The 144,179-nt window shown below is 45.2% G+C and overlaps 1 protein-coding gene across 3 annotated transcripts; it reads right to left on the reverse strand.

Annotated features, from left to right (window-relative positions):
* Positions 1-16,711: 16,711 nt before the first annotated feature.
* Positions 16,712-93,415, reverse strand: CNKSR3 (CNKSR family member 3). 3 transcript variants are annotated; one of them, XM_081094867.1, is made up of 13 exons: positions 93,120-93,415; positions 51,234-51,397; positions 44,035-44,237; positions 43,416-43,503; positions 37,409-37,450; positions 34,778-34,897; positions 32,525-32,584; positions 28,161-28,229; positions 27,742-27,888; positions 24,973-25,097; positions 21,641-21,849; positions 21,063-21,152; positions 16,712-18,033 (listed from the first exon to the last, which is right to left on the reverse strand). In XM_081094867.1, the coding sequence occupies exons 1-13, from the start codon at positions 93,169-93,171 to the stop codon at positions 17,735-17,737; spliced, it is 1,668 nt and encodes a 555-aa protein (XP_080950993.1). In that variant the 5' UTR covers positions 93,172-93,415; the 3' UTR covers positions 16,712-17,734. The 3 variants fall into 3 exon arrangements, with proteins under 3 accessions (XP_080950993.1, XP_080950992.1, XP_080950994.1); XM_081094866.1 differs by having other exon boundaries at positions 16,712-18,036; positions 93,120-93,407; XM_081094868.1 differs by having other exon boundaries at positions 17,619-17,945; positions 93,120-93,407.
* Positions 93,416-144,179: the final 50,764 nt, after the last annotated feature.

A 144,179-nucleotide genomic window follows, 5' to 3' on the forward strand; every position in this document is an offset into this window, starting at 1 on the left:
AGCAAGTCAATGCTGAGTGCTGCAGGAAACCTCCATGTCTTGGCCCACGGACCTCTGCATAGGACTGCCTGAGTGTTCTCACACATGGCAGCTGTCTTCCCCCAGATTATGTGATCCAAGAGAGATCAAGCTGGAAGCCTCGATATCTTCTATGACCTGCCTCAAAAGTCACATGCTGTCATTTCCATAATATCACCAATGGTATCACAGGTCATGTCTATTCAGTGTGGAGGAAATCACATAGGGATGAACACTTGGTGACAGAGCATTGGAGGTCTTGCTATGGGCTGACTACAATGCTTAGTACATATTTTCCTTTGAAAGAGGGTAGGAAGCCAAAGATCCCCAAAGTGTGATAGTTTGTAAACTATTCCAATGTGCTGAGCAAAGAGCACATTGTAAAGAGCAAAAGTAAGCATTTTCATCTCCTGGGCAAAAGAAAGTAATTCCACATTTTTGTAAGAAATCTCATGGCTTTGGGGTGTACCACTTTACATCTCTTTTGAGATTCCAAAGATGAAATTACGCTTCGTGACTCAAGAGTGAGAAGCAGCAGAGTGGCCGAAACAATGGGGCCATGGCAGAAAGTTGTTACTCAGAAGTTCCTAACCATTCCTCTTGAGAGTCATTTGGTTTAGTTATTTTCCAAAAAATAATAAGCTCCATCCAATGAAAAGTTTTCTTGCCCTTCTACATCTGACAGTAACTGTCATCATAAAACAAGGGTAGACTACATTTTTATTTTGTTTTGTTTGCTTTCTGGAATGCTTGATATGATAGCACAGAGTGTCTGGAATTTCCTTACAATCTTCTAAGGAGGTAGAAAGCCATATGTCTAATTATAAAACAATGCTAGCCTTGTCATTGCTGGGTTAGCAAGCCAAAAATCTGGGAAAGTTCAACAAAGCAGTGGTTTAAAAATATTTATATACAGTAAAACTTTGTTTAGTTGCCAAACACCTGAAGAACGGGTGAATTTTTCCACAAGGTTCATCAACATCACCAAGTAATATTTTCTAAGCCCTCTCCTTCTCTTGAATAATCAAATTCACGAGATAATTATGACTGAATCTCTCACCAGAAAGTGCCAGACATTTTTCTAGGCTTCCAGGAGATATCATGAAAGCGAAGATCCAGCCCTCCAGGAGCAGGCAGCTCTCTGCTCAGTGTGGGAAACCCCTTAGGTCTAGGGGTGGATTTTCATGGCACCCCTTCCCCTTTATCCGTGTAACTGAAACCCATGTTCTGCTGCCTGCTGCTACAAAAACCAAACTCTAGACAGATGGCTGGTGAAAGGGGAAAGAGGTTTATTCAAGTGCCAGTCACCTGAGGAGATGGGGGACTCTTGTTGCAGAGCCCATCTCAACATCTCAGTGCAGGCAGAAAATCTTATAAGGAGGGAAAGGCAAAGGAGAATAAAGAAATTGAGGGGAGGGGAGTTCCAGGACTGCACACTCCATTTGAATAGGACCTCCAAACTGGTCCAGTGGTGGTCTGCTGTGCATTATCCTGGTCTTTGTCATGCTGGTTGTACAGTAGAAGGTCAGCAAATCTTCCAGAACTGGGGTGACTGAAGGTCGGCATCTGTACCTTCTGAAGTTAGTTCCTAGGGTTCTTATACAGACATGCTGTTTATCTACAAGCTACATATTAGTCACAGTCAGCATTTACAGAGACAGTGTCAAAAGAATGATGGGTGGGTTACAATTTTCCACTGTTACATAAACTTTTAATAAAACATAAAACTTAGTGATACAGGATTTGAACCAGGAGGCCTCTTCCTTACTCTTTCTATTCTATCTCCCCACTTTCTGGGAAAAGTATATCTTTAGAGGGCAAGTACCTGGTTCTAGGGATATTTCTCTCTCCAAATCTTACATATTCAGAGTCTCATTCTGTCTAATTATTTCCCAAATCTACTCAACATGTATTGTGAGCCTGCTCAAACATTACCTTCATATTTTAGACCCTCTATCCTGTAGATGTTGCAGTTATCTATAATAATAAAAGCGTAATATGCTAATTAAACCGAACATCCTTCCGGATGAAGCCGGGGCTGCGATGGAAGCCTGGGTCCCAGGTGCCAGAGGAAACTGGTGCTAGCAACCGGGTAAAGGAAGGCCTACTCTTGCACGAATTTTGAGCACTGGGCCTCTAGCATGGTATAAGCAACAGAAGCAAATCTCAGCCCCTGGTGATTCATGCAGAAGGGGCATGTCTGTCCTGGGGACAAAAAAGGACAACCTTCCCAGGAAAGGAGAGCAGCAGTGGCAGAAGCAACAGCTTTTTCAAATGGACTCTGTGAGCTGACATACATTCTAGAGACTTTCTTCTTTCCCTGAAGAAACAAACATCAACTTCCCTTCTTCTTCTCTTATTTATTCCTCAACACACTCAGAATTTTTTAAAAAGAACAAGACACAATGCAAAAGCAGCTCATTTTATAAAGTAGAGCACTTAGTTTATTCCATTTTGAAATAGTTAAATTTCCTAAAGACATCTTTCTTCTTTTAATTGACATAAAACACTACATTAGTTTCAGGCATACGACATTATGGTTCCACATTTGTATGAATTGGGAAGTCATTACCACAATAAGTCTAGTTAATACCCATCACCATACATAGATAGATACATTATTTTCTTGTGATGAGAACTTTTAAGATCTCCTGTCCTAGCAACTATCAAATACACACTACAGTATTATAATTATTATTTATAACTGGAAGTTTGCACCTTTTGACTCCCTTCACCCACTTCACCCACCCCGACTCCCACCTCTGGAAACCACCAATCTGGTCTTTGTATCTATGAGCAGTTTTGTGGTGTTTGTTTTTTAAGATTCCATATCTAAGTGAGATCATACAGTATTTGCTAAAGACATCTTTCTACATTATGGATTAACAACCTGAAAACCTTACAGCTAAAAGCAATTTTAAATCATGCCTGGATTGCATAAATGTAAAGGTTCATACAAAAGTATTAGCCCTCACCCCTGTTTCTTAACAAGGGGCTCACATTCCTACAGCACCCTTCCGCCTGTCAGTCCCTAGAATAAAAAAATGATGACAGTTGTCCCCTGAGGGGCAAAGGCAACTTTGCCTGGGCAGCTCTTCACTTTTCCAATGGGACTAAGTCATCAAAACCTAAAATTTTAAAGGAAAAAAGGAAAGTCTGAACAAACACAGGGTGAGGCAAAAGTAGGTTTACAGTTGTGAGTATGTGAAACAGAGTTTATTCTTGTATTAATATTATTATTTATTAATTATTGTATTATGTGCCACATGAATAACTATAAACCTACTTTTGCCCCACCCTGTATGGCAATGATCAAAACATGGAGAGTAAGGTCCTTTACTCCCTTTGAAAAACAATGATTTAAAATGTGCTTACCATTGTAGCAATTGCTCTGTCACTGTGCCAGATGTTTTCTGTTTGTCCCTTCAGATGTGCTTGTCACTCTTCCACCACCACAACCCCTGCTTTGGGAAGTGCTCTCCATGGACACTTTCCTGCTCTCTTGTTTCTGGCTGGGTCCTGCCAATTGAGGGGGTAGCGGCAGAAAGAGAGAAGGGTCAGGCACGCATTGTCCTCTCTCTCTCGTCCTCCCTCCCTTCCTCCTCGGGCCATTGGTATGATCTTCTACCAAAGATCATGGCTCCTAATGGGTGTCCCCACCCCTCTCCCACTACCACATCCTCACTGGGTTACAGGAACTTCTCCCTCCACGAATCTTCAGTCCTTCTTGCTCATCCTGTGATGCTTCTCCATCCCTTGTGGATTCTCTGCATCTGCCGGCACTTTTGTAAATTACCCGTTCATGAGACTCTCATCCGTGATCCCTTTGGAGGATGCCATCTGCTTCCTCCAGCACTGTGCGTGACTGACATTGTCAGCCGCCATATCAGTGCATCACGCATTTCATTCACTCTTTTCCAACTGAAAAGTAAACTACAAGAGAAAGGGAAGGCCAACCACTGGGTGCACAACGTTACATAACTAAGAAAATAACAGGCACTGCTGCAAAGAAAATGAAAGAAAGGTGCTTTATTGGGTACATTATTTATTGAGGCAATAGGAAAGGAATGTTAGAAAAGCAAGAATGCTTGTCAAGTTCAGGGTCCATGATAAACACAGACTGATGTATGTTGTAGCCATGTGAGTAAGACACAGTGGATATAAACATGCATGTGCAATGATTCTTCATTTAACAAAACACAAGAAACTGGCAGGCCTTGGAAATTAAAAACACACGTTTGCAATTATTTTATTAGGCCTGATTTGAAAAGAAAGTTTTCTATAGTCAAATGTATTGTACATTATTTTGTTAATCTCTGAAATAATAGCTTATGAATAAAACTGGTTTGAGTAGTAATTGTTGAATTTTTACAGGATATTTGATTCTCTCCCCAAACGTGTTTAAATGAGCTTTTCAAAATAACCAATTGATGCCCTGGAGGTAAGGAAGAGTAAGGGGTTCTCAGAATTGAAAAGCAACTGCTATTCTCTTTGGTAGAAAAACAAACAAACTCAGGAACTCAGAATTGAATGAATCACAATTGAATTTTTGATTCTTTAAGCATCATCATCACCATCATCATCACCACCAGGTCATGCTTGTCCTTCTTTTATGTTTGTTTGTTTGTTTGTTTGTTTGTTTGTTTGTTTTAAACATAATAAAACGAATACCTATAAACCCAGTATCCTAACCAAGAGCTAGAATATTAGTGACTGGCCCATCATGAATCTCGTGCACCTCCTCCCATCTTCTCAGCATCCCCCAGGTTTTTCACCCTCACCACTTGCTCTGCCTCAGCCTCGCCCCACAACTGACCAAGTCACCTGGGCTACTGGTTCCCCAGTCAGGGCTGATCAGGGTCAGGGGTCTCCTCGATGGACCATCCTGCAGCCAGGCCAACCCCCTATGCACCCAGGTTCTCGCTCCCCCTGCCCTTCATGGACTCAGGTGAAAGGTCACACTATATGGCATGGGCTCTAACAACTTGAGCAGCCACCAAAGAGGGGAAGTGACACCCCATGAAAGCACGAGGACTTTAACTTCCCATGGGCACAGCGGAGATGGGCAGCCCCAGAGGATAAATTCCCTCTTCATCCTCCCTCTGTACAGCTTTCCAGAGAAGCCCCACTGAGCAGGACTCAACCGTCCACTGTGTCTCCTTGTGGCTCGTCTGGAAGTGAAGGCCAATAAGGCTGTGCATCACTTTGTGCCTGATCTGCTCAGGCTGCCCCAACAAAGGACCACACGCGGGGTCTTAAACAGCAGGAATGAACATCCTCACAGTTCTGGAGACAAGAAGTCAGGTCAAGGTGTCCGCAGGGTTAGTTTTTTCTGAGGCTTCTCTCCTTGGCTTGGAGAGGGCTGTCTTCTCCCTGTACCTTCACATGTGTCCACACACATGCCTGTGTCCAAGTGTCCGCTTATAAGGATGCCAGTCATACTGAACTAGGCCCATCCTGAAGACCTCATTTCTTCTTTAAAGACCTCACCTCCAAATATGACCACATTCCCAGGTAACGGGTTAGGACTTCACCATGTGAATTTGAGAGGAGTGAGGGTAGGTGGGACACAGTTCATCCCATCACACTTTGTATCGCTTCACATCTTTTTTCTCTCTTCAGTCGCCCTGGGTGTTTATCTCCCAAGTAAAGCACCAATACTTTTATCCTTGACTCCAGCAAGATCTAGCTAATATGACAGTTTGTTACATCCATCCATCCACCTGTAGGTCCCTTCCTTTCCCGGCCTCTTGCCATCCCACCCAATAGAACCAAGATCCTGAACTTGGTCATTATCATTCCCTTTTTCTCCATTTGTTACTTACAGGGTGTAGCACTAATATTTTCTTCAATGTTTCCTGTTTTAGAAAGTTATGAAGAGCGTTATACTGTAAGTTGAATTCTGGTACTTTTGTCACGCAACACTATGTTAATAAAATTCAGCTCTTTGCTGTGAACAACCGTAATTCATCCCTTTGCACTTGCTGCAGATTATTCCATTGTAAGAATAAACCACAATGGATACGGTATTTTGTTGATGGACATGAGCCTGTGGTGTGCAAACAAAGGCAGATGGGAAGGCTGCACAAATAGGCCACCTAGAGACCATTTGTTGGGGACACCCAGGAAAAAAGGCAGCAGAGGAAACGGAGGTCCCCGTCATCTCATCTCAGCAGTAGACAAAGGTCTACCAGAGCCCAAAGTCAGAATCCAGGAGAGAGTCCCTATACCTTGTGGGGCCTTCACGCTGCAAAATTAAGGAAGAGCCAGGCCCTCCCCTGGCCTGACCAGCAGATGACCAGTTTGCAGCTGAGTGACACTGCCAAGAGCAGCACGATTCGCTTCATTAGCATCCACAGTGAGGGAACGACCAGCTCTCCCCCGCCACAGGTAGCCCCGGAAAAATAAGATCTAAGCCTCGCATTCAATCAGAATTTATTACCCTAAGTAAGGGGTCATAGGCAATTTCCATGGAGCTCTGCGGGAGCCCAACTCCTTTTCTGGGAGACCATCCTATAAGGGATCAGTCTCCTACAGTTGAGCATTTACCTCTCAAGTCGTTTTATTCCTCAGAATACATACCCAGGAGCGAAACGGCCGCGTCCTATGATATATGAATATTCAATGTTATTTCACATGAGCAATGCATATGACATCCCACTGGCCCTCCTAGCACTTCCTCCTCGTATTCTTCAGTTACTGCATTTTTGCCAGTCCACTAAGTATAGGAGAATGTCTCCCTGTGATTTTGATTTAGATTCCCATCGTGACTAACAAATATCTTTCCACGGGCATATGGGCCATTTCTTTCCCTTTGGTGAAATGCTTTTGGCTCATTTTAGTACTGATTTGTTCTCTATTCTCAATCTGTAGCCTTTTTAAAATTATCTTTACAGTGTCTTTTGACGAACAGTTCTTAACTTTAATGTAGTTGAATTTTTCAGCCTTTTCTTTTACAGTGGGCCCTCTTATTGTCTTGTGTGAGAAATCCTCCCCTATCCCGAAGTCATAAAAACAAATAAACTTCGAAATGAGGCATGGACCAAAGAATACATCATAATGGAAATTAAAAATTAGTTGGAATTGAAGGATAATGAAAACACTGTATATCAAGCCTTGTGAAATACAGCAAAAGTAATGTTTTAAGGGAAATTTGTAGTCTACGTGTTAATGTTAAAAAAGAAAAGTATGTTAATAAGCTAAGTATCCACTTAAAAATATGGTAGATATAATCAAAAATATTGTGATAACTACGTGTGGTGCCAGGTCAGTACCAGAATTACTGGGGGATCACTTCGTAAACTATACAAATGTCTAACCGTTATGCTGTACACCAGACACTAAGATAAAATAATATCAAATGTTAACTGCATTTGAAATTTTTTAAAAGAAAACAATAAGCATTTTCATTTAAAAAATAAAGGCACATGGCAGAGACCATCAGTCCCACCCATATCCCTTTCCCAACCTCGCTTGCAATTAAGGTGCCATGACGGTCCTTTCTAGGCCCACTCTGTTCTACCGTCTCACTTTCCCATGTCCCACACTCCATTTGGCCAGATGGATAATGCCAGGGTAAGCCTGACGCCTCAAGTTGGAGAAACCATAAGGAAGGAGTGTCCTGAGCCCCTGGGTCACTAGCCAGAGGACGGCTGTCACAGTGCGTTGCCCAGTCAGGAACATACACACGGGACTTTGCTGCATAAGGAAAATGTAACTCTTACTGTGTTATATCACTGAGCTATGGGGGTTGTTACAGCATGAGCCTAGTGTAAGTCTAAACACACACACACACACACACACAGAATAAATCCAAAGGAAAGAAAAGGAAGGAGGAAATAAAAGAGCAGAAATCCATGAAACAGAAAACAAAGAAGCAGTAGAATTCTCAACAAAGGACAGCTGTTCCTTCCTGAACTTTAGAAAAGCCATCAGATAACTGCCCAACTCTGTTCTTCGTCTCCTTGGCAAATGTGTTTTCATCTGCCCACGCTGTTCAAAAGGAGAGCCCATTGAGAGGACGTCTGTGGAGCTGCATGGGCTGGACTATTTGTTGTTTGTCCTCCAATTGCCAAATAATTATGCTGCATCTTCTCCTGGCGCAGGAACCAAAGGGTGGGAGAAGGGTTGGCATAGAGCAGTGATGGCGAACCTATGACACGCGTGTCAGAGGTGACACACGAACTCATTTTTTTGGTTGATTTTCCTTTGTTAAATGGCATTTAAACATATAAAATAAATATCAAAAATATAAATCTTTGTTTTACTATGGTTGCAAATATCAAAAAATTTCTATATGTGACACGGCACCAGAGTTAAGTTAGGGTTTTTCAAAATGCTGACACACCGAGCTCAAAAGGTTCGCCATCACTGGCATAGAGAGCAAATCTGGGGAACCGGGTGACTGGGGTTTGAGCTGCATCAGGAGAAGACAAAGGAAAAGAGCAGAGCAAGAGGCCTTAAGTCAGAGCAAACGTGAAAAAGCAAGAGACATAGAAGCATCGAACAGACTATCAAACCACAGAGGGAAGTCTGCGGGGGGGGGGGGGGGGGCGGGTAGGGGGAAGGTGGGATGTAAGGGATCAACCAAAGGACTTGTATGCATGCATATACGCATAACCCATGGACGCAGACAGTAGCGGGGGTGAGGGCCTGTGCTGAGAGGTGGGAGCAGGCTGGGAGAAGTCAATGGGGGGGGAAAGGAGATATATGTAATACTTTCAATAATAAAGAATTTTAAAAAGAAAAAGCAAAAAGGCAAGAGGAAGAAAGGCACGCAGAGCAGCAGGGGAGTCTGGGAAGGTCAGGACCAGTGCTACCCGCACAAGGAGACAGACAGCAGCAGAGTATTGTCGTATGTGCACCACGTATTCCACTGCCAAGGACAGGGTTCAATCCCATCTCCCATGCAGTCAGTGTAGCTCACATTTGTAGTTAATTCTGCAAGAGTGCTTTTGATAAAAGTCCCCGGATGCATTCATCAGGAAAAAACAACCGTAAAGAAGTCCAGTAAGTGTCCTCATCATTAACCGCAATTTCCAAAGGAGCTTCTTTATTTAATCATCTGATATTTCTCCCTTTTCCTCTCTCTTTTTCGTAGTCCAACGTCTCCTGCTACCTGTCATGTGTTTGGAGTGCAGGGTGCCCGGGGCAGCCGGATCTCTGCTTGTGTTTATACATCAACAAAGGAGAAGCCCACAGACTCAGGTGAGCAAAGGACAACTTAGCAGTGAGCAAAGGCCAACATTCTTTTAAAACCAGGCTCTCAAGTCTCTGACGGTATCGGTTTGTTGTCTCAAAAACACAACAACAATATTCCCAATGGTTCCATCACGCACCCCCTTGGGATGAGGGTGCGTGGCACCCTTTCACCATTTAGTCAATAGCCTCAGTATTTAGGCACTTGGTTTTCTCAGGTACAAATTACTCTCCTTCCACGAAACGTCACACAACTGGAATGGTCCTCCATCGTGTCTAAATGTGTAGAAAGTCTTCACCCCTCCGCCCCACTGTTACTTTTTCTATGCCTAATTGGAAACTGGCTGTGTAAGTCTTAAATGAGTCCTCTGTAGACTTCTGAAAGTGCTTACATCCCCAGCAGTTACTGTAATCCTGTAACCAGAGAAGCTGTTGTTGATGGCCAAGGTTTTTTCTTCCTATAAATAGGATTGAGTTCTGACACCTGGTATAATGTTTTTCTTTAGAATGAGAGCCAATGCAATGAAATTCTATATGTAGTAGTCTGGGGGGAAAATCTGTTAATATAAAGTCTTTTTTTTTTCCCACAGAAAGCTTTAATATATTTTTCTAATTTTTTTTCTGACTGCACAGTCATTAATTTTACCATCTAGTGACTTCAATAATATTTGCTCTACTGACCATGTGAGCTATACAGAAACGCTTTAGAAAGGCTCAAATGCATTGATTCATCCTGTTAGTTAGATGTTTGCCTCTCCAGCTTGGATTATGAGAACAATAGGAGATTAATTAATAGGAGATTAATAGAAAACAATAGGAGATTAATTTTTCCCAGAGTAGAGTCAAGGAGAGCCTCATGGGGATGACCTTGAGAGTCACCTAGGTCAGCGGTCACCAACCGGTGGTCTGCGGACCATTGGTGGTCCATGAGGTCCAAAAGGTTGGCGACCGCTGACGTAGGTGATGGGACATAGAAAGATGAGTCCATCCTTAGGATTTAAGAAAACAGAACTAAGTGCCAAGTAAGGGGTGTAAGGAAGAGCATTAGCAAAATTACCTCTTTTGTGTGTCAGTTAAAACTAAGACACAAACCAAATCTTGCACCCTGGCATTGTGTTTTATATCTTCTTTATATTGTCTAATTCAGTTAACATCACTGAATAGAATACACTTTAAGCAGGCTTCAGTGGACTTCCTTCAATGAGAAGCCAAAAGGTGGCACTTCCAAGTAAAAAGTCCTCTAAACACATGACATTGAATGTTCTTCCACTTAGTTAACGGCCCAAGAGCAAAAGCGGAAGCAAATTAAATCAAGCAAACCTTGGTTTACTTATTTTCTTCTCCAAAAATTGGGTTCTAGTTTTTTTGTGGTTTTTTTTCCTCAAAATTCCTCATTTGTTCTGAATGTCTATCCTCGGCATCGCCACAAGCACAAATAATATAAAATGCCAATTCAGTCAATCCACAATTGTCTTCCCTTTCTCCTGGAATAAAACAGGCTATTTCCTGGGAAATAAACAGATGAGGACAATCACATGTGGGGGTTATCATCAGGTGTTCAGGGAAGTGAAGGTGAGAGGTCCAGGGAGGGAGACAATTAGTACAAAACGCAACTGGGACCCCAGATACAGAACAGAAATGAGTTTTGTCAGAAAGAAGGAAGGATGGGATCTCCTGGCATTTGTGATCTGCTGGGTTGAAGTATAGTATACGGACTGCTGATTGGATAGGCTTTTATTTTACTGCGGCTGAATATGCACATGTTTGTGTGGTTCCACCTAACAGAGGAGGGAGGTGAACACAAGAGCCCCAGCCGGGAAGGGGCTGGGAATCCACCTTAGAAAGTGCGGCTACAGCGCCACCCTATTCCCGTGGAGCAGAGAAATACACCTCAGCGCACGGGCAACCAGAACCCGACTCTGTTCATGAAAGTCTGTCCAGAAACAACATTCATGACTGCTTATCTGTACTAGCGAGGCACCTGTTGGTGTGTGTGCTCCCAGCCTGGCTCATACACTGCACACGCCCAGATGGTTGAAAGTCAGGCAAAACTCAATCAAACAAATGAAAGCCGAGCCTAACAACCATTTTCCAGTTCCTTTTGTCCCTCCCAGAGCTTCTCTCCCTATTTCTCCCTGGACCCACCAAAGCATATGTTGGGGGAGGCATCTCCAAGGACAGTCTTACTCAGCTTCCACAAAGGCAGCACAATCCACTTGTTTTATATTTATATCAGAGTTCTTTTTCATGAGAACTTCAAAAGAAATACCATCCTACATGATTCCTTTTCACGAAATTCATGCAAAAGTAGGCCTTTGCAGCTGTGGTGGCTGCCTGGATCCCTCCTTCGATCCCGTGGCTGCAGCCCCTGCTTCATCTGGAAGGTCTGTCTAATTAGCATGTTACGCTTTTATTATTATAGATGAAACAGAAGTAAGTTTGGGGGTACCACTTTAACTGTGGATGAGAGGCAAAAGTCATTCAGCCACTTAGAAGATGGGGAAAATGATGTCCCTGGTTTTCCTACATCATTTTGCTGAAGAAAGTTGGGGTGATTAAAGAGAGGAAACACACTAATGATCAATCAAGCCAACTTTAAAATAATACTCTATTATTCCGAGTATGTCCAATCATAAACGTAATATGGCTTCTTGAGTTCTGACTCAGCCCTAGTTTCTGAGTAACTCAGATTTGTAAAATTCCCCCTTCCAGGCCGCAGAACACATAGCAAGGTTCTGACAGCATGACAATGGCATTGTTTTGCTGGTTAGGGACAAGGGAATGAACACATTCCCTGTTGAGCGGTTCTGAATGCCGTACTCTCCAGCGGTGGAGAGGCACAAACACCACACCTATAATCAGCATCTATTAAGTGCTGTGTGCCCAACTACACGAAGGGCCTTACAGACATTAACTCCTTTAATCCTATGAGCCTATGAAGTAGATGCTATTATTATCCCCATCACATGGATAACTGGGGGGCAGAGATAAGTAACTGGCTTCAAGCCCCAGAGCTTGTCAGTGGTAGAGTGGGACAGCTGCATTGCCAGACTTCAAAAGCCGAGCCCGCAACTGCTTCTAACTTCTCCAAGACTAATTCTAAAATTCAAAGACTTCTACGTTGGTCCTAATTCCTGAAACCCATCCACTCTTACCCTGGCATGGCCTCGGCTGTATGTATGTATATATAAGTATATATGTACGTGAGTGTGTGTATGTATGTGTGTGTGTGTATATATATATATTAGAGGCCTGGTGCACAACATTCGTGCACAAATAGGGTCCCTAGGCCTGGCCAGCAATCAGAGCCAATCAGGGCCTTCCTTCCCCTGGCTGCTGGCTGCCAACCCAGGCCTTGCTCTGTTCCACTTCTCCCCCTGTTCCTACGTTCTGCACTGGCTCCTGGTGGTCAGCACATGTCATAACAAACGGTCTAACTCCTGGTTGGTTGAACTCTCCCAAGGAGACAATTTGCATATTAGCCTTTTATTATATAGGATATATATGAGGCCAGATGCATGAAATTCATGCATAAGGGGGTGGTCCCTCAGCCCAGTCTGCACCCTCTCGCAATCCAGGACCCCTCAGGGATGTCCAGCTGCTGGTCGGGCCTAAACCAGCAGTTGGACATCCCTCTCACAATCCAGGACCCTCCCTCCTAACCGCCCGCCTGCTCGCTCCTTACTGCTTGGCTTGCCACTCCTTAGCACTGCTGCAGAGTCAGGGGAGGCTTCTGCCACTGCCACTGTGCTCGCTAACCATGAGCCCGGCTTCTGGCTGAGCAAGGCTACCGCTGTGGGAGCGTACTGACCACCAGGGGGAAGCTCCTGCATTGAGTGTCTGCCCCCTGGTGGTCAGTGCTTATCATAGCGATGGTCATTCTGGTTATTCCACTGTAATGGTCACTGGGCTTTTATATATAGAGATATGAAAATAGAGCCCAGTCCCCACAAAGAAAAAGGATAACTTTTTACTTCAAAGACAATATTACTTAATATTAAAGTTCTTTCATGGTTAAGATTAATCAAAATGTTCAGACCAAGATCTGTTAACATGGTGAAGGAATTTCATAAAATCCAGTCTTTGTCACCCTGAAAATACAGTTGTCATAAAGTAAGTCCCTGATAATTGGTCTAGTCTAGTGGTCGGCAAACTCATCAGTCAACAGAGCCAAATATCAACAATACAATGATTGAAATATCTTTTGAGAGCCAAATTTTTTAAACTTAAACTATATAGGTAGGTACATTGTTATGAACTTAATTAGGGTACTCCTAAGGCTTAGGAAGAGCCACACTCAGGGGGCCAAAGAGCCGCATGTGGCTCGCGAGCCACCACGGTCTAGTCAATGGAAAAAACAAGAAGAAATGATTTCCCCCTCAATGTTTTCTCTTTTAATCCCTGCAGAAACCTCTGCTCCAGGACAGGGGAGAGAAAATGAGAATCTTCATATCCTGGGCTGCCGGGATTTCAGGAGGGCTGTATTTCTTCTTCTTAAAATCCCTTTGAGGTGTACATCTTCATTGCCCCCCACAGCTTCCGTTTCACAGCTTTTCAGAGAAAGCAGCAGCTCAGTAAAGGAGGGTGTGTGCGATCCTTAGCTGTGAGCCCAGCAGGAAGCCTCAGGCTGCAAGCTGTCTTCCTTGGCGCAGTGACGCGAGAGGTTGGTGCGCCCCAGAAGAGAAGGTAGGATGGAAACCCACCTCTGCCGTGGTCGCCTCACACGTTTAAGCCCTGAGGTCTGTTGCAAGTTGGCAGCATGCGTAAACAGATGAGCGACTCAGAAGATGAGCTTCCCAAACACTGCCATGAAATTTTAGAAGAGGCCTAGAAATGATCACCACAACCAGAATTCAGTTCCTAATAACCCGACACCATGTGCATTTCTATGAAAGGGGAGCAGAGTAGGTGCCCCTAAGGTTCTGCAAGATTGTATGACAGCCTCCTGGCCCAGGGACATTATTTTCGATTATCGACAAAATCTTCTCTCTCCTCTCTCCAAATCAGTGAGCCATAGGCCAGATTGCAGAAGGAATTTTGTAGTAAGAAGAAATTCTCTTCTACACACACACAGACACTGTTCAGGACAGACTTCCCATCCCTGACACGAGAACTACACGGCCCTGTGGCAAATCTGAACTCAATGTTATTTCTTTTTCCTTTACTTACGTTGAACCTCACTTTTGTCAAAGTTTTGTCCAACTGGCACACTTCCAGCAATAATTCTGACCCAGAATAAATAAACCCCTAACACAAAACCGAGAATTTTGTAATAAGATTAATATTTTTTTTAATCCCATACCCTTCAGGTTATAAAATCTATTTGTAAGTCCCTTTAAGGTATCACCAAACATGTGCTATGGTCCTACTAAGCTTGACTCGCCACACAGTATGGCGAGAGCCACGAGCTGCGTGACCAATGGAGCATGGGTACTGCACCGGCCCTGGGGGTTAGACCCTCACAACAAAGATCGGTCCCCCATGAGCACAATGTTCAATTGCCCCCCCCCCCCGCCAAATATTGATGTGGTCGGAAACCCAGCTTAGATTTATTGGGGGCTATAATCTGATTTTATCTATAAACACACAGGGAATTCTTAGCCCTGTTTTAGTATGTGTTGGGTTTTTCAGGAACGTAATCAGAATATTCTGTAAGATGAGGGGAGCCTGAATAGCAAAGAGAATGTGAGCAAGGACCAGCACTAGATCGCTTCAGAGTTTACGCCAGCTCACCTGTTATCCGCTGGGTGCCCTCGGGTAACTCCTGGCATGTAAAAGGGGAAAGCCCATGGCACCCACCTGATAAAGCTGTGAGGGCTTAGAACAGCCACCAGGAAGCACTCTGTGGGTGTCGCTACTGTAGACTTCTGTTTTGTCTAGAGCTTTAGCAAGAATTGGCCACATCTTAGAAAATCACTGCTGACGTCACTCTGTTCCTGGTACTGAGCTGCCAGCACAGCAGGCCTGTACTGGTCAGCGTCTGCAGACGCCACGTCCCTGGGGATTTCACATATAGATCCAAGCATGCCCCTTGTTTCATGATTTCACTGCCCCTTGTAACATAACTGCGTTTGAACATTTACGTATTAAAATGATTATTGCATCATAACTGTTTCCTACGTTTATATTTAAGTTAGGACATTAAATGGATGTGTGTGTATAGAGGCCAGTTATAGGGCCTGCTAATTTCATTTCAGAATATTAAATAGGGTGCTGCTTCTATGTGCAAAGACAGGTTTTATCGTCTTTGATTTTTATTTAATGATTGAGGTGATATTATAAATATTTATTATACAAAGATGCATGTGTTGAATTTGGTTTGGTAGTATTTTGAAAAAAATCACTATTTTAAAGTATCATGTCAAAAAGAGTCACTCTGCATCTTCATATGTTAACACCTGTCCTCCATAAACCCGGGTTACCATTGAGGTTAGCAGTGTCCATTCGTTGCTAAGACGTTAGTATTAAACTATTGCTTATATATCTCCACAGTAGAGACACATACAAACTTTTTAAAGCAGTCATCTATCTCTTAAACACAATTCAGGAGAAAACCCCAAGTGAAAATAAAAATGAATCTGCAGAGGCTGACTGAGGGTAGAGAACCCAGAAACTTCCCTGGCCTTCCCTTGGGCCCCCAGGGGCCAGTCTGAAACACATCTGCTGCAGCCATCTAAGCTGGGCACGGCCTAGCTCAGACTGACTTCTGCAAGTTCATTTCAAGAACAGTCAAGAGATCACAAGTGGCATTTTCTCCACAGAAAAGGAGCGCATCTCCAGCGAAGACCCCCGAGCGGTCTCACTCAGCTATTTCACTCATTACTGAGCTGCGCTGCAATGCTAAGAGTCTGCCCCTACACCCAGGGAGTGAGCGGAAGTGTTCCCACCCCCCTCTCTGGGCCCGACGCCAGCTCACACTCACAGTGACACGGGCAAGGCTTTCCCACAGGTCCCTCCTGGTCACCGGGCCCTTGAGCAGACCTCTGCCCCCAGGCTTGGACACTCCCAGCCTCTCCTGGCCTTGGTTTGCCAAACCCCTCCCCATCCCCCAGGAAACCCTGAGAGGCTGGCAGGGCCGCCCGATTGATTCCAATCCCTCTTATCGGTGAGGGCTGTTCTTCCCTCACCCACCAAGACCATTTTAAAGGGAAGGTGTTCACTAACTCCAGGGAACCTCCAAGTCACTGAGTTTCAGGAAGTTCGGCAAAATAAACCATTTGGGGATATGGTGGGGGGTGGATTTCTGGCTGGAGGATACCAGCTCTGCCTACCAATACCTGAGAAAATTCCCCAAATGTCATGTGACTTCACACAGGCCTCCTCAACACCCCCATTTCTAAGCCAGAAAATCCCAAATTCTTGGGAGGGTTCATTTTCCTTTTTCACAGGAACACCCGTGGTCGCAACAGCCACTTGTAAATCGGAACCGACCCCAAACTCTCTTTTTTGTTAGCTTTGTGCATGGCGCAAAACAAATACTTCCACTCCGTGTGACTACGAGTAGGAAAAATATACAACTGTATTTAAAACACTTAAATTAACAAGATAGTACTTTTCCATTCTAACAAAATATTATACATTCAGCTTACACAAGAGTTAATACCCAGACACACTTTTCCAAAATACCTGATGCTACTTGAAAATTTGTGACCGTGACACTCGCCGAGGTTTTTCTAATCGGCACAACATGGCCGACTGAAGGGCGGTCCGTTCTCCTCTGGAAGACGGACGCTGAACAGGTCACACTGCGAACTGACGTCTCTTTCACAAACTGAAGTCCTGCTGCTTCGTTTTTCTTAAGGAGACTTTGGCTACCAGCAAATCTTACAGCTTCTCTTCCCTCAAAGACGATAACATGTAACAGGGACACCCTCGGGGCCTTACAGAAGGGCTGTGTGTGTGATCAGCCCCCTCTCCGTGTGTTTGTGTGTTCATCGCCCTGAACTGAGACTGGGATGAGCAGGTGAAGCTGGTGTGACCCATCTGCCCGCGCACCCCTGCTCTGCGGCAGACACTGCCGGGTCATGGGATCGCCAAGGCAAAGCTGCTCCGGCGCTTGCACAAGCAAAACCAAAGCGTTCTCCCCACTGGCTTTCTCGGGCGGAGAAGCTGGACCACAAACCAATACATCTGTGCGGCAATGGCCACCGACTCTGTCCCGCCCCCAAACCAACAATGCCCCAGGTCCTCCCGTTTGCCCCAATCCCGGCAGAGGCTGCGGGCTGGGTTGTAGCGTGTCTCCGGGTTCCGACGCGAATGAGGCCAGAAAAGCCATCTCTACCCATCTCTTCCCTCCGCCTCCACCAGCCGGCGCCGAGGGCCTCTGGATCGGTTCCCACCCACTTACTTCCACCATCCGACAAGGGTGGCACACAATTTTCCAAAAAAAAAAAAAAAACCACACACAAAAGAATCTGCAAAAGGTGTCTACATAATACTGTGCATGAAAGTCAGAACGGCGGCCCACTAGGAAGGAAGGCACTTGTGAGCGGGAGGGGGGCTTCCCCGAGGGCAGGGCTCAGTGAGTCAACAGCTTCAGGCGCGTGAGCCAGCTGACCAGCAGGGACGGTTCCGTGGCCGGGGCCTTGGCCCCCGACGAGGCGGGTTTCTTTTTGGTCCCTTCCTCCTGGAACGGGATGGTGGCGCTGCTATGGAGATCTGAGCCGAGGTAGCACCTGCTGCCTCGGATGTAGTCCGCGCCTCGGACCAGCTGCCGCTCCGTGTGGGGCCTGGAGAACCGGTAGGGGGGAGAGGCGCTTTCTTCGATGATCGGCGGGATCCGTTCGTTACTGAAATACCGGCAAAGGGCATCCTCACCTGCTGTCAGACAAAGACCACAAGTCCATTAAAATGACCGTGCACCGCCTAAGTGGGCCCAAAGCCCGCTCAACCTTCTGATGCCCTTTGATGGCGGTACCACAGCCTGCCCTCCCCCAGGGATGGGCTAGGAGGCCTCGCTGACGGCCAGGCCCACCCCCTGGGGGTGTGGAAAGTAGAAATGGCCGAGGGCCATCATAGTTTGGGCTGCTTTCCCACCTGAGAGGTGACAGGTGGGCAGAGCAGAGACAGCAAGCCGCCCTCCGTTACCAGGGTGAGGGTTTTCATGACTTCACTTGAAACCAAGAGAGAAAGCTGCTAACCCCATGCTCCTTCCCCATCGTCCTTTCACGATGCTTGCAGCACATAGCACATGCTCCTAGAACAGGCTTCCTATGCTAGAGCGCCCCTAAGGAGCATTCAAAAAAGTGGGGGTGCCTTTGGATGTGTGGACGAAAGGGGCCACATGCAAACCTGACAAGCTCAGGGGAGGCCTGCATGGAGGTCTTGCAAACTCAGAGGCCTACAGTAACCACAAAGGATGGTCTGAAATTAAACTTTAACTAAAAGCAGTTGTGGCGGATAGTTACGTCCTAGGCTGGTATCTTCACTGACAAGGTCAACCTCTACCTTAACTGAGCCTATCTGTCTTTTTGCATCTATGATAACATACCCTTGAAATGTCTGGGTGACATAACCTCCCGTTTTCTGGACCCCTTGGGGCACAACCTAATGTGCTGGGCGCTAAGACAGATACCACAAATTCCTTCACTGTTATCATGTTCATTCTTCCTGCACCCACCTAAGTATGTGTCTATCATTTTACTTTTCATCCAATCCCAGAGGACCCCTCCCCCTGCCCCCTCTCTTTGCTTTCTGCCGCCTCTCTAGTCTATCACCAGTGGATTTCATGTGACCCACCTACGTCCCTCCTTTGCTTGCAATGTATAAAAATACAGGAAAACCCGCCATTCTCCAGAGCACTATCCCCATTCATGGAGATACTGCTTCCCGGCAACTGTCAAGAGTTTGGCTCAAATAAACTCACAAAAATTCTTCACGGGTTTGAATGTCTTGTTGTTTTTCTTTCACGTTAATAGCTGTCACCTGAATGAAGGGCGGGCACTGTTCACCATTCATGGAGGGAATCCAAAACATTTTAATGCTCTGCTACTCGGGACAGTTCCCAGCAGAAAGACTGATCCCACCCTAGGAGAACCCCTGGGATCGGTGACGGGTGATTACGAAACTGAATAGAAACCTACAACGCAGGCCACTTGGCATTCTTTTCACCATAAAATTCTACCTCTAAAAATGTGCAAAGATCTCCGTACAAGGGTGCTACCTGAAGCATTGTTTACGATGGGGGTGGGGAATGAATAAGAACAGAAGTAACCTAGATGTCCAACAAATACTAAATAAATAGGTGTGACAGCCATGAGATGGAATACTAATGCAGCTATTAAAAATGTTCTAGATAATATTCAGCTTCCATAGTGTTAGTGAGCTTCTCTGCCTCCCACCCTGCACGCTTTTCCCAAGTGTATAATTGTATCTATGAAGACAGCTGGAAGAGACACGACACCTGCACCTGATGGTTCCTCGGTTGGGGGAAGCAGCCTGATGCTGAGTTTCATGATGCAGGTGAGCACCTTCGAGATGTTCTTCCAGTAATTGATTTGCATTTGTAATCAAAGGGCAAAAGTTACTATAAAAAAGTGCCCGTTGTCAAAAAGCCACATATGAGTCACTTGATATGAAACGTCCAGAATGAGCAAATGCAGAGACAGAACGTAGATGAGTGGTTGCCAGGGGCTGAGGGAGGAAGGAATGCGGCGTGGCTGCCCACAGGCCTAGGGCTGCTTTTCCAGAGGGTAAATGTGCTGGAATTAGAGATGGTGACGGACACACAACACCAGGACCATCCTGAAGAGCACTCAGATGCCCCCACCCCAGGGTGAGCATGATGGTGTATGTGAGTCCCATCGCAATAAAGCTGTTATTTGTACCTTTCATTCTAACATGATCATACAAGAAAAATGCGGGAGTGGGGACAGGGGGTCAGGTAGGTTTTCCATTTACTGATTTCACACTCCCCGACCCGCCTCTCACCCCATCTCTCAGGACATAAAGGCAATAAAAGGCCACATCTGAGCTTCAAAGGCTGAGACCAGCAAGAAAGATGTTGACATTTTAAAATCTAAACAAAGGACAGCCTGCCACCTGCTGACTGCTCCACAGACTTTCCCTGTAACTGGAGGTGCCCTGGACGTCAGACAGGTGTCTTCTGCCTTTTCCACATTAGCATAACCCAGGTGATACGGATACTCCGGTGACAAACGGTACCAAGTCCCAGGGAGATGTCAGGGGTCAATTACTGTGAAAGTTGGGCTTTCAGAATGTTTTTCTCCTTCCCTTCGCCATCTAAAGCCTGTGGACTTCAACCTGCCACCTGCTTTGTTTTAGCACTGCAAAAGCAATGTTAGAATGCCCTGCCAGTGCCGACATACTCCAATAAAACTGGCAAAAAAATAAGAATATTTATTTTTAAACCTTTTTCTCAAGACCAGTGCAACAACCAGTAACTGCCCATAGGGAGGACTAAACACAAATTGCTTTTCTAACCGTAAGTACCCTCTGACACAAGAAGGATTTGGGGGGACAAGGGGGGAATCCATGTTTGTTCATGAAAAATCAAACAGACTCCAGTAATCATAAAATTTAGGATGAGATTACATAATGAATAATTTATTTCTACTTGTTTAGAAACCGGACCATTAATGTCTGCAGCCTTTTCAAAGCGCACACTGCTAAGGAGATTTACAAGCACTAATAGGACTGCATCATTCTGCCATTCTAGAAATACGTGGGGTCTGAGGTCTTGCGCATTCCTGACTTCATAGATAAGACGATGCGGCTCAGAAAGGCGAAGTCCTCTATCCAGTTATCCCAGAACATTTAGGAACAGGACTGAGATCTGGGGCCTGGGTCTTCTGATTCCTGATTTGAGGTGATTTGCTTAAACTTACCTTTCTTCCCATGACTGCGAGGTCTGGCGAAAGGGTCCACGATCCCCATCCAGCTCCCGTCCGCAGGCATGGACAAAGGCCGGGGCTTGCCTGGGGGGGTGGGAGGGAGCAAGGTGACAGTGGGTGACTGGGTGGCTCAGAGAATCATCACCCCCTTCATTTGTATTCTAGACCGCCACCCCTGCAGGATCACACTCACTTAAGCAGAAGCAGTCACATATTTAAAAGTAAGGACAATAACTGAAAGCATCGCATTTCCGCAGCGAGCCACGGGGACAGGGGGCGCTGAACTTGAGGCTGTGGGTGCGCAGAGCGGGGCCACTCCGCAGCTAAAACCCAAGCTCTGAGATTTAAAACTGGAACGTGATCTCACCCACCAGGCTTTGATGCCAAGCGGAGCGATGACTCAACAAGGCTGCGCTTTGGAGGAAGGAATAAAGGACTCATACTTCGAATTACATTGAGGTTTATGCTTTCCTCAGATTCCCCTCAGCGCCTGCCAAACCCAGCCAGCCGTCCCTAACAAGGAGGGGGCTGGGGAAGAGACAGCAGCACCAAACACACACTCAGACACTTACCGTACGACGGTGTTTTCTGCCTCATTTTTGTGGGCAGAATGTTGGTTTCAACCGAATACCCAGGCAGCTGGTCGGAGTCGGCAATGGTGAACCTCCGTCTCCTGCTCTCCTGGTCCAAGAAGGAATTCGGGGACTCGGAGCCCTTGGGGCCAGGCGCCGGCCGCTTACACTTGCTGAGGCCTCCGTAAACGAAACTCCCGTTCTCGTTCCTGCGAGGCAGTGGGAGGTCATGCACTGGCTTACAAAGAGCCGCTTACAGGAGGCGCCCATAGGAGGTGCCAACCTCCTTTCCACTGGGGGAAAAGCGTGGCTTTTTCAATCCCAGTTGTTTCTCAAATACATAGAGGCCCTATTCAATAAAGGCAAATATCATGATCCTCCTATTTAAATAAGGGAAAATACATGTTTTCATATGTGCGCAAACGGTACACATGTACCTTTGGAAAGAGGGCCCCGGTTTCCGTGAACATCTGTCCTATCACTGGGTCACCACTCACTACAGGAATCTCGGGTTCAGGTGGGACCTGTGGAGCCCTTTCTCTCATGCCCAGCGCAGTGTCTTTGCCAAGATCCAGGTAAAAAGACACTTGCTGTGAATGGAGCTGTTAGATTTGAAAATTATGTCAAAAAAGACACAAAGGGCCCTTTATAGCCCCCCAGTGGAGAGTGTCTATTTTCTGAACCAAGTACGGGAACTGTCAAGCGCTGGATCTTCGATTGCAACTTCATTTTTTCTAAATGTCAGCTTATACTAAAAGTTGAAATTAATTTTCATGTGTCCAAGTGACCAGCTGGTTACATGTTTTGCATTTAGTAAATCCCACTAGGTGATCCCTGTAAAAAAGTACCAGACAAACTACAGAATCAACTGGGTCCAAAACCGTCCGAGGATCAGCCTAGCCAGGGCGGTGTCCCCCGTGAGCCAGCTGCCTGTGTGCACCCTTCCCCCATGAATCTGTCTCCTTCCACACTTTTCAACCTGGACTAGAACTTCCCATTCACAAAGCTTCCATGACTCACCCCTCATTCTCTGTAACCATTTGCATTCTTCATGCCTCAGAAAATATCCTTCGTTAATGACATGTGTTGGGGGAGGGGGAGCACGCACGCATATGTGCCTCCCCAAGTAGATTAAAAGCCCTAGCTCCTCTTCCTGCTCACTATATACATCGCCCTCTGTGTTACCACTGCCCTGTGACCAGTCATTGAGACCCAGACAAGAACACTCAGGGTTGGGAGTTGGGGGGGGGGTGTCTTTCCTACAGTTTCAACAGCCCACACACTGACCATCAGTGACACTCCTGTGTTTTGCATATGCAAAGGCAACTGCCTGTTGCTCTAAACACACGTAGGATCCCATGGCCACATGACTCCAGTCTTTGTCTACAAGGAAGAGTCCTATCTCCTAACCAGAAAGCCCTGATCACCTACGGCGACTGCTCTACATGCTATAATACGTTCTAGGCAAACCAAGACTCAAAGAAGAGGAAAATGACATTAATTCTTCTTTGTGCCAGGAGCAAATACAATGGAAGCAAATAGTTTAGCTTACCAAAAAAAAAAAAAAAAAAAAAAAAAAGAAGAAGAAGAAGAAAGAAATAAGTGAAAAACTCTAATATAAAGTAAAACATCACCCTAAGTTCAACCCAAACTTTGTCTTAGGAAATATTATAGCATAATTACATATTTCTCAATTGATTCTAGAACAGCTGACTGAGCCATTGGCAGTTGTCTGGGGGGGAGGGGAGGGCAGGAACTACATCTGTTTTATGCAAATGGTAACCCAGGCCTGACACTAAGCAAATGTATACTGAATGAATGGGCCAGGTTCTCGAGGTTTACCAACATATGCAAATATATAAGTTGACACAAATAAGCCTGTGTTTTATACCTAAATCACCCCCTATATAATATCGAGTATGACCATCCTCGCTATATCATATAACATTTAAGGCAGCCATTATAAAGCAATGAGCTTTAAGAATTTATAATAGACACACACATACACACAGGTGTGTGCAAATAGAGTTCATCCACACCTACATCCATATTTTTTAAGTGCCATGAAGAACACACCTCTCTCAGCAAAATAAAGCTGTGACTATAGCTAATGTCCCAGAAATATCTATTACCTTCCTCCCCAGAGATGAATTTACCGTGTAGTTCATGAAACTTCGGCTTCAGGGAACCCCGAACACCCCCTCCCAATGTCCAGGGAGGAGCCAAAACAGTGCATTCCCAAGAACACATACTTCTATGAGGAGCCCCTTCCCCACCAAACTGCAAAGTGACAAGGCCCCTGAAACCTGGGTCTGTCTCTACACTTCCCCCCTAAGAATCAAAGCACCCCCCCGTTCTATCAAAATATAATTGACATAATATTGTATTAGTTTAAGGTGTAGAACATAATGATTTCAGGGGGAGAGAGAGAGAGAGAGAGAGAGAGAGAGAGAGAGAGGGAGATGATCACTGCAATAAGTTTAAATAACATCCATTACTTCATACAGTTACACATTCTTTTCTTGTAATGAGAGATTTTTAAGACCTACTCTCTCAGCAACTTGCATATACAAGATGACATTATTGGAAATTAGTCACCATCCTGTACATTATATTCCAGGACTTATTTTTTTTAAAAAAGAGGATATGTATTTATGAATTTTAGAGAGAGAGGACGGGAGAAAGGAAGGGAGGGAGGAAGGGTGAGGAATAGAGAGAGGGAGGGAGAGAGAAAGAAACATCAATGTGAAGGAGAAACATCAATCAGTTGGTTGCCTCCCATACCTGCCCTAACGAGAAATCAAACCTGCAAACTAGGTATGTGCCCTTTTAAAAAATATATATATTTTTATTGATTCAGAGAAGAAGGGAGAGGGAGAGAGACAGAAACATCAATGATGAGAGAGAATCATTGATCGGCTGCCTCCTGCACACCCCCTACTGGGAACTGAGCTGGCAACCAGGCATATGCCCGTGACAGGAATGGAACCCAGGACCCTTAGGTGTGCAGGCTGATGCTTTCTCTCCTGAGCCAAACCACCAGGGCTAGGCACATGCCCTTGATGGGAAATTGAACCTAACACCTTTTGGACAAGGGCTCCAACCGACTGAGCCACCCGGCCAGGTCAGGGCTTATTTATAACAGCAAGCTTGCACCTGTGACCACCTTCATCCACCCCCCATCCCCATCCCCTAGCCCCCACTCCTAGGGTCGCACTCTTGAACTGCAATTTTAAGACACAGCCCTGTCACATGGAATTCGGCAATGTTTCTTCTCATGATCTTCACACCCACTCAGACTCTCCACGAACAGGGACCGGACAGGGACCTACCTGGGAGAGTAGGGCACGGCCGGGGGCGGAGGGATGTACAGGTCCAGGATGGCCGGCTTTTCCTTCTTCAGCGAGGTGTCCATGGTGCTCTCGGGGGACTGCGACGTGGTGGGCGGAGGCGAGGTCTGGAACAGGAGCAGGTGCACAGGGTGCAGGTTACCCCCGAGACTGCTCTTGGCGCGCGTCTCCCCTCCCCAAAGCCAGCGCCACCTTCCCCCACTCCCCACCCCGGGTAACGAGGCCGCCAGGTCGGTGCATGCTGGCAGCTGTTAGCAACATTCAGCTTGCTTTTTCTCTGAGACACTCACCATTCACTGGGAGTCTTGAAAGACTAGATGCTTAGTGAGACACAGGTTCGCAAACCGGGTGCCTGGGATAAAATCCTAGCTCTGAGGAAATCATGTAACCGCCCAGGCCCTCGATCCCTCATCTGAAACAGCCATACTGACAGCACCTCTTGCACAGGGTGGCAGTGAGGATTGGACGAGTGAGTGAATACAAATGGCTAACTATGTTATCGTTGACTGGGAGCGTGAGCTTCGAACTCAGACAATCTGGGTGCCATCCTGTCTATGCAGGAGGCTATGTTCCAGGACCCGCGGTGGATGTCTGAAACCTTGGGCAGTACTGAACCCTATGTAGACTATACTTGTTCCATACATGCATACCTATGAAAAGTTTAATTTATAAGTTAGGCACAGTAATAGATTAATAATAAGTAATAATAAGATAGAACAATATCCTATATAATAAAAACCTAATATGCAAATCAACTGAATGGTGGAACGACTGGTGCTATGACGAGCACTGACCACCAGGGGGCAGGTGCTCAATGCAGGAGCTGCCCACTGGTAGTCAGTGCGCTCCCACAGGGGCAGCACTGCTCAGCCAGAAGCCGGGCTCATGGATGGTGAGTGCAGCAGAGGTGGTGGGAGCCTCTCCTGCCTCTAAGGCAGCTCTAAGGACCCCAAGGGGGATGTTCGCCTGCCAGCTTAGGCCCACTCCCCAGGGAGCGGGCCTAAGCTGGCAGGCGGACATCCCCCAAGGGGTTCTGGACTGGGAGAGGGCACAGGCCGGTCTGAGGAACCCCCCTCACCCCCCAGTGCATGAATGTCATGCACTGGGACTCTAGTACTATAATAAAAGTTATGTGAATATGGTCTTCCCCCCCAACACCTGTCACAATACCTGGCAGGGGTGGGGGACATGTCTCATCACACACTCCTGCAGGAGGGCTGTGGTGCCTGTATACCCACAGGCCCAGCGAGCCCAGCTGCCATGAGTCAGCTGCTAAAAGCTGTCCCCTTCTCTGGAGAACAGCCCTCGGCTGACAGCTCCCCTCCTGGGCACAGCTACAGGAGCCGGTGGCTCTGTGGTTCCACCTGCATAACAGGCCGAGGCTAGACTATACCTGAGACGCCACCTTGCTGGCTTCCTGCTCCTGATCTGCCTGCCTTCCTCCCTCACCTGAAGCACATGTCCTCAGAAATCAGTTTCACAAGCATCGGTCACACACTCTGCTTCTAGGAAACCTTGTGTAAGACACACCCTTCCCCGATGGCATTTGTGGGTGTGCCTCAACAATAGCGTTTGTCTCCTCTAGGACATGCCCGCCCATCTGCCAAACCCCGCCTGGCGTCCCAGGCTCCAGAGTGCTCCCACCTCCACAGGAAGCATGCCTTACCCACCCGGCCCCCCCCCCTCCCCTTCCTCAGAGCCCAACTTCTGTTCTGGGTACCCCACAGCTGGCAGTCCCCCGTCATCTGCCGATGATGAAGGAAGACCTCTGAGATGTCATGTACCACTTTCTGAGAATCCCCCCAAAATTGAAAGATGGTACACCTTGCACAGAGCAATGCACACAGAAGCATCAGGGGTGTGGTTGATATGTTCACTTATTACTTAAGAAGAGATTTCTATTCCATGCCCCTCCTTGCTCCACTCTCCACGTCCTGTTATTTACCAACACACACACACACACACACACACACACACACGGAACACAGTAAATGCACTCCCAGTGCTCTGTGCATCACCAAGTATCCAAATGGATGGCTTGAGATTACTACCATTCCTTCCAGTTGAAGATTTGGCAAAAAATCAGTTACATACAAATTGCCATCCTAATCTTAGAAAAGGGCAAAGGGCATGCAAATGTCATTGCTTTTCTTCCATGGTTTAGGAAACAAATGCTAAGGACTGATGTAAATAATAAAACTCACTAAAACTCGGTCTGCTGCTTATTATTACCCAAGACTGGCAATTCTAAACGACGTCTAAGCTATGGATGACTGCTCGCACCCTGTGGATTATTCCCACCGTCCCTCCCCCCACCATCCCCATCCCCCGACCCCCGACTCAGCCCCACGTGGCCTCTCTAAGGTTAGCCTTGAAACTGGAAACCTTACCTCAGTGTGCACTGAAAGTGAGAGAGAGGGCAGAGAATGAACTTGGGGCAGCAACGGCAGCCCCCAGCCACAGGTGGCTCCCAAACATCTGAAATGTGGCCAGTGAGCCGGAGGAACGGGACTGTTAATTGTATCTAAATAGTCACACGTGGCCAGTGGCTACTATATTGTTCGGTGCAAAGCTAGACTGCGTATTTTCACATAAGTAGGGTTACAGGAGAATTATGCATGCTCAGACTCCTGACACCAAGCTCCTCCCAATTCTCATCTTGCTTTTTGGGGACAACTCAGACACTTAGCACTGCCCAGGCCCCGCCACCAGGCGAAGGCTTATCCCCGCCAGTGGGAACGGACCACACACCTGCACGAGAGGCGGCTTCCAGCGCAGGTTTTTCAGGGGCGCGGGGGTGAAGTGGAAGGAACCCGTGGGGCGCTTCTTCAGCAGTAACACGACTCCGGTGGGATTCTCCCTCAATTTCTTCACCAGGTTTTTTAGCTGCCATCCCACCTTCAAAGACAGAAAATGAAGAGAGGGGACTCACTCAGAAATAAGGCAAAATAAATAAATAAAATCTATGAATGTGTCTCAAGGATAGAGACACATTGGTTAGCAAATAGGTACAAACAGGCTGAAACGAATATGTCCATCTTAGCACTACTTAAAATGATGGAAAATGGGATATAAAGTGAAAATTTTAAAAATTCAAGCACAATGGCTCCGGATTTAGTTAAAAGTTCTAGAGGGGAACATTAAGTCTTAATTCACCGTGAAAAACTCACCACAGTTTGCCGATTAACCTGAATGACTTCATCGCCAGCATGAATCTTCTGGGATCTGTCTGCAGGAGACTATTAGAAACAAACAGAGAGACGCGTCTTATTTTTTTAAGCTTTATATTTCTTTCTGCTTTTACTTCCTCCTCCTTCTTTCTTCTGTAGACAATGAGCAATGGAAATATAATTTTCTCAAGAAATTTATTACATGGTGTACATGTGTTCCCTGCAACTACATCGTCTGTAGAACCTGGCGAACGAATACTTGTGTTATCTTTTATCCGGGGTCTGTTATAACAGATAATCTGCCAGTTACAACAGCCAGGGTCGCATCACCTACCAGAGAGTGGGGCACACTGTCGACATGATGAGCCGACAAAAGCCAGTGGTTCATCTAAAAGACACCTTACCTTTCCTCTTAGCAAAGGTAATCTTGTGCAAGCTGACCCACTGTTTAACATATAAAGACCATCACTCCATCACTGCGCCATCCCACCTCCTTCCTATTAAGTGATTGTTAAAGCTAAATCTTATTGTTCCTCAACCTTGTTTTACAGGTTGTCACAGCGGTATTAGAATAGAAAGATGGTGAAAAGAGAAAAATTCGTTAGAGACAACAAGTTTAAATTCTTTTCGTTTTTAGATTGAATTCAAAATAAACACATTTCAGCTGTCGAAACAAACTTCCAGACTTTGTTTTGCCAGATAATAGTTTATTAAAAATTTGCAAATATAGATATATTCACATGTGTGTACATATAGATATATTGATTAATGTACTTGTAAAATATTTTGGCCATAGTATTTTTGCTCATTTAATTGAACTAGAATCATTTATAATTAAAATATATTATATGGCCTGGCTGGTGTGACTCAGTGGTTGAGCATCAACCCATGAACCAAGAGGTTTCGATTCGATTCCTGGTTCGGGCCCATGCCTCCTGAGTTGCGGGCTTTATCCCCAGTAAGGAGCATGCAGGAGGCAGCTGATCAGTAATTCTCTCATCATGAATGTTTCTACTCTTTCTTCCTCTCCCTTCCTCTCTCTGAAATCAATTAAAAAAAATACCAACATATTTTTTTTAAAAAGATATATTATATGAACAAAAGAGAAGGAAAAGATAAGCCTTTGATTTCAAATGATAGTCAAATGTTGTCTAGGCCAGAGTATTTTATTTGGTACCTTATATAACTGGCTGAATCGCCAACAATTTACAACTCTCCTTAAAAAAAAAAAAATAGCACCTCTGAACAGGGCGGGGAATGGGGCTTCTGAACTAAACTCAAGACACACTTGCTTCATTTTCTCACTCAACTGTCGTGACCGGCTCAACAAGAAATGAGCAAAAGCAGCAGGAAACTGAGGAAACATTCCCTTTGATTCATTTGGGTCCAACACAAAGCACGGGTGTGACTGTTGTTTGTAAAAAACATTTAACATGCTGCCATACCAACCAGCAGCGCCTCACCTGAGACACTAGCATCGTGGAGAGCAGAGGGAGTTGGCCTCCCTTCAATCTCTCTCTGAGGGAATTAAAAATAAATGCACGTGTCAATGCTCCTCTTGCCCTGTGTGGCAGGTGTTTAACCCACAGCGACAGACCAACTTTTCCAGTTCATCTTCCTGGGCTAACGATTCCTTTAAGGTAAGCATCGCATTATAAAAGATGGCCTTTTGTTTACAGATGTGCAATCTTAAAAAAAAAACAAGCCAATGTCCTGAATTGACTCCCCTTGCTAAGGATCTCCATGCATTCATTTCTCAAATGACCTACCAAGTGATTAAGGGCTGTGCTTGGCAGAACACTGGTAAAGAGAGAGCCCGATACCAAAAGTCTCCCCAGGGCAACAGCCCTTGCCTATCTTCACCAGGAGGCGGGCTGCTGAAAAACGATGCTTGTTCTGGTTTGCAGCAGAAGGGTGATGACCTGAAGAAGAATGTATCCATTCTTCAGAAGCTAATCTAATGCCCACCTCATCTCTGGGGGTCAGGGGGGACAGGAGTATGTCAAGACTCCTGTAAAGGTTTTGACCAACATCATAAAAGAAGCCTGATAGAGAATCACTAGATACTGTTCAGTCTGACCTTGAAAAAATTATAGTGGCTTCTCAGATAACCTCCAAAAAAAAAGCGGGGGGGTGGGGAGGACTGGGGGACTGAGATGGCCCCTGGCATTGCTTCAGCCTGGAGTCCAAGGTAGAGGACTATGGAAACAATGGGTTTGGCAACGCAGTGGCTGATTTCTGCCCACTACCACCCACCACAGGCTTCCATGAAGACATTCTGACTGTGAAGTCATCGAGAGTTAAGTGACAGCTGGAAAGCCGACCCATGGCTGGCATTTTCATCCAGCATGAACGGTAAAATATCCAGATTAAGCCCTTGAGCAGTGGACTCTTACCTAAACCTCCCACCCCCATCTACAAGTCTTAGCGAGTGCTCAGCACATTCCAGGAACTCAGTGAATATGGCTAAATGTCTGAAAGAATGAATGATATTCTCAAATGGATTACCAAATAGGATAAGACAAGTGTTCATTTTTTTCAACCTTTAGCTGGATGGAAACCACCTCTCTCTGGATGACTTGGATCAACTACCCTGAATCACTCATCCAGTCTTATGAGTCTGGTAGGAATTCTAGGAAATGTATCATGACATTTGCCATTTCCTTTGGTTCAAAAGCAACTTATTTAGTCTCCCATTCAACTCTCATCCTTCAAACAAAAGGGGGGTGCATTTTGAAGACAAAAAATCTGTGTGCCTTCTGAAAACATGTTATAGTGTTCTACACATATATCTAAGATTGAAATGGCTTCAAGACCAGAGAGAATTTGGAACCACACAGGTCTGGTTGTTAATTCAATCACCAGATCGCCAGTGCAAAACTTCACCTCAAAAAACTGAAATAACATTCACCGTCCTTCTGAATCCATCCAACCCTAAAACAACGCACTGAGCAGTACACAAATATATTCTTGTCATGTTGCAGCTGAAATATACAAAATGCCAGATAAAGATAAGAGATGAATTGCGTAATCCTTATGCATTTTTTCTTTTGCACCCTCCCCAGCCTAAAAGCAGTACTGTTATTGCCTATCAGGTGAGGTGGTATAAAAATTCCTAGTGATGCCCCGGCCGGGTAGAGTGTCATTCCGATATGCCAATGTTTCAGGCTAGACCTCTGATCAGGGCCCATACAAGAGTCAACCAATGAATGTATTAATAGGTGGAATAACAAATCAATGCCTCTCTCTCTCTTCCCCTTCCCATATCTCTCATTCAATAAAAAAAAAACAAAAACCTCCCAGTGGTTCTCAGTATAGCTCAACAGAGAATACTTAAAGCCACTACCATCTTCTACTTTTCCATCTGCCAGAACCACACAATTTATCTATAATTCATTGACTGCCTTAAGCAATGTCATTTTCTTACTACAAAAATCAACTGTGTGTCACAAACTCTCATCAAAGTTCATGCCATTTTATTTTATCAAAAGACCTAGCAGCTGAAGCTCTAAATTCAACACATATTTTCACCAGATTAGAAAGTCGGTACCAAACTTCTTCTATTTTAAGAAATCATTTCCTCTTGTCTTAGTTGATTAAACAGTAGATTAATTCCACAGACACAGGCTTCCTTTACACAGATCCTGGAAGCTAGTCAAACACTCTAAGTTTCATATCAATGTCATTTAAAAGCTAGCCATATTATAGGTTGCCACAAAAAAAAAAAAAGCATTCACTTAGCTCTACTTCTCACAAATTCAAAATGTTTGAAGGGCTATAAAGAAATACCATTCATGTAGCAGAATTTCCAAAAGAAAGATGACAGTGTACAAAAGTCTCTTGCAGTAGAAATAGCCTTGTTCTTTCTATTCAAAGTCTGGGGGGGAGGGGGGGGGATTGCATTATCATGCCAAATATTATGAAATACAACTCTACAAAAAGAATCTGTCATGCAAACATCCCAAAATAGTTGCTTTGGTGACACATAAATTCCACTGAACCAAAAAAAACACACCATATTTTACACATCTGCTTACCAATTCTGTTGAGTGATTCTCGACAGCAAAGAGATCATTGTTTTTGTATTCATGCATGAACACTTCCAGGGTGCAAAAGGAATACTTAACACAAGGGGGTGGGGGTAGAAACTGGGCAAGGTACATGAACAAGAGCAATAAAGGGCAATTTAAATAATATATTGACAGCAGCTGGTGATAAGCAGTGTGTACTAGCAACAGAAATAAGCAACACGGGCACCCACGCCCTCCCTACAGATAACACACATTTGAATGAAAAGCGTGGGTCTCTGTGTCTAATTGGTTTAAACATCCAATAGCTCTTCCATTTAACGGACAGGCACTTACGTTCTCCGTGGTTCCAGTGATCACGTGCAGTCCATCGTAGGTCGATTTGATGTACATGCCCTAGAGGGAGTCACAGATATATTAACATTCAGAAATACAGCCCCAAGTGGGACTTGAGCTTATCAAACATTAAAGGCAGTCCCTGCAGAACAATACTCATTGTTAAGCCTCCTGAAACATTGTGAAACACGACCCTGAGAGCCGCGAAGGGCAGCTACGCCAACCGAAACACTCGTGAAAGCAATGGGAAGCGGCATCTCTTTGATGCTGCCGCTTGGGTCCCAGGCACCCCGAATTTTGCCATAGCTCTGGGGACTTGGAAGGAATCTTCTCAGCCCCACAGCATGAATGAGGCCTTTCAAACGAGGACTGTTCTCTCCTGACCACCTCTTTGTCTGGTGACACAATATAGTCAGTTACATTTGAGATCAGCAGTTGTGGCCGGGGACTTACTCAAGCCACTAACAGCCCAGACCAGGCACACTCAGAAGTGAGTTCGCCATGTCATCCAGGACACGTTTCTGCAGTTTGACATGTCAGATATAAAAAAATGTTCATTGAACTTTTTAAAAAATATACTTTTATTGATTATATTGACTTCAGAGAGGAAGGGAGGCGGGAGGGAGGGAGAGAGAGAGAGAGAGAGAGAGAGAGAGAGAGAGAGAGAGAGAGAGATGAGAGAGAGAACTCTGGTTGGCTGCATGCCCTCGATGGGGATCGAGCCTGCAACCGGGCATGTGCTCTGACAGGGAATCGAACCGTGACCTTCTGGTTCACAGGTTGATGCTCAACCACTGAGCCACACCGGTTGGGCTATGAGCTTTTATAAGATGGGGAAAGAGAGCAGAAAGTTGATTGGGCAAAGAGTAGTGGCTCAAATAGGTATCAAAACCACAATAGCGTAGATCCTCCCAAGAAGTCATTTTGACCCTGAACTCGCCCTCCTCAGTCACCCACACCCTCTCCAATGAGAACCTCCTCAAATATGACACCTTCAGGGTTCTCCCCACTCCTCTCCTTTCTGGTTGCTTTCATCCTCAGAGTGAGCAGCTTCTCCCCACATGCGGTACTCCTCCGCCCAGAGCATTGCTATAACTTTACCGTCTGAAATGGCAACTCCATTTCTGCCCACTCAGGCCATTTCTCCGCTTCATGTACTTGTAAACTCCCCTGAAGAAGCCTTCCTGCCCAGTCTGTTATAATCCACCATTCACTCCCAAGCCGAGCAGTCTCCGCACGCATAGTTCTACTTACTGAGAACGAGGGCTTGCCGACACTGGGTTGCTTTTTGGTTTTCTGTCTTGAGAGCAGAGACTGCCTTGATATCTCCACACAGCTGCTAGGCACTCTCCCTCCTCCTCCTCCTCTCCCTCCTCCACCTACTCCTCCCCATTCTCCCCTTCCTCCTCCCCCTCCACAGCAGCCACAGTAGCCACAGCCACCAGCACTGCACCTGTACTATGTGTCCAGCATCTGGCACTCAGCAGCCATCATCTCACTTAACGCTTTCAACAACCCTGTTATTATTATTCTCTTTTGACCGAGGAGGAAACTGCCATGTAAAGAGGTTAAATCATTTGCGGGCTGGTGTTAAACCCTGACCGAAAGCCTCTAAGCTCACCAATGGGCCTCAGGGTTTCTTCACTTAAACTTCAGCATGTTAATCGCATGGGCTGCATGCCAGGGACCGGGCAATCCAGGTGTCCAGGCACTGAGCTAGGTAGCGAGGCATCTGCCTGTGTGTATTCTCGGGGCCTGGTGTTACAGCGCTCAGACATGACCAGTGAAGCATGTCTGAGTGTTTTTTTAAAAGTCATTCCTCCCAAGCAGTCTCCTCTGCACCCAGAGACCAGCTTCCTCTCTGCAACATTTTCTATGTCCCTGCAGCGCTAAGTCCTCAAAGTGACGCTGTGGAGACAATCCCTTCAAGGTCTGAGTGGGCAGTTTTAAACCTCATTTATTTTTATTTTTAAAATTTTACTTCTTTAATGGATTGGGGTGAGATTGGCCCACATGAACATGTGTGGATTTCGATGCTACAAATCTGTATATTGCACCATGTGCCCACCACCCAAAGTCAGATCTTATTTTTATACTTTGAAGCCACAAAGCCTACCAAACAGGTCAAGATGGCAAATTCCTAGCGACATGACGGGAGACGGTCTAATTGAATTCTATCGATAGTGGAAGCAAGGGGGCATCATGAAAAGGCTTTCACACGTGACGGCGTGCGACTGCTGTCGGCGTGCTTACCAGGCCTTCCCCGGGTCTGACGTTCGGCAGGTGGACTTCCTCCAGGCACGCACACTGGCTCATGACAGGGTCCGTGGTAGAGCGGATTGTTTTGTCACAGATGCCATTCAAAACCTTGACCTAGAGTTGGAGAGGCACAGTGTCAGGAAAGGCTCAATCATTAACCAGGTTTATCTGGAGTTGAATTTTAAAGCAATGCGCTTCGCCTATCATCTTTAGCTCTGGCCGGCAATCATTTCCACAACCGCTCCATGAATGCATGGCACTTTAACTCCATGTTTATCAGCATCTGTGGGAATGTGCCACTCGCAGCTCTGCCTCAAAAGGGCAGCTTTCCTATTATCTCGTTTACAGCCACTCAGGCACCGGCTGGCAAGCTGAGAATCATCGATTCCCAGACCTCTGTAACTTTTTAGTGATCATTCACATTCTCTGCATACCAAATATTGACAAGGGTCTAGTCTTTTTACCTGCACCTGTTTTATTTTCATCAGTTTTGTCTTTTAAAGCAGTTCTCGTTTTACAGAAAAACTCAACAGAAAGTGCAGAGTTCCCCCATACTTTCTTTTCCACACAGTTTCCAATAGTCATATCATTATAGTGTAATTAATAATAACAAGATATTGTTAACATCTTGCATCAGTGTTACATTTGTTGCAGTTGATTAACCAATACTGAGAGATTATGATGAACTGAAGTCCATAATTGACACTGGGTTCTCTTTTGTGCTGTACAGGTCTATGGGTTTTGACAACTGTATAGTATCCTGTATCCACCATGACAATATCATACAGAATAGTTTCTCTGCCCCAAAAATCCCCTGTGCTTCACCTCGTCATCTCTCTCCCCCTCCCCCATCATGAATCCCTGGCAATCACTGGTCTTTTTAGTCTCCATGGTTTTGTCATTTCCAGAATGTCAAATAGTTATAATTATACAGCATGTAGCCTTCTCAGACTGGCTTCACTTAGTAACATGCATTTAAGGTCTCTCCATCTCCCTTCGTGGCTTGAGAGCTCATGGCTTTTTATTGCCAAATGCTCTTCAGCAATAAATTGTCTGGATGGACCACAGTTTGTTTATCCGTTCAGCTACTGCAGGACGTCTTGGTTGCTTCCAAGTTTGGGCAGTTATGAACCAAGCTGCTATAACATTCTGTGCAAGTCTTTGTAGATATAAGTGTTTCATTCTTTCAGATAAATACCTACAAATTGCAACTGCTAGATCACAGGGTTAAGAGTATGTTTAATTTTGTCAGAAACTGCCAGGCTGTTCCCAAAATGCTGGAGCATGTTGCATTCCCAGCAGCAACAGGTGAGGGTTCCTGTTGCTCCACGTTCTTGCCACCGTCTGGTGTTGTCGTGTTTTGAACTTTAGTTATTCTACTCAGTGTACAGTGGAGTCTTGCTTTAATTCAGTTCCCTGATGAGACGTGATGTTGAACATCTCTCCCGATGCTTCTTTGCCAGCCGTACATCTTTTCTGACGAGGTGTCTGCTCAGATCTTTTGCCCACTTTTTAACTGCATTGTTTGTTTTCTTATTACTGAGGTTTGAGGGTTCTTTGTATATTTTGGATCCAACTCCTCTATCTGATATGTGTTCTTAAAATATTTTTTCCGGTCTGGAACTTATCTTTTCCTTCTCTTACTGCATTTCATGGAGCAGAGGTTTAAATGTTAATGAAGTCTAAAGTCGTCAATTTGTCTTCCATGGTTCATGCTTTTGGTGTTGTACCTCAAAGCTCGTCACCAAACCTCGGGTCACCTAGAACGAGTCTCCTGTTCCTTTTCCAGGAGTTTTATAGTTTTTGTGTTTTAAATTCAGGTCCATGATCTTTTTTGACGATGGTGATGCTCGCATTCTTTGAATGCTAAACACTGACAGAGTGAAATTCTGGAGACAATGTGAGGATCCCTAGTCAACGGTCTCCGTGTAGAAATCATAGTGGGCACATGTGGTCACTCCCTCCAATCAGATCCATCTAACCTTTCAAAATTAAACAACCAAAACAATCAGGAAATTCCAAAGAGTGATTTTTTTTCCAAGGGGGAGAATCCAACAAGTGACACTTTTTTAATTCCTCCAATTTGTTTAGCCTCCCTATTTATGGAAAATATATTTATAGCAGTTTCACTGCTAAATTCCTCAACATCAGTAGGAGCAAGGCCTTATCAAAAGAGCACAGGCTAGCTCATGTCAAAAGGAGGAAGCGATGATGAATAGTTACAAAATGCCATTAAACAGCCACAGTACATCCCCCGCATCAGAAGGCTTTTGCCAAGAATTTTTTTTTTTAAATCAAAACCGTCCTCAAGTAAAATCGGCAGATCAGTTTCACCCTGATTAACAGGCTAGCCATCCATTTAAGTAAAACTGCACACTGATGAAATGTTCATAGGAAAAAACAATATATCCAAGTTCAGCACAGGAATTTGCACAGTAGTTGGTCTTGTTGTTAAGTAACTTTTATTCTTTCCTTTCCATCTACATGAATAGACCCATATCCCGAAAGCCAATATTTCAAAGTATATCCTGAAGTAACGGACCACAATGCATTTGCTTTAATTCCTGTAATTCTCACTGTTTTGGGAAAGGGAATTTTGCAGTAACTTTGAGAACGTATACTTACTACGGAAAGAACTTTATCCTCCATTTCTGCTACGAGACAATCCTAAAGAAGGGAAGAAGAAAAATGAAAAATAAATACAAGAACTAAAATTTTTCTAAAACTGTTGGCTTAAGCTATCTAGATATTTCTTGCAGCTAAGATGGTCCCCAACATGTCCCCGACCCTGCAGTCTGAGAAGTCCTGGGTGGACAGAAGGATGGATGGAAGAAAGACCTGGATGGAGAGGATAGAGTGGGAATAGAGTGGCCATTCGACTCCTCCTAAGGCTCTGCTCAATCATGACGCAAAGGCCTTTTCAACCCAGGAGCCCATCTGACTGATTAATTAACCTAAAAACCTACAAAAATCACTGGGCTGAGATCTTGCTGTCCAGACCGTGCGGAGAGTAAGCCAGAAGCCAAGGTCCACGAAACCTGACAAAGGCTCCCAAATGCGACCCTGGGGCTCAGCTAGCACGGGACCAACAAGCCAGGTGTCGTTAGCTCTGGGCCTGCCTATAAGAATAGCTTTCAAATAAGGGCTCAGCCACCAACATTTATTTTAAGCACCACTGAGATTACATCAGATATTTCTGTCCTTAACAGATGAGAAGGGTTCAACAAAACATTCATTTAACCCAGTGCCAAAAATGTGGTCTTGAGGTATGCTATTAATGACGTTAAATAAAGGGCTGGAACGCAAAGCATTATTTACTCAGCTTAAGAACAAAAGACTTGAAGCTGCATGAAGCGGGTTAGCTGATTATAGGAACCACCATTGTCCTGTCCAGAAGCAGCCAAAGCGAAACTCCCTCCGTTTCTACACCCTGCTGCGGCCCAGGACCCCAGGCTAGGAGGCCACGTGCATGCAGAAGAAAAGGAGGCCAGCACCATTCTTCTGTTTTTTCAGCACCACTAAGTATAATCCCAGGCCGGGGCATTCTAGGGAAGATGCTAATTGTCTGATGTACATGGAGGATGTTAATCACCTCAGCTGGAATTGTCAGTTTCCCTTCAATCACCAACATGTGAGGTCACGCGGGAGTGGGGATGGAAAGAGCTACCGGTTTCTACCCTAGGTGATTTCATCATCTGATTTTCAGGGTCTCCTTACATTTTTCCAAAAATGTCTCTCCCTGGTACACATGTGAGAAACAATCACAGGAAAGAGCAGCCGAGTGAGAAAAGGGAGATGAAAAGAAACCGAGAAATGCATTTCTACACGGTGAGTCTAATATAAATTCTAACCACGGGAACAGCCTCTGTAAACATGAGGACCAATTAGAGCTCGGAACGGCGCTTTTCCTCCTCCGATGTGAGGGTGGCACGAAACGAGTTAACTACCACGATGGTCCATGCCCTGTCAACACCCTCTGAAGGACAGATCATTAACTAAATGTCAGCTCCAGAAAAACAGAACCCTTCTGTGCTCTGAGGCCAGAAATGGAACTAATCATTTGTATTTATGGCCTTTCCCTACAAATCCCGACATGATATGAGCACATCATCACCGGGAGATAATCACCCACAGGCAGAGAGCGCCTCTCCACGCTCCGGGGCCCAAGAGGCAAGGTGGGTGTGTGACCTCACGGTTCCTCATACTTGATCCTCTGAGGGATCCGAGAAGCCACCAAGAGCATGGCTTTCTCCCTGTGGCAGCAGGGCCACGGGCGGGAGGAATGGCTGGAGTCGTGTGAGGAAGGGCTCACGTTTCACGGCCCTGCACGTGGGCCCCCACACCCTTCCTCCAGGCGGGAGCAGCTGCAGGCCCGACAGCATGCTGTTTGGCACGAAGGCCGGGGAATGGAAAAGGGAGTCCTGGAACCAAGTCCCCTCCTCGTGAGCCAGACAATGGGCTGAGCTCTGTCACACGGCTCGGTCACCTGGCCCAGCGGACCGGGGCCAGCCTGCCTGGCAGAGACCCGGCCTGGGCAGCCACCAGCGGCCCCTCCCTCCACGCCCTTCCCTCTGCTGCCTTCTTTCTACCTGAGGAGCCCGCGAGTCTGTTTCCCCTCCCCAGGCCTCTGTGTCTCTCTCTGGAAGTCAGGGGCGATCAAATCGGCCTCAGAGAGCTGTTGAGAAGTATACGTGGTAACATGTGCCAGACACACAGTACACAACCGATTCTCAACCAGGACGCAGTAAACGGCCTCCTGGCTTTCTCCTCGCCTGTTTTCGGGGCTAGCCTTGTTTCCACTGCTTTCTTGGGCTTTACATGTCTCATTGTTTCCACACTGGAATTCAGCACCAGCCACTGTCCTCCCGGATCTCGCCGTTGTGATTCCAGTTTTCACGTCATCGCAATTTTGGGAGGATAGATGGACGGCTTCGCTCCACTTCTCTCCCTACTAAGGTAAACTCAGTTTTTCTCCCAAACCCCCCACTGTGCTTCTATAGTCCTTGGTGTATTGTTTTTTGGATGCATGTATATATTCCAAATACATATATATACATACATTAAAAAGATATTTTGGTCACTGTTTATCTTCCTATTACAATTTCCCACCCACCCACCCACCCTTTATTTTTTCTCAACAATACCGTATAGAAAACTCATCAAATCACCTGGTAAGGTAAATATTAGCATTTCCATTTTACAGATGAAAAAATCGAGGCTCATACGTTTTCAGTGACTTGTCTGAGGTCCCAGGGCTAATTAAGGGGAGAGGCAGGGTTTGAACCTATCTTTCCCTGAAGCATACGCTCAATGAACACCAACGAGAAAACAAAGAAAAAAAATGAACCACAAACGAACAAACAAAACAATACCTCTAGTATCCTTTAAATTTGGGTTAAATTTCTCCTAAAAGACAAATTCTCATCAGCTTTTTTAAACATCAGCTTATCTCATTCATTTGAACAGACATTTAAAAGCCATGATGTCATGAGGCCCCAAAGCCAGGTGAACGTGAGGAGGAGACTCAGTGGGCGCCCTGCTCCGGAGGTAACTGGACCCAGACCTCAACCTCCCAGAGGGAGATCTTGTTATCATCACTCATACAATCACCTGTACGGCTCTAAGGAAAACACATCGTCCTAAGACGATGCAGTAAGACCATTCGATCCAGACAAGCAGCATCACACTGGCTGGATTTCCCAAATGTCCTCCTCGCCATAAGGGTTACTCTAGCCACATGCCTAAAACAGGATTCCACTCTAATACTTCCGGTACCTTCCCTCCTAAGGACTCCTCTAACTTTATATTTTTGCTTATTTATCTTTTCCTTTTCTTTCCCCCCCAGAAACTGTAAGTTCCATAAAGTCAGGGACTTTTTTATTTGCTTATTCATTGATATTCCTCCTGCCTAGAAGAGTGGTAGGCACATAGCAAGTGTTCAATAAATATTTATGGAAGGAACAGTCCAAACGCCAACACCAACCTGCTTAGGCAAAGCAGATTCATCTCCTGAAAACAAATGCCCCCTCAGCCTTCAACGTCATCACTTTCTCCTCCTCTCCCTACCCTAGAGCAAGGGCAGCCTGAATTAGTCAACAGTCTAGAACCTTTAAATAAAACACAAAGGCACCTGTGAACGCTGAGAAAGAAGATGCCTAGTAAAAAGGGCTCCTGGTGGCTAACTGGGCTCAAATTAAAACAAAATAAAACAAAACAACAGAACCTACCAGCCATTTCTACACAGGGGTCTCTCACGCAAACGGCACTTCAGGGAGAAGCCTGCACCGCACTGCCTGCCTGCACTGTGTTTGTGCCATCTGAGCCAGCCCTTATACAGGAGTTCCTAGAATCCTATTTCAACCAATAGGACTGAGGCTTTCGCCATCCAATCAAAGCCGCACAGCTCTGACCAACCAGAGCAGCTTTACTCTCACCAATCAGGATAGTGCAAACTGATCAAACTGTGAGAATATGGAGTCCTCATTTGCATGAAGACAGACCAATCAGAGACCAGGGGCAGGGACTTCTGTCTATACAAGCCAGCTCCTCTCTGGCTCAGGAGAGTGCACTTGCCCTTTCCATCAATGACTGAACACTGTTTCCCTGGCTGAGCTGAAACACCAAAGATGTCTGGATGGACAGGAGGGGAGCAGACCAGCGGGGAGCACAGAATGCAGCAGACCGGCAGGACACAGAGCAGAGCCGTCTAGCCAGAGAGGGCCCTGGCCCCAGGGCTGCCTCACAGCCCTGCTAGATCACAACCGAGCTATTTTACACGAAATAGTTTTTTCTTCTTCACCACACCCCAAATTGGGGACTCCTATTGGCACTGAATTGGCACCAACAACCATTGTTTGACACACTCATGAGCAAAACGTTCCCATTTGCCAATTACAATGTTTAACTTTGACTCTTGCACTGTCCTTTTCATTGATCACAAGTAAATTCTTTTAAAAATCAAAATAGGGGGTAGAATATAGTGGGGAGAGGGAAGCAGAGAAGAAAAAGAAAGCTGAAGGTGTCAGAGAAATAAACGTCTTCCCTCACGAATGCCAGGACTCAGTGGCTGGGTGATTAATGTACCGTGAGTGGTATCAGACTAGCTTTGTCAAGATTACTTTACACATCGTAAAACAGAGCAGAAACTCAGAGCCACTTCAGCAGTTCTGAGCTCCTAAGAACATGGCCTGGAAAGCAAGTGGTGAAGTCACATGTGCCTTAAGTTCAATGGCTGCCCAGGACTGGACCTCAAAGCCAGACTCCACTCCCCATGTTCCAGGAACAAAAAGGAAGCGCCTAGCCCTTCAGAACTGCACCTGTTACATGGCACAGGCAGCAATGAGCAAAGCACATGCTCTACTTTTTGCCAAATCAGCGGTGGGAACTAATGTGGAATCAGAATTTTAGAAACAAATGAAACGTGAAAAAAGAACAACCTCTTCCTTACATTTTACAGCCTCAACTCCATTCAAAAGTATTTTACAGTGTCTGCTAGGTGCCAGGGAATAGGACAAGAAGTGACCTTATGAGCTGAGGGTCTAATAAGAAATATTTTAAAGTTCAGGTCACAGAAACTAGTTAAAGTTAGATTGATACAAATCTTCCTGGCCCGAGGCCTGGCCCATGAGTTGTGAGTGAAACTGACACGTGTCGTTTCCAAATGAGAACATTCGTCAGCGTACAATCCTCCGAGGTCCATGGTCTCTCTGCCCGGGACAAGGAACAGGAGATGCTGGTTATTCTGCCAGCCTATGTCCTCAAGTGAAGAGCATGGAGCAGCTCCCCAAACTGACCCATTTGGATCTAGATCAGCGGTTCTCAACCTGTGGGTCACAACCCCTTTGGCAGTCAAACGATCCTTTCACAGGGGTCGCCTAAGACCATCCTGCATATTATATGTTACGTAACCATTCCTCTCAAAACACACAAATCAGGCATTTGAATAGGAAAGAGAGAAGTGCTACACAAAAAAAAAAAAAAAAAAAAAATACATTAAAAATGAGCCAAGAGAATTAACGTCCCTTCAGAAGTCAACCAACAGCAGATATTTACATTACGATTCATAACAGTAGCAACACTACAGTTATGAAGTAGCCACGAAAATAATTTTATGGTTGGGTCACAACATGAGAAACTGTATTTAAAGGGCCAGGAGGTTGAGAACCACTGATCTAGATAATCAAGAAATGCACTCTGAGGTTGGGAATTACTTGTTATCGCATCATAACCTAGCTTATCCATCCTGACTGGTAAACCCAACCACCAGCGGTCAAAACGAAAAGAAGACTAAGAACAAAGATTATAGTGAAATTTAGTTACTCCAGAATTTCTATTTGGAAAAAAAAATTAAGTGCTCAGACATTTTAGAGAAAGTGCAGGATCATTCGCTCAACTATTCTGAAATTAGAGAAGGTGATCTTTGAGGTAAAGGCCGCTGGTTTGGTTCCATTTTCAGAAACCATCTACTCAATGCCTCTAATATAAAGGCTTTCATCTCTCCCCAGTTCTAATGGGGGAAACGGAGAGAGAGAGAGAAAGCATGATACCTCATACCTGCACGTAACCCTGTGAAGAAGAGGAAAAAGGGAGAGGGGAGGAAAAACCGGTTAGGAGGCCACAGCGACGCACTGACCTTCTGGACTGTGGTGGTCAGGTCCAAGCACAGCTGAATGATTTTGTTCTTCGTGACTGAGAAGTCCGTGATCCCTGTAAATGGGGCCCTAGAAGGCAAAACATATTCTCTTTTAAAAAGTGTGGGGGTGGGGGAGGGGACCCCACTGGGATCCCACATTATGCCGACAAGCAGAGCTCCTCAACAGGCTGGCTTAAGTTATATGTTATGTAACCATTCCTCTCAAAACACACAAATCGGGCGTCTGAATAGGAAAGAGAGAAGTGCTAGACAAAAAAAAAAAAAAAAAATACATTAAAAATGAGCCAAGAGAATTAACGTCCCTTCAGAAGTTAACCAACAGCCTTCATATGGCCAAATCATCATTAATGTTTGACGTCAGTCAAACACGCTAGCACAGTTTCACGCTTCTCTGGGCTGAGGTTAATGTGGCCCTGCCGGTCACTTTCCAGTAAGTCCCAAAGGGGACCTGGATGCCTCCCTCTGACCCAGCACGCCTGCAGGGGCCCCGTGGGAGGCAAAGGAAGGGGACGATGGTTCGTGCTCCTAAGACGAAGCACAGGCCTCTGTGCCCCTCGGGCCCTGCTTTCACAGCACCGTCTAGCAACCCGCAACTCACCGGTCCAGCCAAGATAACAAGGCCTTGGCCGCGCCTATGAGCTCCACCACAGAAGTCAGGAACTCGTTGGGGGGCTTGTGGGACGTGTTTCCGTCATAAGCTGGACTCTTCCGCCGGCTACTTATGTAATTCTGTAAGTTGTGGGAGGACGCTCGCAATTTCAGAACCAAGTTCTTCATATTGTCGGTTTCAAGGCCATAATTCTGCGGAAAATAAAATCAAGCAGAAAAATGCAAAATCAATTAACCGTCTCCAAACTCTCATCTTAACTCAAAAGCACACGGAGTAACCTGAATAACTCCTACAATGGCCACAAAGCCCTCTATCATTTGCCCATAGTGCTGATCTCACCTAGAATGGCCACACTGTCCCTCCCCCAGCCTACTCTTGCCTCCGGGACTTTGTTCTTGCTAGTTCCTCTTTCAAAATCCTCTTTGGACAGATCTTGGCAGGGACAGGCCCCTCTCACTAACATCCAAATTAGCCCAAACATCCCTGCTCTTCTTTGAGGCTTCCTGGACTATCTAGAGCAGAGTTCTCAACCTGGGTCCTACTGACACTGAAAGTCCGATGACTCTTTGGGTTGTGGGAGGAGGATTCTGTACACGGCAGGATGTTCAGCTGTCCGATACTCACTAGAGAGCAGTAGCACCCTCCTCCCTAGCTGTGACAACCAAAAATGTCTGCGGACATTGCCAATACCCCTCAGGTCACTCCCTGGCGCCTCACCTGTCACCTCTCTGAACCAGCGTATTTGCTGCCGCCATCCTCACTGGGATGCAGGTCAGCGAGGGCAGGGGCTGTGCGCGCAGCTCACCACTGTGTGTCCAGCCCAGGCAATAAAACAGGGCCTGCGGGGATGCGTTTCCATCAGAGAAGACTCTCCCAGAAGCAGAGCGGCACTAACTGAATGTCAATTCACCTGAGATGTAATTTCCGTCTCGGGAGCTTCTAGCCGCTGTTCTTTCTGAACGATGCCCCACTTACTTGGGTGCTTTTAAAAAAAATCAATTTCATATGACAACATTGCCTCGCCTCCCTGGCTGATAAAGAACAAATTCCAGGAAACACCACATCAATCTGAGACGACGCTGGCAGGAGGTGGGAGATGAGTCTCTGTATTACCATCTGTTTAATCAGTTTAACAAAAAGCGAAGACCTTTCTGGGGTACATAACACTGTGTCAGCAGTGGCCCCCGGCAAGAACATGGTACTGTTTAACCACTGGGACTAATCTCATGGCCCACAGGACTGAACTTCCTCTGTGCCAGGAACTGGGCTGAGTGCTGGACAAGAATCATCTCAGGTAAACAGCCTGTGCCGGTGGAAATGATGTTTTCCCTGGGGGACAGAGACATTCAGTAAGTTCTGCAGTGACACAGCTAACCAGTGGTAGGGGTGGGGTTCGAACCCGCGCCATCTGCACTGAGGGTACAAGCTTCCGGTCACGATGCGGCATGCCCCCCTTCCACACCTCCTGCCCAAGGAAGAGCAAAGTGATAACGCAGAAAACGGGACAAGAAGAAAGGGCAGTGGCCAGTGATGCTAGATCCAGCTCTAACCAACGACCTGGTTAACTCGCCAGTTCTCTCCTGTGTTCGAAGCTTCCTTTAGCCAGCCAGGCCTCACCCTCTGAGAGGCCAGCAGGCCCTCCCGGGCTGAGCAATGCTCTGCCCCCTGATTCAGGCTGTCCCTTAGCCCCCTCCTCTCTCACAGCCCCAATCTCTACCGCCCTAGGACAGCCATGTCTTAAGATCACGATAAACAAAGCATAAATATACCGGGGAGCTCTTTTTTTCCATCCCAAGATGAACAAAGGTAATAACAATCACAGCAAGGCTTTACCTTAATGAAAACTTTAACTAGCTTTTATGTGATGCTTCAATATATGTTGCTTCCTAGCTGAATAAAAAGTCTATTTTTAATTTAGATAGAAATCTTGAAAAAGAGTTAGGTACCAATACAAGGAAAAAAAGCTCCCAGATCCATGAACTAAAAACTCTCTTGCAAACCTTAAAAATAAATTGTAAATGTCATAATAAAAATGAGTGCTCTGTATTAACGGAAATGTTCTCCCTGAACCTTCCATTCATTCGTTTTCCACTCACTGTCCTTTTCTAGAGACTCGCATATGAAATTGTCCTTGAACAGAGAAGACAGAAATGAAAAGATGGACTTGCATCATGGCCTTTCAATTCAGAGAATCGGACTCACAAGCAAATGGATAAAGAGCCACATGACACAGCTTGGCCTAAAGGACTGGTGACTATCGCTGAAAGGAACTGTCCCTTCATTCGGTCAATTACTCAGCCTGCCAATTCACAGCAAGCGATCTGAACTAAAAGCAGGAAAGCCTGCTTTCTGAATGCCAACGTCACCATAAGTTACTGGGAACTTTCACTACTACACACAGCAGTTACTTCTTGAACTCTAAGGGGATTAAATGCATGTTAGTGTTGCAAGAAGCTTTAAACCTCAATCTCCTACAAACCTACCACATTTGATATTAAAATAACAGCTTCTTATTAACTGGTTCTTTTCATTTCCACTCTAATTGCTGGTTCTTTTTATTCTCCCCCCCCCCAAAAAAAAAACAAACAAAAAAAACAAACAAAAAAAAACAAGCCATGAGACTGGAAGGATGAATAGATGAAGCTATATAGAGCGTCGGCCTGCGGACTGAAAGGTCCCAGATTCAATTCCGGTCAGGGGCATGTACCTGGGTTGCAGGCACATCCCCAGTAGGAGATGTGTAGGGGGCAGCTGATCGGTGTTTCTCTCTCATCAATGTTTCTAACTCTCTATCTCTCTCCCTTCCTCTCTGTAAAAAATCAATAAAATATATTTTTTTAAAAAAAGGGAAGGTGGAGCAAAGAAAGGCAGGGAAATTCCTTTCCCTATGACTCCATTCCACGGTAACAAGAAAACAAACTGATGGTATCAGCTCAAGAGAGCTTCTACCGTAGAAACATGACCAGGAAAGGAGTATTGGCTTCAGTGCCCCACAATGAGAGACAGAAAAGGAATAATTTCCCAGAACAGATTTGATTATGTTCACCAATCTTTGCCCTAAAACCTGTCTCCTTCAGAAATTGCTTGAAGGTAAGGTATCAAGAAAATACAAACTGGGCAAGAAAGGCAACGAGCCTCCTAAAGTCAACACGTGTACTAAAAACTCTCCACACAGATGTCACTCCATTCGAAGTCAGCCTTCGGGCCATTTCCTGGTCTGGCAGAGACACACGAGACAGGAGAAAACAAAACAGACAGATGCTCACTCTTCCAGTGCCTTACACTGTACACACTCTAGGGAAGGGAAATCTTTTTAAAATATTTTTTATTGATTTCAGAGAGGAAGAGAGAGGGAGAGGGAGAGGGAGAGGGAGAGGGAGAGGGAGAGGGAGAGGGAGAGGGAGAGGGAGAGGGAGAGGGAGAGGGAGAGGGAGAGGGAGAGGGAGAGGGAGAGGGAGAAACATCAATGATGAGAATCATCAATCGGCTGCCTCCTGCACGCCCCCTACTGGGGATCAAGCCTGCAACCCAGGCATGTGCCCTTGACCAGAATCAACCGAGGACCCTTCAGTCCGCAGGCCAATGCTTCATCCACTGAGCCAAACTGGCTGGGGCAGGAAGGGAGATATTAACACAACTTCTACCTTCTTTCCCCATTCCCACTTGTTCTGTCCATGATCTAACATTCTTGATTAAGGAGTGTCAGAGACATACAATCAAAACCAGTTTATTGAGTTGCATCGATTAAATTACAACCTAAGAAATATACTTTATGTTTTCCTGAAAGCATTTAATAAGCTCATAAGAAAGATCAAGTTAAAACCAACTGCCAGGAAAGATTATTCCCCCTGCATGATTTCTCCCCAGAGAAAAGGGTAATGTTTTTTAACGTTTTGCCCCGTGGGTAACAGGTGACCAGTGAATAATCTTAAGGGTACAGAGCGTGCAGACACACCCTGGGCGGGTAGATGCATTACAGCTGTTTCACTTAATCACACTTGTAGGTGGCATCCTGAACACATGACTAATTCCAACTTTACCCACTTTCTCAGCCTACATCGACCTCAAGAAAATACATCTGTCCCTGCCTTGGTCTTCAGGTAACTAGGGTCTGGTTGATTTGGCAAAGAAAATGGGTTACAATTGCACATTATTAACTCTCAATCGCACCCTCCAGATATTCCAATAGAACTATCACCAATAACGAGAATGTTCTCCAGCTGCACTGTCCAAACATGGTAGCCAGGAGCCACCGGAGCTACTGAGCACTTGACATGTAGCTAGTGCGACTGAGGAACTGCATTTTATTTCATCGTAATTGAAAGAGTCACGTGGCGAACAGCTACCCTACTGGAAAAAGCAGCCTGTCCCCGCTGCCCTGGGCCCTGGGGTAGAAGGAGGAAACGGGGCTCAGACTCTGAATTCACCCCTGGGAAGTGGCCCCGATTCCGTCTCATAATCCAAGTCTCTCCCCTAAGTCCCTCCAGCCCGCCAAGGTCAATGCTCACAAAGGCGGTTTCTCTCCTCGCTCTCTCCCCAGGACCAGCTATTTGTGGGCCATCTGCTCACGGGTTTTGGAATCTTAACCAGTAGCTGTTCCCTGTTTTAGGTTCCTATCCATTCTATATGGCCTTTTCTTTCCAAAACTTTCTAATGGCTTTGTTTTTTCCTTACTCGAATTCTATTCATTTCCTGTCCATCATAACATCAACATCCGCCAAACTACGTTTACATAAAAACCCCTTTTATGACACGAGGGCCAAGTGTAAGCACACATGAACTAACTGCCCGGGGGACGAATTCTTCAAGGCAAAAAATGATCGCCGATTTATGGCTGGCATAAATGGATTAAGGGTGCAAACGGATTCGTGGTGTAAATGAGTTACACCGAGAGTATCATGAATATATTCACTGCCATAAGAATATTTCAAAGGGAGATGATCTCAAGACGAAATGATATTTCAGTCAAACTCTCTAAAACCCTCCCCAGCCCAGAAATGACACGTCCATGCGAGGCTTCCCTGAGCCTCCGTCAGATGCATCCTCGAGCGCCCTGCACACCAAGCATGTCCAGAAGGAGTCTGAGGTCAGAACTTTGTCTACAAAGGAAATGAGGAGGAAATTGTAGGAGATAAAACACAGCTTTGGGTTCTGGCGTGCGTCCAGCTTTGTTCCTTCCAGTCTAATGGCTGAAGGGGTAGGGAAAGGGGAAAGCAGGAGAGGCAGCTGGTTTTTTTATCATTGCCCTCACTGAACACAACGTGCCTCAGTCCCCGTCCTCCTTCCCTTTCTCACTGCGGAGTTCAAGGTGGTTTGCCTGGCCTGCGAGCCCCACCACAAAGCGGAGAGAGATGGTTCAAAAGAGCCGAGCCCGGCCGGCGTGGCTCAGTGGTTGAGCGTCAACCTATGAACCGGGAGGTCACGGTTCAATTCCCGGTCAGGGCACATGTCCGGGTTGTGTGCTTGGATCCCCAGTGTGGGGCGCTCAGGAGGCAGCTAATCAATGATTCTCTCTTATCACTGATGTTTCTCTCTCTCTCCCTTCCTCTCTGAAATCAATTAAAAAAAAAAAAAAAAAGAGCAGAGAAGACTGAACAGCATCGTTCCCGGAAAGCATAATAAAAGTGAACTCAAACATGTTTCGCTGTATTATAAAAAAATGCAGTTGTAGGGCCCTTAGACATCTCCTGGGCAGTGCAAACACACACGCTAGCCCACGGCCCATCCAGGGGGACGGGGCCGCACAGACAGGGGAAGCAGACACCCCCGTTTCCCTGGAGACCCCAGAGTGAAGGGCGAGCAGCAGGGCCAGGGTCAGAGGGCAGGGAGCCCGCCTCCCAGGCCAGCGCTCACCCCGCTTAGCCAGGGCGTCTCCCTCGTGGCGGCTCATTTATCAAATAATTTCCCCGTTACTTCTCTAAACAAGAGCTCGGCGCATCTCCGAGCAGGAGACAAGGCTCTGTCCATTTTAAGCAAAAGAAGACGCACGATGCAGCGCGTGTTATATAATCAACGGAGCGCAGGCCCGCGCTGGCCACGGCCTGGGCAGCACATTCTTTCCCGCAGTCCTCGGTGATGTCATTGTATATTCCCCTGGCTCGGGTTCCGGGCACTGCTACCCCCGCCTGCATGCGGCCCGGTCTGTGCAAACCCTTCCACGGCACCAGGACAGACAGACATGGATCCCAGCCCGTGGCAGCCAGTCTGCAAGCACAATGCCCGTGCCGGTGTTCTCAGCCCATGCCGAGAGCCACCTCCGCGGCCACAGGGGTAATGCAAGAGTCAGCACCTGGCAGGATTGAACTCAGTCACGGTCAAGCCAAAGCCCAGTCATCTGGGAAATGGAACTAAATCCACATTTTTCCCATTTAGCTGCCATTTGATAGGTTGATTATTTCACCCACAGGCCTCAGCTACTTAAATATCATGAATGCCTGTGCAGAATAAAAATGCTTTCTATAGGAACAAAAACAGACGTGGAAATCAGAACCCCTTTTTCGTTGCAATTTAGTAGACGTTTTCTTTCAGGACTATCTCTATCTTTTTATTCTTTATACAAGATTTAAAAATAAGACTAAAAGAGTTTTTTGGTAATAGGCACACTTTTCCTATAAAGGGCAAGATAGTATTTTAGGCTTTGGGGGACCCATGGTCCCTGTTACAAATACTCAACTCTGCCCGTGTGACATAAAAGCAGGCACATACGATGCTTAAATGAACAGGCATGGCTGTGGCCCAATAAAACTTTATTTACAAAAATAGACATGGATCAGATTTAACTCACAGGCCCCATTTGCCAACTCTTAATCTAGAAAATGATTTTTATCTTCCCTTCTCACATTATCTCCAGCTCACGTCAATGAATCAATAAGAAGATAATGGCCCAACCGGTGTGGTTCAGTGGTTGAGCTTCGACCTATGAACCAGGAAGTCATGGTTCCATTCCTCGTCAGGACACATGCCCGGGTTTCAGTCTCAATCCCCAATAGGGGGTGTGCATAAGGCAGCCGATCAATGATTCTCTCTTATCATTGATGTTTCTATCTCCCTCTCCTTTCCTCTCTGAAATCAATGAAAATATTTTTTAAAGAAGATAATGATAAGCTCAATGGCAAACAATGGAGTTTTATGAGAACAAAGTTCGAAAGAACATCACCCCGGTACAGATCACCTTTTCCTGAACTAACCAGTGCACAGAGAAGGTCGACCGCCTCCAACACCAGCTCCTGGTGTCCAATTCGAGTGACACCCAGCTCCTCAAGATCCTGATGGGCGATCCGCAGCAGCTGCTCGCCGTTGATCTTCTCTCGCTCAAACTTGTGGACGTACTGCTGCAGGCAGTCATCTAAGCCTACCGGGAAAGCAAAGCAGGTCATCAGTGCTATTGTGTGCCTTTTCTCCAAGAAGTCACCCATTATGCTCCACTATTCGACTGTCTATATAACATGTATCCCACCTGAGGGACCTTTCAAGTGTGTCCTCATCTTCTCATCTCAGACAGATTTTAAAGGTGCAGCTTAAAGTTTCCAAAGGGATCCAGTTCAGTTTTATGACTCTTACCTTCCCATTCCCCTTCAACTAAAAGAACAAACACTAACCGCCTGAGGACTTGCAGTGCCACTTATCTGTACGAGACACATGTGTGGCTGTTCGTTAAGCAACTCTTCCTTGGGGGTTGCATCGCTCTCCCAGCCCATGTGATCCCAGTGGGCCTGCCAATCAAGATGCTTTGCCACAGTATTTCATCTACCAGCCAGTATTAGGTTCTGGGATGACCATATGACTCAAGAGAAACCAATTAAAATCTTCCTTGAGCCGAAACCGGTTTGGCTCAGTGGATAGAGCGTCGGCCTGCGGACTGAAAGGTCCCAGGTTCGATTCCGGTCAAGGGCATGTACCTGGGTTGCGGGCATATCCCCAGTGGGAGATGTGCAGGAGGCAGCTGATCGATGTTTCTCTCTCATCGATGTTTCTAACTCTCTATCTCTCTCCCTTCCTCTCTGTAAAAAATCAATAAAATATATTTTTAAAAAATAAATAAATAAATAAATAAATCTTCCTTGATATTTGATATATCAGAAGATAGAGGCTCTTTCCTCCTTTCCAAATGGAAGCCATAAAGACACAACCTTGGGGATACTGGCAGTCATTTTCTAGAAATAAATCCGAGAGAGAGAGAGAGAGAGAGAGAGAGAGAGAGAGAGAGAGAGAGAGAAAATGCCCCAGAATATCCTACATGCCTGTACCTTGCAACTGAAAAACTTCTGATGAATACAGAATCCAGCAGTGGTACCAGAGAAAGGCAGTTAAGTGGGTTAGCTTAGGGGAATTTTCCAGACCAAATACTACTGCCAACAGGGTTGAATTCTAATGTTCTTATATAATGATTAAAATAGGTATGCCAAATAGAACTTGAGAATTTTATTCCTGGACAGAGAACTTTCTGGTCAACTTGTTTTAATGGTTTTGCTGAAATAAAATTTTACCGGAATTGGCTCAACTATTGTAGTCTAATAACAATAGCCATCTAGTGTTTTAAACGACTAGATTGCTATAAACTCAATCCCAACACAAAGGATAAAAATTCAATTTAACTAGAACAATGAATGTGAAAAGCATGCTGTTGTCTCCTCCCCGCCACACACACACACACACACACACATACACACATACACACACGCACACGCAGACACGCACACACGCACTCTGCTATGTGGGTCCTCTCTGGACTAGAAAGGTAGATAAAAGTCTAGCACTTACTTCGGGCAATACTAAAGTTTGTGGGTCTTAAAATCTAATGTTCTAGGCTAAACAACATCTCTGCTCCACAAACTTACCCCGATTGCCTCCTGATAAGATATAGGAAGAGGAACAATTTCCTGATAACCATTTGGGGCTATTAAATATAGAAAGAAGAGGTAAGAAACAATGAATTTTATGGTAACCAGATGAGTCATCATTCCTCCCTGAAATGACATCTGTCTAGCAGAAGGGCTCCATCACACAGCAAGCGAGGTTGGGGACATTGATATAAACTTTGCTCCACTTGGACCGCCTTGAGCCACAAGTGGTCTCCATGACATGTGAGTGGAGCAGGTTGTGGAGGCCACGCAAGTCAGCAGGCATTTACGGCGATGCTCCGCCTGGGTCACAGGGGCTGAGTCTCAGCACCCGGGCCACCCAGGGCGTGGGCAGAGGGGCAGCACCCATCAGCAGCAGGCAGCTGTGACAATGACCAAGGGCCAAAGACAGCCTCCCGAGAACTCAATGTCCACCACACACAGACGGCTGAAGTAGGGCTTGTGGACGCTATATTACCTACCCACAGTCACAGAGCTTACAAGATGCCAAGAGAAAGATTTTTATAGCAGAGTTTTCTTCAGCTTCATACAGAAGAAAAGAGATTGAATTCAAATCAAGGTCTATTTGACAAAAGGCCCACTCTTTTGCATTCTACCAGCAAATACAGGGTTATAAAAACGCCTCTCCAACCATCTTCCTAAATTATCAGTAAGAATCACGGAATTTTAGACATACTTAGAAGGTACTTCAGATCTCAATGAGTCTAAAAAGTTGGGAAAGTATGGACCAAAGATGAATTCTTTTGAATTTTACCCTAAATCACTTACTAGTGCCCAGTTCTAAGCCAGACCATGACCAATATCCCACACTCCTCTCCGTCAGGCTGTTCTCTTCCCTTGCCTATTGTGATGGCTGAATTGTGTCTCCCTAGTAGTCATGTGCTGAAGTCCTAACCCCCAGTTGCTCAGAACATGACTATTTGGAGGTAACATTTTTAGAGAGGAAATTGCATTAAAATGAAGTCGTATGGATGGACCTGAATCCAGTATGACTGGCATTCTTAAAAAAGAGGAGACACACAGAGTGAAGACCATGTGAGGACACAGGGAAGAGGCCGTCTGCAAGCCAAGGAGTGAGGCCTCAGAAGAAACCACCCCTGCTGACTCCTTGATCTCTGACTTCCGGCCTCCAGAACAGCAAGAAAGTAAATTTCTACTGTGTCACCCACCCAGTCTGTGGGGCTTTGTTATGGCAGTCCTAGCAAGCCAACATAAACCCAGTAGCATTTTAATTCATATTCACCCACATGTGATCAACTCTTCCCTTAAACGAAATAAACAAGGTCCAGTGACCAACTGAATTGAAATTTGTGTTCACTGTGCCAAACAGTTTCCATGTGCAGAATAAATTAGTCCGTTATAATTAAAGTGAAGAAACTGTGTACAATGGAAGTTCATTAAACTTCATCCCTGAATAAGAAGAAGTAGAAGTAAAGATAAGGCCGGATTTCTCTTTCAACTCACTGTGAAAGTTTCACTGAAGAAGCAGCATTTCAGAAGTAGCTTTAGAGCTAGAAGGAAAAAGTTTAGACACAGAAAAGAGGCTGAGATGGGAGATGGGATGATGATTCCGAATAGGACGAAGGGTGCAAATGATCAGAGATTAAGAACCGACAGATACAGAACATTTGCCCAAAAAAGGGGCCGGAATCTCCTCGAGGGCTCTGAGGGAATATAAATGATCTCTCCTCGGCTAATCAAACGCTCTCCGACATGTAGGAGAATTACCAGGCAGAAACAGCCCATTGCTTCCCACCCGAAAACAGAACCCAGGGTGAGCTAAGACTTTCCCCTCACGGGACACATATGTGAATACACTAGCTTTTAAAGAGTATTGCCCCGTTTCATTATTCCAATACGTTATGGCCTATTGTTCGGTTATTCTATTGTTTCAAAAACAATTAAACATTTATAAATAGCTGAATCAAACTATTATGCAGTCCCACAAAGAAGGGAAACAAAACCCCCAATTTCAAGTAAACTGGGTTTACTGCATCTGCCATAAACCCTACACTCTTACCTATTGGCCTGTTTGCCGGTTCTTTAGCTTTCTGTAAAGGGAACTTACAGAAAGGCTAGCAGGACTGGGAGAAACACATAATTAAGTAAAAGGAAATTAAACACATTCCATTTACACAAATTAACTTAAACAGATAATTCAATGTGAAAAGAATCACAAAGCAGAGGCTCCCACAGAACGGGAGCCAGAGAGGGCCAGACTTCCTCCACCGCCACCAAGCCTGGCTGCAAATAACCCTACGCTTCCAAAGAAGCCCCACGTGCAGAAGGAAAACAGTGTTCTATGATTATGAAAAACACTGTCTTATGATTTATATCAGAAAATGGCAGGGCAGCAGCTAGGAGCCTGATCTGCAGCCTCAGTCCCGCTTCTTGCTAACGGGACTCCTGGGGCAAGTCCCTCAGCTGCCTCATTTGTAAAACAGAGGTAATAATACCACCTCCTAAATGGACCTGTAACAAAAATCAAATGTTAAGCCTGGATGGCGTGGCTCAGTGGTTGAGCCTCCACCTAGGAACCAGGAGGTCATGGTTCGATTCCCGGTCAGGGCACATGCCCGGGTTGCGGGCTCGATCCCCAGTGTGAGGCGTGCAGGATGCAGCTGATAAATGATTCTCTCCCTTCCTCTCTGAAATCAATAAAAAAAATTTTTTTTAAATAAAACGTACACTAAAGAGCCAAAGGCCAGAAGGAGCCCTACAGCTTAAGGTACCAGCATCCTCTCCAGGGCATCGCCATGGTGCCGCAGCAAATGCAGGTGAAGGACGCAGAGGTCTGCATCTGGTGGGAACACAGGAGGCTTTCGGTCTCAGCCCTGCAGAACTAATGTCCAAACAACTTCTAGAGTCTTTCATGCAAAATACAGTAAGATTGGTAGAGCTTACAAATACTACGGATGAGAAGGAATCAAGTGTTCCGAGACGTAAAATTAAGAGGGAAGCTAAACATATAAAATGATAGATATTATAGTAGCAAAAGGTTAAATGTCACTTACTGCATGGCAGATACCTTTCCAAAACGGAATGTATATAAATCCCTTAATCTCCCTAATGTCCCCACATAAGTGTCCCACTTGGGAGATGAAGAGCTGGAGCACAGAGAGGGGAGGTGACTTGCCCAGGGCCACACAGGACCAGGGCTCACACCCACAGGGACGGGCACCAGGGTCTCTGCTCTGCACCTCCAGATACTGCCTGTCCATCCTCCAATGCAGAATGGTCAGAGATGTCCTCTTAACTGACCCAAGGAAAGTAGAGTTTTATGGGACAGGAAATTGCACAAGTCATTAGCTGACTTAGTTTACTGCCCACGATGGCCCTCAGAAATTTTAATGGCCATGTAAACACCATTGGGTCAAATGAGAAAATTAAGAAACCGGGACTCCAGCTCCTACATGGGGAGTATGTTATCCACGAGCGGTCGGCAGGATTTGGTGTCCTGCGCTCCTTATTAACTCTCCAAAATACAGGTGAGACTGATGGGCTCTATTTTTCCCCTAAGAAATCTGGATGGAATTCTTTTGTAGCCTCTTCACTTTTGAATGTGGCCCTAAAACTGGTCCTTTAGGCCAGAGGTGACCAGACAGGGTAGTGATACACCAATAAAATTGGTGGCCTTTAAAGGATTAAATATCTGTGGAATTCACAAACCTCTCCACCTATATTTCCCAAAGTTATTTTCCAAAAACCTGAATTTAGAAAAAGACATGCTTCTGTATGCCATGAGCATCCCAGACAATGACAAAGGCAGAAGCAATACTACGAACAAGAGAGAGAAGTCGCTGTCAGTGCAGGTGCACACCTACGTGTATATCCTGAGGCTACAAAAAAAGAAAAAAACAAACCCTGCCTGTGATCCACTCCCAGGGTAGAGAGCAGTCCACTCACTCGGCTCCTGTACCGACTTGCATCCTACCACAAACAACAACGAACGCAGCACCTGCCCCACCGGAGCACGCTCCAGCAACGAAGCTGCAACACGAGGAAATACCAGGAGACTGGAGGGTCCACTCTACCATAGCCTGGGACTCTGGCTTTGCCCTAAGACAGTGAACTGAGAACTCCCTGAAAGAAAACTTGTGTGGGGAAGGGACAACGATGAATGAAGAAAGATGTATTATTAAGCTATTCTCCTCCACTTTTTTCGGGTTTTTTTACAGAGGGTCAGAAAGTCTGGGAGTGCTGCTCCATGAAAAAGAGTTAACCAGCCCTGACTGGTTTGGCTCAGTGGATAGAGCGTTGGCCTGCGGACTGAGGGGTCCTGGGTTCGATTCCGGTTAGGGGCATGTACCTTGGTTGCAGGTACATCCCCAGTAGGAGTGTGCAGGAGGCAGCTGATCGATGTTTCTCTCTCATCGATGTTTCTAACTCTCTATCCCTCTCCCTTTCTCTCTGTAAAAAAATCAATACAATATATTAAAAAAAGAAAAAGTTAACCAAAGAGAACAGGGTGGGAATGCAGGAAGCAGGTACCAGACAGAAAGGAGGAAGAGGAAGCTTTGGAAAGTAAATGCTACTCTGCTTCCACTGAGAGCCTAAAGGGCCTTGACAATCATTCCCAAGACCAGTCCTGAGGTGAAACAACAGGCACGGAAACCTTTTCCATGGAACGTCCTACCCCACCCTCACCAACCACCACCACCACCAGCCCAAAACTCAAGGATATTTCACTCAAACCACCTCCATCCTTTCACTTCCTTGTTTCTTGTTTTGGAGAGGCATGGCAACACCAACGAAACAAAAGCTTTCTGCTTGGGGGTTCTAAAAAAATGAGATTTTCCCTAGAACAAAGATTTCCATCTGAGTCAGCTTCGAGATATATATATAGACTTAGCATCAAGGAGACACTACCCTACAGCACTTGTGGGAGGAGGGGGGCTTATGAACTCTTTCAGGGATTCCCATGAAAAATATGGTCAGTAGGTGGTCCTGATGAGGGCCCACTGATAGAATGACATTTTCTTCTCATGAGCTTTAAAACATCCATTTAGTCATCCAAGCAAAAACCATAGCTCATATTCCTACGAGGGAATTTTGCACGAGGCTTATGCCTGATAGAAAATCACACATCTGGGCTGATATTTTTCTATTAAAAAGTAAGCATTTAATTTGAAATTTATTTTTATGATTATTATTTATGTACATTCTGCCAAAAAGTAGAAAATGACATGTGTATACAGAAGACTAGAATAGTGGTTTAAACTCAAGTCTCAAAATTTGATTAAGAAACACAGGAAATGCTGGGATATGCACTGTACTAAATGTTCATCTCTCTAGAAAAGTCTTCAGCCAGATCTTTGCCTGGCTGACTTTCTTAGGTACTTATGGTCTCAACTCAAATATCACCTCTCAGTGAAACACTCCCTGACCATTCAATCTAAAAAAAAAGTCCATCTATGCGCCAACTAATGATTGTTGTCACGAACTCAACGCTAACAGAAATCCCCAGTTTGGGTGTGGTGAAGAAGGAAACTGTTCAGGACACACAGCTCAGTAGTGACACAGCACGTCTATGAGAACAGCACAGCTAGGGAACAGCTCAACTGTCAAACAGCACGGCTGTGGGACAGCAAAGGTAGGAGGTGGCTCTCAGACAAGGCCCAGCTCTGCAAGAAGTCCTCCATGTTTCAGCTGCAGCTGGGGAAATGCAGTCTTCGGTCTTCAGTGGAAAGGGCCAGAGGATAGCTGACTTAAAGACACACACACACACACACACACACACACACACACACACACGTTTCCGCCCCTGGTCCCTGATGGGTCCGCTCTCATGCAGATGTGGATTCCAAATCCTCACAATTTGATTAGTCAGTCCCAAAAGCCATGTCCTGATTGGTTTGAATGGAGTCACTCTGATCGGTTGTAAAGATGCTAATGGGAATATAGCTGCACAGCTCTGATTGGACAGGGAAAGTCTCAGCCCTATTGGTTGAAATACAATTCCAGAAACTCCTTCATAAGAAAGGACTGGCTCAGCCAGCAGGGACACAGTGCTGGCAGGCACTTTAGTGCAGGCTGCTCTCTGAAATGCAGCTTGCATGAGAGGCCCATTTTAAAACAGCTGGTAGGCTCTGTTCTCACATTTGAGCCCAGTCAGACACTAGGAACCTTTCTTGGTAGGTATCTTTGTTCTCACATGTATCAAAATCACTTCCTATCATATCAACCTTTTATTTTCTTCTTAAAACATCGCTATCTGAAATGACCATGCTTACTAGGCTAATGGTCTTCTTTTTGTCTCCTCCCTCTAAACTGCACCATAAGAGTGTCTTTGTTGCCAAAACCGGTTTGGCTCAGTGGATAGAGCGTCGGCCTTCGGACTGAAAGGTCCCAGGTTCGATTCCGGTCAAGGGCATGTACCTGAGTTGCGGGCACATCCCCAGTGGGGGATATGCAGGAGGCAGCTGATCAATGTTTCTCTCTCATCGATGTTCATAACTCTCTTTCTCTCTCCCTTCCTCTCTGTGAAAAATCAATAAAATATATTTTTTTTAAAAAAGAGTGTCTTTGCCTATATATCTCCAGCTCCGTGAACAGACTCTTGCTCATAATGGACATTCAGAAAGTAATTGTTGAATTAATGAAGAAGGAATGGATCCACACACTCCAAAACAACCAGAAAATACAATGGATATGGGTGTCAGACAACCTGACTTAAAACCCAACTTGACTTCTTAACTTCCTGTGTGTCTAGGACAGCTACTTACGTTTATACCTCACTTTCCCTAGCTTCAAACTAAGATAATGTGAAGTACTGTGCTTAAGAGTGCTTTGTAACTTATGAAGTACTCTAATATTGTTATTTAAGACATCTTGAGTCAATATATTTATGAGTGGCATCAAGGAAAGTATGGATAAGAATACAAGTAAGTGAGTTAATCTGGCAAGAGTAAACATTTTCATCTTCCACCCCATTTTGCAACTATGACCTTGGCCAGCTACCGCTCAAGTGTGCGACAATTCGTTTATAAATTATAGTACAAAGTATAGTGTAAAGACCCAGCTTCAAGTTCCTACTCTACCATTCAACTTCGTTAAGTATCGACCTCCTCTATTATATATGAATAACCCACGTATCTTAGAGGACTACTGTGAAGATAAAAACATAATGTTATGCTTTGCACAGCGGGGCAGAACCCACCCATGTCAGTCTATGTTAGAATTCTGGCTCGAAGGCCACATGGGCACCACTGGATAACGTAATTGGCAGTGGTGACAACATAAAGGCTTCTATAAACAGTTACACATACATAATTCACATACCATAAAATTCACCCATTTAAAGTGTACAATTACGGGATTTCTTGTATGTTCAGAGAGCTGTGTGACCACTATCTAATTGGAGAATATTTCCATCATCCCAAAAAGAAACCCATACCCATTATAGCAGACACTCTCCATTCCCTCTTTCACCCAAGCTCTGCAATCACTAACCTTCTTTCTATCTCAGTGGGTTTGCCTATAATGGACATTTTGTACGAAGCCTTCAGGTCTGGCTTATTTCACTTAGCACAATCTTTTCAGTTTACCCATATTTTAGCATGTTCAATACTTCATTCCTTTTTTTGGCTATCCCATTGTATGGTTATACCATCATGTTTAATCCATTCATCAGCTGATAGACACTTAGGTTGTTTCTACTTTTGGCTATTATAAATAATGATGCTATGAGCATTCATGTAAGATTTTTATGTGAACATATGTTTTCAATTCTCTCCAGTATATACCTACCTAGAAATAGAATAGTTGAGTCATATGGTAACTCTATGTTTAACTTTTTGAGGAATTGCCAAAATATTTCCCAAAGGGACTGCACCATTTTTCATTCCTACTAGCAATTTACGAGGGTTTCAATTTCTTCATATCTTCACCAACACTTGTTATTATCCATCTTTTTTATTAGAGCCATACAAGTGGGTATGAAGTAATATTTTATGGTCTCATCAGATTTTAACATCCAAATTTAAAATAGGCCCTTAGACATAGAAACCAAATGCCAGAAAGCAGGGGGGAAATCCAGATTACACCAAGGCAGTATTCCCAATCTTCATTCATTCTAGAACCAACTTTCTGATTTTGCCAAATTTGAGTGTCATTTCTACTATTATGTATTTAGGTTTTTTTAAATATGTTTTTATTAATTTTTTTAGATGGGGGGTGGGGGGAGAAGAATAGAGAGATAGAAACATCGATGAGAGAGGAATATCATCAATATGCTGCCTCTTGCATTGCCCCTACTGGGGATCAAGCACACAACCCAGGCATGTGCCCTGACCGGGAATCGAACCAACGACCTCTCGGTTCCTAGGTCAACGCTCAACCGCTGAGCCACACTGGCTGGGCTAAGTAGTTATTTTTTTAAAAAAATGGATTTAAACATCATTGTTAGTCTTTAAATCACTGCTATAAATTGGTATCACTTGCCATAAATAGAAAGTACCACAAACATAAATATGAAAAAATAATTAGCTGGATATAATTGTCTCCCAGGTCCTGCTTCTTCATGTTAAAAGGGAAATTGCAAGTGACAGGTGTTAAAGAAATGTTAGTTGCAGTCTTCCTTTGAATTAGTCAGACAATCTAAAATCATCTCTCGGGCTATCACAGGCTCCTCATCTTGGAAGATGGCTGTAACATTTCAGGAAATACCTTTCGTAAAAAAGAAAATAAAAAAATCAATTCCATAATGATAATTATACTGGGGGTTTTGCAAGGACAATGCCCCCAAACAACTGTCATATTTGGGTCGCTCGTTACACTTGGCTGAGGGGTGTCCCTTCTTTGTGTTCAAATTTCCAGTAAGTCTGACCATTCTCTCGCTGCAAGCACCTGGCTCTTCAAGTTTCAACAAAAGCAACTTTCAGAACAAATATACATAATACAGATGAAAATGAAGAGCACCTGCCATTGGGTAGGCAAGCCCAGGCAACGCGACCTACAATGCGACACTGGGCCTGACTGACAGCACTGGCCCCAAGTGTAATAAAAACACAATGCCTGATTGTGATCAAATTCTTCCAGCATCCCTCCTCCAGCCTGACGAACACACAAGTGAGATAAAAAACATTCAGGGACAGCATAATTGGGCACCTCCAGAATGAAGACTAATTATCATCTGTCATCATCCAAGCTTAATAAAATACTAAATAGCATCATGCATTAAAGAAAAAGAGTGAGTGCTACATTTAAAGATATTCCACTGACTCCCTGGTTGGACACTCCTACTGAGCCCTCAGCTCAAACATTCCTTCCAATGGGAATACTTTCCCGGCTCTCAACACTAAATCTCGCTTATTATGAATCATGACACCTCTGCTTTCTCTTCATAACACATCTCACTTTATAACTTAACTAGAGGCCCGATGCACAAAATTTGTGCAAAGGGCTCAGCCCTCACAGCTGCGGCAGCTTGCCTCAGCCCTCACAGCCCCAGCTTTGTCCGGGAGGTTGTCCGGAAGGACGTCTGGAAGGTCGTTCGGCTGTCCAGTCTAATTAGCATACTACGCTTTCATTATTATAGATATTTGCATGGTTGGTGTCTGTCTCCCCAACATTGACAAGCTCCAGGGAAACTAGAACCAGGTTGGTTGTGTCTATCATCATACCCTCAATATCTAGGACCGTTCGTGGCATAGAGTAACTACACAAGAATTATTTGTTGAATGAATGAATTCAAAGGATGTCAAAGTTGTTATTCATTGTAAGGATTCGCCATGTTTAGAATGACCACTGAGAGTACATTTCAAAAAGGCAAAAGGACACAGGGCAGGAGCTCTTCAACTTCATGAGCTTCCTGCTGACGGACCACAGTCCAGTCCATCCCATGCAACAGAAGCCTCCCTTTCTTCCATGTAATTTCCAAACAACTAAGTTAGATTCTTGAGTCTATTGATGAGCTGCTATGAAGTTTCTGCTGGTTAGTGGAGAAGGAGTTGGTGACAAAGAAGGGAAAAAGGCAAGAAAATGAAAGTTTGTTGAGTGCTTAGAATCAGTCACATATTCCTTATTTAATCAACAAAAATTGTTATCACCATGATCCAACTTAGACTTGTAAAATTTAGTGACTGGCTCAAAGTCACACAACTAATTAGTGGTCAAACAGGAACAAGTATCCAGTTCTTTGTAAGTTGAAGAAGCTACACAAGTGACATAGAGAACATACGAGTTGGAATAGGCCTAAAAGAACAGACAAGGGTTAGCTGAAAGTGGGACGGGAGGGCATTATAATACAACTACTTGTAGAAGCTAATGTTTATTGACCATTTCCCATGTGCTAGAAACAGAATCAGAGCATCTGACACACTTGATATAAACTCTATGAGGCAGGCATTACTATATCCCCATTTTATAGAGTGGCTTAAGAAACACAGCCTGACAAAGGTCAGATCACTGGTACAGGTCTGAGATCTGAACCCCAAACTGTATGAGGTTGTAGGAGAGCACTTCCCCCTCCTCCATCTCTCACCATGATACTGGGAGAGAGCAATGTGAAGTAGGTCTCAGAGGAGAAAGGAGGAAATTATGCAGTGCATGCATTTAGTAAGTGCCTATTATGTATCAAGAAGATGCATGAAGTGTGGTGAGCAGAGGTGGATGACTTAGCCCCGGCCCTCTAGGAGTCTATATGGGTGAAAGAGAAGGAAGACAGAGCAGGTCTTAAGAATGTAGGGTCTGGAGCCAAGTCATCTGCATTCAAATACTGACTAGTTATTCAACCTTGGGCAATCACTTAATTCCCCTGTGACTTAGCTTCCTCCACTACGAAATGGCAAGGATAATAGTACCTGATGGGGCTGTTATAAAGAAAACTGGGTTAATAAATAAAAGCCTTAACGCATACCTGGCACACAAAAAGCACACACAAATACTACCTATTATCATACGCAGAACTAATGAAAAACAAGGTTAGATGGAACAGGAATGGCCAAATCAAAGGACTATGGAAGGCACGGGGATTGCAGTAGTATCTGAAGAATGTGCTAGATGGACAGAGGCTGGGTAAAGTCAGAGACTCCCTCGGACAAGCCTCTGAGCAATCCGTTGAGAAGTGATGGGAGCCCAGGGCACATGGGAATGAAGGCATCACAAGAGAAAAAAATGGACAGGATCAGATGACAGACTAGAGATGTCATACGAAAGGCAAAAGTTAACCAAAGAGTTTGAACTAGGTTAACTGTAAGAATTCAAACTCTACCCAGACTGAAAATGGCAACATAAGAGGGTGAACAGATCTGAAAAGGGAGAGAAGTGTAGGAAGAAGATGAGGTAATGCATTTCCTCTTGCACCTGCTGAGCTGATTGTAAGTGAGTCAGTAAGTGGGCACAGCCTGTGGGCATCAAGAGGCTCCAGACAGGAGCCCTGAGTAAGGGCTGGTCCAAGAAAATGATACCATTTACTGAGCATAGTCTAGGCTTCTATAGTACGTGGTCAAATGCAAGTCTCATTTACCTTTCTAAAGCGTCGACAAGATCAGTCTGATTATCTCCCTGCCTTTTATGAGGGAGTGGATGTTAGAGAGACTCAGAAAAATTGCTGAAGATGACACCCCCAGAAAGTGGTAGAACTGGTCTTGAGCTCCAAGTTCATCCAACCCCAGAACCCATTGTCTTCCCACCCGGAGGCTCAGAGAGAGAAGCCGGGAGAATGAACAAGCTCTCTTGAGAACAGAACAAATCAGAGTTGCAACACACACCTGGCCCTTTTCCACCTCCCCAGCCTGGGCATTATGCTCCTCCTGGCCAGCCCTCCCTCGCTTTCTGTAACACAGCAATTGTACTCATTAGTCAAGATCCAACACCAATCCTCCCCACTCCGTGAACCGCCCCCTCCCCACGTGGAAGTGATCACCGGTCCTGCTGTCCACCCCACCCACCTGGCGTGTACAGACAATCTTGAACTCAGGTATGCTAACCTGGACACCACATGCAACACCTCTGACAAACAGGGCTGATCCCACTGCTGCACCTTCCCTGGGGCCTCTTCCCATCAGCTCTGAGTTATGTTGGAAGCTGTCCCTTCAGTTCAAGGTCAGCCTTTAACTGATTCTCTTCCATTACTTCCTCTTCCAAACTAGAATTTGAATTTCTAGGAAGAAGTCATTTCCCCACATTGCTCACAATGCCTTACACATGGTAGATGCCCAATAAATTATCATCGTTATTGAAGATAAAAAACAAACCTTTAGTAACAGCTCCAGCCACCTCACCTCACACCACTGGGAACCCAATGGTAAGCCAAGAGCCCTCTAGACAAACAGTGTAAGAGGCCTGGGGGGTTATTTTTCACTCTGCAAACCCAGCAGTGTGGCCAATAGAAATAACAGTATAATTTTGTTCAGATATGGATGGTTTAATATTAGGGAGAATTGAAAAATATAAGTCCTTTGTTCTTTGAGATGTTAAGCCTAGATGATAAGTACATTCACAGGACTCACCCAGGACTTCTCACACAGGGCCTCACCCAAAGCCTATTTAATCTCGTTTTAGAAAGCAAGTAAGTTATTCTGTTTCCCAGCCTTCAGAGAGACAAGTTGAGTCAATTCAAGAAAGGCACACGCGGGGTGCTGGTAGGAGCATCTGCTACCTAAAAACCCGGGGCAGCTGAAAAGATGACATTCCAGAGTCGCTCACCAAGAGAGACACAGCGTCACTACATTATTCTTTCGGTAAACAAACGCTTCAGTAATTACGTAAAATTCATGGAATGTTGAATGCACTCTGTTTCTGAACACAAGAAAGTAAATCATTTGTTTTAGAACGATTTCTAGCCAAAATGAGTGGAAAATAAAAAAATATCCAAGTCTTAAAGTGATAACGTTCAGTTAGTTACCAGGAAAATTTATGCATTGGAACTCCTCCAAGCCCAGTCAACAGGCTGGTACATCATATCACTTATCTCTGAAAATGTGCAGAATGTTCACTTTCTTATCTTTTTTCATTTTGCAGACACCCTAACTGCAAGACACAAATAGGTATGAGATCGGCTATCACAAAGTCTATTAAAACCTATTTTTACATAAGGAACTCATTTTGTTTCAAAGTATTCAATGCATTTCAAAGGAAGATCATTAAATTGAGATCAAGTCTATCACTGAATTATCAATAAATGAAAAAAAAATGATCACAATCATGTGCCACTTCATAGGGATACATTTCAAGAAATTCAATATGAGGCAGTTTATTCTTGTGTGAAAAATCACGGAGTGCCCTCACACAAACCTAGATCGTGTAGCCTCTCCACACCTAGGCTGAATGGGACAGCCTGCACAGCATGTCACTGCAGAAAACGACAGGAGACTGAATCAAGCACAAGAGAACATGCCTCTTCCAAGAGACACAGTAAACATGAGCTCTATGCGGGTGCTACTGGTATAACACTTTTACAGAAAACTTGTTTTTTTATATATAAGTATAAAGCGCACACTCCAAAATAATGATGAAATGTATAGTATAGTAAATGCACGAACCTGTAGCACAGACATTTATTACCACTATCAAGTATTATGTTCTGTACACAGTGGTCTGTGCCATGCTGCCAGTTAGCAGCTACAGGTATGTTTAGAGCAGCAGCATCACAAACACGGGAGGAACGCGTTGTACTAGAACACGACCATGGCGACATCACCAGACTATAGGAATGTTTCAGCTCCGTTATTATCTTGGGGGACCGCCACAGTATATGTGGCCTGTTGTTGACCAAAACATCGTCATACAGCACACGCCTAGGTAACATGATGACATCTTGACCTCTGTTGGAATCCTTGGGCAGCTATTGGTTTTGCAAAACAGGAAAAGTAATTCTCAGAACTTCTCTCAAATTCTTAGAGTTTTAAAAACATCTCCAGTAAAATGAGATTGATACCAGCTACTGATAATCAACCAGGTGGGCAGAGCTTGGGCCCATCCAAAGTGGCCCGGGGAGCACGACCCCTGACATGCTTCCTCCCCTGACCCTCCATGTGCAAGGAGCTCCCTCCCAAAACACTTGGCATCGCCTCGATGTGTCATTCATTCTACTCTTCCTACCTCCCAACTATGCTCATGCGACCCATTTATTCCCTCTGATGCCTCCCCAACATTCAGAGGATGAAGCCCCAACTCAACACTCAACGGCCGGCACTTTGAGGCGCTGGAGACGGTTCAGGCCAGAAGGAAGTCAGTGCTTTTGTGGGGCTTCCATCCCAGTGACTGGACCCAGGCAGCAATCACACTAACCCCAACCTGTAACAGGTCAGTGCTCAGTGCTAGGAAGAAGGGGAAAGGAGATAAAGTATCAACTCATCATAGAAGGGCCTCGCAAGTGAGCAGGGCCAAGTCCTAAAGGCACTAGCAGGACCATATGACAGGCAAAGGCCTCCCAGGGGTGGCCCGGGGTACCTGGCCGAGTTCCACGCCCATCCTTCTCCCTCTCGCACCCTCCAGCTACAGCCTCCCCGAGTTAGGATTCTCTCTCCTCACACACCTTGCCGCTTCCCACTTTCATGCCTCTGCAGGCCTCCTACGCTCCTATCTGATCTGGCAACGGCCTCGCGATCCTCCAAGATTCACCTGAAGCTTCTCCTCCGCGAGGGGGCCTCCACTGGGCCCCCGGCCACACCACCTCCACCCCGCGGGGCCCATCACCCCCTCCCCGCCCCCTGGACCAGATATTCTGATTCATGTCTCTGGCTCCTCCGTAAACCCGAGCTCCTTCAAGGTCCCTCCGCACAGCTACACCTTGAGGGACGGGTGAAGGAGTGGCTAACATGCACGTCCTCTTTGGGGCCCTCTCTGAGACCTGCCCATGAAGGAAGCGTAAACCCACGGGTGCCCTTTTACTTAAACTCTCTGCAAAACTGACTTCTGTCTTCTTCTTGAAAGCTGCACGTCTTAAAAGTTTTTTTTAGTTTCTTCCCCTATAAAATGATCTTGACACCTGGCCATGTGTCACGGCTCTGAAGCAGCTCTAACTCCGCAGTTGGGAAAACATTATGCTGTGAAGGAAGAAACCCTGTCTGCCAAGGCACTAAAAGGGTTGCTCAACATATAATGAGAACAGCAGGCTGGACACAACGCCAGCGGCTTACAGTCTCTTTTACGGCCTGGGATGGTTTTCACAAAACGTTCTTTTTCAGGAGGGCAAACGGTTTAAGACGGGGAGGATCACGCACCCTTGTTTGGCTTTTCTTTTTCTACAGCTACACCCCGGACCTTGAAACCTCAGCCTATCCCTTCCCCAACCTCCTGGGACCCAAGCAGAAGAGCAGGTGAAGAGAAGAAAAATAACGTTTTAAGCAGAGACCAGGACACAAGACATATGGCTCCGGATAAAGGAGACACATTCAGGGGAAGAAATCCTTCCTCCGGTACCGATTCCTCGACCCTTGTTTTCGTTTCCAACTTGTTTTCAACGTTGGGCGACTCGAAGTTCTAGAAGGGAGGGCCTCCCGGCACAGGGCACGGATGCTGGATTCAGAGTCAGCTTTTAGCTGCGGGGATGTCAGCGAGGTCTCAGGAGGACCCGCCTGGGCCACGCGGCCAGCTGGCCCTCCTCAAGCCCTGAAACGGACGAGCCCTTAGAAACAACAAAGGCGAACTTCAGCCGCTCCATCCCAACTCCAGCACAAAGGAAAGAGGAGGGGGAAATCGTTTCCATATTTCACATAAACACGCATCTGACTGCAGCCGCGAGGAATGCATGAGTCAAACCAGGGCTGACAATGATTACCGCACAGATCGAGCCCCTGAGAAAAAGCCAGGCGAGAATGTGCACCGTGGAACTCAGAGATGGACTGCGAGAGGTTGGTGTTGGCGGATTTCAAAACGGCATTTTTTAAAAAGAACGTGTCCTTCCCCGTGGGATTCTACATTGATTGGTTCAAGAGGAAGCACCTGGAGGAGACTTTCCAATGTCAAACTTGGGCCAAAGTAATCTGAGACTTTGAACTTGTAACTCACTGTAACTGTCTAGTGCCCCAGACTCCTGACGGAGGTCGACGGGGGAGGCAACTACATCACAGCGTGGCTGCAACTCCAGGAGGGAGATTTCTGGAGAAGGAAACTTTCTCTTTGTGGACTGTCAGCCTCAGAAAGTTGCCCCTGGTGAACGATGTTGAGCACCAAGCACCCGAACGTCTGGGGCTAGGCCCATCCCACCTCATGACAAAGGGATAGAAAAGAAAAGAGAGAAAGAAGTCACAAGTACCTTTCCTGGGCCTTTCTGTATTCTGTACCATCAGCTGGGCGCTCACTCCCATGTCTCAATCACCCTCATAATCACCAGGGGACGTCTCAGTAGCCCCATTTTGCAGGTGGCAGCTCCACAAAGCTGTGTTCAAGGTCACGGCACCAGTAAGCATGGGGGTGAGGCTTTTCTGCCCCAGCTGGCTCTGCCTTCCCTCCACTGCAGGTGACGCGCCCGTCCTGGAGTGTGACTTCCCCAGGAAAGTCAAGCCTCTAACTGGGGAGTGAGGGGTCCCCAAAAGCAGGATGGAGATGGGAAACAGCTGTCTCCTTGATTTGTTCTCTGTGTAATCAGATTGACTGGTGCTTAATAAATGAACAAATGCAGATGTAAACCCATGTTCACCATTGAGTGGGCATGTGCCCGTCATCCACTGTCTAAGACGGCGGTTTTCAACCTGTGGGTCGCGACCCCTTTTGGGGTCGAATGACCCTTTCACAGGGGTCGCCTAAGACCATTGGAAAACACATATATAATTACCTATTGTTTTTGTGATGAATCACTATGCTTTAATTGTGTTCAATTTGTAACAATGAAATTGGGGGTTACCAAAACATGAGGAACTGTATTAAAGGGTCGCGGCATTAGGAAGGTTGAGAACCACTGGTCTAAGAGGTGGAACTCCTAAACTGTAAATAGCAATTTCACATCCCCCAGAAGATACACCATGTTCTTAACTCCTTATGTCCCACAAAGCCCCCGTTTCCTTGAGACCCAGGTTACAGCGATGAACTGGGTATGTGCCATCATGTCTAGAGAGTATGATTTCTTCAGAAGGCCGTGACTTAGGCCCACATCCTCCCGAAATTTGAAGGTCCTCCTAATGTTTATTTGATGAGAGTTAGTTCCAATAAGAGACCTAAGTAACTGACCATGAACGTCCACCTGCCCTCTGGAATGTCCCTCTTCAAGGCAGCAGCTGGCAATTGGAATATAAGAAATGCGTTGCCTTCAGGAATGGAGAAGATTAGGAAAACCAGCTCATGTTGCCATGTGTCCTTCATAATTACATCATTTTTAAGCTTTTATCATTGTATGCATGCCTGCGTTATTTTTTTAATATATTTTTACTCATTTCAGAGAGGAAGGGATATTGATTTCAGAGAGAGAGACAGAAACATCAATGATGAGGAAGACTCATTGACAGGCTGCCTCCTGCACACATGCCCACGTTGGGGATCGAGCCAGCAACCAGGGTCTGTGCCCGGACCAGGAATCAAACCGTGACTTGCTAGTTCATAGGTCGACGCTCGACCACTGAACCATCCTGTGTTATTTTTAAAAGTGAACTGAAGACCAGGCTCCGCTGGCTTTGAAAGCACTGAAGAAAAAGAATGGCAGCAGGTGGCTGGCATATTGTCAAGCTGTGAAGGCGCCTTCCCCCTTTGTCTAAACAACAAGCACGGAGGTCATGATGACAGCATTCCAGCAGCGACCGCTGCTCCTGCGACAATTGCTATTGCCCTTCGGGGAGCCGCCCCCAATGCCATGGGCTTCAAGGGTCTGGCAAACTCAAATGTACAAGATAATTTTACCAAGTTGCCATCAAATGCTTCCTATGATGTCAGCAGGCCATTGATATCATCAAAGCATTGACCTGACCCATTTCCTCTCCCAAAGGGTTTCCCTTATCAATTCTGGGTCCCACTTCCCAGCATAAAAATTCCTTTGGGTCAAAAATTGATCAACCTCTCCTAGGCTTTGCAACATTACAAAGCAAGCTTTGGAGAAAGATGTAAGTCCCACATTCACAGCTCTCATGATTGTATATGGTGCCACCTCTCACTTTGATATGATCCTGGCATAAGAAGAGGCTAAATATTTGTCGAAGCAGAGCTGAGTAATAAACTCTCCGAGCAAGAGATCAGTCCTCTCTCGTCAGGCTGACCCGAGATGTTCTGCCAGGTGCCAGCCAGCCTGCCATAAAGCAGCCCCCGTCTGCGCTCAGCACCAATGTGGGCGGGCCGGACCCGTTCCTGTTCTTAGAGGCACTTGGATTCATACAACCACTCCTAAAGTACTGATGAAGTTAACTAAGTTTCATTATCTAAAAATCACTTCTAAAATGTTCAAGGTTTAACTAAATGGAGTGAGGTGGAAAGGTCTTTAAGATGGTATTAAATGCAAAATAAAGAACTATGGATCGGGTTCAAACTATGCCTGAGTCCATTTATAGCAATGGAAATAATTAAACATGAATATGTATAAACATTTATGCAAATGCCTAGGAAGGGTTCTGTTAGGTGCTCACACACAACTCTGAAAAACAAGAAGGGTTCACCAGGGAGGGGGAAATTAGATATTTTTTAAAATTATTTAGAGTTATAATGGTTAAATATTTTAAAAATAAAGTCTGTATTACTGCACAAATAAAAGTAAAATCAGGGCCCCCAGAGGTTTAATCAGTGAGGACTTTCCATTCATATTCCTGAGATGAGCAAGCTGCTCCATGAGGCTGCATTTCTGCCGGCCACGTGAGAGGCAGCTGCTTCCTATCATTCCTTATCTGTTTCCTCCAAGGCCGAGAACACTGAAGGGAAGTTCTGTCTGGTTCCGGAAGCTGAACCTGCAAACCTGCATCCACACCTTCACCCCCACGGCCTCCTGGGAGGGCAGGAAGGCTCCAGACAGGACCTCTGCCTCTAGGTGTCTGAGCTCCAGGCAAAGCATGATTCCTGAACCTTCTTCTCCGATCCCATCTCAGCCACGGAGCCTCCGGGCACCTGACACACACACTCATCATGACACCAGCCCTCACAGTCAAAGACTTTTCACATTAGCCCAACAAGAAATTAGAGGATTGCAGGTGAACTTGGGAAGCCTCTTCCCATCTGAAGAAGGCTGGGGAGGGTGGACAATGTGAATACAACCTAAGTGATGTCTGCCACTGGCCGTGATCCCATTACCAACTTCCCCTCCAGCCCTGCCAGTGGACTGCTGGGTTTCCTAAATCTCTTCACCTAGAAGGCCCCACTCTCAACCCAGTTCTTTATCCTTTAAAACCATCCTCACACAACTAACCCTGAGCTACACACACACACACACACACACACACACACACACACACACGGCATTCTGTGCTCCTCTGAACACCTCCTGGACCTGCAGACATGTCCGTTATGGAATGTGCCACACCCTGTTGTGTAATAATTCATGCTGGCATCTCCCTGCTAGACTGAGAGCTCCTGATCACCAGACCCACAAAAGCCGACACCGCGTCTAGTCCATTGACAGTTAACAGAATTATGGATCTGGGTGCCCATGCTACTGCTGGTGGGTGGGACCTACAAGGCCGTAAATCATATAGGATTTCGAGGTGGGGGCCATGAGGGTGAGGTTGGGAAAATAGGATGATCAGAATCATTTGGAACTAGGAATTTGGCGAATTCAGTTCCAGTCTAGCTCCTGCCACTACGTCTCAGCCAAGAGAATCTCTGGGCCAGTTTCTTTATAAAATGGAACAATGTATTCATGCAAAAGCGCATGTACTGGGACTTTATGATCCAGGGTTATCACCAACCCTCAAAGTTCTCGTTAGCGAGGAAAAAATCATGGAACTCACAGCGCTGGAACCACAGTCCCAGGAGAGGACAAGAAATAACCCCATTTTCCTAATATGCAGGCCATCTTCCGGTTCACAAAACTAAACAGGATTAGCACCTTAGCACCACCGAAGACCTAATAGTTCTTTACTATGAGGATCCTCCTGGTCTCCCTGACCTCAAACCTAACATGATTTCCCCCTATACCTTCCCCCAAATAAAATGAGGAAAAGTATGAAAATGAAAATAAACTGCTGTTATCTGAATTGAGGCAAAGGCCCCTGTTGCAACTCTGAGCAGCCAAGGACATGGAAAGCAAACCCTGGCTCTTCCGGGCTTGCAAACAGACCGTAAATCAGCCACCGGGCCTGGTGGCTGCCCCTGGCCTGGCTGTTTCAGGCCCTGCAGGGGGGTGGTTAGCTTGACTCATCAGCCCTACTTTCTTAGAAAGCTCAATGGCCAGTTCCACGGAAGACAGAACCGCCAATTAGCTTGGCTATTAACTCTATCCTATGGAAATTTCCATGGATTTTTGCAGCTTTTAAATTCCGTGTACAAGTTTGGAAATTAATAGCATCTAGAATTACTGTGCATTAAACTATTCATTACGGATATACACAGAGTTCTAAAGCCATAATACTGTTGAGGTATAGATATCTTAAAAATATATGTATTTTTTAAGGACATAAACATAAAATAACTAGGCAAATACATTAAGTTGGAAGTTGATCTAGAACAGCGATTTTTTCAACCGGCGTGTCACAGCACACGGTTGTGCCACAAGAATTTTTAAAACATGCAATGTACCCTGGCCAGGTGGCGCAGTTCATTGGAGCATCGTCCTGTACACCAAAAGGTTGCCGGTTCAATTCCTGGCCGGGGCATATAACTAAGTTTTGGGTTACATCCCTGGTCAGGGCACATACCAGAGGCAAATGACCAATGTTTCTCTCTCTCTCTCTTTCCCTTCCTCTCTCTCTAAAATCAATAAACATATCCTCGGTGAAGATAAAATAAAAGCACTGCCTGACTAGTTATTTAGTCAGGGGCACTGACCTCCTTCCCCTCAGGCTGTCAAATAAAAAAATGACAACAGCCAACACAACAATAACCACCCAGTGTGAATGAACCCAAATTACACCTTTTTGTTTGTCAGATCGACAGAAACTAGAACCTTATTTTGGTGTGCTGCAAAATTTCAGAAATTAGTTTACGTGCGCCATGAGATGAGAAAGGTTGGAAATCACTGATCTAGAAGAAAGTTTCTCAAGGGAGAAATGGTGCTCTTTGGCTAACACACAGATCTAGCCAGTTTTAAGGCAACTCTTCTATACCAGTCACTGCCGCAATCCCGTTCAGGAAGCAGGCACACACCGACTAAGGTGCACAAACGTCCCCAAACCTCCGTCCGCGATGCAAAGGTGCCTCATAGTCTATTCCATCTATAGAAAAGCAAATCAGGTAAATCCTTAAGCTTCTTCTGTAACTCCCTACTCCTCCCAAAGCAAACAGCAGGTGTGAGGCTTGCTCATAACCCTGATCCACCGTGAGCACTGACAGCAGGTTTCACATCAGTCCAGGTGCCCACCTGCACAGGTGCCAGCCTGCACAGGTGCCTCTTCAAGACCAGTGGGGACCATTCTTTCTCCCCTTTGCACCTGTCGCCTCAAAGTCCTTTGAGAAGTTTGCGACATTCTGAGATTTTGAAACTGGGGGAAGCCATCTGGTAACTAAAGCACAGAAATAATCCCCGTTCTGAGAGCTATTCCCACAGTCCGTACAGCAGCAGATCTTACGAAAGAACTTCTTGGCTCCAAGAAGAAACCAAGCGGGTTTCCTTAATTGGGCTTGGCGAGAAGGAGCGCCTTCCGTGTGGGGCTGCGGGCCAGATGATGACAGGGGACTATTAGTCAGTGGAATATGTGCTACACCGTGGACACGCCCAAGGACGCCTGCCACACTCACTCGTTATCAACAGCCACCGTCAGGGAGGCAGGATATGCAGTAAGTTGTGAAAAATTAATCGTGATAAAACAAGAAATATGACCTTAAAGAGCCTGAGCTGGTGACAACCTTCCTCTTGACTTTACAGATAACTACTAGCATCTGTCAAGAATCCGAACACTACCTGAGGGGAAGAACCAGGGAGAGCGATTTAAGAAATCATCTGCATCTTGAAGTTTAAGAGATGGAATTGGCATCTCTTTTCAAAGTCACTGATATCAGCATACTCCCCAAAGGGGAGTGTGACCCAATCTTCTCTTTACCATTCTTCTCACCAACTTGTAATTTACCAATGGTAAAGGGCAGGGTATCTTCGTTTAATTTGAAACTATTCTGTAGGAAATGTGAATTTTCTCTCCCATGATATTCCTGTAGTCTATGCAACAAAACAATAGCTAGAGTTTTCCTAAGCACTGACACGTATTGTGGTCAATATTTCACCAGTATTCTCTCACTTTTACCCTCAACATAAACCCTAAAGGTTTAGTACTAGTATGACCCCAAATTTGGACATAAGCTAGTTGACTAAACAATGCCACACATATTGGCCAACATCACACCTCTATAAAGATGACAAAGAATTCAAACTTAGGCAACCAACCCTGGTCTTAACCACCGTCTATACTACAGTGGCCACAAATGTTTAGAATGAGGAATGGGCCCGGCCGGCACGGCTCAGTGGTCAAAGCGTCAACCTATGAACCAGGAGGTCACCAATTCAATTCCCAGTCAGGGCACCTGCCCAGGTTGTAGGCTCAATCCCCAGTAGGGGGCGTGCAGAAGACAGCTAATCAATGATTCTCTCTCATCATTGATGTTTCCGTCTCTCTCTTCCTCTTCCTTCCTCTCTGAAATCAATAAAAATATATTTAAACATAAACAGAATGAGGAATGGCCCACACACAAACACAGAGTATACAACTGAAAGACAGACAAAGGGGGGAGAGAGGGAGAGAGAGGTTATGCATGCATGAATACATATTTTTCCCAGGCAAAATCCTTAAGAGTAAAACAGTTATCCTCCATCCGGGCAATTAACTACAAGGGTATGCTCCTCCCTTCATCAGAGCAGACACATTCCCCTGAGAACCCTGCCTGCCAAGCGTTACTTTATTGCACAGCCCGAACCTAATTTGAGTAGATACACAGATACCATCCATCCCCGGCCACCTCAAATGCAAATGTTCATCCTATCCTTTGGCTATGGGATGAAAACGCTCTTTTTAAAAAGAGATTTTTAAAAAAGTTTACATGGAACAACAAAAAAAGAGCTCTATTCCTTACATCTCATGGCAATATGTCACTTTCATTATAACTTTGGATTTGTAAAAAGCAAATGAAACCAACAATTACAGCCATAAGTTCTACAGTACACAGTCTGCTTTTATAAGAAAAAAATAGCTTTATAATGTTTTTTATAACATTACAGTTACATGGTTATCTCCAGAGATGACAGTCACCTACCTTAACCCACAAAATTGTTTTCAGATCTGCTCACGACAATTAAAGTCATTGTGAACGATTGGGTTCCCTGCTTTTATCACTTCCAGGAAGTCTACCACAATTGCATTTAATAAGATGGATTTTTCTTGGATCCTTAGACTTCTCCCAGAATTCCTAAGATTGCTTACTAGGCATTTATGCTTCTTTTCCCCTGTGTACTAGTCTTAGACAATGATCTGTTGCTGTTTGAGTCATTAGAACATGATTTTAGGGGATAGAATCTCTATAGCAGAACTGGACCACGACATTTGATCTCAAGTTAAAGTGAATTTTAAAATCAGAAAATAGTAAAAAAAAAAAAAAAAAAAAAAGACACCAATGTGCATGCTATCTTAAAACAATATTTTCGCAGTATCCCTTCTGGTGCTTTTTTTAAGAAAGGATGAAGGTAAATGAAAGCACCCTCGGGGTGTGAAACAAGCCCACGGGTGCAAAAAGAAATTATAAAACAGAATTTTAAGTTGCTCTAATACACAGAGAAGGATGTTCAATTGATTAAAGTAATCGCTATAAATGTCCCCCAAGGGATCACATACTCCCAAATTATTGGGGTGATGGAGGGGGCGCATGAGGAAAGAAAAACTGGCTGATGTTTTTTAAATGGTAACTATTAAAAACTGAAATTCTCCCTTGTTCAAGTATTCTAGATGCCACATTGCAGGGAGCTGTAATTTGGCTGCTAGAGAGAGAAGCTTTCCCAGCCCGAGTGTGTGTTTAAGCCGGGAATGATGTGGCAAAGTCCCCCACCCACCACAGGCTGGGAAACAATGCAAGGGAGGGAGAGGGCAGCCCCGCCCTGCAGAGGGGGCGCGGAGCTCCCTGGTTCCCATCCGACCACAATCAAGCCCATTAGTTTTAAGTATAATCTGTGTGTTCTTTCCGAGTTCAGGACCTCAGAAGTGAGTGCCCACGTGGCTGCTTCTGGAGCTGGTAGAGCCAGTATGATTCATCTGGGCCTGGGTCTAAAATGCCATGTGTTTTCAGAAATTGAGTGTGAATTGCACCAAGCTAAAAGCGCAAAAGGTGGTGGGGGGCGGGGGGCGGGGGGGGAGAATGTCTTACAAGCTTGAGCATCCATGAGAAGTTGGGGCTGGGGGAGCCTTCCTAACCCTTGCATGATATTTCTGCCCGCTTCTAAGGAGTACATTTGTACACACGCGATGCTACACTCTGGCTCACCCCACTGAGCGAAGGCTCTCGGCACATAAAGACAACACTATAGCTGAGCTAGAAACAGTGATTAATCATTAATCAGCCACCGGCTGCAGATTACAGGTGATAGGACACACAGAACACCCACAGCTCAAGGTGTGACCTCCAGGCACGCCCCGCGGCACTCCCTTCCTCTGTCCCGGGCTGTTTCCTCTCCATCCCTCACTGCCCACAACCTCCCCCACTGCCAGGCAGCCCCGATTCCCTCTCCTTTTGGACTCAAGTCCATGTTTCAGTAGTTCCTTCTTTCTTTAATGAAGTTTTTATGTTTCCTGATGCGGGAAGTCCAATCAGTGTCACATGTCACAGATCAAAGGAAACAAATACTCAGGAAGTCAGGTTAACTTTTGCAGAGTCTTTAACTGGCACGTCTCCTTGAGATTCAGAGCTGCCCCTGCCTCAGAGTGACGAGTTCACTCGGGGTCCAAAACCCAGGATAATGCAATGTACCATAAAGAGAGGCACTCTGGCCTCCCCACTCCCCTAGCCTCCTCTCTGCTCACTTCACCTCACAGCAGATTTAGCTAGCACAATCGAGTTTGTTCGGTTGCACCTAAATGCCATGCTCTCCCTTGCCTGCCAGTTTTCTGACAAATATTTTATTTTTTTTCCAATCAATTGTTTTTTTGTTTTATATTTTTACTGATTTCAGAGAGGAAGGAAGAGGGAGAGAGAGATAGAAACCTCCATGATGAGAGAGAATCATGCATCGGCTGCCTCCTCCAAGTCCCCCACTGGGGATCGAGCCCACAACCCGGGCATGTGCCCTTGACCTGAATCGAACCTGGGACCTTTCAGATTGCAGGCCGACGCTCTATCCACTGAGCCAAACCAGCTAGGGCCTGACAAATATTTTCTTTCCCCCACTCTACATCTGACTATCTCCTGCTCATCCTACAGGTCTCAATTTGGATGGCACTTCCTTCAAGAAGCCCTCCATGCTGCACTCATTCAAATCTGAGTCAAATACTCCTCCTCTGCACTCTGAGGATGCCCGTAGCTTAAATGATTGTGCACTCCACTCAAGAGAAGGCACAGGGACCCTTCCGTGCACTGCACCTGGAAGACATTACAAATGATAGGTGCTCAACAAATACCTTTTGATGACTAATATTTAGAGTTGATTGGTTTATCTCTATTTGCACCAACTTTCCTGCTAACAACTGGCTTCCACCTCTGGGCTACCACAGACATTATGTATATGTGATTTCATGGCACTCTAAATATTTCAGGTAAATCTTACAAAGAAAGTAAACCAACAGCACCAAGGAATTCTTCCAAGGTTTTGGACCCAGGCAGAACAAAGCTTTTCTACCTAAATGGGTCGAGTATGGAATAATACAGAACTCGTAGAAATCTGTTTACACTCATTTCCAAAAAATGGAGTCAAGAGAGAGAGAGAAGCTATCAGTGTATAGCCATTCACTAAACGGATGGCTTTGCTAGTATAAAGTAAGAGATTGCGTAACCTGCAGTGCAGGGAGCGCGTAACATGTCCCAATTTATCAAATATAGAATTACCAGCCTGTTATCAGTTCCAACAGTTGACTACAGGTTTTAAAGAATTAAAATAGAATGCATTCAGTACATGATCTACTCAGAATGAAACCACTGTGCTCATTCACGAAGGTGCTCTGACATTGGGTGGTCTCCTGGGACATCGATTCCCCTTCTCCCATTTGCCCTTGAATTGACTCAGACTTTGCCCCCTTCAACCCACCAAAACTACCCTGTCGAGTTCACCAATATCTTCCACCCCGCTAAATACTATGATCAATTCTCAGCCCTCCCCTTCCGGCCAAACAGCAGTATGGCCCAGCCGACCTCCCTCCTTCTGGGGACACTTCCTCCCTGGCCCCAGGACACCGCCCTCACTGGTTTCCTTCTACTCATGGAAGCAACTTCACAGCAGTCTCTGCTGCTTGCTCACCTCCCAGACTTCTAAAGGTGGGACCGCCCACATTTCCTGTCTCCCTGCGCCCCTCATTGGGTGGCATCACCCAGTCTCAAAGATTCAACACCAGGCATACCCCAATGGCCACCCAATTTCTACCTGGTCCCAACCTCCTCCATTAATCCAGACTCATATATCCAACAACCTACCTCACTGGGCGGACTACCAGGCGTTGCAAATTTAAACTTCAATATTCCCTTAACTTCCTCCTCCCGCACACTTCCACCTCTCCGCAGATCAATCCTTCCAACTCCAGACCAAAACGTTACGGGATTCCTCTCACACCAGTCCCCAGTTCCCATGCTCACCCGATTGGCCTTTCCAAATACCCAGCACACGGCACCTCTCGCAGTGGCCATGGCTACCACCTGGTCCAAGAATCATCGCCATAGCATCTATTTGTTTTCCAACTTATTTTAATAATTTTTTTTATTTTTCAACTAGTTGACAAACAATATTACATTAGTTTCCGGTGAACAACATAGAGATTAGACATTTATATAATTTAAGAAGTGATCACAATATTTCCAGTACCCACCTGGCACCATGCATAGTTGTTATAATTTCATTGACTATGTTCCCTATTCTGTACTTTACATCTCTGTGCCTGTTTTTATAACTGGCAATTTGCACATTTTTTTAAATAATTTTATTGATTTTTTACAGAGAAGAGGGGAGAGGGCTAGAGAGTTAGAAACATCGATGAGAGAGAAACATCGATCAGCTGCCTCTTGCACATCCCCCTGGGGATGTGCCCACAACCAAGGTACATGCCCTTGACCGGAATCGAACCTGGGACCCTTCAGTCCGCAGGCCGAAGTTCTATCCATTGAGCCAAATCGGTTAGGGCCAATTTGCACATCTTCATCCATAAGTATTAACTGGCTCCCTGCTTCCAGTTTTGCGCCCTCAGTCCTCTCAATACAGCCACCACTGTAATCTTACAATGTAAATCTGATATCACTCCTTGGCTCAAAACCCTCCAACAGCTCCCCCGAAACACCAAATATATAGAAGGGATGCTCCCTGAGGCTCTGCACCCTCTGGTCTCCCCTCTCGTCTTCCTCTCTTTCTTCTCCTGCTGCTCTTCCTTTCTGTTCACTCGGCTCCAGCCACCCTGGCCTCCTTGCTCCTCTAACGTGTCAGGCACTCACCTGTTTCAGGATATCTGCACCTGCTCTTCCCTCTGCCACGGACATTCTTCCACGTGACAGCTGCACTGCCCACTGAAACCCTTCCCCGGCCACCCTGGTCACACTGCACCCCACTCCCTCTGCGTCCACTCTGGCCCTTTCCACAGCAAATAGCCTTTCTTTGTCCTAAGAATTCTGCTTGTTGTCATCCATCCCACTAGAGCCATGGTCGGCAAACCGCGGCTCGTGAGCTACATGCGGCTCTTTGGCCCCTTCAGTGTGGCTCTTCCACAAAATACAGTGCACATACAGTGAGATTGAAACTTCGTGGCCCATGCGCAGGCCCATGTGCAGAAGTCGGTATTTTGTGGAAGAGCCACACTGAAGGGGCCAAAGAGCCGCATGTGGCTCGCGAGCCGCAGTTTGCCAACCACTGCACTAGAGTATCAGCTCTGGAAAGACAGGAGCTCTTGCCTGTTTCACTCTCTGCTGTTTCCTCAGCTCTTGGCACAGTGCCGTCCACCGTAGGCACTCAATAAATACCTGCTGAGTGAATGCACGGTGACTCTCAGCCTCCCCGGACTTGGTAAAAGTGCCAGTTAACGAGTCACTCTATGTAACAGATGGAGGGTGTAAAGAATCCTGTATCATAAAAGCCCAATATGCAAATCGGGCAGAACGACTGGTCACTATGATGTGCACTGACCACCAGGGGGCAGACGCTCAATGCAGGAGTTGCCCCCAGCCCACAGGCCCCAGGCCAGCCAAGGCAGGTGCCAGTTCCCCCCCACCCCACCCCAATAGCCCCACCAGTTGCCCCACAGATCGGCCCTGATTGCCAGCCAGGCCTAGGGACCCTACCCTTGCACAAACTTTGTGCACCGGGCCTCCAGTTAGAGTATATTTCCCCTAATGAATCCCAGTGGCACAGATTGAAAACCTCACTTGCAGGGCTAGGATGTATGGGAAAGACGGGTAGCATTATTCCAGAATGCCAGGCACATGGAACTGGTATTCATTTAAAAACCAGAGAAGAGAAATTAGCTAGTCTTCATGGAAATGTTGCCATGCAGAGCACCGGGAAAGATTTTTTTTTAAGAAAAATAAGCTACTGCTTCATAGCTGATGCTATTGAATAGTCTTGTTACTATTAAAGAATCAGGTTAACTTTGCCTGGCGGAAATCACAGAAGAAATCGCATCTATCTCTAAGGGTTGGTTGATGAATAAGGGAACGGGCCACATCATGCCTGCTGAGAAAGCACCTGCCACCCCTCCCTGTCCTGTCAGGCCCTTAAAGAGCCCTACCCACCTTGGCGCTATTCTGGTCAGGCCTTCTACTCGCTTTGGAACCCAAAGGAGGCACTCATCTCAGGGACCGGTTCACCCACCCACATAGCAATCGCAGCCAGACTGCTCATCCCGCTAAGACTTCGGCGATGAGTCCGGGATGCAGTTTGCATTTGTAACACTGATTTTCTGTCCCCATGAAAGGCTGCCCTAATCCTCTCTCGTTTACTCTGTGTCCTATGGCTTAGAAAGCGCTGTACAGAAAAGTGTCTGGGTGTCATATTCATGTATATTGCATCATTTCACACTCAAGGGTGAGGACCTGAATCGCAGCTAACACTATCCTATTCTAACACATTTCATGTGCGAAACTGCATGATATTTACACTTCATTAACATGAGACTATTCTAGTGCTGCAATGAGAGAGGGCACTTGCTAAAAAAACCTGTTGTTTTTTTTAAGTGTTTAAAACAGGCAAGATGTTGGGACCATGCAAGATGTATCATCTCCCCACTAGAATGGCTTCTGAGGTTTAGTATCGTTAAGGTGTGCCCACTCTTGAACCCACAAAGCAGCTCCTCTCAGAAGTCAACACATTTTTAATGCTCCTGCCGTGCTAAGGCACTGGGGCACAAAACCTGGACATCACGCCCCGTCTCACCACTCCCACATTCAGACCTGCGCAGGCTTCCGGTCTGCTCCTGGCCATGCCTCTCTCAGCACTTCCTCCCTGCTCTCTTTGTCAAGGCCCCTGCAGTAGCTCAGGCCTCTTCAGCTCCCACCGAGAGTCCACCCCAAATGCCTCCTACAGCTGGTCTTTCGGCCTCTAATCACCCCTCCCCACTCCCTACAGTGGCTCTCAAATTGTGGTTCCCAGACCACCTGAAAATTCCTGTTTTTACACTGAAGAGTAACTTGCAATGGTCTGCTGTGTTTATCAATGTAGATGTGTATTTCTGGCTCATCAATACCTGCAGGGAATTACATATTGCAATTTTAGAAATAGCGGAATTAGTTAAGTAGCAAAATGAAGTCCTAGTAATGAACAGATGTACTAAATAGTTGATGAATGACTATATAATTCACTGTATTCACATCTTATAGGTATGTTTCTCACTTGGACAATTAACATCTGGTCACAGCTGTCCACAGAGAGAACTGGCCAACAGATATATTTTGTTTTTCCTATGCCAAAAATAAAAACAAAACAAACAACAACAACTATGGGCAGTTTTCTAAAAACTGGTAAGTGTTACATAAAAATCCAGATTTCCAGCTTTATTTGAAACATAAATCAGAAGACCTAGATACTGTAGGTGCATAGTCAGCAGAAACTGAGCAATAAACGTGTCTTTGTCTTTGCCACAGTCTCCACCACTCCTTATTGTCTCACATGCCCCACAGTTCAATTTCTGACATTGCCTGCCTGGCCCCTGTAGGCATCTGAGTTTGCAACTCTTGTTGCAAGTCTCGGTGCCATTCCTGGTCTTCAGCCTTTACTCCTACAAGTATCTCTTTTTATTTTAGACTGACTCCCTTGGCCTTTGTCAAGGGCAGGGAGCTCCCAAACTCCATCTGCCCTGATTCCTTGTCCATGCACTAAGACAAGAGAGCTTTTTACTTGGAGCTGTAACATACTTGCCACCCTGGGTATTTCTCTTTCCTGCTTTTTCTGTCCCTCACTTCTCTTGGTATCTGCCTGCATTATTCAAAGCGAAAACCGGAGTGCTAAGTGACAGAGAATTATCCACGCTCTCCAAGTGGAATGGGGAAGACGGGTTTACACTCTGCTCCTCTGTTAGGTCTGGAAATTCCACACAAAACCTAAACAGCCCTGAAACACTCCCCACTCCTGTGTTTTCCTGGGGCTGAGCCCTCACAGGGCAACAAGGACTCCAGGGCCTGGGGTGGAGCCGCTGAGGACAGCAGTTTTAACTCTTCCCTGCCCACGCTATGGAAGGGCCCTTACAGACCTGGGTGCATTAACTCACCCACTGAAGGAAACAACCACCATCCCTACGGAAAACTTCTTCCTAACCCGTCATATATTAGCTGAAAACCTACTGTAGACAGGAATTATGGGGGCCAGTCTGACCCACACCATTTGTTTTTGTACACTTCACGTGAGTGGTATAGACCAGTGGTTCTACATTTTTTGCCTGGCCAGTATGGCTCAGTGGTTCGGCACTGACCTATGAGCCAGGAGGTTACAATTCGATTCCCAGTCAGGGCACGTGCCGGAGTTGCGGCTCCATCCCTAGTTGGAGGCAGCCAATCAATGGATTCTCTCCCATCACTGATGTTTCTATCTCTCCCTCTCCCTTCCTCTCTGAAATCAGCAGAGATATATTTTAAAAATAAATAAGTAAATACATTTTGCCCAGCACCAGAATTGCCTGGTGGTCCATGAGGTCCGAAAGGCTGGCGACCTCTGGTTTAAGGAAACCTTTGGAGCAGCGATCGCCAACCGGTGGTCCGCGGGCCACTGGTGGTCCATGAGGTCCAAAAGGTTGGCGAATGCTGTATAACAGAGCATCCTGGGCCCCTGCCCCAGGGTTTGGGAGACAGCAGAGTTTCTGATTCCGTGGGTCTGGGGTGGGGCCCAGGAATTCACATGCCTAAGGTCCCCAGGGATGTTGATGCTGGAAAAAGTAAGTTCAAGAACAAGAGTGACAAGATGTTGGGAGGCACGACGTGTACGTGGCTGGAAAAGGGTGTTGTGAACATCTCATCTGACAAATACCAGGAGGCAGGTACAATAGTCGTATCTCCACTTAGGGGTGCTCATTCGGAGTCCCGATCAGACAGTGCCAAAAAGAATGAAGAATTTCTCCACCTTCAAAAAGGGTCTTTCTTTACAAATCAGCTTTTTAGAGGATTCTCCGACTTGGCCTAGGGCTGCTTGTAACCAAACCCTTTCATACCGTATGTCTCTAGACGTCTTACTCGCAAGGAATGTGTATGTTTTTTCAAGCACTTATTACAAACAATTTAAGGCTTTGGTGTAGTCAGTCACTTTCACCAAGACTGCTCACAGCCGTGTCATCTGCTCATGGTTAGTTTCAGGCTCCAGTTGGAATCCATGTTAAGACGGTGCTGACAACTCTAACAGGTGTTACATCCCTGGAAGTCTGGTCCACTCTCCACATTAAACCAGCTTTCCTCTATTGCAAAGGTCATACTCCAGGCAGTCCTTCAGACATAACAGAAAATTACTCTGAGAATATGAAAGACTGTTCCGTGAACACAAGTTAAAGTTGGAAACACAGAGCGACAGACACGCGCACACGCAGGCACGCGCACATCCTCACCTAAACGCAGAAGCACTGAATTTCCCCTCTGCTGCAAATCTCTGAGAATAGGAAATAGAACGTTTCCTTTGGACTAAAAAGGTTTCTCTCAGGAAAGCATGACTCAGATGATGATGATCAGGGCCTTTGCTGATAGAGAACTCACGGGGGTTTTCCGCTGGGACACATTACCCACAAGGTAGGGGTGGGAACTAGGTGTGCAGAGGGAAACTTCCAGGTTTTCCCAAGCCTGCCTACCTTCAATCCCTGCCACCTCATGCTCCCCTACTGAGAAGCAATGCATTGTTTAAAAATGTGTTCACCTCTCACCTGTTGAAAATTTCTCAAAATACCATCTATTCGACCAAAAGTATGGTGGCTCTATTTTCTAAAGCAAAATTAAGACAGTCTGCCCAGCTAGCCTGGCTCAGTGGTTGAGTGTTGTCCTACGAACCAGGTGGTCATGGTTTGATTCCCAGTCAGGGCACATGCCCGGGTTATGGGCTCGATCCCCAGTGGGAGGAGTACAGGAGGCAGCCAATCAATGACTTTCTCTCATCACTGATGTTTCTATCTCTCTCTCCCTCTCCTTTCCACTCTGAAATATGTTTTTTAATTGACAGTCTGTCAATGGAACCAAATATTTAAAATCAGATCTCTCTACCACTCCCTTTGATTCCAACATGTTTATGTGTTCATATAGGAAAAGCTCTCTCATTTTTCCGAACGACTGATCTGCATTCTAAGGAGCTGTTTTGATCTAATAAACACAACTGCATGTGCCCTTGTGATCCCCAGGTTAAAAAAACTGTGCAATCAGCCACTTGATGTCAAAGAAAACAAACCAGGCTAAGTCCACTTTCACAAAAACCCCATTCATAGATGAATAAACAGCTTCGGAAACTGTAGCTCCCAGCAAAATGTGCCAGCGAAGAACAAGGACGTGAACAAAGCATGTGAATGCGAAAAGACAGATTTGCTGCTCGCTATTTCCCATGACCAGAGAGGAATCGGGAGGCGGGGGGCGCAGGGAGCTCTCCTAACACAGGCAGGGAAAGAAAATATTTATATAGCGATCGATCACTCCCACTTTCAAATATAATTTTAAAGTTGCTGGGATGGGGAGCTATCAATGAACCAACTGTACCCAGACCTTGGATTCTCAAACGCCGGAGCCGCCAGGATACCACCATCTCCAGAATCCCGCAGGGCCTCCCAGCTGGGCTCCTGGATTCATCTCTGCCCCCAAATGCAACTCGAATCAACTCACTCCCCTGCTTTCCAAAACAACTAGAGGAAAAACTGCAAAGGCCTGACCAAGATAAGACCCTACACGATAAGGCCCTGACCGAGATAAGCCTCTACATGACTCTCTGTGTGTGTCTCCAAACCCACCACCACCCCACCCGCCTTCCTTACTCTCCAGGACTCCCCACACTTCCTTCCCTCCAACACTCCAAGCTCATCCGCACCTCAGGGCTTGGCACTTCGTGCTTTTCTGCCTGCAGTGCTTCCCCCCCCCCCTAATTTTCCCACGGCCGCCTCCTTCCTGTCACCATGCCTCAGTGTCACCTTCTCAGAGAGGCACCCCCGATGACATCATCCAAAAGTCTCCCTCGTCCCCAGTCACTCGCCTTCACATCTCTGCTCTACTTTGAGTTTGTCAACAGCTGGTATTTCTTGCTCGTCTGCTCCGTTGTGTTGTTGTTGTTGTTGTTTATTGTTATTGTTGTTTGCCAGCTACTGCATTACAGGAGGGGCCAGCTGGACCCCTGCACCTGGCACAGTACCTGGGGCTCAGTATGACCTCAGGGATTATCTGAGTGACCGATACCCTTTTTTCACGACAGGGTGGGATCTGTCATCAACGTAAGTGTTCCTTCCACGCCTTTTCCGAGGGAGCTACCACTAAACCTTTCTATGACCCCACCTTCGTCTAAGGTCCTCAAGGAAAGTATCGAACAAGGAGAAGGCAGAAGATGGAGCTGATTTCACTTACCGCCCATACACCAACGGAAGGGAGGATGGACTCGCCATCCATTTCTAGTAAGCCTGCGAAAGGTAACACTCCCGTGCTGCTGCATTATGCAAAGTGCTGCCCCCGGATTACCTCTCCCAATTCTAACGAAACCCTGTGGGTTGGTGATCATCAGTCCAGTTTTACAGAGGAGAAAACACAGGAAGGCTTGGAGGAGATCATTTACTTACTTACCTAAGCTTCCAACCAGTTAGTGCCAGATACAGAATTTGAATCCAGTTCTATTGTATTTCAAAGCCTGTGCTTTGTTCACTGTGAGTGCCTGACAGTCCCTCTCAAGGCGGGTAAAATGAAGAAGCTGTGAAGAATCAAAGGCAAGCAGGAAATGGGGCCATAAAAGTTGCAGATGTGGCTTAAGAAAGTTAAATGCATTGTGTGTGTGTGTGTGTGTGTGTGTGTGTGTATGGTTCTACCAACCAGAAATGTTCACTGTATCAGACAAAGAATTTGTAATAGAACCCTCAAAATAAAAATAACAACTAGAGTCAAATGATTCATTTCATTGCTGAGTTGTGTTCTGTAACAATAAAACACAACCAACTCCAATAAAAACAAGTAACTGGCAGTATCGCAAATGCAAAAAGGTCAGACCCAAAATATGTAGAGAATTTTTTAAAAATCCCTGCCTACGCTGTGGAATTAAAAAAGAAAACTTAAGAAAAGGTATGCGTCCCAGGAGTGTAAACCCTGAAGGGCTCACCCGGAAACACACAAGTCAGGAGTTCTTTGAAGCCGCCCTTTCCCCACACTCGGTGCCTAGACGAGAACGGAGTGCAGCCACTTGGGCCAGAGGAAGCAGGGCTGGACGGACAACAGGACAGAAGCCCGCCGTCTGGCCCAGCTCCTGGCTTACTGTCCAAAAGCCTCCGTTTCCTCGTCTGCAGTGGAGATGTGCCTTCGCTGTGCAGCCCTTGGGCTTGTGAGAAGCTGAATGGGAACAAACACGGGAAAACTCTGCGAGTGTCATGTAAGTCACACTGGCTTTATTCATCAAAGCCCAGCGCATGGCTACCCCGGTGACGAAAACGCTGGAAAGCAAGCTGAGAGAGAACATGAATGTCCCAGAGCTAGAAGGGTCACACGTGGAGGCCGTGACACGGAAGAGGTGAGCCGGGAAAGGGAGGCCCCACGGCTCGACACAATGATGGGAACTCAGAGCGAGGAGTGCGGGGGAGCCTGAGCACAGAGAGGTCACCTCCAATCTCCAAGGACACAGAACTGAGACACCGGCTCGGTGCAACCCATACTTCCCTGGTTATTTATTCCCGAAATGACACTGTGTCATTTTCCATCAACGACATCTCCCCGCCAAAGTCAGCTCAGTGTGGTGAACACCATGCAGTGGCAGATGGCCAGAGAGAGCGACTGGCCAACAGAGGATCCTGAGAACACCTGTCAACCACAGAGCCCACCGACCACTCCGCAGCGCCCTTCCTACTACCTGTCTTAAAAAGAAAAGTGATGAGGAGAACTCTTCAAATCCCAAGAAACATGCAAGAATGCTCAGGGGAACTATCGCATGGGGTTGCTGAGAATCACCTGAGGCTGTTGCTAGGTGGTGCTCATAAATGTAAGCACTCACCGGAAGGCTATCTTGGCTTTCATTACTGGCCTCGCCAAGCATCGCTGCAGAACTTAAACAGGAGAGATTGAGCCCATGTCGGATAGGACAGAGCACCCGCCCATGAAGTGTGAGACGAGTTCGCAGCCGCGTGCTGAAGCCATGTGTCTCACACTGCAACGCACACGGACCGCCGGGATCTGGTGAGCATGCAGAGTCCGATGCACTGGCCTGCGGTTCTGTCTCCAGCAATCCTCCTGGACCAGTCATGGACCAGGTGCCCAATGGGTCGCTGTCAACAGCGAGAGCCAGTTCTAATGCTATGCTCCCTGGAAGTCCAGTGACTGTTAGAAAAAAAAAGTTGAGCCCCGGCCGGTGTGGCTCAGTGGAATGAGCATCGTCCCATTCACCAAGCGGTCGCTGGTTCAATTCCAGGTCAGGTCGCATGCCCGGGTTGCAGGCTCCACCCTCAGGAGGGGGCATGCAGGAAGCAGCCAATCCACGTTTCACTCTCATGAATGTTTCTCTCTCTCCCTTTCCCTTCCTCTCTCTCTAAAAAAATCAGCCTGGCCAGTGTGGCTCAGTGGTTGAGCGTTGACCTATGAACCAGGAGGTCATGGTTCAATTCCAGGTCAGGGCACATGCCCAGGTTGTGGGCTTGATCCCCAGTAGGGGGTGTGCAGAAGGCAGCCCATCAATGATTCTCTCTCATCATTGATGTTTCTCTCCCCATCTCCTTTCCTCTCTGAAATCAATAAAAATATATTTAAAAATAAATAAAAATGTTTAAATCAATAAAAACATTTTTTAAAAAGAATAAAGTTGAGAAAATATGATTTGCGTGTTCATGATATTGGCCAGAGGCATCTATCACGCAACTAGTCAAGACCCTTCCTGACCAGCTCCAAGTCCTGTCCTGGGTCCTCTGAGGGAGCACATGGCGGGGAAATGTCCTCAGCACTGACTGGTGCCCCCAATGCAGGACTCAACCTTCCGGCAGACCTGGCTACAGGGCAAAAGAGGAGAGGAAGCAATAAACACAAGGAGTGGTGGTTGACTGAGAGCTCACATACGGTCAGGAGTGGAAGTGGGGTATGAACCCAGAGTCTCATTTCAGAGCCCGCACTCTCACCACTCAACCACTGCCCGGTACAGTGGCACTTATAAATATGGGGCCCATAGTGAATTCATTCTCATTCTCTCATTCATTCTCTCCCTTCTCTCTCTCTCTCTCTCTCTCTCTCTCTCTCTCTCTCTCTCTCTCTCTCTCTCTCTCTCTCCTTGTCTTTAATATGGGCACATAACGGTCCGTGCAACTCACTGGGTTTTCTGAGGATTAAATGAAGTCTAAATAAAGGACTTCACCCAGTGTCTGACACATAATAAATGCTTCAGGGAATGTTTTCCAATTATCATGATGAAGAGAACTTTACTGAATTATTTGAAAGGCAAGGTGCCATGAACTATGAATTAATTTGATTTACAACTTGCTTTCCTGATGTATACAAAATATGTGGATAACACACACACACACACACACACACACACACACACACCGGACAACTCTCCTCCTAACACATGGTATCAGTAACTCCCATCGTGGGAACGCTGAAGGCCTAGCCATCAGGAGGTGAAGATCCAGAGGCCCCTGGCCAGACCTCCTGAGAAGATGGCATGAAGCCAAACCGCCTGGGGTCGCACTCCGCTCTGTCACTTCCCAGCTACGCGACATCCTTCAAGGTACTTAACCGATGCCTCCGTCTCCTCAACTGCAAAATGGAAATCATAGTTCCTAGCTCGAGTGGCTGTGCACAGGAGATGAACTAATCCTTACAGTGCTCGGACCTGTGCCTGACACATTTCAATATTTAGTGAGGATCTACTGTGATGATAAATGGGTGACAGTATGGCCAAGATTAGTACAAATAATAATCATCATAAAAAACAGATGACTGAATTCATTCTGTAGACATCAACCTTCTTCCTAACGCAGGTACCTGCCTAATGACGTCAATATGAGCGCAGGCTGCAGACTGCAGTGGGGTTTAGAGAGTTCTGACTCCAAAGCATTCTCCAGGCTCAGAATCACCGCAGCCATAGAACCATGCGATACCAGGAGTGGCAAAGTCTACAGGAAGAGCTGCTTATCAGTAGCATGTATTTATAAAATGGGGGGGTGAGTAGAGAGGTTGGCAAAGACAGCTAAAAATAGTCCTATAAGCAAACGCGTTTGCATACATCCATAGTCCATTAAAAAGCCAATACTTTCACGTCACGACTAGGAGAAATATTCAAGACAGGTACCGTGCAATTTGGGAACATGTCGCCTCTTGTCATCTAAGAGTTCGCCACATACTCGCTCCTTTTACCTTTTCTACGTTCTAACACAGAAAGTCTGGAGGTCATTCTATAAGGTTGTACTTAAGGGTCCAAAAGGGCACAGGCATTCTGTATAAAGCTGCCACGTGCTCACCACAGGTATGTAACCTAATCAGTATCCAACCCAGGCACCCACAATCGCCGTCAGGTCAGCGGGAAACTTTCCCGGATGAAAGCAATCTTGGGCTCCAAAATCACTTAAACGTGCTCTTCCTTTTCGATGCTAAACAAACACAACAGGATGTGAATGTACACTTCTCTCCCAATCCCAAGAGGAACCCCTCCCCCCCCCAAAAAAAAGACCAATCCTGAGGGTGTGAAGCTCTCACTCCATATCTTCCTGTGTGCCTGCTGGCATTTTTCTGGTTGTACATTATCAAGGAGTCTGGCAGCGGCTCAGGGAAGCCAGCGTGACCAGCTGTAACCCTTCCGCTCCTGGGGAGCAGTGCTGTGCAGTAGAATGGAAGCCACAAACGGCAGCCACCTGGGGAACGGGTCAGGCGCCCCATTTCAGAAGGTAAAAATAAACAGGTGAAGTTGGTTTCAGGAATACGTTGGATTTAACCCCATGTTTCGAAAATACTATCCCTTCCACGTGTGATAACGATTCAGAACTACTAACGGGACAGTGTACATGCCCAGGCCACGCGCTCTTCGCAGTTACAGAATGTCACAACTCCGCCCAGCCACACTTCAAGGACTCGACAGCCACGTGTGGCCACCGGCTACCATGTTGGTAGAACAGCTCCCAGGTTCAAAGACGGCCCAAATCATCAGCTTCCTCGGTTGCCTCTATGAGAGAGAGACTCACAGGTAAAAGAGATCGACCAACTCAGTCTGGGCGAGTCGCTCGATGGGGAACAAACCCCGTTTCAAAACAGGCTCTGGGTACTTTAAGTTAATGTTGGCACCCAGCACGGACACCTGCTAGTTACTTTTTACCCAATGCACAAGTATTTGCTGTTTTCACCTTTGTTTTTAAGTAAGAGCCCAAGTACGCTTGGCCACCGGACAAACCTCTTCTCAGGGGAGAGTGTAGCCTTTCGCTCTCCCAGAGAAGCAGGAACCGGGCAGACACCCCCAGGGACACCTCCCCTACATCCCTCCCCACGTGCTCTCCACCCACCACCTACCGCGGGCAGGAGGAAGGAGAGGCTGCCAAGCTGTGTTCAGGATGCCCCAGCCACGGTGAGGCGGTTGGAAAGATGACCTGGTCTTACCAGGTTACCACCTCACAGGCTCACTGACATGACCAAGGGCAATAGCTTGAAACAGACGCTGAGTTGGGGGGCGGGGGGGGGGGGGGGGCGGGCAGTAAGGGACCCATGAACATACTGGTTGAGCTCGGTTCTCTTAGAAGAGTACAGGGGCCTGAGAACCCTCTATCCCCTTTTCCTGGAAATCTCGGGCAAGTCAAAAGTACGCGCGCGACAGCTCGGAGTCCAAGCTTCTACCCCTGTCCCACCCCCTTCGCCTCCCCGTCCCCCTGCTGCCCCTCGTCCCCGACACGGCGTAACCAGGGTGGCGGCTCACACACGTTTCTTCTTCCCGGGGCTTCCCTGCGGCCTAAACACGCAGCCCCCCGGGGTCCCGGCGCAAAAGTTCCCGAGTCCCGGGGAGCCCGGCTCCAGGGGGCTCGCCGCGCGCACGCCTCGCTGCTGGCTCCCGCGCCGCCCTCTCTCCTCCGACACAAACAGGGGCTGGCGAGCGGCGGACCCTCCCGCCGCCCGTCCCACCGCCCGCCGGGCAGCGGCGCTTCCGAGGTCCGGGGGGAGGCACCCACACAAAGGCGCCTTGTGCCTCGCGCCCCAGGACGGGCAGCGGGGACGCGGGGCACCGCCTGCTCACCCTCCAGGGACAGGCAGCGCTCCTCCCTGGTTTAAAAAGAGGGCTCCCCTCGGCTTGCCACGACCGTCACCCCCACGCCAGAGCTGGGGGCGCACAGGCCCCTCTGAAGAAAGAAGTTCGCACGGTCACCGCGCGGCTCTCTCCACGCATCTCGCTGGCACCAAGGGCTGCGCACCCCGTCTCCGTGGCTGGAGACCCCGGGCCCCCCGTCCGCTCACCTCTCGTCCAGTCCACCACTTGTTTGGGGCTCCACTTGGTCACGGGTTCCATGGCCAAATCCTCGCTCCCAGCGGGGCTGGAGTCGGCGGTCAAGTCCTGCTGCCCGCGCCCGCGGTCCCGCGGTCCCACCAGGAGGGCGCGCCGCGCGCTGTCCCTGCGCCCCGTCAAGGCTGCATGGCCGCGCTCAGCGGGTCACCCCAGCGCGGCTCCGCGGGCGGCGCGGCCCTCTCCCGGCCACGGGACACACCGCGGCGGCGGCCCCAGCTGCCACCGTCCCGCCGCTCCGCCTCCTCCCGCCGCGGCCCGAGCCAGACAGCGGCGGCTCCCGGGCGATCGCCGCTGCGGGGACGCGGGACGGCGACCCCAGGCCCCCGGTCCTCTCCTCGGCCTGGGACCCTCCGGGCCGGCCGCCCCCCGCCGGTCCGCTGCGCCCACGGCCGGGGTCACTGCCCGCGGCTCCCGCTGCGGCTCCTCCTCCGCGCGGCGTGCTCCCCGGTCCCGCTCCGTGCGCCGCGCCCGCGAGCCTTCCCGCCGCAGGTCCTCCTCCGCGCCTCCCTCCGGGGCCGCGAGCAGAGCGGAGCCGGCGCTCGGGTTACAAAGTTTCAGCTCCGGTCGCCGCTCCAGGAATAAAAGGGGGGGCGGGGCGAGCCCAGCGAAACTCGTGGGCGGGGGTGGGGCCGCCCGAAACGCGCGGCTCGGGTTACTTTCCCTCTCCGAGCCCTGCGCGCGCGCCCGGGCGGCCGGGGCGAACTTTCCTTTTCTGGGGGCGCACGGGAGACGTGCGTGCACCCCGAGAGCCCGAGTGAGGTGCTGCCCTGTTGGCAGCAGCACGGTCTGCCTCGGTGTGAGCAACAACACACTCAAAACAAACAAACAAAAGGAGGATCTGCGTGTCCCGTTCGTTTTAAACTCTTTGTATCGCTCTTGCTCTGCCATGAGGCCTTCCTTGTTTGAAATGCCTTGCGGTAAAATTATTTTACTTTATATTTTGGATAACATAGTGGCCACTGCAACTCACTTCTCTTTGAATGCTACTGGTTATATATTGCCGAATTATATATTCATATTTGCAAAGTGAGCTAATGCACTTTTGGATTAGTCATCCATGATGAAGGGAAGTTGTCAGCCACTATGCCCTCCCCCACCCCCACCCCCCAAAAAAGTAGCATGCGCACAATTTCAGTGACTGACATGAGGAGGGTCCTTCCACATTCATGAGTCTCAATCTGGGGCCAGAGCTACCCCTGATCGGAGGGAAAATCCAAAAGTGTAATGTTTACCTTTCCTCCTTCAAACCCCCCCCCCACCCCCCAATATCTCCTCTACAGCCCCAGCGAGTTCTACCTCCTGCTCATAGAGATTCTTTGGCACTTAATGATTCTAACATTCAACTGTGGCTAATATATTTATATCCTACGCTTGGCCACTGTTAACCCTTCGAGGGCAGACCCTACCTGATACAGAGCTTTCTCTCCTCTCCCACTTCCTACCACCTAGCTGGTAGCACCTAGCACGAACCCAAAGGTGTGGTTGGTTCTTATTCATTCAATAAATATCTGTGAGTGCCTCCTATGTGCCAACCACTGCTCTCATTAAATATGTGTTGAATTAGTGTGATATGCACTGTTGATACAGGTCTGTTTGGATGCACATGCTGAAGAGATGGCCAGCAGCAGTCCTAGCATCCGCTGTATGGTGTGGTGAAATACAATAAACAGGAAGAAGAAACATTTTAAAAAGGAAAACAATATCAGACCCACCGTCCATGAAATTTATCTATAGGACTGAGAAACCACAACAACACAGATATGCAGCTATCAAGTACAACGATTTTTATTTTTTTAACGAGTTATTGGCAGACCAGGAAACTTTGCAAAGGCAATGATAAAATTCCTGGTAGAGTAGTTGTCCTTAAAAAATATTTTTTTAACTCAATAGCATCAATTGTTAGGTATCTTTATGGCAATAAGTAGGGAGAAGGATTTTGACATTTGTCATGGAAAAAAATTACATCTTTAGTTAGAGCAATCACTATATGTTGTGTCTTTTTATGATGATGATTAAAGTGACCACATAATTTATCTCCAAATCAAGACATTACTGAATATGAGAGGGGATCTAACAATACTTACTTTGGAAAAACATGAATAAGTTGGGCCATATGGTCCCTGTAATGATGAAGAGAGGTCAAGTGTTAATGACTTTTCCATAGAATTTTATTTGATGTTTTCACAATGTTTTCAAGCGCATTTGCATTACTCCTTGCAGGAGAGTTTACAGCTAAAACTCTGGTAGCCAAGCAAAAGTTTGCTAAATTTCATCCCATTGGGTCAATACACTGTCTGCACTCAGGACATAAACACGTCATAGCTAAAGAGGAAGGCCATGCTAAGATCTCCAACCGGAACACCAATTACCTATCTAAATGAATTAGCGTTCTGTTTACACTTCCAGTCCTACAGGCTAATTACTCTTTAAATAAAGCCTTCTACCTTAATTACAGCTGTTAGCCTGTGAAAGTTTTGGGGAGGCCCGCCTTGTTGGCTGAGAGGCAAACTTGAAGACATCCGAAGTCACTGCTGGCGTAAAGGCAGTCTCTTAGGACATTAAAGTGGATACAAAACGATCATTTAGAGCAGGGGTCCTCAAACTTTTTAAACAGGGGGCCAGTTCACTGTCCCTCAGACTGTTGGAGGGCCGGGCTATAGTTTAAAAAAAAAAAAAAACTATGAACAAATTCCTATGCACACTGCACATATCTTATTTTGAAGTAAAAAAAAAAAAAGGAACAAATACAATATTTAAAATGAAGAACAAGTAAAGTTAAATCAACAAACTTACCAGTATTTCAATAGGAACTATGGGCCTGCTTTTGGCTAATGAGATGGTCAATGTCCAGTTCCATATTTGTCACTGCTAGTCGTAACAAGTGATGAAAATGTGCATCAGTTAGTCTAGATCTGGTTGGAGATTTCAGATGTTTCATTCTGGAAAAAGGTTCTCCTAACTTCAAAAAAAGGGCTCTCCTAACTTCAAAAAGAAGGCCCTACTAACTGCAAAATAATAAAAAAAAAATAGACCTCCTAACTTCAAAAAAAAAAAAAAAATTCCTAACTTGTTCTTACCTAGGTCCTCAGGCAGCAGCAGGCTCTGCACAGGCAAGCTCATGACTCGTCCAATCACACCCCAGACTAAGAGCAGCAGTCAGAGACAGAGAGAAGGAGGGGAGTCGGAGAGTGCGGCGCACATTCCACACATGCGCACTGCGGGCCCCAGACAGTCGGCTGCTAAGCCACAGGCAGCGGTAGCAAAAACACCCAGCGGGACGGATATATGTTTTCGTCGGGCCGAATGTCGCCCACGGGCCATAGTTTGAGGACCCCTGATTTAGAGCTTTGCTGAGTTTTCTTCTCTGCTAGTTGTCGTCTGTGGCAAGGGTGTTATATTGTACCCGGGTGCACATTCCCAAACCCCAGCTATGCCATCTTCTTCAGAAGCAGGCCTCCTCAGCGGCACCGTGATGGCTAGCACAGTTCTTGGCACTTACCCAGGAGCTGCACAAATCCTTCTGTAACTCAGGCTGGACTTGTAGAAGAAGGGACACCAGAGCCCAGGTCTCCCGGATTTCTCTTGCCAACTTCCTGCTGTCTTCTGACTTTGGGTCTCCTTCTGTGTTTCGGTCATGTATTCAATCCATGAACTATTTACTTGTAAGACACTAAACTAGGCGCAAGGAGGATTCTGAACACACGCAAGCAGCCCTTAGAAATCCAAGGCCTCCTGTGATTTTGCAGGGGCGATGGGGTGTTCTCTTCTGCAGCCTTCAGTGAGAGGAAACGCCTGCCCTGCTAGACCAAGACACGGGAATTTTAAGGATGGATGTGATATTCTTTTTTATTCTTTGTTTTTATTTGAGAACTAGGGATGGAGCATTTTCTATTGGTGTTATGACGAATTTATTTGATAAACATGGGAGCAAACTTTTAAACAAATTATTAATCTGTAAAAACCCAGTCTCCTTCCCCAGTCCAAAACAATGGTTTCCAAAATGAAAGAAAAAATGAGTAAGTAGAGCAAGGTGCTCCACATATTAAATGTTATCTCACAATCTAAGATTATCATTTTCTTCCCATCACGTTGCTTTTTTACTATTTTCAGAACATTCAAAATTATGTCATATTTTCCTCACATATAATTGCCTCATGTATGTCTCTGGTGTTATCTTATATCTTGAGAAATACTCATTCTTATCTATGGCATCACTCACTGCAAAGGCACTGGCTAAATAAGTTATCCAGGTTGCTGATGATCCTATCTTCCATTTAATTCCATTTGGTCTGAATACTTCACACCATGGTAATGTAATTTTCTTCCTAAATGTGCCAGGTTTCCTAGCAGGTAATTCTGGTAGTAAGTCCTCATCTTTTTTAATTTTTTTGTTGTTGTTTGTTTCCTTAAGTCTCACAAGGGTTGCCCTACTTATTCGAATTCTTTTGATCATTCCATCACTTTAATGAAGTCTTCCTCCAGTTGGAAAACTGATATTTGGCTTTTTTTTTTTCTGAGCCCTATCAGTAACTCAAGAGTTCAATGTCAAGTGGGTAGGAAACATTCAAAAACCTCACCTATTTTAAATCAGACTTAGAGACGTTGATTGCACTTTTCTCCCACAAAAGAGAAGCATTGACACTGGTAAATCCCCTTTTCCAGGATTTATAGCTGTGTTTTTTTAAGAGTCGTCCTATGAGGCAATGACAAACAAGTTGAGCTCCCTTTCCTGCAAGGGCTTGAACAACCACCAAAGCCGCGTGTTATAGACGAAGAAGGAACAATCAAGCCTACGTTTTCCTCCCACGGATTTATGAGACTTTTTGTTCCAGCTATCAAGTTGCAGGGCGACCAGAAAGAATCACGGGCCATCTCGCCAGTTGTTATTGCGGCCTCCACTTAACTCTGCGGGACTCAACCCCCCAACGAGTACACATAATGCCAAGAGGTTCAGAATGCATGATTTTTGTTTCAGACCCAAGTTGCATGCTGATAATAGCAGACAGAGGAGAGAGAGAGAGAGAGAGAGAGAGAGAGAGAGAGAGAGAGAGAGAGAGAGAGAGAGAGATTGATTGAGATCATTCTAAATCTCAAAATAAAACCATGATTTCATTAGCAAAGTAAACTTGTAGCATGAGAAATAAAATGCAGATATGAACACAGCAAGCTCAAATTTTACAAAATTCTCTAAAGTGTTAACAAGAAGAACATAAAGATCATTGTTTACTACTTTGTGTTTTTCAAATTTGAGTTTGGCACAACAAAAATATTTTATAATGCCACTTTAAATCAAATAAAATAAATACATACACAGGCGCCAAACTATAATTCAGCACCATTAGTGAACTTTGGGTTCCATCTGAAAGGTGTTTGCTCTTTGTTATGGAGCTACCGTTGCACGCAGAGAAGGAAAATTCTCCTAGTTTTAGTCTATCAAGGCTATTTTACTTCTTCGGCCCCTGCTAATCAGCACATCCAGATTTCCCACTAAAAGCACATGTATGCCTCCCATTTGGGATCCCTAGACATGTAAGCCTGTAACGGGACCCTATGCCTTCATTTTCCACAACTAGACCCTCATATTTGGAAACACTATGATCGTTTGGCGTGGGAGGGGAAGGTGGTAAGAAAACGAACATATGAGAAAAGCAGGAAGTGTTTCAGTCCACGTCAGCATCAAAGGGAAAGGACGAAAATTAATACCAATCAGGCTTTTCCTGTAGGGAGTCAGATGATTCCATAGGATTTTAAGAGCACTCCCCAAGGCCTAATTGAACAGGAAAACTCACACTTGTTGCCAAAAAGTCAGCAAAATGGTTGAAACCCACAACCAGCTCACCAATGATAGCCACAGTAATTGTTTTAGTGTTCATTCCACTCTGGAAAAAAACTCCCAGATCGAATCTCTTGTTTCCACTTAGTTCCATATAAGTTTTGTTTTTAGTTACAGAGAAAGGGGGGCTATACCCATTCCTTCTGCACTTTTTTCTCCTTCTCCTGAGTGTAGTCCCAGAGGAGCAGTTGTGGGTGGGGGTGGGGGAGGTTCCAGGAGCTGAGGAACCTCCGTTTCCAGGCCAACAGAAAGCCCTGCTGTGCTTAAGCTGTGATCCCTGAGTCCCATGAAATCCCTGCTGCTGGGTGTAGTGAAGCCAAGAGGGTACCTGCATACAACACCAGGGAGGGAAGCCAGCAGGCCTCAGGCCTGTCCTGCTCCAAATGACATCTCCTGTGGGTGCCACACAGAGACCGCCCAGTGGAGCAGGAAACAAGGAGAAATAGTCTTATGGTGCTGGCCTCACCTGTGAGGACACAGCCTACACCATCGAGGCGGCCAGGGGTCACCTTCGGTATCACCTCCTCTTCCAGGACCGCCTCCTCCCCATGTGTGCCCATGTCCGGTGGCTAGAGAACTTCATCCTCACTAAGGTGCTGGCTGAAGATGGTCCTTTGCTCAGAGAATTCATGTTTTCAAGGGGAACTCTTTGAGCCCAACTAACTGTATTACCTCAGTCTCTTAGCCAGCCATGTAACCTTGACCAAGTCTGCCTCCGTGGGACTATATATCTAAAAATCCAGTTCAGAGGAACTTTAATAATCCTTCCAGCTTCAAAATTCTCCTTTCTGGTCATGAGACATCGGTTGTTGAGGGCAGAAGGGGGAGAAGGCAGTTTTGCTTGAGGGACTTGGAGAAGTCCTTTCTGTCTGCTGTAGAGTCCATGGGGCTCACCATGGTGGTATAGCCTCACTTGCTGACATTGCCTTTGAAAACAGGACGTGGAACAGTAATTCGGGGAGAAAAAGGAGAAGATTCAAGGCTGGGTATTGCTTATAGATTTTAATATAAAATGAAGTCGTTCCACTTGTCAGGGGCTATCACTAATGTAATGATCACAAATCAGACTTTGGTTGTCAATCTGAGGGTTTCACTTGGGGCAGTGTTAAAATAAAATAAATAAATAAATCACATGCACAGATAAGCACTCATTATTATTACTAGCCATCAGAAGCCAACTCTGGCTCCTCCTGGAGGGGGTGGCTCCCCAAGAAAGAAATGTCACCTGGAGGAAGTAAGGGACCCCAAGTTCATTTAGGACCCAAGCCGATAGCTCAGTTCCAGCAACCTTCACCTTGCCTTTCCCCACCCCGAGAAGGTCTCACGGGCAACCATTGTCTGAAAGTTAATTTCACTGGATTGTTTTTACAACAACATTTTTACAACGTATATTCTATTTAGTTCTGTGGCTCTTGTTTCTCCTCCCCTCCCTCCCCCCCTCCCCCCGGCCCCCCGCGATGAAAACATATCCACAAAATGACCTATAATTAAATGACTCTTTTACAAAGAGTGAAAATCCAAAATTTGTGGGTTTGTTTTTTTCCAGAAAGTTCTAGTCCTCGCTGTGCCCACATCCCTTCACTAAGCAGTGATTCACTGAGTCATCTCATGTCTCTGGGGTCGAAAACAACCATCTATAAAGTTTCTCCTAGCTCTATGTCATCGTCAACTTAACTGTTGCAACACTGCTTACCATTGTTTGAAAATCAGCATAAATACATCTGAGGTCTGTCTCCTCCGACACAAAATAATTTTCAGATACAAACTGGCTCTGACCGGCACTAGTTGTTTTGTTTTCATTTTGCACCCATTGTATAAAATCTGATGTCTCTCTGAAACAGTGACCTTCCACCCCCTTCAGTCCACCTCCCCGTACAAGTAGAAATGTCTCGGGTATTCATGGCACTGAACTTGCCAGCGATGCAATGGCAGAAAAGGCACCTCTCCTGCACCCCTTGCCCTTTAACAGCTGGCTCCACCAACAGCTTGTTTGTAGGGGAGGATCCAGGAACAGAGATGAAATCTGCACATGACTGACAAGGCCTGACATTTAAGTGATTATCTTATATATATACTTTTTTCTGATTTCTTCGTCTGCTGGCACTTTATTTGCTGTAAAGTGGGAACAGTTTAAAGAAGGTGCTATCTCCAGTTATTAATTAATTTGCTAAGAAACTTAAAAGCATTCCCTTCTGGGAAAAGGGGGCCTTTGGAGTTGACAAGAACCATTTGTCATCAAGGGTGCAGAGGCTAACTCACTGCCATGTCCAGTCCAGCTGCCGTGCCTGGAAAGCTCCCTAACGGCTTCGCATGGAAGACTGCCCAGAGGGGAGGCCCAGTCGTGGAGGAAAGTTGAACCTGATGAATTCCAAATTTACCGCTTCGGTCATTAAGAGGCAGGCCCTGGAACCGTCATCACACGAGGGCCCCAACGTGGGGGACTTCTCAGGTGTTCCAGTCCAATACACAAATGTGATCGCCAAAGAGCCAAAGCATTCCTCCTTCACTCACATGTCTCTAGATGTTATGGATGTCCTCTGAGTAGCCATATGCGATTTCTCCCCAGGTTTCCCGGCTAACATGTAGCTGACCACGATTTTAACTTTTCATTCCATCATACAGCATTTGTGTACAGAATCCTGAATTCCACAGTTATTGTTTTAGCTACTAAAAAAAATGAGTTCGTGTGTCACCTCTGACACGCGTGTCATAGGTTCGCCATCACTGCTATAGACTGTAGGTGCCCCACCAAAAGGAACTTATTTGAGAACCGGGGGGATTTTATTTTACTTCTGAGCCATGTAATTTGAGTCTCCCTGTCATTAGACACATCATGTTCATTGCCAAAGTAAGGTAATAATAAGTGGTCTTAAATTCATCAACTAATACCAAAAAAATGTTTTTCAATATCAAACATTTTCACTAATGGCACCCTAAACAGGGTTGGCAGCATAGTAGCAAAGAAACCAGAGCAGCAAGGAAAGCGTCAAGCGCAAGAAACCTAGTATTCAATGATTCTGTGTTCAAACGCAATGCTAATAAACAATAAAAAACAGCAGCTGTAAAATAAGGCATTATATGCTAACAAACAATATACAAAAAACATGGCATAACTGATTTTGAAATATCTCTGAAATGTACCCTTTTATTTGTTCAATATGTTTTTAAATGTATGGGAGTAATTAGGGTGGTTTTTAGAAACATCTGCAAATTCTTTGATATCTCCCCTTCAAGAGTAGAGCTTGGGGGAAGAGATTAATCAAAGAATTTATATGCAAATATGCATAACCTTTGGACACAGACAATAGACAAGGGGAGGAATGGGGTGGGGTGAGAGCCGGGTGGAGGGAGGGCAAAGGGGGAAAAATGAGGGATATCTGTAATACTCTCAACAATAATATAATTTTTTAAAAAAATAAGAGTAGAGCTTAAGGTCCCTCCCCTTGAGTGAGTTGCTTCCAACAGAATATGGCGGAGGTGGGGATGTGTGACTTTGAGACAATGTTTTAAAGGACATGCAACTTCTGCCTGTCCTTCTCTTGGATCACTTCTTGTGGAGGAGACCAGCCTCCATGTTGTGAGAACACGAAAGCAGCCGGGCAGAGTCATCCACGTTCTGAGGAACTGAGGCCCCTGCCAAAGACCAGCACCAGCTTGCCAGCCATGGAAGTCAGCCACCTGGGAAGCAATGCTTCGGTCCCAGGTGGCCTTCAGGTAACTGCAGCCGTGGCCAGCATCGTGAGTACAATCTCATGAAAGACCCTGAGCCGAACCGTTAGCTGAACTGATCCTGGATCCTGACTCATGGGAAGTGGGTGAGATAATAGACAGTTATTGATTTTAGCTGCTAAATTGGTGGGGGGGTGGGGGGGAAGTTCTATAGTAATAGATAACTAATATAGGAATTTGAACCATTTCTACATTAAGATTTCTGGAGGGGGGGGGACATGTATAATACTTTCAACAATAAAGTTTTTTAAAATAAAATCTATAATAAAAAAAGCATAATATGCTAATTAGACCAAACGTCCTTCTGGATGTCCTTCTGGATGACCTTCTGGATGAAGCCAGGTCTTCTAGGGAAGCCCAGTTTCTAGGTGCCAGAGGGAAGCTGGTGCCAGCAGCCAGGGGAAGGAAGTCCTACTCTTGCACGAATTTCGTGCATCGGGCCTCTAGTAAATAAATAAAAAGGTTTCTATCACATAAATGTATATGTCACTATTCAAATGTTATTAATTTATCTGTTGTCAATCCCATCCCATTAGAATGTGTGGACTGCAAGAAAAAAATGTCTGTGTTTGTGGTTTTGTTTAGTGTTTTGCACTTACTGTGAAAAACAATGCATGGCACAGAATAGGTGCTCAAATAAACATTTCTTGAATGTACAAATCAGTTTATGAGCTTGTCATAATCTCTATCAGATAAAGAGTGGAGGATAGTCCTAGCCAGTTAGGCTCAGTGGATAGAGCGTTGGCCTGTGACTGTAGGGTCCCAGGTTTGATTCCAGTCAAGGACATGTACCTTGGTTGCAGGTTCCTCCCTGGCCCAGATCCTGGTCAGGGCTCTTGTAGGAGGCAACCAATCATTGTGTTTCTCTCACATCAATGTTTCTCTCTGTCTTTCCCTCTCTCGTCCACTCTCCCTAAAAATCAATGGAAAAATATCCCTGGCATAGATTAACAAACAAACAAAAGAGAGGAGGATAAAAAACTTTTTCAACTATTGTTTCATCAGTAGTAAACTAAATAAACTTCATCAAAGGGGCTAAATGTTAATACTGTTTACAGTAATGTTAAGGTAATTTTACCATATAGACACAGTAGCTGTGAAATCTATTTGTTGACAAAAGGAAAAGACTCCACTGAAGATAAAATTCTATAATTTCCACATTGTGTTAACCAATACACAAGTGTGAGAAGAGAGAGTTCTATGGAAAGTTAAACAAAATTCAAAATAATAACCAAACAAAACACACACACACACACACACACACACACACACACACACACCAGAATCTGGTGTGGGAGAGTGGACTAAGAGTTCCCACAAGCATGTGATTAACTTGATTGATAACTTGAAAATGTTGAGAGGCTGTAACATGAGTACAATGTGGTAAGTCTTCTGAGAGCCAAAATCAATAGTCCAGTGTTCACTTTCAACACAGCAAGCTGGGCTGTCCTCTGTATAATACAGAGAGATAGATCAGTCAGCTGGTCTTCTTTGTTCTGGCAGTTCTCTTATTTGCATCTAAAGATCCATATAATCAATCTAATTATTTTCCACCCATAGCCACCTAAATCCTTCTCTACTAAATTGACCCTTTGTCCAAGCGGTACAATTCCTCTGAGCTCTTCCATGGCAGTCATTGTGTCCTTGTACTTCCTTTGCACTCCCTGGACATTAAAGAAATGCTTAGTAAATGATGAGGCTGTGTTTTACCATTCAGGTCCAAAACAGCTTTAAAAAGCCCGTGATTATCAATTCGACAAGGAGTTGAGTATCCACCACAAGCTCCTATTGTGTTAGGTGAGGTGAATGAAGTGCTATATTTAAAAATTAGATATCTTCTAAAAAAAAAATAGAACCCACCCCATAAAATGTTACTGTAGCAGACAAGATCATCACACTCTTCCTTCGTTAGGGAATTGGGGGAATTGTATATTAATTCAGCTTTCTGGCTGAATCGTGTAGAGATGGAAACTATGGAAGGTCAGTGAAATTGAAAGTAGATAAACACTTCAGAAGGAGAAAAGTTTAATGCCAAGTCTTGTATCATGTGTTTGAGCTAAAACCAGATTGGCTTACATGTCCTGAAGGAAATAATCCTGGAAAATGAAAAGAGAAGAAGGGAACGAACAGAGAAAAACGATAGCACACAAATAAGTCAGTTACATAAAAAAAAAGACTTCAGAAGGGGATTCCACCTTTAATAGAAAAGTGATGATGGATTCTTCATGAATTGTTGTTGCCTGGGGAAAGAATCAGAGTTGTTGGATGAGCTTATGTTTGAAAGAGGAGACAGCAGAGAGGAGGTTAAGGAGTGTATATGTAGCCGGGTGGTAACTATGATGGGCCCAATCAGGCAACAACCACATTTCTCCCTTGGAAATTTAAATACCAATAAACATCATGAGCCAGGTACAAACAGCTCTCCAATAATCATAATACTGGGGGGAAGGAAAATGGTGGTAAAGCAAAACAAGATGCTGAAATGCAGCATCATAGGGAATGAGAACTTCGCTTCCTAAGACAAATGTGAAGTCATAACAATAATAATACAAACGTAAAGTGATGATGATGATGATGATGAGCATGCCCCGTGAGCACTGCCATTTTCTGCTCTCTCATACTCCACATCCCCACAGCACTGCTCACGTGTGCACATCCGGCCCCATGTTGACTTGGGCATACAGCGGTCAACCAAACAGACACAAAGTCTGTCTTCTTGGAGCTTGCTTTTTAAGGTGGAGGAGACAGACCATTCATAAAATCCATAGTGAAAAAAAAATACATGTGACAATTCAGTGCTAATTTTTTCCACATTAAACAAATATCTCTTAAATGAGATTTTAAAATAGGGGGTAAAGTCTTTGATGTTGACTCACACATTTACCCTACTTTCAGGATTATTTCTCACAAGGAGAGAGGGGGCTGAGCCATTTATGTCCCGACAGCCCTCAGTCCTGGGTTGAGAGCTGCTTCCAGGGGCGTGTGAATTCCCTGGCACAGGGCAGGCTCCGTGGGCCAAAGAAAGCCTTTGGGCAGATGGCTGTAGATGCTGGCAGGATGTCATAGCCCAGCTTGCTCTGAAGTGCTAAAGGCTGGGGGAAAGGGTGGGGCAGAGTTTGTTGCAGTTTATAATTATATGTGCTGCATTATAGAGTACAATACTACCAGACTAGGCCCCTGGGGTCCTCCCCTGGATCTGGCCCTCCCTACGAGGGGAAGGCATTTATGGAGCTAGGAGGGCACAACCATCTGGAACCCATGCAACCCCTGGTAGACCATACTCTAAGTAGCTGGGATCCCAGAAGTCCTGCCTGGGAAGGGGAGAATTGTGACCCACAACTAAACACATGCTGGAGTTCTAACCCCCAGTACCTCAGAATGTGACCTTACTTGGATGTTGGATCTTTCCATAATCATGTTTAAATGATGTCATTAGAGTAGACGCTACTCCAAGATGGCTGGTGTCCTTATAAAAAGGGGACATTTGGACACTGAGGCAGACACACAGGTAAAGGGAAGATGACATGAAAAGACCCAAGTAGAAGATGGACACCCTTTCAGAATGCTGTCTCAACCAGACCCACCTTTGCTAGAGGACACTGTATCTCACATGGACCAAGAGTGATATTTCTGTGTTGTCCACTGCTCACCAAGCCACGTGATTGGCTCCTCTGATACACCCGTCCATTATTGAGATAGGAGTCTTCAGATTCCTTAGGCACCAAGAAGCAGCAGCGGAAGCTCAGGCAGACACTTGTGAAGTGGCCACCACAGACCAACCCCAGATGACAGGATGGAAAGCACAGAGGAAATGATCGTATGCACATTAGGTTAAGCAGGAAGTGAGTCATGCATTTGGGACTGAAACACACACAGAATCAAAACCAGAGGAGTCGGAACTTACAAATCCATCGTAGCTGAGCTCAATAATCGACAAATAAGAGGTTTACTAAAAATAGATGATTCCAAATCCAGTACAGGAACCACAGGGCCTAATGAAGCCCATTCAAGCATAAAAAGGGCAAAAGGTCAATTCAGACCGGCTGGCCTCAAGCTGGGGGATTCTGCCGTAGGCTGCAGGAACAATGGACCCACCAGCCGGGTGCAGGGTAGGGTGACCGAGGACAGGTGTGCGGTATACAAGTGTGATTTGGAAGTCTAGCATGATGTTGGGCAGAAAGATAAGATGCAGTCAAAAGCTGACAGAATAATCTAAGCTTTTAAACGGCCCCTCAATGAGCAGATCACTGTTGTAATTGCATTACTATATTCATCTAATGAAACTTTAGAATCACCCAATAAAAGAAAGATTAAAGAATGATTAATGGCTCTCAAAATAATCCTCTGATTTAAAAAGTGATCGTTATGATAAAAATAAGTAAAACAGATGTTTCTATGGGCCAAGAACAAGATATTTTATTTTTGCATTTAATAATCTGATAAGGTAGGTATTATCAATAACTTCAATTTACATGTAAGAAAAAATGAGTTTTAAACAGATCAAGTAATTGGGCCAAGGTCATGTAGGTAATAAGTTGCTAAGTTTCTAAGCTAAATCTTGAATCTAAAGGTTTTGTTGTTTTTCTTTTCTTTTTGTTATTCACTACATATTTTAATTGAGAAACGAATACATACGCCTTGTTAAAAAAAAATCATGAATTATAAATGGGTGATAGCCATTTTTTCTACACCAGATATTCAACTGTTACTAGTACTTTTAATAGATTCTTCTAGAAAATCTATAAAGCAACTCTCTCTTTTTTTAAAAAAAATTTTTTATTGATTTCAGAGAGGGAGGGAGAGAGTGAGAGAAACATCAATGTTGAGAGAGAATCATTAATCGGCTGCCTCCAGCACACCCCCCATTGGGGACCTGTGCTCTTGGCCGGAATCAAACCCGGGACCTTTTAGTCTACAGGCTGATGCTCTACTCACTGAGCCAAACCGACTCGGACTAAAGCATCTCTTACTCTTTGTTTTTTTAATGCAAATAGTAGCATATAGTATTCTCTATAAAAATACTTTGTAAAGCTGTTTTTCTTAACCACTATACCATACTGTTTATTTCCAAATGTTAAGCTCTTCTGATGATATGTAAATGATGGAATTTATAATAAAAGAAAATAATCACATAAAATGCTCAGTAGCATAGTCACAAAAGGACAATCGACAAGTGCACCTGTAGATAACCAACATTTTGGGGTGGTTTCACTGTTAACGTGACTATTAGCAATCATCTCTTCGGTTCCTTTAAGCCTTATGATGATGATTTGGTGTAATAATGACCAAAATGTGCTTTGGGACCACGTTGTGGTCCCTAACTGCCTCTCAGGTGCTCTACAATATCAAAAAATTTTTTCAGGATAAAACAAAGATGTTATTTGTCTTTTTCCCAGTGGAGTTTTCCAGAGGCTGCATGTGTGTGATGTAGCAACAGATTGAATGCAGACACAGATAAGGAGCCAGCTGTCTTCGGTTAAGCCAGACATTGAGACATCTGCAAAAATGTAAAACAATGCCGTTCTTCTTATAAAGTCTTTTTGTTTGGTATGGTTATTTTTTTTATTTAAAAAATATGTTGTTTCGGTTAACACTATTATTACTATTTTAAGTGAATTTATAAAGAAATATTTCACAATTTTCTTAGTTTTAGTTTCTAGTATGGGTAAATGTTGGTGGATACACCTCACACAAACCCGTATGAGAGCCTTCTGGGGTCCTTGATAATTTTTAAGAGTGTAAAGAGGTCCTAAGACTGAAAAGTTTGAGAACCACCGGGTCATTTAGAGACGTGCTTATTGCATTATAAATAACATGAACCTGTTCCGCTTGTAGGAAAATCATTTGAATGTGGAAGGCCACAAGGCGAGAGAGTAAGAAGCAACGAGCAAGAAAAGTTCATAAGAAGAACAGCTATCCTCTAGCTCAGTGGTTCTCAACCTCCTGGCCCTTCAGATACAGTTCCTCATGTTGTGACCCAACCAGAAAATTATGTTCGTTGCTACTTCATAACTGTAATATTGCTACTGTTGTGAATCATAATGTAAATATCTGATATGCAGGATGGTCTTAGGCGACCCCTGTGAGAGGGTCGTTCAACCGCCAAAGGGGTCGCGACCCACAGGTTGAGAACCGCTGGTGTAGAATATTCCTCCCAGGCATGCCCCATACTAGGCGGGGGTGTCCAGGGTGCCCCTGGTCCCCTGTGTGTCAGGTTAGAAGTCCATGGTTTTGCATGGCTGGGTGGAAATGGTGGCTAAGGGTCAACATGGCACCTAAGAAGGGCCCTCTCATTTCTTCCTAATGCCTCTCCCTCAACACACGTGATCAATACTCAAGCATTCCGGGGAGCCAGCCCTTAAGCTCAATGGATGCTTTTATTCCTATATGACTGTCCCTGAGCTTTGGCCTCCCTTCCCTTCAAATTGTTATCTCCTTACCCGCCCACCATTGGGACCCACAGCCCCCTGACTTCCTGCTCACTGTGTGGGACCTGGTGACCAGGAGCATGGTGAGAGGAACTGAGACAGGGTATGGGTCAAAGGACACATAGGGAGGACTTTGGTTTGGAGATATAGGAGGAATGCCATAGAAGGCAAAGGAATCCCAAGTACTAATACTACACGCAGCTAGACTTGGTGATGATGATGTCAGAAAGGAATGGTATGTGTTCCAGGGAACATTCTGGACTGAGTACAAATAAACCACAGCAAGAAATCAAGAAGCTGTGTTTTCTTTTTGGTTAAAATATTGTCATAATTATAGCAATTTATGTAAAATTATAAACACTTGTGCTAATTACCGTGCATCTCTGCGGTGATTGTGTTCATGACTAGGTCTCTGTGAGCTCACCTGTACTGTTTTCTTTGACAATGACGGCACGCAGCTGGGTGTTCATGTGTGGCCACGCAGTGGGGCCTTGTGGCCCTGCCCTGAGCAAGACCAACAAAGGCCATAGCACACCAGCTGAGCCTGCAGGGCTGCCACAGAGGCAGCCCCTGGTCAACGTGCAGGGGTGTGTGTGTGTGTGTGTGTGTGTGTGTGTGTGTGTGTGTGGTGTTTTCCTCCTCTGTATCTCCCATCTCTCCCTTTTAATGCCACTTCACTTTAAAGAAGAGCAAAGGTGGGAATCTTGACTACTTGCCCACAATACCTGCATCTGGAGCAGTGATCGAAGAGTTACTTAATGGCAGTAGCAAACTAAAACATTCAAACAGAAGGTCCTCATGTGATGTTTAGCTATAAAGAAATCCTGATTTTGAGAGACTGTCCTGATTTTACATCAATTTCCCCCAATCTTTCATGCTATTGTAATAAACAACATTGGCATAAATTAAACTTTATTTCTTTGTGGAGGGTGTAGATAGACAATGACCTAATTTTTTGTAAATCATCTTCCAGGAACACAGAACATAGAGAAATATTTTTCTCCTATTAATTTATGTGACAAGTTTAGAGCCGGGGGGGGAAATAGAAAAATAAATAAATCCAGCCTTTATTTCAAAGGCATTACCACATAGTACAAGGGTCAGGCAGCCGTGGGCCCTGTCATTATGATATAAGGAGCTGTATGGCCTTTGACCATTTAACAATGCACCAGGAAATTGTAGGACACAATTTTATATTTTCATTAAGATGGTAGGCTTAAAAGAAAAAAGAGGAGGGCAAAAATGTGTATATTTCAAAATATAGAGATGGCAAGCACTAAAATTCCAGTTTTAACAGAATAGCAATGAAGATGCGTTTACTATTTGTTGAAAGCAGAATGCTGATACTTGGCCCTTTGCCCAATGATAGGATTATAGGACTGTATGTAGGACTGTCTATATTAGGACGATAAAATCACACACACACAGTATGTTCTAGATTTAGGTTTAGGAAGAATTTTAAGTCAAGAAGGCACAACCTGCTACAGTGATCACAACCTTCTAGAAGTACAAACGTCTAAGAGTGAGCCCCATAATCATGGGACCTGCCCGATTAATGATCCAGGGACAGGAAACACACTCCCACTAAATACATTTTTCAATGAGGACTGGAAGACAAAAGCAAAGTTGTATTTTTAAAAATATGTTCTGCGTTCAATGTACTAATTTTCATTGGTTTTAAATAAACTGGCTAGACATGAAATAAAAATTTCTCGTGATGATATGAATCTGTCCACTTGAAACATATAGGAATTAATATTTTTTACATCTAACACAATATTTTAGAAAAAAAATCATTTCAAAATTTTTGTCTCCTGTTGCTAAAAACTGGGAACAAAGTTTGGCTAGTTGGTGATTCCTAATGCATTTGGCTGATGTGGGAGTTCACGCTGGTGTATTTATTCCTCACAGACCTGGACCCCTTCTTTGGCTTTTACAGATTTCTGCCCTGTGAGGGTGAAAAGTTTCTTATTCTCTTAAGGCCAAGGACCACATCTTATTCATCTATAGAGGTGATGCCCACATTACATGGCTCAGAGTGTTGTACATTCGATTCTTAATAACAATTTGTTAAATGAATTTTCTCTCATAAGTGATTGTGATGTGCTAATACTGCCCCATTCCATCGATGAGGAACTGAGGTTCAAAGAGGCTAAGTCACCAGTGCAAGGTCCCACGGTAGGAGCGGAAGCAGAATTCACACCAAGGCAGGGTAACTCCAGAGCCTGTGCTCTTAACGACTTAACAATATGCCTGTCTCACAGATTTATTCAACTGAAATACATTGAGTGCCTGCTGGGTGCCAAACTCCGTTCCAGATGGTGGAGGTAGAGTGATGACCGGACAGCCAGGCCTGGACACCCGCGGAGCTTGCACTCTAGTGTGGAGAGTCTGGAAGTGTATGGGGAGAAGGGGGAGGGAGAAAAAGAGCGGAACTACCCAATTATTTGGTGACTCTAGGTTTTACCAGTTAAGGAAGTGCCAACTGTTTTTTTCCAAAGCAGCCGCACCTTTTTGCATTCCATTAATAAAACACGTGGCTTCCAATTTCTCTACATCCTTGTCAACCTTTGTTATTATCTGACCTTTAAAAATTATTATCATGGCCTCATTTTGAACTTCTGATAGTCTTACTTCTAAGACACAACCATTCTATGTCAAAAGTCAACCAAATTAAGAAAAAAGAAAGAAAGCCCTGGATTATGGAGCCCTAATTAAGCTCAACACAGCAGCAGAACTTGCCTGCGTTTCCAGGGGAAAGGGTTGCCCAGGCACACAGTGGCCAGGACACCCACCAACTATTCTGAGGCTAGTTCCCAGGTGGTTTTGAGATTATCAATGGGGCAACTTTTCACTCCAAGACCCTCCCTCACATATCTTCCCCCCAAGGCAGGACCAGATAAAACAGTAACTGTTACACAGTCAACAGAAAGCCCACTGAGAGGTATGTGTTCATTTTCTTTCTTTTCTATAAATTTACATTTTACAAGGGCCCTATTTCATTAAGATGAAAGTAGATACCTGTGCATTAGATCTTGACCACAAAAAGAAAGTCATCTCTTCTTAAGTGGCTTAAATCAGATTTGGGGTCATTTTATTAAATGAAATAAATGTAAAATAATAAATTATTTTATATTGGGAGTATATTTTACATCTTAAATGCAATTTTTACTTTTTATGGTCAAGTTCCAAGTTTGGGGAATATTTATTTTAAAACCTGGCCTAAAACAAATAAACAGTGTATAACAAGAAGGGGTGCATCCATTTAGCAATTAGAATTCGTACAGTACAAAATATAACTGTAATATCTAAAACCCCAGCATAGCAATCTCAGCCAATATAGACTCCCACAGGAAAACCGCTACAGGCAAAACTGTAGATCTGTAACAGGAACGAACTGACTATACATTTGGACTTCCCCGTTTTTTCTGGTTATGATTATAGAAGCACCTTTAACTCAATAAAACACCAAGCATATTGTATTCAGGCTTAAGAAAAGAGTAAAGTGGGATTAAAACCATGGCATCATGCCATTTTAACTATGACAGAACATCAATAAAATGCAACTGAAAAGCTCTTACCTGAAGAATTGTTTAGAGATAGTGTCATAAAAATTTTTTGTGACTTTTTTCACTCAGTGCTTTGATCATACAACTAATTTTTCTCTTTGGGAGCTCCCATTACCTCCAATTTAAATAAATAGGGTTTGTTTTGAGAATGGCTTCCCTGAGAAGGTACTACTGGGAAGCCTATAATGCATTCAGTATAGTCAAGTTCTTCCACATTTTCTTTTTGCCAGATAGAATATCTTACCTTCCTTTTCCAATAACACCTGTGACTTTCAACATTATACTATACTAGAGGCCCAGTGCACAACATTCATGCACTGGGGGGCGAGGGGGGCCTCAGCCCATCCTGCACCCTTTAGCAGTCCGTGAACCCTCAGGGGATGTCTGACTGATGGCTTAGGCCCGCTCCCCATGGGCCTTAGCACTGCCGCAGAGATGGGAGAGGCTCCCACCACCATCTCTGTGCTAGCCAGCTGTCAACCCAGTTTGTGGCTGAGCAGAGCTCCCCCTGTGGGAGCGCACTGACCACCAGGAGGCAGCTCCTGCATTGAGCATCTGCCTCCTGGTGGTTAGTGCACGTCATAGCAACCCGTCATTCTGCCATTCGGTTGATTTGCATATTACCCTTTTATTATATAGGATTAATATCATACTAAAATAACTTTTGTCTTTCATTGAAGATCTTACAAAACTTGGATCCACAATTGCAACACCTCCTGGCCCCATCCCTCCCAAGGTTAGGGAATATGAAGTATTAACTTTCACTTGCCAAGAAGGTTAAAGTAAAAAGGTGCAGGAGTTTTTGTGCAGAAAAGACCTTGGTGACCTCGATCACAAAATGTGGTCCTCAGACCACCTGCAGACTTATCAGAAATGCAAATTAGCAGTCAGGCTGGAGTGGCTCAGTTAATTGAGCATCGTTCCATGTATCTAAAGGTCGCCGGTTCAATTCCTGGTCAGGGCACATACCCAGGTTGTGGGTTTGAGCCCCGATCAAGGAGTGTGCAGGAGGCAACTGATCAATGTTTCTCTCACATCTGTGTCTCTTTCTCTCACGTGCACTCTCAAAATTAATAAAAACATTTTTTTAAAAAAAGAAATGCAAATTATCAGGCTCCACCTGTGCCTATTGAACCAGAAACTTGGGGGGCTTAACTAGTTTTTTAAAAATATATTTTTATTAATTTCGGAGAGGAAGGAGAGAGAGAGATAGAGAGATAGAACTATCAATGATGACAGAGAATCATCTATTGGCTGCCTCCTACATGCCCCACACTGGGGATCAAGCCTGCAACCCAGGCATGTGCCCTGACTGGGAATCGAACCATGACCTCCTGGTTCATAACGGTAGCTCGATGCTCAACCACTGAGCCAGGCCACCCAGGCATTAACTCGTTTTTAAGAAGTCCTCCAGGTGATTCTGATGTTTGGTAAAGTCTAAGAACCATAGACTTAGGCCAGCACATTCAATTGATAATTAAGGTGTCTAACCTCAAAATCATCAATGTCAATATTGGGATTCAATTCCAAATCTCTTGCAGATTTCAAAGGAATTAAATACAAATGGCAAATTTCAACTCCTTTTCCCCTTGACAGTACTGAATTGAGGGTTCCAAAAAGGCTGGACTCAGCAAAGAGATCATTGTTTTCAAAATCCTGCTCCTATCCCCTTAATCCTCCCCTTCCCCCCGCCCCTGCTTCAATTTATATGATTTGTTACAATAGGCAGAGTTTTGAATCTGGACACTAGAGAATGCATTCCTAGTCCAGCTCTTCCATTAACAACTAAGTGCCCTCAGACAAATCACATCCCTTCCCTCCTGCTTACATCTCTACAAAATTAGGAGGGTTGATTAGATTAGATTAGAATTTAAGATTATCTATAGCTCAGGAACTTCTTGATTCTCTGACCCTGACCTCTGAACAAATTTTCTCATCACCGCCGAGCCAGATGGAAAAAAATCCACTCCCCGGTGGTCAAAACTCTGAATTCCCAGTGCGTTTAGTTCACTTTTCCTCCATCATAAGCCTGTGTTCTTTAAAATAACAAATTGCTTTCTTTGTTCAAATGTCAAACTGTATTTAAGCTGTGATCATTAAGGCAGAATTTAAAGAACAAATCATAAAACTAATCAAGAGAAGGAAATTGACCAAACACACTGGATAGTTTTACTTTTTCCCAGGAATGGAAATCTAGCATGAATACATGTTCAATCTGAATTAATGTTCACATAGTTTACCCTGTGCATTTGACCACAGTCCAAAAATAGCAAGAAAAAAATGAAAATACTTAAAGCAAATAGTGTTATAATGTAGGTTAGAGCATTGGCAATTGGCAAATTCAGCTGCTTTTCAGTGCGCTCATGTGATATCATATGTTTATAGACATGGTATTCAATATGTAGCGCCATTATACATCTACACAAAGCAACTTACAGCTTCCCTGAAACTGAAGAGGAACCATCCAGAAAGTGAAACCACCTGAACTTCCAGGAGAGGCACAGCGCCAGTGAGCGGGGCTGCACGGGCCAACAACCACAACAACACTGACCTCTGGTCCTATCTGCAAACCAAGAATCTGTCTAGGACATCAGTATTCGGAGTGTTGACAGATTTCTTGGACCTTAAATCAGAAAGACAGCATCGTTAATGCCCAGAAAGGGTCTTCATCTCTTCTTATGACTCTCCCAATAATGGCTATTTAAACAGGAAAAGGTCATTTTTCAAGAAAGGCCAAAGAAAGCTACGTGGGTGAAGATCTTGTTCTTACTCATCAGCAGTAAATTTGGTTTTCTAATTTAAACACAAGTCTCAGGCCATAAATTCATTCTGGATTTTACATTCCTGTGTAAGAAAGCTTTTTAAAGGATAAGAACCTTAACAGTTCAACACCAAAATAAAAATGTTGCAAGCTTTTAAATTAAATTTGAAAGTATGTGAGAAAAAGGAAAGGAAGGAAAAATAACAGTACTTCAGGAAATTTCACAAGTTGTTTCATTAAAACAAGCTACAGCAATTTATAGAAAAGAAAAACTGTGAAATCACTATCACAAAGAATTAAATTAACTTATGTTAATAGCTCCATGAAAATACTTGTACATTTTATTTTATTTTATTGTATTATGTACAGAAAACAAGAAGTAAAAAAGACATTTAATTCACTTAATGACTTCATCCAAAGATAGTGGACATTAAAAAAAAATAAAAGTACAATATCTTAATGATAATATGTCATATATTTGTCAAGCAAAGGAAACTAAAAATAAAAAAAAGCACAAACTGTAAGTAATATTTTCGGGTAAGAATGTTATATGCTTTCAAGCTATGTTTTTAAATGAAAAAAATGAGCTGGGTATTTAAATCCATAAAAATATAACCTAATTGGAGCTTGAGCCATATAAATTATATATTAAACATCATATATAGTGACTATTCCTTACTCTTTCTTATTAGATGTAACCAGGTCCCATGGTTCTCTGTAAAGGAACCCCACATGTGCATTGAACCTGGAAGTAAATCGGCATAGGCTGCTCCCTCTTCCCACAGTGCGCCCCACCCCACCTCACCCCCCAATGCCATCGCTCCCAAGGTAAGATCAGTTTGGAGTCTTCAGACTGAACCAGATCCAGGTGAGCTTGGGGGATGGATAGGGAAGGACAGCCTCCTGAAACAGGCCTCCTCCCCAGCATATGCCAGGACAGCTCCCCTGGGTACCACTTCCTGTCAAGTCTTATTATAATTGTAATACGACTTCTGTTTTTCTTGGACTCAGTACAGAGAGACTTCAGTTTTGGATGAAACCGTTGGCTTAAAAAAATACTTCAGGGGGAAAAAATATCACTGAACAGAGTTAGCAAGGGCCTTAGAAGTCATGGTTCCCGACCCCTCCCAGCCTCCTCAGTGGCAGCTCTCTAAATATTATCCCTCTCCTCTGAGCAGGCTATGTTATCCCTGAGCCCACTGCAGGCCAGGCTCTCTGAGAACTCCCTCTCCTCTGCACCGGGACAATGCTTCAGAAGGGAGGGAATCCCTCCAGCTCCCTCGGCCCGGTTCAAAGTCTTTCTCTCTCCCCATACGCACAGCCTACTCGCTATCTACCTGCCATGGTGCCAGGCACCCCACCTATAATGCTCTGCTTTACAAAAAGGCTCAGAGAGGTTCAGAAATCCACCAAAGTCATGGAACATGTCTCCAATGGTATGTTCCTCCTCTATGTCTCAAAGAAGCATCCCATAGTTGACAACACCATGCTTAAAATTGAAATTTGCTAAGTGAGTAGAACGTAAATGTTCTCTGGGGCGGGGGGGCGGGCGGGGAGACACACAGAAAAAGTAAATACGTGAGGTGACGTGTTGACTAGCTCAAAGGAGCATCCTTTCATGAGGTATACATATCACTATGTAGACCTTAAGTACAGTACAATTTCATTTGTCAATTATACCTCCATGAAGCTGGAAAAATAAAATAAATAAGAGAAGCATCCCTATCAAATCTTATACACACACACCTGTGCTTATTCCCATCCTGCCCATCGCTTCCGGTGACTCCTTTCTCAACCACCCCCATGACTTCCCTTTTATTCCAAACCAGTCTTCCCTTTACCCTCCTGTGATGGTTAATTCTATGGTAAAACATTATCTCTGGATGCGTCTGTGAGGGTGAATTCTTGCTCTCTTTTCTTGAGCTGGGACACCCATCTTTTCTGGCTACCAGACATTTGAGTTTCTGGTTCTTCGGCCTTTGGACTCAGACCAGGGCTTAACCTAGCACAAGAATTCACCCTTCCTTCACCATTGATCCCCTTGGGTCCCCGATGGATTGGATGATGTCTGCCCACATGGGGCAGGGAGGATCTCTTTACTCAGTCTACTCACTCAGATGCTCATCTCTTCCCGTAACACCAGCAGGGAGGGCTGCTCACCTGGACATGTGTGTGGCGATCCCTACTCTCCAGTTAGGCCTCAGTGCCAGGGTCCACCCAGGGAGGCCTAGCCTCTAGATCAGGTGGCCCCTCCACATGACCCAGCTCCTTTGTGCATAGCATTTGCCAACACAGGAAAATATTAGGTATGTTCTGAGTTTATGTCTGTCTCCTCCCATTAGAATGGGGCCCCCCCTGGGGTCGGGGTTTCAGTCACTGCTCCCTTGCCCTCCGCTCTCCATAGGAGCAGTGTCTAGCACAGAATAGTTATTCAATAAATATTTTCTGGAAGAATGCATTGAACCCATTGGCTTATTCCTCTCAGCTTACATACAAACTCATGTTTCTCTCCCTAAGACATGTCTTCTTTCCCATGTGAACTCCACTGGCTCCATGGCTTTCCTGCATTCCACCACGGATTTTCTTGAAAGAAGTTTCTCCCTTTCTTCCAGTCACACCTCGGCGACTGCAGCTTGACCTCTGACCCCATCACTTTATTAAAACTTCACTGTGCCTTCCTGGTGGCAAAACCCAGTGTCCTTTTCAAATTCACACTCTGCCCAACTACTTTGCAGCTTTGTATCCCCAGAGCCTAATTCCCTCCCAGGCACATGATAAGTGTTTCGTACTGGTTGAATAAATTAATAACTGATTAATAATTTGACCCAGATTATCACAGACTCATGAAATTTTCTCTTCATTTCCTTCCACTACATTGTCTTGCTTTTTCCCAATTGGCCACTTAACTAATATTCTTCTTTCTCAGTCTTTTTCTTTTCTTGTTTTTAATTTTTTTATTTTTTCAATTACAGTTGGTTCAAGATCTGTTTATGTGATATACCCCATAAACGAAATGAGAGATAAAAATCATACGATCATTTTAATACATGCAGAAAAATAATTTGACAAAATCTAGCACCCATTTATGATTAAAAACTCTCAGTATAGTAGAAATAAAGGGAAAATATCTCAACATAATAAAGGCCACATATGACAAACCCACAGCTAACATCATAATCAATGGTGAAAAGCTAAAAACATTTTCCTTACAATCAGAAGCAAGACAAGGATATCCACTTTCACCATTTTCTCAGTCTTTTTCATGGGTCCTTTCCTTCAGTAGATGTTTTTACTGTTCATCAAGGGAGCTCTTAACCAACCCAATAGCTTCACTTGTCACTGATCTTGGAGACTCTTCCGTCTGTACCTCCTGTCCCAGTCTCCTGCTTAAGCTCCAAGTACATATCCCCAACTTCCAAAACAATACCTTCATGTTGATAATGCACAGTTACATCAAGTTACACTTCTCCAAACATAGCTCCCTCATAGAGAATTCCATAAGCCCACTTCTCCAAGCTAATAATCATGTTCCCAGTTCCAAATTCACTCCAACCTCAGGGGTTAACTGTAGGCTCGTTCAATCAGTTGCCCAAATTTGGAACTTCAAAATATTGTCTTCTGCCGTCCACTGACTTTGTAAAACATTAGAAGCAGAAGAAAGGGGTGGAGGGTGGAAAAGGGCAACGGAGAATTTTGTATTCTGCTTTATACCATTACCAACACAGGAAGTGCGCCAAATGTTTCACATGCTCCCATGGAGATGTACAGGAAAATGTAAATTTCTTTCCTTTGGTCTTTTTCCTAAGCCTGGTTAATAGAAAAACAAATTAAGTTAAATGTTCAAGCCTGTTGAAAGCACAGTCCAGGCCAATAACTTAAAAAGGCCATTTAGGGAATGCCAAGTGCCTGTCGGGAAGAACCGCTCAGGCTCTCCGCCACCTTCCCCTCTTCTGCTTCTTTCTTAAAATCGTATCCAGGTTATCGATGTAGAAATCGTCCAAACCTGTAGAGGATTTTTATAAGAGTTTATCTGGGCCAAACGGACAACTTATGCTGGGGAGAAAGATCTTGAATGCTCTGGAGAATAACAGTTTTGCACTTTCTTTTATACATTTGAAATTAAGGAGGGACATGAAGGAAGATTGCATGGAGGTGAGAGAAAGCAAGGTGGGAACTGAATTACAAGATAGTCAACAAGATTATGTGCCCTCCGGAGGGTGGTTATTGCTTATTTCCAGGGCGTGTTAACTTAGATGTACAGAAACAATGGACAGGTCTTGCTTAAAGCAAAGATGAACATTTGCTAAAAAGTGACATGCCTGGGGGGTGGGTGACTACCCACCATGACCTGCCCAGTTAGACATTTATGAGCAGTCGCCCTGTGAGGTTACTTTGCATAGAACCCCTTTTTTCTTTCACCAGGTGTATAGGAACAGAGCTGTGGGATGGATGGGTTATTGAGGTTTGGGGGAGACACTGGGGCTCTCAGATCTACACAGAATGGCCCAGAGATCCTGGTCATCCCAGTGTGGGTGGGCCTGTGATCGGGTCTTCTCGGCGGGGTCGGACCAGCAGGGCTCAGGGCCGGCTCACCTCACTGCTTCCCCGGAGCCGAGGGCCGCAGGTCTCCTTGCCTCAGAAGGGCCCGCGGCTGACTCAGCTTCGTTTCCCCACAGGGATCGAGGCTGAACCTCAGAAAGTATCCGCACTGCCGTATTTTTCGGAGGCTGCACCCGGGGTGGCTGTGGTAATAGCTCCCCTCCCTGCTCTTGGATGTAAACAACCCACTGATGTAATGGGCCCCCACCCTCTTGAGTCTCAGGGCAGACTTTCGGCTCTTCTTCCTCTCCTTTCCCATCACACAAACACCCTCTGTTTCCCTTCGCCTCCCCACCAGCCCCAGGACTAGAAGGCAGGTGGACTTCCCTTTTTCTTCCCCATGCCCTGCCCTGCTCTTTCCTGATTCCATCTGTAATGGGGGCAGGAGCCTCTCCCTCCTCTATACCGTGGGAGAATTCCATAAGCCCACTTCTCCAAGCTAACTTGTCAGTATGCAAAAAAATTTTTTAAAAAAGGGAATTAAAAGAATTTGGAAAATATTTTCTCAAGATAGCTTGGCAAGTCTCATATAAATTAAAGCTGCCGAAGTGAACTTGACCCAGCAGGCTAGGAATTTTGATTGATCCTAAGCTGACTGCTGTAAACTTATTACATGTTTTCTTTACAAGAGCACGTTGGCTGCAGTACAGAGAGTTTTTGCACAAACAACACGCATGGAAAATGGTAACACTATCAGGCACAAAGGGGAACAGAAAGAGGTGGCCCCAGACCCCACCCAGCTTCCATGAGGACGCAGGGGATGAACATACCCGGAGCACATTCATGGTTACCCATTGATAAAGTAGGATGTGCAAGTCTGGAAGTCAGGAAACACTTCAAAAGGTCATTGCAATATCATGCAAGAGATGATCATTGTCTAAACAGTAGTTCTTCCTGGCAGGGGATGTGGGGAGAAATGAATGAGTTGAAGGATACCAATGAACTAGAAGGATATTGTGTTTGATTGGACCACTGGGTACAAGGTGGTCCCGGTTCATGGAGACTGAAATAGGTTTTCCAAAACAGTGGAAAGAGGTTGATGTTCTTGCCAAGTCTGAAGTAAGGAAGAGATTACTAAGGGGCAAAAGAGCTGCTGATAACATTACAAAGAATTTTGTCTAAATTGTACAAGACCTTGCAGATCATGTTTCACACCCTGCCCATTATACGGATAAGAACAATCGCACTGGTTCACTGAGTACCTTTTATGTTTTAGGCAATGATCCAGTTGCACTACAAGTATCACATCATTAATTCACAGGTAACGCTATGAGGTGGCTGTTATTACTTATGAGTGAAGGGCTGGAATCTCTAAGACATAACTAACTTGCCTGGACAACTCAGAAATTCAGGCACAGAGCCAGGATTCAGATCCCGACCTCTCTGTTGCCCAAACCAGCGATTCTCCCACTATCCCATACCTCTTTTAAGAGAATTCCATTTATTTTTTAAAGTTGCACAGCTGTGCACATTTTAAAATGTCTAAAATGCTTCCATTTTATGCCCAAAGTCATAGAGCCAGTTAACAGTGAGCCGGGATTAGACCCGGGTCCTGCCTCACCTTCCACTTTTTTCCCACGCCCTTGCTGTGCCTTTCTCTTCCTGAGCGAAGTGCATATTGGGAAAAAACAAGACTGCATTTTGTTTGTGAGCCACATTTTAACTTGACAGCCACCTGTACACCTATAGAACCGCCCCACTTGTGCTGTATTACCATGCTGACTCTCTCTGTAGACACTCTGGGGCTCTCGGCTTCAGCACCCCTCTTTGTCCCAGCATCCCCACATTTAGTGATGTCTAGATTATCACGTGGAGGTAAAGCATGGGGAAAGGTGGACGGCTTCAGATCTTCCCTGAGCCCGCTCATATGCAGACTACTGCTTCTTTGAGTCCAGTTCTAAAAGGCAAAGCTTTAAGACTGAACATAATTTGCATTTAATTCTACTTAAACCTGTGTCTTTTCCTTCTCACGGTGAAAGACACCAGATAACTCTGCCCATTATTAAGGATGCAACATACATTATGCATGGGGTCCATTGCCCCAAGTCCGATGATATCATTTCTGTGTTCATCTTAACCATGCCCTGGCCCCAGGGGAATGACTCCTTTCGCTCATTATGAAAAGTCAGGGCTTCTACCTGAGTTAAATGTGGTTGGTGATATGATTTCATTTTAGAACCATGGCATTTCTAAGTCATTAAGCTTATGCTAACGTAAGCTTCTTGCCATGTATGTTTTGAGTATAAACAAATGCCAGTCTTACCATCAAATTCTTTAGATGCCTCAGCACAATTAAAAGAACTAAGTTGCTTCAAGTTAATTGTGTGGATTAATGTATAATCCTGAAGAGTAGTAACACCCTGGCAAGCATGAACTTGGCTTCCTTACTGGGGGGAGAGCAGTCAGATGCGTCCGGAGAGAGCCCAAAATATAGGTTTTCGCCTCTGCAAACAGGCTTGGGTGACGAGCTAGTGTTTCAGTAACTGAGGGTATCTAACGCTGCTGAGTCCAGTTACTGCTGGAACGCCCTGGGAGACCCATCACATCCCCAAGCGCTGTGCCAAAAGCATTTCTCTGCGAGAAGAGAGGAGACAAGTATCATTATGAAATTTCTTCTAGGGTTTAAACTGGCAACTGAGCTTATATTTATTATTATATATTTTCTGGGGGGAAAAATGTTCTATAAATATTCATGTATATGTTCAGCAAATCAGAGTAAAAGAAGTATAATTATTGTTCTGATTGAGATATTTTCTACTTTTTACTAGTTACTATGTAAGGATTCTATGGAGTAAAACTTTACAAAAGAACATTCCCCACATTTAAAGGGAGGTTAATGGATCAATCAGGGGGCTCCACAATTGCCCCAAAGAGGGAGGCCCAGGCCACCAACAGGCTGGCTGCAGTGGGTGGGCGGGGCCTCCCTCTGCAGGGGTGATCCATCGAGGAGCCCCTGCCTAGTGGGCAGTGCCTACCTCCTTGGGCAATTGATCGTGGAGCCCTGCGATGGATCGATGGATTTCCCCAAAGAGGGAGGCCCAGGCTACCCAGCAGTGGCACTGTGGTGGGTGGACAGGGCCTCCCTCTGAGGGGCTGGGAAGGGAATCCATTGCGGGGAGCCCTGGCTGGGTGGATAGGGCCTACCTCTTTGGGGCAATCTCCAGGCTCCCAGACTGTGAGAGGGCGCAGGCCAGGCTGAGGGACACCCTACACACACACACTGGGCCTCTAGTAAAAATTATAAACAGCAAGGAAATGCATATATAGTATCCCTTGCTCTGGATTTAGGAGATAAAAGAATAGGATCTGAGTGGGTCCACAGCTCATTTCAGTGTTACTGGTAAAGTTCTAGTTCTGATGCTGGACATAGGATTTTTGTGATTAGAATACAAGACAGATTTTTAGGATTGGCAGTGTGACCTCATAAACTGTAAATCAAGTCAGGTGAGGCAATTTAGCTGCTTATGTCTTAACCAGATGTCAAAATAACATTTTGTGGTGGACACTTTTTCAAATAAACTTTATTCAATGACATTTTCAGGTCTTTTTGCGCATGCCAGCTGTTAGGTTTAGGGGCAAGAACCCTGTAATTTGAGGACACGTCAAAACCAGAAGGCATGTCCAGTTCATATTTCTGCATCCATTAAATTGCTGCCAGGAAGTAGACGAGCGTCCAGGAAAATTTCCATCAGGTACCAGAAATCTGCAGGGATGGCTTTGTGTTTCAATAACCGCGCTGTGGACACAATGAGGGGAAATGACCCACTCGAAGAATAACATCTGGACGGGCCCAAACGCACTCATTACTTCAGACCTGGTCAGTCGCAATGTCACGAGAGTGATGACACCATCGTTTTCAAGTGTGTTTCCGTGGAAGTGCCAAATGAGGTTGGATCCTGTAATTTTTCTGGGTGGCATGGGACATTTGCTCTCCTAACATCCTGAAAAGTGATCTCTCTTTTCTACTTTGTGTTTTTATGACGGGCTGGTCCTATGTTCTTACTTTGCGGGCCACAACCTCATCCCCCAAGAAACAAAACAAAAGCCCCCAACCCAGCACTAAACAGCCAGCTGGCCCTGTGTCAGTGGAAAGTGAACGGCGGTAGACTCACATGACCCCGCTCCCAGCGGGTAGCCCACCGGCTACAGGTGTGAGTAATGTGGCCACAAGCCCTCTGACCTTGAGTGTTCTCAGTGATTAAATGGGGATAATCATGCCAGCCGGGTGCACAGGGTGAGGGCGTGGAGCATGGTGATAGCGTATGTGACTACAAAGTATTGGAAGTCAGTGTAAATCAGTTCTCAACCTTGGCTGCACATTAGAATCACCTGGGAATCTTTTTAAAATCCTGATTTCTGGGCCTCATCCTCCGGAAATTCTGTTTCTTTGTGACTAATGTTGTGGCCCCACCCCATAACAAAGAAATAGAATTTCCAGAGGATGAGGCCCAGAAATCAGGATTTTAAAAAGATTCCCAGATGGTTCTAATGTGCAGCCAAGGTTGAGAACATGTAGCAGAGAAAAAACAAACAAACAGAGGAGATACAAGAAGTGGGGCCTGCCCGAGGAAGGAAATTCTCAGCTCTGATTCTAACACTTTTAGGGTGGATCACAGGGAGATGTGGACAGTATCTACTAGGAAAACCCGCTTGAGGCCTGGTTTCTGTATTAAATATCACCCGACCCCAACTCTTCTAAGCTGTTTCAGGCACACATGCCAACCAATGCAAGTTCCCCGGACGCAGGCTGTTTCACAATCCACCAAAAAAATCATGCTAATCTTCAGAGACAATGCAACCAGGGCTTCAGCCAAGGAGTCAACTTATAGAAAATTCTGTAGAAAAGGGGTTTTACTTACCAGTTCCGAACTGCCTGGCAGGATCCAGAGAGAACCCTCGGGGGCCTCGAGAAACCGAGGCGATTCCTGTTCGCTGAGAGCTCAGGTCGCTCAGCCGCGTCAGAAAGGGACGCTCAGGCCAACGGCAGGCGTGACGGTCAGGGTGTCGAGAAAGGGGGTGGCCCAGGCCTGGGGACATGGCCACCCAGTTTCAAATCAGGCACTAGAGAACTGGTCTTCGGTTCTACAGAAACGCAAAAAAAGATGTGCTTTCTCAGTACAATCAGAGTCAAGCGAGAAGCCTATTTACTTCTCCGTTGGTCTTTTGGTAACAAAAACGTAATGCTTTCAACGATGGTGGAGCTAATTAATTGATCAAGCACCCGCTTGATTGGCTCCGTTAGGAAACAGGAGAAATACAGCCCAGCAGGAGAACATCAGTGTGGCCCTTCATTTAAAGGACTCGACCCCACCTGGGGGAACCCAGCTGTGGAAGCCGTAGTTCAGCGGTTCTCAACCTGTGGGTCGCGACCCCTTTGGCGGTCGAACGACCCTTTCACAGGGGTCACCTAAGACCACCCTGCATATTAGATATTTACATTACGATTCATCACAGTAGCAACATTACAGTTATGAAGTAGCAACGAAAATAATTTTATGGTTGAGTCACAGCATGAGGAACTGTATTTAAAGGGCCAGAAGGTTGAGAACCACTGCCGTAGTTCAACTTCTCGGTGGGGGAGGAGATCAGAAGGAGGTGACAAAATTAACATGCAAATATTCATAACAAGTGTAGTTGTTTGAATACTAACTCTAGCGCCTCCACTCTCACAACTCAGTCTCCTACTGCCTTCCCCCTGCCTCCTGCCTATTGCTACCTTGATCTGAACAGACTTCACCAGGATAACAATGTCAGCAATGGGGACCGAGACCAGCCACACAGTGTTGGGGGGCAGGGGGTGGGAGGTAGGGTTCCTTGACTCTCTTAGGAAGAGTCTGTGAAGTCTGCAGTTCAGCATGAATTCCATCCCCATCTCCCTCATTTCCACCTCTCATCCAGATGACCCTAAACAAGTCCCTTAGCTTCCCCAATGTCCCTTTCCTCACCTATAAACAGGAATCTGCAGATAACAGTGTCTGTCTTAGCTGTGTGTGGGGTGTGTGTGTGTGTGTGAACATTAAATGAGATAATATATAACACATAAGGCAGGTACTCAGCACGTAGTAAGAATTATTATTTTTCTTGGATTTACTAATGGGCTTTGTATTTGGGGTTTATGCTTTCAGGGGAAAAATCAAACAGGATATTTGCAGAGAGTTCTGGTTTTCAAAACTCTAAGCAAAGTGCTGTATTAGAAGAGAGGAAAGTCAATATTAGCTTCGTAGAGAGCTCTGTATCCCAAACAATCAGCTTCTTGTTCATTGTCAAGTTCAGTTAACGTACACAAAGTCCCAGAGACCTAATAATAATCAGCAATACTCACAGGCTTCTTCCTGGGGTTCCTTTTCATCATGGCCTCAATATTTGGGTGGTCCTTCAACTGGCCTCTTTGTTACTTTATCCCACCTTTTGTTCTGAGTCTGGGACACCTGGGGGAAATTTCTAAACTAGAACATTTGCTGCAACGGTTGTCCTTCTTTCATGCTCTGGTTTTAATAATGAGACGTGATTATTCTAGAGAAACCCTTCACAAACTGAATATTGTTTCAAAGTTGGCTCTATTGACATTTCTCGGGGACCTCTCTGTGGTACACTGTGTTCGGTAGGAAACATCTGTCTTTGGGGTTTTCGTCACCGAGAGGCAGTTAACTCCAGGGCACGGCCTGCCTGCCTGCACACAGATAACTCCCCAACGGGGCCTGGCCTGTGCAGGTGTCTGCAGTGACGTCCGCAGCCCTGTCCTCCCCCTGTCCTCAGGGATCCAGAGGTGTGGTCCAAATAGAAATGCCCCCAGCGGGGCCCTGGGCAGTGTCCATTAGTGACCGGAGCCCAGCCTGTCGCTAGGACAGAATCTTCAGTGACTCAGCGATGCTATCTATAACCCTGGGGGCTCGTATCCAGTGACGCCCTGGTCTTCCCACACTTTGGGAAGTTGGAATTGATCAGAACGTTCACTTCCCGTTGACATGTCTTGTTTTTATGGAACTCTTGTGTGAGCAGTACCTTAAGAGTTGTGTTTTGAAATGATTACTCTGGCTACTCCAGGGACAAAAGGAATCCAAAAGCCTGGTGTCCTCAACCATGCGACTTAGTTCATTGCTTATGCTCTACATCTCACTATCCACAATCTGGACCCAGCCCTGGGCGCCTAGTGTGTTTCATGATTATCTGCTTCCTGGTAGACTTCCTATGTTGGTTTGTAAAGATTGGAACCACCTGTACCCTCTTCTCCACCCCCCCCCCACCCCACACACACACACACCCCGCCACACACACAGAAAAGCTCACGGGAACCTGCCCTGAGACTCATAAATAGCACTGATTTCCACGGCCCAGCCCGAGAGGGATACAGATCCCAGAGAGAGTGTGGGACAGTGGAGAGAACACGGACTTGGACTTAAACCTACCTCTGTTCCAGTTCCAGCTTTGATAGTTACTAACTACAGAGCTTTAAACAAATTATCATATCTAAGACACACATGTAAACAGGGGATAATGATGCCTACTCAGAACATGATGAGGATTCAATCAGATCATGTACATAAAGAATCTGATTCATAATAGTCTAGAAAATAGATGATTATTATTATCATAATGATTGCATGATGGAAACACTGTGATTTATGGGTTTTTTTCTAAACCACAGAAATTATTAACATATTGCACACAGAATTGAAGTGAAGTAAACAAAAAATAACAACAAGTAAACCGAAAGGAGCTTGTAAATAGAACTGACAAACCAGTTTAGTCCAATTATCCCAAGACACGGATTTGGTGTTTGTGAGAAACTGCTGGGTGTAGGGAGAAAGTGATCTCCCAGAAAGTAAAAGTCAATAGCACGGGGACAATTTCCTGGAAAAGTGTTTTTTTTTCCAGATCTCTTGTTTGAAGAGTGGTTAGATTGACAATGAAACACAGATGCTGAAGCCTCAAACAGGAATGAGATTCCACAACGTCCCATCCCCAAAAGGGAACTGTATCTTGATGATCCAGCAAGAAGTGCTCGTTCGTGCAGGCACACATGCCTGCCACCTGTCCAGGGAGGCTGTAATCCCATCATCAACTCCCACACAGCAGGCAGAGCTGTAACCATCTTTCACCAGGCTGCGGAGATCACAGAGCGAGCATGCCCCCTCAGCCCCAGGTCGGGTACCACCCTACAAGGTAAGGGATTCACAGGTGTGCTGGGTCTACCCCAGGTAGGTGAGTTCGCGACAGCTACCCGGGCACCTCCCCCAACCCAGAGAAGGTCAGCCCCAGACAAAGCTCCCTCATCCAGCAAGGGAAGCTGGGGTTCATGTGCCCCTACTTCCCTGTCTCTTGCTCGTCAAACTTCATCACACATAGACTAGACTGCAAGCAGTGACTACAAATCCAAAAGGGAGGTGAAGATCGGAAATAGTATTGACAGCAACAGCTTACTGTTGTCTGACTCAGCAACACATACATTGCATTCAGATGTGCAGGCCAGGGGTCTACAGATTTTTCATGCTTTGGATACTTTCCGCAGACCACCTACTTTACTCATCTCTTACCACGACAGCAATGTGTATATGTTCACAGTGTATATATGTATACTAGAGGCCCGATGCACAAAATTCATGCAAGAAGTAGGCCTTCCTTCCTCCTGCTGCCAGCACTGGCTTCCCTCCAGCACCCAGGACCCAGGCTTCCCTTGCAGAGGGAGGCCCCACCCACCTGCTGCAGCCCGCTGGTCAGTGGCCTGGGCCTCCCTCTGTGGGGCGATCATGGGGCGATGGCCAGGCCCCTGGCCAATCACATCACACCCGCCTTGGCTGGCCTGGTGCCAGTGGGTGTCATAGGGTGGTCCTGGATGGTCGTCTGATGGTCATCCGGATGGTCACCCGGATGGTCGTTCCACTGTTTGGCAGTTTGGTTGATTTGCATATTACACTTTTATTACATAGGATGGTGCTGTGTGGCTGACAAAGCACTCCGGCATACATGATTTCATCATAATCCTTATAGCAACTCCATGAACAAGGCCATCAGTGTCCCTTTTTTTACAGTTGAGGTCATTGAGCCTCAGGAGAAAAATTAACTGGTTCTCCCCAGAACCCACATGAAATGGGTCTTGGGTCAGGGATTTGAACCTGTGGCTCCTGACTCCAAGTGTTTTTTTGTGTGTAGCTACATATTCCATAGAGTTGCGGGCCTCTGATTTCTGAATATCATCCACAGTATTGTCGTGGCTCTCCGCGGGGAGTGAGACAAAGTGCATTGTGCCTGTGGCTCTGAGCTGGGGCTGCATCAGAGAGTCGGTAGCCCACAGAATCAGTCCCCATAAGCCAAGGGGTGATCAGTCCAGAGCCCAGGCTACCAGGCCTGAGGAAGTATGCTTTGAAAGCACAGTCTTGGCCAAGCCAGTAATCTCCCCAAAGCCCAGGGGATCATGGGCAACTGAGCTCTGTGAGGGAGCCGGTTTCTTTCTCTCAGTCAGTAAAGCAGCAACGTGGGTTGAGCAGTACAGTTTGAAGATCTCTTTGAACCTATTAATAAAGTTGGTTCCAAACTTTGCCTGAAGGTATGGTCTTCAACTTTGGTTAAACATTTCCTTAGAGTAAAGTCTTTAAGTATAGAATCTTGACCAAAAGGTTGGAATGGAGGCTTTTGCTCCCATTTTGTAATTTCTAAAATTTTTTATAACCTGTTGTTCTTATGAACAGAAATGTGTGATGTGGAAACTACCTTAGCCATTTAAGGGACGTGTGGGTATTTCCTCTGGTGGCCACAGGGTCTCTGCCATGAACCTCAGTAAGCATGTAAACTCCATGAGGGCAGGATTCTTGTCTCATGTATCACTCATATGTCCTCAAAACCTGGCACATACTGACTGGATAAATGGATTGTGATGATGTGGGGGGCATTTTATGTTGCCTTTTGGCAGAAAGAGTTGTTTGTTTGGAAGGCAAACTAAAAAAAAAAAAAAAAAAAAAAAAGGTTCCCTCATTATAAAGTACAATGATTATCTTGATAAACACAATATTAAGTATCTTCCCATTTACCTGATCCAGTGGCTGCAACTAAGATATAACCTATTTATTGTATTTGCAATGGCATGTCAGATTCAAATTTACCACTTGGTTATGCATACAACAGATAGAATATGCGAAGTGTAAAAGATACTAATTATGACAGCCATTGTTTCCCATAAGAGCCAAGGATGCCACACGCTAGTTCTACAGGGGATTCTGGCCTCATAGCCTATGTGACTTTCCTGTAAGAGGAAAACCTGTTTATATTATCTGAGCTCAGAACCGAGCTCCACTTCAATTCTCAACACAAAGTATTTTGCACCATTTGAATATACACAGAATTCTCCAGGAAGGCAAACATCATGTAATCTGAAGGAATATTGAGACTTGTTTTGTTCAGGAATCTCCCAAAAGTAAATTGACTATTGAAGAAAATTACCATCAGCAAATGCTCATACTATTAATATTAGATGCACTAATTAGAGAGCACCTATTTTTTTTTTTGTATCTGTTGCATTCACAGTGATACTAAATTAACAGTCAAATGTATGTATTTAGACTTTCACTCCCATATATGAAGTATTAATGGGTACAGGAATTACTCTCCTGCCATGGAAACTGAACAAAGTACATAAAACAACTGTTTTCAGACATGGGCCAGCTTGGCAGTGCTGGTCAGACTGTGATCCCTGATGGGAGAGATCAGGGGAGGTGAGTGTTACAGTTGCCCCAGCTTACTGCCTGGAGCAGTTTCCAAGCCACAGCACCGGGCCCAGCGACCTCACTGAGTTAGGGAGACAGCACAGTTAAGGAGCCAGGGTGACTATGATTTGTGAAGCAAAGGACTGGCAAGGAGCGAGTTGCACACACAGAGAGAGAGAGAGAGCTCCAAAGATCTGCAAAAGGCTTCTCTCAAATCTTTAACTAAATTCTAACAATAAATGTGATCACTGATAGGAAAAAAACACTAGATTGTATTGACAGCAATTAGACGCTACAGAAGGAAGGCCAGTAAACTTGAAGCAATAGTATCTCTCCAAACAGAAGCACAGAGAAAAGAAAGACTGAAAAAAGATAAACAGCATCAGTGACAAATGGAACACCTAGTGGTCTAGAACATGGAGTATAACTGAGTAGCAGATAGAATGGGTGAAAATAACAGAAAACGTTCTTAAAGAAATAATGGCTGAAACTGTCAAAATTTGATGAAGACTACAAACTCTCAGATTTAGGATGCATAAGGAAGTCAAATAAAAATAATCATAAAGAAACCAAGCTAACAAACATCATAGAATCAGTGATAAAGAGAAAATCTTAAAAGCTCTGGGGTAGGAATTATGGGGACACATTACATACAGAAAAACAAAAATGAAACTTTGTAGGCCAGAAGACAATGGAGCAACATCTTTAAAGCATGGTCCTGAAGAAAAAAAAGCTTTCTATCTAGAATTCTATACCCAGAGAAAATAGCTTTTAGAATGAAATGGAAATAAAGACTTATTCAGGTGTACAAAATCTGTGTGAAGTATTACCTGAAGGGTGTATTACTACAAGCAGTATGGAAAGGAATTCTTTCAGACGGAAGGAAAATGATACCCAATGGAAATTTGGATATGCATAAAGGAAGAGCATAGATATTATAAAGGTGTGGAAATGTATTAAAATATATTTTTTTCTCATTTTAAATCTCTTTGAAAGACAATTATTATTAAAATCAATAATAATAGCATGTATTGCAGGGCATGTATGACAAAAATAGCATGATGTATGACAACAACCTGTAAGAAACAATAGTGCAAAGCACAGGAGGAAGAAATGAGATGCTCTATTGTAATGTGCTTACAGTATACGTGTAGTAGTATAATAGCATCTGAAGGTGGATGTGATAAGTTAAAGATGTACACTGTAAACCTCTGAGCAATCACCAAAGAAAAAAAGAATTGAGGTAAAATGTATAGCTGGTCAGTCACTAGTGATGAAAAAAATAATAATCATTTTAAAAACCTTAATAAATCCAAAGGAAAGCAGCAAGCAAAAAAAAAGGAGGAACAAAAACCAAATTGAACAAATAGCAAGATGATAGATTTAATCCAAACTATATCAGCATTTATATTAAATGTAAATAATCTAAACACACCTATTAAAAGACAAAGATTGTCAGATTTAAAAAAGAACCAGGCCTACAGTGCTGTCTGTGAGAAAAACACTTTAAATACAACTAAACAGATAAACTAAAAGTTAAAGGGTGGGAAAAAACATCTGAGAACATTAAGCAAAAATTTTAAAATGTTGAAGGAGCTGTCTTATTATCTGATGAAGTAAATTTCAGAACAAGGAGTATTCCTGGGAATAAACATGCAGCACTTTTTTTTATGACAAATATGTGAATTCATCAAGAAGACACACAATCTTAAATGTTGACTCACCTAATAACAGAGCTTCAAAATAATGAAAATGGTAAAACTAAAAAGAGAAGGAAAATAATTTGAGATTTCAACACCACTCTCTTAGTTACTGATAGGACAAGTAAACGGAAACTCAGGAAACATTTAACAACACTATAAATAACATTGTCGAATTACTTTTTCTAGAACACTCCACCCAGCCATAGAACATTCATAAAGATAAATTATATTCTGGGTCATAAAACAAATGTACTTATTTAATCCTCATTTCAAAATGTCAAATATAAAGACAAAGTGTGGGAAATACTGTTAAATATCATTCTTACTTATAAATCTGACTCTATCCATTGCAACAAGAAGCAGGTCTCTGACTACTTCATTATATCTTCTTGTATAGCAACTGAGAATTTTATATTGAATTGCTTTTTATTTGTTGTGTTGCATGTAAGACACTGTATTGAAGGGTATAAAATGTGTGTGTAAAATACTTCAATAAATTTAATTTTGTGACAGAGAAATGAGAATGACAAAGTGGTCTGCAGAAAGGGACATGGGCACAGTGGAATATAGAAACACTTGTCTAAAGCAAAAGCAAGACGTGCCAATGTTCCTTTTGTCTTTACCATAGTCTGGTAGAAAACCGACCAACGAAGTGGAGCTTCTTATATATGCAGACTCCAATCCCTTCCCCTTGCCAAAATGACATGCTGAGGTAGATCGCTATAAATTTGAATTTTGTGTGCAGAAAACTCACAGTTGAAAGGAATTGTTAAAACTATAAGTGCAATATAAACAAAATAGAGTGCAGTGGTGTCATTACCATCCTAGACATGAAAATCATATTCCTGTTAATGCAGCGACAGTTGTAGCTAGTTTTTCTAGAAGCCCCATCATACAGTTCATATCACATTTATGATTCACACATTTCCCGTAGGTTAAAGAAGTGAAAAGACATGAGCTTTACATTTAACCAAATGAAACTTTGCATTTACTTACTCCCATTAGATTTTATTTCATTGACCCGCAAATCTACTTCCAGTCTACTGAGATAATTTCGAATGTTGATTCTGATGAGCTTCATAGAGTTGCCTTCTATCCCCCAGTTTTGTGTCAGGGGTAAATCTGATTATAGTCTTTAGGTAAGAGGTGAAATGTCTTTGACATACATTCATGCTTTTTAATCAATCAGTATTGTTTTGCAGGAAAGCTCCAAGAAGTGTATCTTGCACAATGGGTTCCAGAACTGGGGCTCCATGGGGCAGCACGCCAGAAGTCTGGGCGACTATTGTCTCTCAGCTCTGCACCAGCTCTCTGTGCCACTGAGGCGGGAAGTCTGCAAACCACGTTCTCCAGATTCTCTCAGCTCTGTCTCATAAGGTCTGTCAGAAAGAAGCACGAATCGGAAGCAGAGAGAAGCCTTTGTTTACTGGCAGCTGCTAGCAGTTTGGGGGAGTCGTTAAGATGGGAGTAGGGTGGGGAGCTACGTGGGCAGCCCAGGAAGTAACCACCTCGTTAATGGTCCCAAGCTGGTAGAGAAGACCTCCTCAGTTGATCCAGAAGCCAACAGTGCAACATCAGGTGGAGGCTCAGGACAAAGGCTTAGCTTAGCCCAGGAATACTCTCAGCTTCTGATCTGTGGGCATCACCCCTGTACCTTGATGCCCTTCAGGTACCCTTCTTCAGTCTTTGCCTTTCCAGCTCTTTTAGGGCATCTGACACCAACTCACTGCATTAAATGTGCTCTGTTTGAAATGTCTAGGGTCATCTCTGATGTTCTGTTTGAACTTCAATGGATACAGTGGCTTTTGGACCACATTCTCAAAACCACCACCTTCTCAGGGGGAAAAAAATCACTCATTGGGTAATTGCAACATGCCAAGCACTTTGCTAGGCACTGGAAACACAAAGTCACATAAGTAAGACAAGGTTCCTACCCGCCCTCCACCCCCCAAAAAAAGAGATTTCAGTATGGTCAGAGAGGAAGAGAAGTGAAGAAATGGTTAGAGTCATTGCATACCTGTTACATTAGAAATGTGTGGGCAGTTTGGGGAATGGAGAAGGAATAGCTAAATATAAATGGTTAACTTGGGAAGGGAATCTGGAGTATGCGATGCTTGTGGGGCATTGTGAAGGGTAAATAAGACAGACATCGATGAAGAAAAGCGGGAAGGGCATTCTAGGTACTCGTGGTAGGTGTAGACATGAACTACCAGGATAACTCCGGGAATGTTGTGTTCTAAATGGCTGGAGTTCACAGATGCCTGTGAATTTAGGAGAACAATCTCCTACTGAACACCCCCAGCCTTTCAGGGACTGCAACACTGCCTCAACTCCAGGGGTTTTGCGCTGTTCTGACAGCAACTCAAAAGGTTTTTCTGAAGAACTTCTTTTGAAAATAGCCTGGCTGGTGAGGCTCAGTGGAAAAACCAAGCCAGTATTTCATTTTGATGCATGACTTATTGGTGATTAAATATGCCATTTCTGGTTGGTTTCACAGAAAATTTACCCTATATATATGGATTATAAAGGCAGTTGGACATGTTTCCTGTTTGAAAGTGGATGAAGTAGCATCATCATGGAAAAGCAGTTAAAACTTTTTATTGTGCAATATGATTAGAGAGTTATTTGAAAGCTATGTCCCTGTGCTGAAACTTGCTCCACGAAATAAAGCTTTAGTACAATTTAAATTATGCAAGCACATGAGCTGGAATTGCAATTATATGTAATTGACTTTGCCAATATAATTGAAGTGTGTGGTCTTACTATATAATTTACAAATCTGTACACAATTAGCTTCGGATGGACTTTTTGATCTCTTTTTACAATGCTATCCTTCTCCAAGTTATGTGAGATCCAAAAGCCTACTTCTAAGGCCACTATAGGTGAGTACACGTCTCTGACACCCTTCATAAAATAGCCATCCCCTTGCCATTCTGGCTCTTGGCTTAATTGACTAGTGAAGAGACCCAAATTGGTTCTGTGCTTAGAAATTGCGTTCTTCATAATTATCTGCACTCTCATTGTAATCCTCAACCACCGCCACCACTATTTCGCAAAACATTAATTAAATATTTCTTTGTATGTTTTATAAAGAAGGGCTTTACAAATGCATATTTACTGCCCTCCAGAAAATAACTTAAATGGAATATATATTATCTGCCTGAATTGTCAAAATTTCAATGTTTCTACCCAGAAACTTAGAAATTTTTTAAAAGATTTTTCCCTTGATTTTTTAGAGAGGGAAGGAGAGAGAGAAACATCAATGCGAGAGGGAAACATGGATCAGCTGCCACCTGCCTGCCCCCTACCAGGGATGGAGCCCCAAAACTCAGGCATGTGCCCGACCCGGAACTGAACCAGCAACTTTTTGGTGCACTGGAAGAAGCCCAACCCATTGAACACCACCAGCCAGGGCTTGGAATTTGAATAGCAGTTCCAGGAAACCAAAAGCTTTTGATGATCATGGGGAAGATATTTGCTGTCTTCTGGCCAAAAGTTGACTTCCTAACGATGTGGCGGGATCGCATAATTACTAGAACTCCCAGTTCTTTATCTTTGGCACACCCTCTTCAATGACAGCTGATCTCGCTAAGGTCACTGTCTCACAGGGCCGGCAGGATCGGCTCAGGAGTCTCCGGCATTTGTTTGGAGCTTTGAAGGAGTTGACACTTTGCAGCTTGTGTCTTTGTTCTCCACTTCTCCTTCTGTTAAGACTCTCTGATTAGCAACTGCTCTCTCTGTTTCTTGGATGGAGGGTTACATGCAGCCATATTTTATCCTTTGGATGTGGGCCTAGACCCTCGATTATCAGGAGCAGAGATATGCTCAGGCCACCTCAAGAAAAATGGAGAAATATAAAGATATGTGGGTGGCTATGACATTATTTGGCAGGTCTTGTGCTACCACTCCTCTCCATCTCTCCCATAGCCCAAGTACTCTCCCTTTGAGATCCAAGTGGCATTGCCTCAATCTATGTGTCTGCTCCATCTTTCTGGAATCTACTCTGTTTTCTAGAAATAGTTTTAGAGAAAACTAGTCTGGTTGGCTTAGCTAATTACTATCCTTGGATGAGGCAAAGCCCTTCACATCTGGCCATGGTTTGGGTGCTCAATCTGGTCCCATCGGAGGCAACCCTTGCACAGCTAGAGGTAGATTCTGCTTCACTAAGCAGGGCGCTGGAACCAGGGTGGTTTCTATTTCTATTTAAAACAAAACAAAACCAAAAAAAACCCCTCATGGCAGCAGGCACTGTAATTAACCTACCCAATACATGTTTCATCAGAATTACACAGGTGCCTCAGCCTGTGCTCAGAGAGGAACCCACAGAAGCCTAATGCTCCCTCCTTGCCCCACTTGGAACTGATCATTCCTGAGCCTTTGGGATTCTACAAAGGAAAGCTTTGGCAAAAAGCAACCCTAAGGTACTCTGAGTGATAGATCCAGAACCACCTTCCTTTGTTCAGTTACCCATCTGCTTTTTGAGTCATTGACCTAAGATTTTTCTCTGAATATTCTAGCCATTCCATTGGTTCATCTGTATAGTAGGAAATAATTATACCTCATATGCACTTAATAAATAGATCACACTGCTTAACATTCTGTCCTACAGTCAGAAAAGTCAAAGACTAGATTGCCCTGCTTTTTGCTAACTTTTTAGGGACATCAATTTGGGGAACAGATTACACAAACCTTAAGTCCTGGTTCCCAGCTCTTGGAATAATAAGGTGTTTTTTTTTAAGTTTATATGAACATGTAATATTCACCAAGATTTCGGAAAGCTGCAGAACAATAGGCCTTTGGACGCCTGGGCTAGTTTTTAAGAGAAAACACAGCAACCTGGGTTTTTGCAACAGCAACTCACCCCTTAGTCCCTCCTCAGATGGATGAAACCCTAAAGGGATGGTTTGGTGACCTACACCACTCTTTCTAATCCCCCCACATTAAAAAAAAAAAAACCCCACAAAGTATATTTTAACTTTTCTAAGTATTTTCTCCCTAGTCTTTTCAGAACCCCACTAATTTAGGGGTACACCTCCTTAGGAACAAAGCTGTCATCCTGAAGTGTCGGGTGCTTGCTCCTGCGAAAAGGGCATTGGAAAAACATTCATTAATATTCGTATGGAAGTAACATTTCCTTTTCATTATATTATCATCGTTTCCCTGAAAACGTGCCATTCAATGTGTGGCATTTCTCAGCTCCAAGAAAACCGAAAACTAACATTAGATGAACTGAGAGCTAAAAATGGACCCGATGTCGTGGGGTCAACAAAGCCTGTGTTATTCGGTCCTGCTGAGAGCAGCCCTGTGCGTGGAGCCTGTGCATCTGCTTCTCTCTAACACAGGCACATATTTACTCGGAGGAAATGGGAAAGCAAAGCTCGGCTCGTGAGCAGCAATGTAAACAGCGTCACACGTACTCTCAGCAGGAATCGTTTGCCCACCTGTCTTTCTTGGAAATGTTTCAACGGGTTGTTTTCTCAGGTTCACGTACAATTTCATGAGGCCCTGGAAACACCAACTCTGTGTCAACGGAGCTGGCCATGAGAGAGAGAGAAAGAGAGAACATTATACACCAGGTTCCGTTCTCTGGATGCTTGTTCAATGCATGTCAGATAAAATATGTAAATTTAGAATTATAAAAGAATATAACACATAGGAATAGAGAGGAGAAGACAAGGAATCCTCAGGCAGCCTGGGGAGGAGTAAGGAGGGAGTCAGAGAGGGCTTCCTGGAAGCAGGGACCACTGAGTGCTAGAAGGAGAGCAGGAGTCAGGTAGAAAGAAATACATTCTCTACAGGGAACCTGGCAACGGAAAGACCCTGGAGATAAGGAACTGTTCACAAAGGCCTTAAAGTCTTTGGTGTGGGGCGCTGCAGGTGCCACAGAAGTTTAATATTGCTAGAACCCAACGTGTGGGCTAAGCAGGGATTGGAAAGGAGGCTGGCGGATGAGAGGAACGGAATCACAGAGAGCCGGGTGCACCACCGTGTTTGGCAAAGGCTGCCACGTGAGAAGCTCTGTTCAATACGATGTAATAAAAACTAATTACTGTAGACTTGAGAGATTATCCACGAGACATCCTGCCACTCTGATACTCAGGCAGGATATTAAAGATATTTTCATACGGGAAGCCTTTGACTAATTCTCATGTCTGCGACACTGCCGTCCATGCTTGCATTTTCACGTTCCAGCTACTTAGGCCTCATGGCAGTCCTTTAAGGGCACAGAAAAAGGAAGCGCAACCTAAAAAAAAAAATTATTATAATTAAAAAATAAATAATCAAAAGCATCTGCTTAAATGTTGCTTTCTGCCAAGGTCATGACGGTTAGGAAGCCGAATGGTGGAAAATTCCCACTTGTCTTCACCAATGTTTCCTTCCAATGGGGAAGGCTGGGTGTGCTGCCATTGTGCGGGACTTACTCACACATTGCTCAGACCTTCTCGGGTCAGAAAATAAAGGCTTGGGTCACCCAAAGGCCTCGCAAGGAGCAATCAGGTCATGCCACCAGGGCCCCAGGAGTCCTGGTGAGTAAATAATCCTCGTTTTCCTTTCTCCCCCTGTTCTCTCTCCAGCTCCAAGCAAGGCCAGTGCAGTGGGCAACCTCTGACCTGACCCCGTGTCTGTGAGAACATTGCTTCTGCTTCCTGGCACACACAGAGGGGAAACAAAGATCAAAGAGCCTTATAACTAGGGGACCAGATGCCCTGCTTCACCCGGCACTGTCCCAGTTTATGTCTGTGCTGTCAACAGAAATACCAGTAGTGTCTCTGTTGGGATAATAAGTCATATGGTCACCCTGCTTCTAGCCAGTTTCAGCAGAAGCTCGACTCCTGAGCCTGAGCCTCTCTCCCATTCGGTCCCACAGCAGCCGACACGATGGAATTCCAGTGAATTCCTGAGAAACGTGAGAACTGGAGCAGTGCCTTAGAGATTATGGTTAAGAGTTTGATCTGTAATTATACATTCCAGGGCCTTTCGGATAACCTGGAGAATTGCATTTAACCAACACAAGTCCTTGTGGTACTCCTATGACAAATAACTTGGTCATTTTTTAATACACAAGGAAGGCCCACCTCAAGCAAAAACGAACAAGGCACTCAGAAAACCTAAGGCAAAGCGTGTGATGAAAGCAGACCAGGAAGCAGCCATCAAACGCCATTCCTGCAGAGATGGCCTTGGGTCATGGCGCGGGTCTTCTGGTCTGGTGTTCAGCCATGAGCTGGGAGAGCAGCTTTTTCTAATAATGCTCCCCTCTCCCTCTATCCCCATTTTAAACAGCACGTTCTGCAGAGTTGCTGATTCTTTATTATTATTATTATTATTATTATTATCATCATCATCATCATTATCATTATTATTATTATTTCAGAGAGGAAGGGAGAGGGGGAGAGAGAAACATCAATGATGAGAGCGAATCATGGATCGGCTGCCTCACGCCAACCTCACAGTGGGGATCTAGACTGCAACCCGGGCATGTGCCCTTACAGGGACTCAAACCCTGATCTCCTGGTTCATAGGTCGATGCTCAACCACTGAGCCACGCGGGTCGGGCCAGAGTCACTGATTCTTTATCTCTCTCTCCTTTCCCAACTCTGAGTCTTTTATAGAAGAGTCTAAACTGTTTTTTCATTTGTTTCATTTTTTAAAAACAACTTTTTGAGACATAATTAACATGAAACAAACTGTCCATACTTAAAGGGTACAATTAAATTCATTTTGCGGTCTGATTGCTCCTATGAAACTTTTGCTATGATCAAAATAATGAACATGTGCATCACCCCCAAAAGTTTCCTCCTGCTCTTTTGTTAACCCTCCCTTAGTCCTCTCCCGCTCCCTAACTCCCATCCCCAGGCATCTTTCATTTGGCTTAAAACAAAACCAAAGAAGCAAACAAACAAAAATCTTTTAAAAAGGGATTCCTTTCCAATACTTTTAAGTTGCTTAATTTAAACCTTCTGAAGCTCTATGACTTCTTGCTAATCCATGTGAAACATACACAGCAATCTGCTTCATTGTCTGGCACACTCTGCCCATTAAAAAATAAATAAAATACCAGAAAATTCCAAGAGAGCAAAGAACATATTTGGCTTGTTTGACAAGCATAAGGGGAAGAAGTATTTGCTTTAGCTTAAAGCCATTAACAGCATTCTTTCCTATGGAAAAGGGAATGCCGGGAACAGCGAGACGCTGACATGGTCCAAGTTTTCATTCAAAAGTGAGAGATGGCGTTGCTAATAAATAAATAAATAAATAAATACCCACCCAGGCCATAGAAATAAGCCGCGTTTCACCCGAGTGAGTGGAATGCTTTCGGTTTCCATGGAGGAGTTAATTATTGAGCAGCCTCTTCATCAATACTTTATTTAAGAAACTCACTGGGCACTTTAGCTTTGAAAAGAATGCTCAGTGTGTATTCCTGGTTCAGACTGCACTTGCTTTGGGAGGGCAAGTCCCTTTTCTTTTAGTGATGGGAAAAGCAGAGTTCTGAGTGGCTGAAGATTCCTCCACTACCTGACTGCCTGAGCCGACACATCATTCACTTCAGCGTCTCATAGGCATCGTGAGAGGATTGAACCAGAGACTCTTCAAAGTCCATTCAGGCTCCAAATCGTACGGTGTGTGACCTTTTCAGGAATATCGTTGTCCAGCACAGGGCCCAGCTGGTTCAGGTTCACCCTGGGGTAGAAAGAAGAGGAGTGTTGGTGCCAGTAACCACCTTCCCTCCCACAGCCCTCCTCTGCTACAGCTGTCATACTGGGGTGCACACCCTAGGACTGAAGGATGGCCAATGGGTGACTATTGTCGAGGAAAGACATGCGGGCTGGAGGGTCTGCACATGTGAAGAGCCCTCCTGGGGAAGGACAGAGACCGGGGAAGAGAAGGGGCTGGGCTGTAGGTGGAGGGCTTCAGTCTGTGTTCTTGCCCCAGACCTTACATCTTCTGTGCCTACTCAAAGTCAAGACATCCAGGCCATTTTCTGCCTCAAAGCCTGCCTATCTGCCTCATGTGGCCTCTCAGAGATGCTTCTACACTGAACTTGCAATTCATAGCCCCATTCGGAACTGAAAAACCATGTGGAGGCTGAGCCACCCCATGACCCAGCCAACTGGGATGGGGTTCAAGCCTCCAGTGGCAGTGAGACCAGCCGCACCTCCTGACAGGCAAGTACACACTGCTTGGGGGGATCGGGCCACAACATTGGGGTCCCCCTCAAAGAAGAGTGAAATGGGCAGGGCACGCACCAGGACCAAAGGCACACTGGGGTGATGCGAGGCCCGAGAGGGTGGCTCCCGCCTGGGATGCTACCACCACACACTCCCCGGGAGTCCCTTCCTCATTCCACGGCTCTGACACTGCACTCTTCTTAGAAGGACCAGCCATGCTGGCGCCGCCTTCCGAAAGCTATTTCCTAGAGGCAGGTCAGCCTCCTCAGCACAGCACACAGAGGGCTTCGGGCTGCACCGTCTCACCCTTTGCTGCAGCCTCTGAAGGGCAGTGCTGCCCGGTGGTCCCTCCAGCCACAGTGGCTCCCCCTTGGAAAGCGTGAGCCAGTCTCCCCGCAGCCAGGGACGCTCTGATGGATCCCAGGGCCCGCGGCCAAGCTGGCCTCCGTGCAAGACGAAGAAGCAGAGAGAGTCCTGATGGAAAGAATGCTTCTGATGCACAGCGAGCATCAGAGGCCAGAGGCATGGGTCCCCAGGAGACAGAGGGAGCAGTTTCAGGTTCCAGATGGCTTTTCAGGCTTCAGTCTGGTTGAAATAATGGCCGTTTCAACGAAAATGTCTTGTGCTTAAAGTCAACAGGATTTCTAATACCTCACACACGTACACACACGGGGACAAAAACAAAAACACCTGATTTCACTTGAACATACTTAAGGGTATCAATCTGGAAGCCAGGAGAAATGTAATCAAAAGTAAAGTTGCTTGGGGAGATCCCATTCACACAAGGCAACACGCCAATGCCTGTCACTCAGGTCCCGCGCCATGTGGAATGCGTGAACCACGTCCCTCTGAGGACCTTTGGCCCCATGCACCATGCCCCTGGCTCAGAGATGGCCGAGTCACCTACCTCGCACCGTTGACCTCTCCGAAACACCAGCCATACCTCTCCACTGCGATCCTGACACAGAGCTTCCCCTCTCGACCGTAGGAGACCACCCGCTATAGACTGGAGTCCAATCTCTGTGGGGTGGCTCCTTGGGGTTCAGCTACATCACACACCAGGCACCAGGCATCCCCTGTGGCCTCAGCCCCTTCCTTCTTTAAGAACTGCCTGTACCAACCACTTCTCACATGGCACGCTGCCCTGCTCTCAACCTTCAAACCTCTAACCTTTGATAGAGGTCCTATTTCTGCACTCAGGCTATCCTTCTGCATACAGCCTTGCCTTCTCAATTCCTACCATTGGGGTCCATGCCAGCTACTCTCTTCTGAGCACCCTTTGCAGACCACCATCTCAGTAGTGATCCCACCATGATGAAAGTGCATTCCTGCACTTAGACCCAGAACCGGAAGGTAGGTACCAACCACTGGATATCACAATTCCATAGGCACGAAACTAGAAATCATGCAGCCAACATGGTGAACTCATCCCTGCAAAACTGCGGAGAATCAAAACCCTGCGAGTCACAGCTGTGCCAAACCCATTTCACACCAAACTTCAAATCCCATCAGACACAGGGTTTACACAAATTCACCTTTTAAATATAAGCTGTCACCGCGGAGTTCATAGAAGCAACAGCCCAGGGAAAATGTCATTATCTGCAGCCGAAGGTCTTAATCGCAATGGGCAGCGAGTGAAATTATCCACAAAGAGCGATCCTCCAGGGACGGCCACGGATGACCTGCGTCAAGCAACCAAAGAGATTTTTTTCCCTGGTAGAAAAGCTAAAGATAAAAAGTCCAATCACTAATGAAGGGCATACCTCTCCCTAGACGTTAAAAAAAGAGTGATTAAAGTTTTATAGAGTTAAACACACTGTCTCCCAGAACCACTTTTTTCTTTCTGCTTTTCAATGTGGGTCTTCAGATTGCGGCCGATCATGCTTATCTGGGAACTGGGAGTTTACTGTGACACAATGGCCTCCTGAAAGCCACGGAGGGTTCTGCCAGATCCATACAACTGAAGCCCTTTGATGTTACCCAGACGCAGGTCCCTCCTCACCCCTCTGGCTTTGTTCACACCACCAATCCTGCCTGTGGCTGCCCCCCTCCTCTCTTCCCATTCAAATCCCGACTCTTCTTCAAGGCCCAGCTCAGATTCCATCCCATTCGGCAGCAATCTTTCTCACAGCTCTGGATTCTGATATGCTTACTACCCATCGCGCTAATTTGGTTTCTATCATGTATTGTGTTATGTTTTGGATTTCCTATGATGTCACTTTCTCACCCTATTGAACCTCCTTGGAACCCCTATACCTATCAGCATCGAAATGGGATCTTAATTCAGTGACATATATATAATGAGTGCTTAGTAAATTCATCTTGATTGGTTGGATTGGAATATTAATAAATGAGTGTTTTAATAAAGTGTAGGGTAGTATCTAAATATCACAAACTTTTTATATGAATGTATTATAATATAGAAGGACAAATGCTTAATCTGATAAACTACAAATTCATTCAAGAGCCTTAAGTATTAAAGAAAGATTCAATTCAATATATTGTGGGTACATACCTTTGAGAAA

The sequence above is a fragment of the Myotis nattereri genome (genome assembly GCF_964212035.1).
Source record: "Myotis nattereri genome assembly, chromosome: 6".
Taxonomy (NCBI): domain Eukaryota; kingdom Metazoa; phylum Chordata; class Mammalia; order Chiroptera; family Vespertilionidae; genus Myotis; species Myotis nattereri.

What these genes read in the sequence shown, in the direction of transcription:
- CNKSR3 (XM_081094866.1), bottom strand. Translation starts at nt 93,171, where the DNA reads ATGGAACCCGTGACCAAGTGGAGCCCCAAACAAGTGGTGGACTGGACG. An exon ending in AGGTTAATCGGCAAACTGTG is followed by an intron (nt 27,889 to 28,160) that starts GTGAGTTTTTCA and finishes CTGTCTTTGAAG; the next exon opens with GTGGGATGGCAGCTAAAAAA. An exon ending in TCGCAGTCATGGGAAGAAAG is followed by an intron (nt 18,037 to 21,062) that starts GTAAGTTTAAGC and finishes TTTGTCTGACAG; the next exon opens with CAGGTGAGGATGCCCTTTGC.